The sequence below is a fragment of the Dendrobates tinctorius genome, unplaced genomic scaffold, assembly GCF_039654945.1.
Source record: "Dendrobates tinctorius isolate UK_male_01 unplaced genomic scaffold, ASM3965494v1 ptg000104l, whole genome shotgun sequence".
Lineage (NCBI taxonomy): Eukaryota > Metazoa > Chordata > Amphibia > Anura > Dendrobatidae > Dendrobates > Dendrobates tinctorius.
This window is the reverse complement of record NW_027361772.1, coordinates 7304063-7425958: the sequence shown is the minus strand read 5'-3', so window position 1 is coordinate 7425958 and position 121896 is coordinate 7304063. Positions and strand designations below refer to the sequence as shown.

Here is a 121896-nt window from a genome sequence, read left to right as displayed (position 1 = left end):
CCATCTGTTGTCTATTCCATTTGCACAACAGCCTATGAAATTGATCATCAATCAGTGTTGCTTCCTAAGTGGACAGTTTGATTTCACAGAAGTTTGATTTACTTGGGAGTTATATTCTGTCGTTTAAGTGTTCCCTTTATTTTTTTTGAGCAGTGTAGTGAAAAACTAAGCAATGGGAAAAAATAATGCAAGTGGACAAACTCTCCAGTTGTCCGGCGCGGCATGTAACAGACAAGCTGCGAATGATCAGTTCTGTCTACATGAATGAGGTTTCCGGCGTCATCCCGTTTTATTTCTGAGCAGCATCCAAAAATCAGTCGACTTCAAACCAATTTTTTTACATTTTTATTTAGCATTAAAAGGGATGTCCCCTCTCAGGAAATCTTGGTACCCGGGTGCAGTTTGTTAAAAAAAATAAACTCTGCTTCACTCACCCTCCCCGGGCTCAGCACTGAGTGACCGTGGGGCTTCTGGTATGGCGCTGATGTTACGTTGACCGCTGCAGACAATTACTGAGCTCAGTGGCTTTACCCTTGTGGATAGAGCGCCTCACGCAGAGCTCACGGATTGGCTGCCGTGTTGTTGATCTGAAGACCACGCCGCATCCAATACCAGACACTGGGTTCACCAGATGAGACTCAATGCTGGTAAGTATTTTTTTGTTATACCTCCCAGGGACCAATATTTTATAAAATTGGACAACAGCGTTTAACAAATCTTCTGGACTTACCTTGAATCATTTCCACCAAAAGCTGACCGTCTTCAGTCCTAAGCTTAACAACATGGTCCACAGGTTGAAAACCTTAGATCTCCGCTCCTTCTTGTAACGCACCTTAGATGGGGTCATCCTATTAACACTGGATAGATGATAAATGTAGGCTACCGGCTATGATCCTGATACCTGGCGTTGATCCCGAGGACAGGAACCCAAAGTCGCACAGGTTGATGAGCATGTGCGACCACCATCCTAGAAACAGTGGTCGCACGTGCTCACTACTGATCCATTCCCACAGGAGACTTTTGGACCCTCTTTCTCGTGATCAGTGGGATTCTTAACAATAATACATTGATCAATATGACCCAGAATGACAATCTATAGGTTTGTAGTGCTCCATAATAACATTTTCGGAGTTCAAAATAGCTAAGTGACAACACTTGTAATGACCGCCATCCCGATTGTGAAGGGATAAAAATTGGAAAAATTGCAAAATGTAACGTCTTGACACAAGAGACTAGTAATTTGTTGTGATTTTCCTTTCTTTTTTTTTTTTTCATGAAAGGCAATTATTTATCTGCAAATATTCAGTGCAACACACAAATCTGCCCATTTATCCGGCGCAGTAGACCAGGCGTTATATATAGTGTAAAACTGTGTCCTGTAAACTGAGTTAATTCCTGTAACAAATACAACTCCCATCATTTCTCGACGCACGATGTGTGATCGCTCCTCCAGCCGCCTTCTGCCACCAGTTTTTTAGCGAGCGTATGATCTAATCCCATAATCTGTGTTCGTCCCTCCGATGGCTGCTCAGTACTAGTACAGCATGACGCTAAGGGGATTTTTCTCTGTTTCAGGCTTTAATGTTGGCGAGTCGTGAAGACTTAACCTGGCGGTGTTCACCAGCTGCAGCCAATCATCTTGAACCTGAATCAGGAGAACAAAAATGGCAGAAGGGTTACTATTACCCACAACATTGGGGCAGATTTATCAATCCTGGTCCCTCTTTAGACTGCACAGTTCGAAAATGTGCCAGGGTACAGTGGCTCATGCCGGATGATAAATTTTAAGCTCCTTTCTAGCAAAGCCGCACGACTCCTCATGAAGTATATCTTGACTTCAGCAAAGCATTTGACAAAGTCTCTCATACAATCCTTATTGAAAAAATGACTAAGTATGGAATGGACAAGGCAACTGTTAGGTGGATTCATAACTGGCTTAGTGATCGGACCCAAAGAGTGGTCGTAAATGGCTGCACATCCAGTTGGAAGAATGTCTCAAGTGGGGTACCACAGGGCTCTGTCCTGGGCCCTGTATTGTTCAACATCTTTATCAACGATTTAGATGAAGGAATTGAGGGTAAACTGATTAAATTTGCTGATGACACAAAGCTAGGAGGGATAGCTAATACTAGAGAAGAGAGAGAGAGGATTCAAAAAGATTTAAATAAACTGGAGAAGTGGGCAGCAACTAACAGAATGGTTTTTAACAGGGAGAAATGCAAAGTACTACATCTGGGCAATAAAAATGAAAAAAGCAGATATAGAATGGGAGGAATAGGGCTAAGTGACAGCACATGTGAAAAAGACTTGGGTATACTAATAGATCACAGACTGAATATGAGTCAACAGTGTGATGCAGCAGCAAAAAAGGCAAATGGAATTCTAGGATGTATTAACAGAAGCATACAGTCTAGATCACGTGAAGTCATTATTTCCCTCTACTCCTCTTTGGTCAGACCTCATCTGGAATATTGTGTCCAGTTTTGGGCACCACATTTTAAAAAAGACATCAACAAACGAGCAAGTTCAGAAAAGAGCGACCAGAATGGTGACCGGTCTGCAAACCCTGTCTTATGAGGAAAGGTTGCAGGATTTGGGAATGTTTAGTTTGCAAAAGAGAAGACTGAGAGGAGACTTAATAGCTGTCTACAAATATCTAAAGGGCTGTCACATTGTAGAAGGATCAACTTTATTCTCATTTGCACAAGGAAAGACTAGAAGCAATGGGATGAAACTGAATGGGAGGAGACACAGATTAGATATTAGAAAAAACTTTTTGACAGTTAGAGTGATCAATGAGTGGAACAGGCTGCCACGAGAAGTGGTGAGTTCTCCTTCAATGGAAGTCTTCAAACAGAGGCTGGACAGACATCTGACTGGGATGATTTAGCGAATCCTGCTTTGAGCAGGGGGTTGGACCAGATGGCCCAGGAGGTCCCTTCCAACTCTACGATTCTATGATTCTATGATTCTAAGTCACTTCCAATTTTTTTTGAGTGAGCCGCTAGACATAGTAGAAACAGACGTAAAACTATATCTACCAAATTTGTATGAAAATTCTCCAAAATTTGGCGTATCTTCTACCAATGTCATGACACACCAACGATAGTACATCTGTGCCAATATCTTTATGTAAACCCGACATCCATCCAGAAAATAATACCTAGGTGCGTCTTAAAGTCTAACATGGGTGTACATTTGACCTTCACATTGCCCTCGCCACAGACCAACACCACCGTATACATGCAAATGCACCGTGGTGGAGAGTGCCACCATCATGAATACAGCAGTCTAATAACTAGGAGTCCATTTTATTTTTCTTTAGGTTCGGTTAGCCACATGGCTCAATATTTTATTAGTTTTTTACCACATCGGAGGTTACACATGTCCCGTACTTACATGTTCCCTTTTGATATATTTCAGATGTTGACCAAGGACCTTGCTAGCATCTGCTCCACTTACATGGTCCATTGTGGATTCATGTGGCATCTGGAAGCAATAACATATGAAAAGTTGTCACAGGGGAGGTATTAAATAACACAGGTACCTATTACTACTAGACATGTGCTGCCCTGTCCAGTATCCACTCCAGTCCACCAACTCAGCCAGACAAAAGCAGTCTTGACTTCTGCACCTGGAATCTTGGACACCTCTTGCACTTAACATGCCGCACAACATCTGTCATGACGGAAGACATGACTGGACGTTGGACCAGTGCAGTGGGTATCTTTTTTCTCAATTCTATTTACTAAGTAAGATTACATTTCCTATTGTTACTTGACTTTATTAAAGTTTGCATTTAGGCCAAATATGAAATGACCTCGAAGACATGTTTCATTAGGATATTTTATTACATGGGTTACCCCACTGATGCCCATCTTTTGTGACCATGCACTATTTAGTTCGAGCAACAAAAAAACAAATCTTAAAATGACAAGGGGCAATACAGAGGGTGCTGGCTTCCCAGAAAAACCCTCAGGGTTTGGAGACCTAGCGTTCTCTTGCCTCACAAACTAGCTCACACCAAAAAGCTTGGCATGGTTCGGAACAGCTGAGGCCTCCTGTTACAGATTTTACATTGTGGCATAGGTGTTTTTGCTTTTTTCCAAATGCTTCAGTGTGTGGATATTATTGTTCATACTCGTTATAGCGTCCCCTTCTGCTATCTGGATTTTATCTCAGAATTTCCACCACGTGAGAAGCTGGTGAGGAGAAATCAATTCTAGTGTGTTGATTCTTGGGCGCACATTCATCAAAAGTGCTAATTTGCAAATGGCAAAAGTTGCTAAACTTTGGCGCAACTTCAACTTTTGTCAGAATTTTGCAACGTTTCAAGCAGTTTTAACCCCTTCAAGACCTTGCCCTTTTTCATTTTTGCGTTTCTGTTTTTCGCTCCTCCCCTTCTTCCGAGACATAACTTTTTTTTATTTTTCCGTCAATATGGCCATGTGAGGGCTTGTTTTTGCGGGACAATTGTACTTTTGAACGACCCCATTTGTTTTACCATATCGTGTACTCAAAAATGGGGAAAAAAAATCCAAGTGCGGTGAAATTGCAAAAAAAAGTGGTAAAACTGACCTGCCATTATTATTTTCCAGGTCATTACGAGTTCATAGACACCAATAATGTCTAGGTGCGTTTTTATTTAAGTGGTGAAAAAAAAATCCAAAATTTATTAAAAATTGCACCATTTTCCATGACCTGTACCGTCTCCATTTTTCGTGATCTCTGACATTTTTAATGATACCATTTTGGTGCAGATACGATCTTTTGATCGCTCGTTATTGCATTGTAATGCAATGTCACGGCGACCAAAAAAACGTAATTCTGGCGTTTTGACTTTTTTTTTGCTATGCCATTTAGCGATCAGGTTAATCCTTTGTTTTTATTGATAGATCGGGCGATTCTGAACACGGCGATACCAAGTATGTGTATGTTTGATTTTTTTTTATTGTTTTATTTTGAATGGGGCGAAAGGGGGTGATTTGAACTTTTATTTTTTTAATCTTTTTAAAAACATTTTTTTTTTACTTTTGTCATGCTTCAATAGTGGGAGACTAGAAGTTGCCATAGCCCGATCGGCTGTGCTACATACAGGCGATGATCATATCGCCGCTATGTAGAGGAATTGCTTACTTGCTATAAGCGCTGACCACCAGGTGGGACTCATAGCAATCCGGCACTGACAACCGTAGAGGTCTCCAGGAGACATCTGGTTGTCATGTCAACCTACCGATGACCCGCGATCATGTGACGGAGGTCACCGGTGGGCAGATTTCCTGCCCGATGGCCAGAAGCGCGCATTAAATACCACTGTCAGAGTTTGACAGTGGCATTTAACGAGTTAATAGCCGCAGGTAGATCGTGATTAAGCCTAAGGGTACCGTTACACCTAGCGATGCACCAGCGATCCCGACCAGCGATATGACGCGGTCAGGATCGCTGGTACATCGCTAGGTGGTCGCTAGTGAGCTGCCAAACAGGCAGATCTCACCAGCGACATCGCTCGGGACGGGGATCGCTACTTACCTGTCAGACGCGGCGATCCTGCGTCCTCCCGCCCGGCTCCACGCGTCGCTCGTCGGCGCCACAGGAAGCGCCGCAGGAAGTGGCCGACGAGAAATGATCCAGGAGCTTCTCGCGCGATCAGCGATAACCAGCGGGGGAGCCGGTCGGAGGTAAGTATCACATGCAGCAATATCGCTAGCAATATAGCTGCAACGTCACAAAATCGGTGACTTTACAGCGATATTGCTAGCGATATCGCAGTGTGTAACGGGGGCTTAATTCAGAGGTCTGTGAAACATAGTCCGTATATGAAACGCAATGCACGGACTGGCTATGGGTCTCCTGACCTGAGCTTATAGCCTCCTAGGAATGTATGAGGCTGTCAAGTTTGGGTCAGGAGACCCATGGCCAGTACATGCTGTGTTTCATACAATGAATGAGGCTTTCTGCCATATTTTAGGAAAAAACGGCAGGATAAATCAGGGCTTTCATGTTTGGCCTGCACTACGGAAAGAATTTATTCTATATCCAAAATTTTCAAAGTGTCTCTCCAGTTATAAGCATGGCATTCGGACAAGGCAGGAGACAGGTAAGCTATGCCAGATATGCAAACAAACATGGTCCTTGTTCCATTGTACTACACCATCTTATTCCCACATCTCTCTGCTTTATGTATATTCTAGCTGCTGTTTCCTTTCACCTCCACAACACCTTTGACATATTCTACACAGTCTCTATACATCAGTACATCAGCCCCTCTCTCCTCCCCTCTCCCATGTACAACTCTGAGGTCCTATTGACATTTCTGAATCACACAACACTATCCACTACAACCATACAGTGCACAAAGTGCTCACACAAATCATAGAACCACCTGCTCTTTGTCTTCTGCCTCCTTCTCTCCCAACCCTGGGCCTCCATATACTACTATATCTAACTCTCATCCTACAACACAGAGAGAGCCTGCCAATCTTATAAACATTCAGTACATGTCTAATCCTGTCTCTTTTAATTGTGGCCTCTGGGACTCACGGTCATCACGCAATAAACTCCTCTGCATTCAAGATTTCTTCCTTTCAAATTCCGTTAACCTTCTGGCTCTTACTGAAGCCTGGATCCAGCAGTCGGACACCACGCCGTGGCTGTTCTTTCGTATGGTGGGCTACAATTTTCATATTCCCCCAGACCTGATAGCAGACAAGGTGGAGGTGTTGATCTACTCATTTCATCACAATGTGCTTTCCAGGTCTTCCCCCCGGTTCCCTCACTTATGTTTCCTTTCTTTCTCCAATGTCCACACCGTCGGAATCTTCAAACCTTTCTCTCAGTGAGTGGCAGTTGTGTATCGCCCTTCAGGCTCCTTCCACCAGTTTCTGGATCACTTTGCCATTTGGATTCCATACTTTCTATCCTGTGATATTTCCACTCTCATCATGGGGGATTTTAACATCCCCATTGATGAGCTGCTCTGCCCATCTGCCTCTCTCACCCATCTTCTTTCTCTAACTTCCTTTGGCCTTTCACAGCTTACTAACTCTCCTACACATGAGGAGGGGAAAACTCTGGACCTGGTCTTCTCACGACTCTGCTCGCTGCATGACTTTACTCTACCGTTCTCTGACCACAACCTTCTTTCCTTCTCTGTCAAGAACTTTCTCAACACTCAGGGTGTGTGCGCACGCTGCGGATTCTGCTGCGGTGTACAGTACCATAATATCCTATGGATATAAAAAAAACGCTGTGCAGACAATGCAGATTTTTCCGCGGTTTCTAAACAGCAGAAAAAATTGACATGTCAATTCTTTCTGCGGATTCCGCTGCGGTTTACCATCTCCTCCATTGTAGAGATGATAAACCGCAGGGCAAAACTGCAGGCTAATCCGCAGATAAACCACAGGTCTTTTGACCTGCAGATTTACCTGCAGATTTTTCAAAATCCGTACGGCTAAATCCGCAGCGTATTCCGCAGCATGTGCACGAACCCTTAAGACACCCCCATATACCACACACACAGAAATCTACGTGTCATCAATACCCAGCAGCTTATGAACAATCTACAGATATCTTTAGTTCCCATCTCCTGTCCACACTCAGCATTGTCACTTTATAGTAATAGATTGCAGAGCACCCTGGATGAAGCTGCAGCTGCTACACGCAGAAAGACCCTGGCACATGTTGCAAACACGTTTTCTCCAGCACCGCTCAAGGTGTGCCGAGCGTTTGTGGAGAAAATAACTTTCAGCAGAAGACTTCATCCACTATAAGTTCATGCTCAAAACTTAGAACTCTGCTCTCCATCTGGTTAAACAAGTCCATTTCACCGCCCTCATGACATCACTATCCAACAATTCAAAACAACTCTTTGAAACCTTCCACTCCCTCCGTAACTCTAAAATACAGGCTCCCATCACCAACCTAAGTGCTGACGATCTGGCCACTTATTACCTACAAAAAATCAATCATATCCACAAGGACAATTTTGCAGAATCTCCTCAGAGTCTGGATCCCCTTCCCTCCTGCACCTCAAGTTCACTTTCCATCTTCGAGCTTGACACGGAAGAAGAAGTTACCAGACTCCTCGCTTCTTCCCGCCCTACAACCTGCAGCAGTGACCCTATTCCCTCACATCTCCTTCAGTCCCTCTCCCCAGCTCTCACTACCCACCTAGCTAAAATATTTAACCTCTTTCTTCGGATATCTTTCCTCTTCATTCAAACACATCATCATATCCCCTTTACTTAAAAAGCCATCCCTGGACCAGAACTTCGCTGATAACTACAGATTGGTCTATAATCTTTCCTTTATCTCCAAACTCCTGAAATTCTTGGTCCACTCCCGTCTCATCCGCTATCTCTCAGATAACTCTTTTCTCGACCCTTTACAATCTGGTTTACGCCCTTCACATTCTACTGAAACTGTCCTTACTAAAGTCTCTAATAATGTATTAACAGCAAAATCTAATAGTCACTGCTCCCTACTGATTCTCCTAGATCTCTCTGCCACATTTGACACTGTGGATCACCAGAGCCTTATCACTATGATTCACTCTACGAGTCTCATGGACATCGTTCTCTCCTGGTTCTCCTCCTATCTCAATAACCACTCTTTCACTGTATCTTTTGCCGACTATTCTTCCACTAATCTTCCCCATACTATCAGGGGTTCCTCAAGGCTCAGTTCTAGTTCCTCTCCTCTTCTCCATATAAACTGCCCCTATTGGACAGACCATCAGCAGATTTGGTTTCCAGCATCATCTCTATGCCGATGACACCCAACTATACACCTCTTCACCTTACATCTCCCCCACTTTAATACAAAATACCAGGGACTATCTGTCTGCAGTCTCTAACTTAATATCCTCCCTCTATCTCAAACTCACGCTCTCCAAAACAGAACTCCTTGTGTTTCCTCCCTCTACTAACCTAACTATACCCGACTTTGCAATTTCCTTGGATGCTGCAACCATAACTCCAAAGCAGCAAGCGCTCTGTCTTGGCGTCATATTTGACACCCAACTTTCCTTTATTCCCTAGTTCCAATCACTCGGTTGTGTCATCTGCACCTTAAAAACATCTCCAGAATCCGGGCTTATCTTGCCTTTGAAACTGCAAAAACTCTTATTCACTCTTGTCTGGACAACTGCAACTTTATTCTGATTGGTCTCCCTCTAACCAAACTCTCTCCTCTCCAATTCATCCTGAATGCAGCAGCCAGGGTCATATTTTTTGTCCAGCAGCTTCACCAACGCCTCTACCCTGTGCCAGCCATTGCACTGGTTACTCATTTATTACAGAATACATTACAAACTCATCTCTCTCACCCACAAATTCCTCCACAGATCTGCACCGCCCAACATCTCCTCCCTCATTTCTGTCTATCGCCCTTACCTGCTCTCCATTCTGCAATTGATGTAAGGCCGGAATCACACTAGCGATTAAATCGGACGAATGCAATGAGATAAAAAATCGCATTGCAGTCGTCCCAATGTTATTCTATGGTGCTGCGACCATCATGCGTTTTATTAACGGATCCGTTCCTCGGACCGAGACAATCGCAGCATGCTGCGATTGTCACCCATTTTCGGATCGGATTCGCCAATGCAAGTCTATGGATGCGTTTAAAAATCGCATTGAAAATGCACCACACGTGTGACTTGTGATTAAATCGCAAGACTTCTCCAGGTCAACAGGAAAGAGCATCAGGCATTGGCATTGGATGTGAAACGGATGCTTAGATGCGAATAAAATCGGTTCATCGCCGGAAAATGGGATGACAGACGGATCCCTGGACAAGAATTCTTTGTGCGATTTCGTACCGTTAAAATCGGACCGATTTTTTAATGGTTGTGTGTGACTCCAGCCTAAGAGTAACATCCACCAAAATCCGAATCTCGTACCTCCGTCTCCAAAACTTCTCCTATGCTGCACCAGTTTTCTGGATTGCGCTACCCCAAACGATCTGACTAATATCTAGCCCCCAATGTTTTTAAGCGTGCTTTAAAACTCATCTGTTTAGACATGCCTATCACCTCAACTCACTAACTTAACTCTCCCCTGTTCCCTCCTAAATCTGCTCCCTCCTATTAATTTGTCTCTACATCCTCCATACCCCCAACAGCACATGGAAAGTGCACTCAGACAGATCCTGGCTGATGATGGATCATTCACCTTAATTTAATATAAGGATGTGTAGATCAGACATGACAGCACATTCTACCTATTGTGTCCCCCCATTTCCTTATAGTTTGTAATTTATTGAGCAGAGGACCCTCACTCCTCCTGTAACTGGTGAAATGTGTTAAATTATATTGTTTTTATTGTCTGTACATGTCCCTATTTAATTGTAACGCGCTGAGGAATATGTTACCACTATATAAATAAAAATTATTATTATTATGAATCATTCTATCACCAGGAGACAAGAGGGTTGGGGTTGTCTGGCTGAGCTTCTCATCACGTGTGACCACCGGCACTAGATAAAGTGGGGTATGAGCACACTGCCTGCACTGCATCCATCTTTTCTGGAATTGCAGGTGGAAAATCCTTGACTTGTTTTAGTAGCAGCAAAGTGGATGAGATTTTAACAAATCTGATCTATGGTCTGCAGAAAAAAATCTGCACGGAAATTATCATGTGGAGTAGATTTTATATCCACAACATGTCAATTTATGTCGGAGATTTCACCCGATACAGTCCATAGAGTGAAATTTGTGTTGGAAAAATCTGCAAAATTCCCCTAGGTGACCATTGGGAGAGGGACTCAGGAATCAGGATCACTGGGGTTGGGGGACGCCACGAGGATCCGTTTACCCCATGTCAGAGCACTACGTCAGAGCTGTACTTTGTGAGTGTTCCCTCTATGTGACATTAATATCGGATTTACATGGTCATATAACCGGGGCTGGTCCAGATACGAACCAGTACAGGAAGAGCTCGGAACATGTAGCTGAAGGAATAGTACAGGAGGTTGACGAAGGAGGCCGCGTACAGGTCTGCATAGCGGATCAGCTGGCTGGAGAAGAGCGTATGCCGGGAACCGCTGCGGAACAGGCTGCCCATCTTCCCGTAACATGAGTCCATCTCTTGGGTAATTTTCTGTGAAGAAGATCACACTTTTACAAGAAAAGCAATTACTGATGAGCTAATCATAATAATATACACTATAAGGACAAAAGCACTGGGGCAGCTGCACATTACACCTACAGGAGATCTTATGACCGGCCATTTTCAATCCATAGGCATTTATATGGGTTGTCCACCTTTGCAGCTATTACAGCTTCCACTCTTCTGCAAAGGGTTTCTATAAGATTTTGGAGGTGTCTATGGGAATCTCGGCTCATTCATCCAGATCATTTGTCAGGTCAGACACTGATGGAGGAGAAGCTGGGATCACAATCTCCAATCTAGTTCATTCAAAAGTTTTCAGTAGGGTTGAGGTCTGGGCTGTCAGTCATGTTCTTCCAAACAAAAGTCGCCCAATCATGAGGACCTTGCTTTGTGCACTCGGCACAGTCATGTGGAACAGAAAAGAGTCTTCCACCAAACTGGTCCCACAAAGTTTGACGCTACAATTTTACAAAATGTCCTGGTAAGCTGAAGTATTAAGATTTCATTTCACTGGAACTACGAGGCCGATCCCTGAAAACCAATCCCAGAGCATATCCCTCTTCCACCAACGTTACTGATGGCACAATGCCGTCGGGCAGGTAACATTCTCCTGGCATTCACCAAACCTAGAATTGTCCATCAGATGTCAGATAGAGAAGGGTGATCCATCATTGCACAAAACATGTTTCCTCTGCTCCACAGTCCAGTGATGGCAACTTTACACCAATCCATCCAAAACTTGGTATTATGCTTGGTGATGTAAGGCTGCATGCAGCTACTTGGCCATGAATCTCCAGGCGGGGACACATTGTGATGAGTTTAATACTAGAGGGGGTCTGGACATTTATGGAGTCAGCAAAGCGGTGGTGACTTTTCTGTCCTCAGCTCCTCAGCAGTTGGTGACCCTGCTTTGTAATGTTACGGGGTCTCCACTTCATGGCTGAGTTGCTGCGGTTACTTCTCATCTCAAGAATATCACTCACAGGTGAAGGGGGAAGATTTAGGAGGGAAAAAATCTCATGATCTGACTTGTTGCCCTGGTGACCCCCTATTACAGGACTGCGCTGGTATCAGTGAGACCATTAGGCTATGTGCACACGTTACGGAATTCCAGCGGAAGTTACCGCGGGAATTCTGGAATTCCATTCCGCGGGAAAACCGCATTTTTAAATTCCCGCGATTTTCCCGTGGAAAAACTAGTGATTTACAAGTGTAATTAGCTTGCAGAACACTAGCGTTTTCCAAGCGATCTGTAGCATTGCTTGGAGAACTGATTGACAGGTTGGTCACACTCGTCAAACATAGTGTTCTACTTTTTACTATTGAGGCTGCCTATGCGGCATCAATAGTAAAAGATATAATGTTAAAAATAATAATAAAAAAAAAAAAATCGTGTTTTTCTCACCTTCCGCGCAGCGTTCCCGATCATCGCAATGCTGCCGGCAGGTCCCGTTCCCAGTGATGCATTGTGGTAATGACCTTTGATGGCGTCACGGTCTCGCGAGACCGCGACGTCATCAAAGGTCATTGCCGCAATGCATCACTGGGAACGGGACCTGCCGGCAGCATCGCTGAAGCCTGGTGACGCTGCGCGGGACATAGGAAGGTGAGAATATGACGATTTTTTTATTTTAACTCTATTTTTTACAGGGATATGGTACCCAAAGCCCGGAGGACAGTCTCCTCTCCTCCGGACCGTGGGTACCATCCGCAAATGTTCTGCTTACTTTTCGCATGGTGGGCACAGCCACATGTGGGAAGTAAGCGGAACAATGCAATCCTATGGGTGCAGAATCGCCGCGTTTCCGCAAAATTAATGAGCATGCTGCGTATTTTTCCGCGATGCGATTCCGCCGCGGGATAATCCGCAGCATTAGCACAGCATTGCGGAATCCCATAGGATTGCATGGGATGCTGTTTTTTTGCGTTTTCGCTGCAAAAACGCGCGTTAAAAACACGAGACAAACGCAACGTATGAACGCAGCCTTACCACCAGCCATTCTGTCACATGTTAGTATAGAGGCAGATGGCATGGCGGGGTGCAGCGGTCGGTCATACACCGTGGGCAATGGGACGGAAGAAAAAACCCGAATTCAAGATTAAGAGGTTTGTCCCAATCCTTTTTTCCATATACTGTATATAGACATGCACTTACAGTCATGTACAGGCCGTTGGCTTGCAGACAGCAGAGGGGTCACATTACCTGAATCTTCTTCTGAATGGAGCTGATATTTGGCTGCTCACAGCTGCCGCTGTCTATGTGTCTGGAGAAAACATGAATATACAATGATGATTAGGTAGCTAGACTGACTGTAGAAATGAATACTGACTATTTCTTGCGTGTTCATACAAGAAAAAATGCTCCTCTAATACACAGAGAGATGGTGTCCGCTAATCTGTCATCTGATGATCTGGCCATGATTCAGTCTCCCCACCTCTGAAACAGAACACTAGTAAATGTAGTGTCAAGTGCAGCCATCAATGTATCATGCTCCAGGACTAGACATAAATTAGTCTTTAGTGGACGCTTTTTTTATTTTCTATAATTCCAGTATTTTGATCTATCTGCCGTCCTGTGATCATGCAATATAACATGAGGCAATACAATAAAAGATATAGCCGGCATTAGTCTAGCGAGGATCTAAAGGGTAAAAATTCTTGTAAAATGGAATCTGTCACCAGGTTTTTGCCTCGTAGTCTGAGAGCAGCATCACGTGGAGGAAGTCACGCAGATTCCAGCGATATGTCACTTACTGGGCTGCACCCTGCAGTTTTGATAAAATCATTGTTTCACCAGAAGAGTATCACTAGGGGACTAGTAAACCTGCTGCCATTTATTCCAACCCCGCCCCCACCTCTCATAGGCAGGCTATACACAGTGCACACAGAAAGCTGCCAATCAGTGGTGTGGGCAGGGTTATAAGAGCTCAGAGTTCCAAGAACTTGTAAATCTGCCGCAGATAAAGCAGTGATTTTATCAAAACTAAACCAAGCAGCCCATTAAGTGATATATCCCTGAAATCGGTGTCTCTGCCCCTACATCATGCTGCTCTCAGATGAGGTAGCAAAAAAATAATGACAAATTCTCTTTAAGGAAACTGCCTAGCTGGTGTAAGGAGACTTATAGGCTATGCAATGCTTCATGAGTCATAAAGTTTCAAATAGCCTCTGCACAGAGCGGAGCCTCTAATGCCGCATGCTGTAATTAATAATCCTAGAAGTCAAAACTGACACTTTGAACAGCTCTTCCACATTATTTAAGACTAGCTGAAGAGCCCGGCGTTGCCTGGGCATAGTAACCAACTGTGGTTAGTTATAACAAATTATAATGATTATATTGCACATAAAAACATTTCACATCATATATTCAACACTACAGATTTGCAACACAAATTAGCTAAACGATTACCCAAGTATTCATAGTATTTTATTTTCAACTCATTCAAGAGCCTTTTGATAAACAACATGTTTGGTTTTTCCTTTTGGTGCAAAGATGAACAGATTTTTGGCAGTTCCAACTCTTGAACAGATCACGTAAAGTTGACCATGAGAAAAGCATGGAGATTGCAAATTGATCCCTACTACTTAAATTAATCCCTACTACTTTCAAAGACTGTCCCTGAGCATTGTTAATGGACATTGCAAATAGCAGTTGAACTGGAAATTGGAGACGTTTAAAATCAAAAAACAAATCAGACGGAATGAGTGGAATTCTTGGAATGAAAATGTCCTCTCCTTTGGCACATCCTGTTTCTGAGCTGTGTGATACTGTCTGCTGAGCTGTGTATCTAACCCTATCCTGTGTGATAATGTCTGCTGACCTATGTACCTAATCCTCTCCTGTGTGATACTTTCTGCTGAGCTGTGTATCTAATCCTATCGTGTGTTACTGACTGCTCAGCCGTGTATCTAAATTCTATCCTGTGTGATACTGGGCTCCCCCTGCAGTCTGTGTCAGAGGGTGGTCTGTGTTGGCACGGTAATAAATTGTGTTATTTCCAGCTTTACAGAAGGACGATAACACCATAGAAATGATAAGAATAATAGGCCAAATTGTTTGGTGAATTGGAACGCGCAGAGTTAAAATTTCGCCTCACAACATAGCCTATGACGCTCTCGGGGTCCAGACGTGTGAATGTGCAAAATTTTATGGCTGTAGCTGCAACGGTGCAGATACCAATCCCGGACATACATACATACACACACACATACACACATTGAGCTTTATATATTAGATATAAAACCTAACAAAAATCACCAACTTGGCAAGGTTGTTAAGGAAAAACTTTACCCCCTAGACCACCTGTCAAGGGCTTCTCATGCAGACTACTACGTCTCTCACTTTGCAATGATGCATGAATCCCAAAACTGATGTATGCAAATTGAGATTTAGTTTGGCTTTATATCATAAGGGCTCATTTACAGCCGTTAAACAACCGTCGATGGGCAGATTATTAACCCCTTCACCTTTTTTGCACCTTACTGACCAGGCCAATTTTTACAATTCTGACCAATGTATCTTTAGGAGGTAATAACTCTGGAACGTTTTGTCATGACACTTTGTACATTATGGTAATAGTAAATTTAAGTCAATTTTTTTTGCGTTTATTTGTGAAAATATCAGAATTTTTGAGAAAATGTTCACAATTGTTAAACTTTTAATTTTTATGCATTTAACCAGAAAGTTACATCCCACAAAATAATTAATAAATAGCATTTACCACATGTCTACTTTACATAGTAGTTTAATCTATGTAAAAAAAAAAAATTGCTTTCCTTAGGAAGTTACGAGGGTTAAAATTTATCAGCAATTTCTAATTTTTCCAATAAAATTTACAAAACCATTTTTTTCATATTTGAAGTGAGCTTGAGGGGCCTATATGAAAGAAAATACACCAAATTGACACAATTTTAAAAACTGCACCTCTCAGAGTGCTCAAAACCAGATATTCAAGAAATGTATTAACCCTTCAGGTGCTTCACAGGAACTAAAGCAATATGGAAGAAAAAAATAAAAATTTTACTTTTTCCCACAAAAATTTAGCTTTAGCCCCAAATTTTGCATTTTCACAAGGGTAACAGGAGAAAATAGATCATATAGTTTGTTTTGCAATTTCTCTTGAGTACACCGATACTCCACATGTGCTGAAAAACTACTGTTTGGGCACAAGGCAGGGTTCGAAACGGAAGGCACACCCTTCAACTTTTAGAGTGCAAAATTGACAGGAATAGATAGTGGATGCCATGTTGTGTTTGTAGAGCCCCTGATGAGCCTAAACGGTAGAATGCCCCCAACGGATGAACACATTCCAGAAACTACACCCCTCAAGAAATTTATTTAGAGCCGTGGTGAGCACCTTGAACTCCCAGGTGCGTCACAGAATTTTATAACGTTGAGCCGTGAAAATGAAATAATGAAATTTTTCCCCACAAAAATGTTGTTTTTGCCACAAAGTTTTCATTTTCTCAAGGGTAACAGAAGAAAATGGGCCATACAATTTGTTGTGCAATTTCTCCTGAGAACAGCAATACCCCATATGTGGCACAAAACTACTGTTTGGGTGCACGGCAGGGCTCAGAAACCCCCGTAAGTGACCCCATTTTACAAACTGCACCTCTCTATGAATTCATCTAAGGATGCAGTGATCATATTGACACCACAGGTGTGTCACAGAATGTTATACTATTGGGCAGTGAAGAAAAAATAATTACATTTTTACCACAAAAATGTTGCTTTAGCCCCAGATTTTACATTTTCATATGGGAAATGGGTAAAAATTACACCAAAATTTGGCACACAATTTTTCGCGAACATGACAATGTCCCACACCCACATGGCAAGACTCGAAGGGACGGAGCGTTATTTGACTCCTGGAGCGCAAATTTTCCTAGAATAGGTTGCAGACTCCATTTACAGAGCCCCTAAGTGCTAAAAGAGCTGAATCACCTCTCAAATGACCCCATTTTGGAAATTACATCCCTCTAGGAATTTATCTACCGGTGTAGTGATGATTTTGAACTCCAAGCAGCAGTGGATGTTGCTGAATGAAAATTGCAAATCTGCTATTATAGTAGCCGTACATTGTAGTGTCCAGTGCACTATGCCCAGCTCGTGCTTCTGAAGACATGCAACTGTAAATTAAGCGGGCTCTCATCGCTACAGAAATGCCGAGCATTTAGACACTAAATCTGGTTTAGGCACACTTTAGGGCTCAGAAGAGGGAGGGGGCATTTGGATTTGGGAGCACAGAATTCGCTGGATTTCTTTTGGGGGGTGAGGAACCATTGAGTTTTTCCAGAACCCTTGTGTTACGAGCAACGTGGAAGCCTCCTATATTTCTGTTAACAGATGACGGACCTGAGTGGGGATTTGCTTTTCTTTGTGGATTGAGTTGAAGCTTTTATTGGGAACATTTTAAATAACATTTTGGATCACATTTATCCTGCGCTGTACGCTGAGCACTTACATCTTGGTTTCCTTCTAAATCTCTGAATAACGTGATTTAGATAAAATACCAGAGGGATCCTTTCACTATAATGAGGCAATAGAGTTTCTCTGGACTCCGTCTGGCCTCAGTTCAGCAGTGTCCTTTTCAGAGGTGCACAAAACTGTGGACTGCACTTTTATGCATGCCTAAAAAGACAAACACTGCTGGATCACAGGTCCCATGGAGTCAACAGTGACTCCATCTACCTCTTCTGCCGGGGGTTCCATCTGAATCATGTATTTCAGAGAGTTGCACAAAAACCCCGGTATAAGCGCTCAGCACAGGATAAATGTGAGCCGAGCTTTACTGCGATCTTTGGGAGGCAGAATGAACAAATCAACAGCAGGTAAATAATTGGTTTTGTTTATTTTTTTATGCCGTTCCTGGTGTTGTATAAATGATTAGATGACTTTATGATTTGGGTTGGAGCGATTACAGCGATACCAGATTTATATCTGGTTTTTATGTGTGGCAGCTGTCACACATTAAAAGACGCTTTTATTTGCAAAACAAGTTTTTGCATCACCATATATTGAGAGCTATAAGTTTGCTATATTTCTGGCGACAGAGTCATGTGAGAGCTTGTTTAATGCGGGACAAGTTGATGTTTTTATTGATATCATTTTTGGGCACATTACATTTTTTGATCACTTTCAATTCCGATTTTTGGAGGATCAATGAACAAAAGCCAGGAATTTGTTGTTTTTTTTATTCCATGCCATTTTGTGTGTGGCAAAAGTGATAAGGCAGCTTTATTCCTCGGGTCAGTACGATTACAGCGATACCTCATTTACTGTATATAATTGCTTTTATGTTTTGCAGCTTTTTTTCAATAAAAACTATTTTATTAAGTAAAAACACAATTGTTTTTGCATTGCTCTATTCTGACAATTATAACTTTTTTTTATCTTTCTGCTGATGGACCTGTTTGGCAGCTTGTTTTTTTTGCAGAAACAAGATGATGTTTTCAGCTATACAGTTTTTATTTTAATTCATCTTTTTGATCGCGTTTTATTCCACTTTTTATATAGCAGTATGATGAAGCATAGTTTGTTGCCAAGTTTTTTATTTTTTTATGGTGTTCACTGAAGAGGCTAACCAGTGTAACGGTTTTACAGATGATGCCAAGTATGTATACTTTTTTTTGTTTATGTTTGTTTTTACATAAAGATGCATATTTATGGGTATAAATTTTTTTTTCCATTTTTTTTATTTATTTTGTCATTTTTATTTATTTTTTTTTATTTATACATTTTTTAAAACTTTTTTACTTTTTTTTTTACTTGGTGCCTCTATAGAACTTTAACTTTTATCACTCTGATTGCTGGTACAGTGGCATGTAAAAATGTGGGCACCCCTGGTCAAAATTACTCTTATTGTGAACAGTTAAACAAGTTGAAGATGGAATAATCTCTAAGAGGCCTATAGTTAAAGGGGTTGTCCACTACTAGGACAATGCCTTCTCAATCTAAATGTTAGGCACTGAGAAAATAAAAAAGCTTATACTCAACTCCCGTGTCTGCTCCATTCCAGCGGTGGACATGAATCGAACATGAAGAGCAAATCCAGGCTGCAGCTTGATCTCTGACTTCCTCTTCATGTTCAATTCGTGCGAAGCCAGGGACAGTGACTCCAGCGCTGGTTGGGCACCGGGTACCACGTGTCATGCAACTGAACAACAGCCCTGGGACCGCGAGTGCCGACACCACTGGAAAGGCACCGGCACGGAAGGGGAGTATAAGCTTTTTTATTTTATCGAGGCCAAACATTTAGATCGACAAGGGGTTGTCCTTGTAGTGGACAACCCCTTTAAAGATGACTTATTTCCTTTGCATTTTTGGCAAAAAAAATTTGCCTTTTTTTTACTTTAAAAATTACAAAAAGGAAAATGGGTCAATGCTAAAGTTTTCTGCACCCTTGGAGTTTTGTGTGCTCAGGTAAGATATCAGATCTTAATTAGCCTATTAGGGTTATGACTCACTGTCATCATTAGGAAAGGACAGGTGATGCAAATTTCAGAGCTTTATAAAAACCCAGCCTCCTCTATCCTCGTGCCAAAAAACAGCAGTCATGGGTTCTTCTAAGCAGTTACCTAGCACTATCAAAATGGTGGAAGCCCACAAAGCAGGAGAAGGCAATAACAAGATAGCAAAGAGTTTTCAAGTTGCCCTTTCCTCAGTTCAAAATGTAATTAAGAAGTGGAAGTTAACAGGAACAGTGGAGGTCAGCATAAGGTCTGGAAGACCAAGCAAAATTTCAGTGAGCGCTGCTCGTAGGATTTCTAAACAGGCTTGTCAGAAGCCCCACTTGACTGCAAAAGTCCTTCAGAAAGATTTAGCAGACTCTGGAGTTGTGGTAAATTGTTCTATTGTTCAGAGATACATGCACAAATATGGACTCCATGGATGAGTTATCAGAAGAAAACCTCTCCTGCATCCTCACCATAAAATTCAGCATCAGAAATATGCAAAAGAACATCTAAGCAAGCCTGATGCGTTTTGAAACAAGTCAAGTGGACCAATGAGGTTAAAATGGAACTCTTTGGCCACAATTATCAAAGGAATGTGTGGAGATAAAAGGGCAATGAATTTCAGGAAAAGAACATCTTGCTAACCATTAAGCATGGGGGTGGATTTATCATGCGGTTGTGTTGCTGGCAATGGCATGGAGAACATTTCCAGGTAGAGGGAAGAATGGATTCAATGAAATTTCAACAAATCTTTGATGCAAACATAACACCATCTGTAAAGAAGTTGAAGCTGAAAAGAGGATGGCTTCTCCAAATGAGTAATGATCTTAGGATCAGAATCCACAATAGACAACCTCAAAAGGCAGAAGCTGAAAGTTTTACAATGGCCCTCACAGTCCCCTGATCTGAACATCATTGAAAATCTGTGGCTAAACCCTCAAAATAGCAGTGCATGCAAGACGACCCAGGAATCTCACAGAACTGGAAGAATTTTTCAAGGAAGAAAGGATGAACATCTCTCAAACAAGAATTGAAAGACTCTTGTCTGGCTACAAAATGGGTTTACAAGTTGTGACACTTTTAAAACGGGTGCTACTAGGTACTAACCATGCAGGGTGCACAAAGTTTTGCATTGGCCTATTTTCCTTTTGGTAATTTTTAAAATGTAAAAGATGAAAATATATATACTGTATTTTTGCCTATAAGTATGTCAAAGGTCGTAAAGGTGTTAATGACATGTTTAGACAAGCACATGAATGTTGTATGTGCACCGAACGATCAACAGTACAATTATTCTGTGCATATAGAATATCATTGCAACCGGCAGTACATTACCTGTTCCCACAGGACCAAGTGCTGCCGATAAAGATCATCTCACCCGACGAACAAGCATTATGCATAAGTTTGGGCCCAAAATCATTTTTGTATTTGGGTTTCATCAAAAATTTAGCACCGATTGTCTTTTACAATCTCTGGTCATAAATCGGCTGAGAGGAGCTCAGAAATAGGCAGATAAAAGAGTTACAGACTCTCCTGTCAGAACAAGCTCACTGACCGACTCTCAGTTAACTCATTCTGAAGCCAGCGACAGTGCAGCACAGACTCTATAAAAGGCAAACGGTACAACATTTTTAATGAAACCTAACTGCAAAAATCATTTTTAGCCACATTTACATGTTTTATTTCATGTATGTAAGTTAAAAATAAATTGTCTCAAAAGGTGAACAACCCCTTTAATACACCACAGTCTCCCCACTGATCACGGGAGACTGGATTCTGGCCGTATATAAATATGTTTATATGGTGTAATATACAGGTGATGCCAAGTTTATACTTAGTCTGAAGACTTACTCGTATATCTGACCAAGAAAGATGTCCAGACTCTTCAGCTCATTGAAAAGCTCTGAAAAAAATACGATGTTATCAAAGGTAAGTAACTTCAGAATATTTTACTGTGAAATATATTGTAGGTCTTCTCATATGTTGGCTGGTGTGTAGTCTACAGCTAAATCAGGGGGTCCCCACATGTGGCCGTTCTTCACTGGGAGTAGGGACCAGGTACTCCCGCTCCTAGGATTTTTGGGGGTGCCAGCAGTTGGATTTGGCATGTGGCATACACAATTAATAATTAATAAACCAAACAGATCTGCTGAGCAAATACAACTCTAAGACCAATTAACCTCATAAGTAGTCTGTAGGCAGGTACCCACCACTCTTCTCAGTCCAGATGTTCAGCTCTTTGGCCAATTCGGGCACCACTAGAAATGTTCTCCATCCCTGTCTTTTTTTAGACTTCAGGATATCACCAAAGATATGGTCTCCCACATACAGGATGTCTTTTCCTTTCACCCCGAGAAGGTCACATACAATGTCCGAGGAACCTGGAGACAAGAAAATGCACCAACCACAATGGACAGAGAAAACACCTGAGTGTGCACTCCCACCACTAACCCCAGTGATGCGCATATAGACATATTGGCTTCAAGGGAGCCTGTCAACAGGTTTTTTTTCCATGTTATCTGAGAGCAGCACAATGTAAGGGCTGAGACTCTGGTTCCAGTGATGTGTCACTTAGTTTACTGGGTGCAGAAGTTGTGATAGAATCGCAGTTTTCTTCGCTTAAGATCTAGCAGAGCTCAGAATGCTAACCCCGCCCACACAGCTGATTGGCAGCTTTCTGTTTATAACCCCCACCCACATCACTGATTGGCAGCTTTCTGTGTATAACCACGCCCGCACCAATGATTGGCAGCTTTCTGTGTATAACCACGCCCACACCAATGATTGGCAGCTTTCTGTGTACACTGTATATTGACAGAGAGCTGCTAACTAGTGATGAGCGACTGTGATGGTATAAGGTGTTATCTGAGCATGCTCGGGTGCTGTCCAATTGACTTCGGCGTGCTCGAATAATATGTTTGAGTTCCAGCGGCTGCATGTCTTGTGGCTGTTCAACAGCCTCAACACAAGCAGGGATTCCCTGTTTGTTAGGCAATCTCTGCATGCGTTGTGGCTGTCTAACAGCAGCGAGACATGCAGGCGCTGGAACTCAAACATATTATTCAAGCACGTCAAAGACACTCAGTTAGCTCTCGAGCATGCTGACATAACACCTTATCCGAACACGTTTACTCATCACTACTGCTAATCACTGGTGGGTTCATGGCTGGACTAGCAGGCACCCGACAGCTAGTCAGATAGTGATAAACTAATGCTGATTAAGCACTAAATTTATTGAAACAGAAACACAGCCCAGTAAGTGACACATCCCTGGAATCAGTTTCTCAGCCCCTACATCATGCTGCTGTCGGATTACATAACAAAAACCTGCTGACATATTCCTTTTAATAGTGAACGGACCACCTACCTCCTGAGTACACAGCACAATGCTGGTGGGGTCCAGTGTACGTTCCAATTCGCAGCTTCCCATTATCCTAAAATAAAACAACAGTGGAGATGATTGAAGCTCTACATTTAGTCATCGATTCATCAAAATTGGCGTTTTGCACGCCAGTCTTTATAAACAGTTCTCTGGAGTTCATTAAGACACCTCGCATAAAAATGCCAAAAGTCACAACACTTTTGCCCAAGTAGCACCCGGGTCCTGGACCCTGACGAGGCCACAGTGCTCCTCCACCACAAAATACGACACCAGTATTATAAATGACACCTGGTATGTGGGGGCTCTCTTACAGATTCTATATTCAGGTCAAGAAGCCAACGTCTTGGATGACTTTCCAGGGAGGACACCCCCATCTCTATTCCATAAGGAGTCATTCTTGGCCATGCTTACAAATTACCCATTTGCCAATTAGTTCTTTTGGGTGTAATGGAAGCGAGTGGAGTGTGAAGTCAATGCTTTATGGAAAAAAAAAACATTCAAATTAACTTTCTCGTGGAAGACAGTTGGAGGCAGAAGCCTGTAAATCATTGTCCGACACTTTAAGAAGCCTTGCAACATGGCTAGTAGCGATGAGCGAGTATACTCGCATGCTCGGGTGGTCTCCAAGTATTTGGAAGTGCTCAGAGATTTAGTTTATGTCGTCTCAGCTGCATGATTTGCGGCTACTTGACAGCCTGAATACATGTGGGGGTTGCCTGTTTGTTAGGAAATCCCCACATGTATTCAGGCTGTCAAGTAGCCGCAAATCACGCAGCTGAGACGACATAAACTAAATCTCTGAGCACTTCCAAATACTCGGAGATCAGCCGAGCATGCTCGCTCATCACTAATGGCTAGTGATTCCAGTCAAGGTAGATAGTTGAGTTGGAGAACATGGTTTGGCAGGCCGAATACCGAATTATGGAAACAAATTAATCTTGTCTGCTGTGAGTAGACACAAAGGATAAGTTACCGAAGGCCACTTCGCCCCTTTCAGAAATTCTGAATTCTTAAGAACAGCCACAAGAGTGCGTGACAAGAGAGAACTCAACTCTCCTGGACTAAAGCTCTAGCTCAAAAATTGAGTCTCACCAACAAAAAAGTTGCCTCCATAATGGCTCATACCGTGTTGACTTGACGAAGAACGGTTCCTTCAGCAAAGAAGAGCGGTTTCCTTGTGTCCACCACAATTAGATCAAAGTAGGACCGCCATATTTTCTTCTTGGGGTCATACTATCCGAAGGAAGCAGAGAAATAGAAAGTTTAATGTTGCTACTACGTCCGTCAGTATCATGTAGTGAAGATGCGACAACAAAACAAATTAATGTGACTACACAACAGAATATGACGTCAATGTAGAATTTTGCCCTCAGCAATCACCAGGGACATCCAGGAAACCACTGAGAGATGCACGCCCCAAAATTCCAAGGAGCTCACTTGGAAACATCAACCATGAGAAGAGTAGACAGGTGGACAACATCCGACCTTGAGTGAAGTGAGTAAACCTTCTTTCATTCTGCCAAATACGTGCAACGTTTCAACAATACAAGTCTTTGTTAAGCATGCATGACATGCATTGTCGAAACGTCGATACGTTGCATGTGAATGAAGACTTATTAACGTCACTCAAGGTCGGATGTTGTCCGCCTTACTTCTCTTCTCAAGGTCGGATGTTGTCCACCTTACTTCTCTTCTCATACACACCCTAATATGAAGTGTCACAAAGGGCAATATATCAGAGTAATCGCAGTGTCGCAAGTAATGATGGTGAACAACATGGGAAGGGAAGCAAAAGACCAGAAAAAGCCATACACCTGACAAATGCTATTGAGAACTCTGCTATTAGAAGTGGAAAGGAAGAACAAAGACAAAAGAATATAATTAATAAAAATATTGGAGAAAGAGAAACCAATCACAAACTAAAATGTTTCTATACTAATGCACAAAGCATGGGCAACAAACAAGGAGAATTGGAACTACTAAGGCCTCTTTCACACATCAGGTTTTCGCCGTCAGGCGCGATCCGGCGCTTTTGACAGAAACCGGATCCGGCGAAATGCAATGCCGGATCCGGTTTCCCCCCCATTGACTTGCATTTGCGCCGGATCGCGCCGGATGGCCATGCGTTTCATCCGGTTATCGCCGGATCCGGCAATGTGCCGCAATGTGTCGCGATCCGGCGTCTGGAAAAAACGTCTACTGTAACGTTTTTTGTCTCCGGCGAAAAAGCCGGACACGCCGGATCTGGCGCGTCCGGCTTTTTCACACAATGAAAGCCTATGAGCGCCGCAATGCGCCGGATCCGGCGAAAGCCGGATCCGGTGGCCGGATCCGGTTTTTTTGGTCTGAGCATGCTCAGTAGCTCTGCCCACAGGAGATATATAAAAGCAAGACAATGGGACCCTCAGCCACACCCAACATGCCACCCAAGACAGCAACCAGGCGCAGGAGAAGGCAGCAGACATCTGCAGCAGCAGCACCATCAGCAACACCCCAAATGGAGCAGCATGCTGAACGGGAGGGGAGTCCAGAAGCAGATGAGAGACGGTAATTATCAAATCCCCCATTCCTCCAAACTAGGGCCATGGAATATCAAGATATTCATTGGCCCTTTGCTTCTCTTTATTCAACAGCCGCCAAAGAGATGCAGCAGCAGCACCATCAGCAACACCCCAAATGGAGCAGCATGCTGAACGGGAGGGGAGTCCAGAAGCAGATGAGAGACGGTAATTATCAAATCCCCCATTCCTCCAAACTAGGGCCATGGAATATCAAGATATTCATTGGCCCTTTGTTTCTCTTTATTCAACAGCCGCCAAAGAGATGCAGCAGCAGCAGCAGCAGCAGCAGAAATGGCATCACTGGCAGCAGCAATACCCACAGCCATGGAGTCTGGCCATCAACAGGACAGCACATCTTCTTCTGGGAGCCCTCCCTCGCATCGTCAGCGTTTGACGGTAAGTTTTTATTTCCAAAATCCATCATCTCTGTAATATATGTCTATTCATTGCCTTTTATTTCAAAACAGGAATCACAAGATGAAGAGGAGCTCCCAGAAGAAGAAGGAAGGGGTGGACAGACGCTTGGAGTGGGCTCACAATTCGTAAGTTTTTTGCATCAAACGCAGAAACACAACATCACACTACACACAACACATAGAAAACAATGTTCTGCAGACCACACACAGCAAACAAATGCCTACATCCAAACTCATAACATTTTTGTTTTCTTCTCTAGTCTTCCCAATCTGGTGCTCGGCCAAGAGGTCCTCGCAGTGCCTCCCAGGGTCGTCGGCGACAGCAACGCGGCGGTCACCAGCGTGTAAGTATAAATATTTTTGCTTTGTTTTTTGGCACTTTTTATTTCATTTCTTTTGTGGAGGCTAATTATGTTATTTTTGTCTTTTTCTTTAACAGCCTTCACAGCGTGCTCCCGACTCTGACGGTGAGGATGGAGGGATTGATGTGGACCGCCTCATCGATCTCGTCAGAGAAAGGGAGCCGCTCTGGAATATGGCTGACCGCCGCCACGCTGACCTGATCATTACCCGACGACTCTGGGAGGAAATCTGTTCGCTCCTTGTGGGCCGCTGGGAGGACCTCGAAGCTCGGGACCAGATTAAAGAGCGTAAGTATATACAGTAACGGTTGCTTGATGTAAACCAGTGTTTCCCGAACTCCAGTCCTCGTGGTCCCCACGGATCATGTGTTCAGGATTTCTATTTACTATTGAAATCCTGAAAACATGACCCCTGGGGACCATGAGGACTGGAGTTTGTGAAACACTGATGTTGTATACTAACCACTCCTTTCTCGTTTCAGGGAACAGAATTGTGAATCGGTGGCGGTCTGTGAGGGATCGTTTCAAGAAGGAGTTCAATAAAGAGATGCGGGCCCCGAGTGGATCTGGAGGACGCAGGAGCAAGTACAAGTACGCACGAGCCCTGTCGTTCCTCCGGGAGACAATGCTCACCAGAAGGTAAATATTACACACCACATGTGAAAAAGATGTAACTTTTTTTTTTCAGCCAGGGCCATACCATGTCAGTATTTTAATTGTTTTTTTTTCTCTTTATTCCACAGCACGGTGAGCAGCACTCGGGAGCCTGCACGATTGGACCCTTCTGAGGCGATCCCTGAGGAGACCGGCACCGAGGGACACTTCGACCGCCCCGGTACATCTGCACCTTCCCAGCCTTCCCACACATTCGACCCATCTGTCCCATCCACCAGCACAGGAGCATCGTGGCCGCCTACATTACATGAAGCTGCTGGTGAGGAGATCGCTTTCCCTTTACCCCACCCTTCTGCCCCTGCCGCCTCTAGTACACCTGCGGGTACTGGGCGGCAGCGGCAGAGGGGTCAGGAAAAGAGTTATGCGCAAGAGTTCTTGCATCTGAATGCATCTTTCCAGAACTGTCTCAAAGTCTTGTCAGAGCAAATCTCCGCAGGCTATCAGCAGATCAACTCCAGCATTCTGGAGGTGAAGACACTTCTGCAAACCATGCATTCAGAAGCAAGATCTTCGCCAAACCACACCTTTTTCAGGTTTGTTGTGGAGCGCATGGAAACGCTCTCTCCTGCCCAGCAGATGCATGTAATGCATTCGTGCCACGGTGCTCTACAGCAGGTTACCTCCCAACCTCCACCTCCCACCACTGTAGTTCCTCCACCTGCACCCCCTCCAGCCACTTTCCATCCTCCCCCTCCTATTACATCTGCACCCCCTCCAGCCACTTTCCATCCTCCCCCTCCTACTACATACCAGCAACCTGCCCAGTACCAGCAACCTCCCCAGTACCAGCAACCTCCCCAGTACCAGTCATCTCCCCACTTCCAGCAACCTGCCCCGTACCAAACTCCTTCCCCGTACCAAACTCCTTCCCCGTACCAAACTCCTTCCCCATACAACTTTCCATCAACATCATCTGCTCCTACAGTCCCTGCCCAACCCTCCACTCCACCACCCACCACCTCTTCTGCTTCCCACATGTCCACCCATTCTGTAGTTTTTTCCACACCTTCACCTCTAACTGTTCCTTCCCCACCACGATCCCAGTCCTCTCTCCACACACCCAGTGTCGAAGTGTCCCGCAGCCCCTCCAGCAGTATTTCCACCCCACAATACACAGATTTGTAATGTGTGTTTTTTAATAAAAATGCCCATTGGGTTTAAAACCTTTATTAAAAAAGTTTTTTGCACTTTAAAAACATTTTACAAAAAAAAAAAAATTTTTAAATAAAAGTTAAATTATCGTTTCACAATGGTTGTCTGTCTTTTCTTTCTGCGGCGAACTATGTTTAAAAAAAAGGTTAAATACAGGGTATTTCAAAGGTAAAAAGGTATTCAAAACCAGGTATAACTGTGGGTAAATTTTAGCTTTTTGCCACAGTTGTGTTCCTGGTTGTGTTTGAAGCAAAGTATTTCACCTAAAAAGTTGTGTTTATTGTTGGTGATTTCCTAACAATGTACACAACTTTTGTTAAAAGGTGAAATACTTTGCATAAAACACAACCAGGTACACACCTGTGGCCTAAAGCTAAAAATAGTAGACCATGACAAGATAGCCAACTTTGGTTGGCAAAGGTATATACTGTTGGTCCAGAAGGTACACAAGTTTGGTTAGGGCACAAATCTTTCACACTCTGTCATCCTGCCAGTGTACTCTGCCTTGAGGGGCCACAAGGGTCAATTTTAAAAACCGGATCCGGCGTAATCCGTCGAAAAAACGGATAGAAAAACGGATGAACCGGATGAGACGGATCCGGTTTTGTCTGTCAAGAACAAGACGGATCCGGCAGAAAACCGGATCCGGCACATCAGGTTTTACAAAACATTTGCCGGATCCGGCATTCCGGCACGACGCCGGATCGCGCCTGACGCCGAAAACCTGATGTGTGAAAGTAGCCTAACACAGGAAAAGAAATATGATGTCATTGGAATCACTGAAACTTGGTGGGACAATACACATGATTGGAATACAAGACTAGAAGGATACAACTTATTTGCAAGAAACAGACTTGATAAACGAGGAGGAGGAGTCGCATTGTATGTTAGAAACGCGTATATCTGCACAGAGATTGAAGCTTCAGAGACTGGGAGTTCTGTGGAAACTGTTTGGGTAAGAATACAAGGACAGAACAATGGAAAGGACACCATTGTAGGCATTTACTACAGGCCGCCAGTGCAAGCTGAAGATATGGATGAACTCTTTATGCATCAAATGGCCAAGTTCTCCCAAAAATATGACATAGTTGTCATGGGAGATTTCAACTATCCAGATATTTGTTGGGAATCTCAGGCAAAACTAACAGGTCAAGGAAATTCTTATCCTCTCTTGCTGACAACTTTATCTTCCAAAAGGTAGGGGAGAAAACAAGGGGAACTGCTACCTTGGATCTAATCCTTATAAACAGGGAGGAAATGGTTGAGGAGGTAAAAGTGGCTGGGACCCTAGGAGGTAGCGACCATGCTATTTTAGAATTTTAGATAACTAGAGGAGGAAGACCTGTGAAGACTCAGACGTCAAGGTTAGATTTCAGAAAGGCAGATATTACGGGATTCAGAAAGAGAATTGGAGGAATCCAATGGCTGGATATCCTTAAAGACAAAAATGTCCAGGAAGGATGGGAAAACTTGAAAAATGAAATTCTCAAAGCACAATTGTTAACAATTCCGAAAAGAGGGAAGAATAGGAAGCATTTAAGGAAGCCAGGATGGATGAACACAGAACTTAAGCACATGCTAAAGAGGAAGAAAAAAATGTTTATAAAATGGAAAGAGGGAGGCATAGCTAAAGAAGAATATAATGCTGTCTGCAGAACCTGCAGGGCACAAATCAGATTATCTAAAGCTGACAATGAATTGAGGCTTGCAAGAGATGTCAAAAGCAATAATAAAGGATTTTGGGGATATGTCAAAAGTAAAAGAAAAGTCAAAGATGCTATAGGATTTTTACAGGATGAAAATGATGAAATGGTAAGACAGGATGTTGAGAAGGCCAAACTTTTAAATTCCTATTTTGCATCTGTTTTCTCTCAGAAAGGAAATGTAACATCAACTGTTCTTTACTGTCCTATTAAGGGAATAGAAGAATCCAGGATATCTATAAACAGAAAGATAGTGAGGAAACACTTAGCTAACCTAAATGAATTCAAGTCTCCAGGTCCAGATGAATTACACCCCAGAGTACTGAAGGAGATAGCAGAAGAAATTTTTGAACCCCTCTCCATAATCTTTGAAAATTCTTGGAGAACAGGAGAAGTCCTAGAAGACTGGAGAAGAGCAAATGTTGTTCCTATCTTCAAAAAGGGGAAGAAGGTGGACCCAGGCAACTATAGGCCACTGAGTCTGACTTCTATACCAGGAAAGATCTTTGAACAAATTATTAAACAACATGTATGTCAGTACCTGGATAAGAATGAAGTGATTAAACAGAGTCAGCATGGGTTTGTAACTAATAAGTCATGTCAGACTAACTTAATTTCCTTCTATGACGGAATCACTGATTAGGTGGATCAAGGAAATGCTGTAGATATAGTATATCTTGACTTCAGCAAAGCATTTGACAAAGTATCTCATACAATCCTTATTGTAAAAATGACTAAGTATGGAATGGACAAGGCAACTGTTAGGTGGATTAATAACTGGCTTAGTGATCGGACCCAAAGAGTGGTCGTAAATGGCTGCACATCCAGTTGGAAGAATGTCTCAAGTGGGGTACCACAGGGCTCTGTCCTGGGCCCTGTATTGTTCAACATCTTTATCTTTTGGATGAAGGAATTGAGGGTAAACTGATTAAATTTGCTGATGACACAAAGCTAGGAGGGATAGCTAATACCAGAGAAGAGAGAGAGAGGATTCAAAAAGATATAAATAAACTGGAGAAGTGGGCAGCAACTAACAGAATGGTTTTTAACAGGGAAAAATGCAAAGTACTACATCTGGGCAATAAAAATAAAAAAAGCATATACAGAATGGGAGGAACAGGGCTAAACAACAGCACATGTGAAAAAGACTTGGGTATACTAATAGATCACAGACTGAATATGAGTCAACAGTGTGATGCAGCAGCAAAAAAGGCAAATGCTATTCTAGGATGTATTAACAGAAGCATACAGTCTAGATCACGTGAAGTCATTATTTCCCTCTACTCCTCTTTGGTCAGACCTCATCTGGAATATTGTGTCCAGTTTTGGGCACAACGTTTTAAAAAAGACATCAACAAACTGGAGCAAGTTCAGAAAAGAGCGACCAGAATGGTGACCGGTCTGCAAACCCTGTCTTATGAGGAAAGGTTGCAGGATTTGGGATTGTTTAGTTTGCAAAAGAGAAGACTGAGAGGAGACTTAATAGCTGTCTACAAATATCTCAAGGGCTGTCACATTGTAGAAGGATCATCTTTATTCTCATTTGCACAAGGAAATACTAGAAGCAATGGGATGAAACTGAATGGGAGGAGACACAGATTAGATATTAGAAAAAACTTTTTGACAGTTAGAGTGATCAATGAGTGGAACAAGCTGCCACGAGAAGTGGTGAGTTCTCCTTCAATGGAAGTCTTCAAACAGAGGCTGGACAGACATCTGACTGGGATGATTTAGCAAATCCTGCTTTGAGCAGCGGGTTGGACCAGATGGCCCAGGAGGTCCCTTCCAACTCTACGATTCTATGATTCTATGATATGAATGGGTCCGCGCAGAAATCAGGTAGGGTTGCAGAAGACCTAGAGTCATATATCCTAGAGTCATCTGCTGCCTTGTTATACCTGTTTCTACAATTGCTCCCGGTTTTCCACAAGTCCTCTATGATAAATCTGTCCCTTAGTGCTGCACATACGCATCTATACTAATTCCGCTTTTTGTTGTTGATTTTTTTTTAATACGTTTAAATGTTTTTATTCCCAATTTCCATTTTAATAATCCCTTTTTTTCATGCACCTGGAATTTTTTTTTTTCCAATACAAGAATGTTTTTATAAGATCTGTTTTAGCCCATAGAAGTCCATGGGTTGAATTACAAACTACTTGTTGGCGTAGTTCACGCTTATAGATTTGTTTCGGTTTTTTTTTATCATCTGCATTTCGGAAACTTACAAAAGCTGCAAACATTTTGTCTTTCCTTTAACCAGAAATGGAATAAATACAAATAAAAATGCAGAACGCCATAAGGAGCAGAAAGGAATGTGACACAGAAGCAAATATACAAATTGTAATAAAAAATAAATCTGTACTTGAACGGTATTTTCATATGAAAGCATGGTTGCAGAACTAGGCCATTTTGCTCTTCAGGGATCTGGAAAAAATTAATTAAGATGTCCTTTTTTTGCATACAAGAATGGACCATTTTTCATAAGTGCAAAAGATTCGATCCAAAGCCGTTTTTGAACCATTAATTTTACCGTCAGGGTGGCATCTGGTTTTGTTGTAAACAAAAAAAAGTTTCAAAGCCTTTTCTACCCTCAAATCAGGAAAAAAAAAAATAGGATAGCATTCAGTTGACACGTAGATGGCATATTGGTCATGGAAGTCCTAGCCATTTATTTTCTGTAATTGTTCACTTGCCTGGACACATTTGATCCGCAGTATGACCGATGTTAGCATTCACAAGTCTGCAGTCCCATAGAGTAACTGCAGACTTGTAGCCTGAGCCTGGACAGCCCCATCACATGTTGTTGCCCTCAGATATACCAGCTGTGACCAATAGTTGTAGAGTCCATTGGTGGATATAACCCAAGATTCAGATGTCTGCAGCAGCTGGTGTTCTTCTGTTACAAGTGACCTCCCACACAAATTATTCGTAATGTTCTGCCATTGACTGAAATAGATTTGCCTCCTGTATTTAAAGGGTTCAACAAACCAATTACCTGTAACTCTACTAGATGTGACCTTCACTATGAAATAATGTGACGAGAACAGGAATCCTAACACAAACCCTGTAGTAATTGTTGAGGTGTTACATGGGATTGTGGAGGCATCAGGGGGATTCTCCGCAGCTGCCGCTTCATTGCGTGTCGTTCCTATAATCTCACACAATAGAATGTTCCTGCACATGATAACCTAATAACTAGGAGACCACCCCCAACTGGATGTGGCCCAAGTCCCCAATGTGATTAAACCATTATACAGTCAGGCCCAGCCAGATACTTGGGATGTGAGGTAAGCCCATTATAGCTACATGGCACCTCACAAGTAATGATAGTGGATGGGGTCTCGCAGAAATCCAGTAGTGTTGGATTTCTGCTGAGGCCTCTTTCACACAACAGTTTTTTGCCATCAGTTACAATCCGTCGTTTTGTGAAAAAAATGGATCCAGCGACTGATGCTGCTCATAGACTTGTATTAGTGACGGATGGCCACACGTTTCACCCGTTGTGCGACGGATACGTCGGAAAATCTTTGTCCGTCGGACGGAGACAACGGACATAGGAACGTTTTTGTCTGTGTCGAAAAGTCGTACAGCGACAGATCTAGCACCATCCGTCGTTGGCTATAATGGAAGCCTATGGGTGCAGGATCCATCGCTGTCCATCAAAAGATGCAATCCGTCGACGGATTCCGTTTTTAAAACTGAGCATGCCCGGAAGAATTTCTATTCCTTTAATTTAACCCCATTTTCCATTCTGGCACATATAAAAATTCTCTCTCTCTATGTAATATAGGATAGGAGGTTACTAGGGAGCAGAATAGTTAATGTAGGAGGGGTTAGTTGGAGAGTAAGGGAGAAACATTTCCTGGGCAGACCGAGAAGGGGCTAGGTAGCCCGAAGTGCTCAGGCTACTCAGCACCCTGCAACGTTAAAGAGTGAGCCCAGCCATCCTGGGCCAAGGGGGAAGAAAGACTGCAGCAGTTACAGCAGGAAAAGCAGTGACAGGAATGAAGAAGCCGAGCTAAGTTGAGGTCACAGCAAAGTAGACGGGCAGGTCGCTCACCATGTGGCGGATTGTTTCAAGGGCTGATGCCCTCATAACCGGGGCAAAATGGGTGAGGGAACGCCTAACCGTGGCATCGCCGGACAGGGAGGATGCTGAAGGGTCATGTGATACGGTCCGACCCGTGAAAGTGCTTAGTGACGGAGGAAAGAGTGAAGGGAAAAAGGAGGTGACGTGCTGTTTGAACTGTGATGGAAATGCTGTAACAGAACTAGATGTGCTGTGTCCTGAAGCCAGTAAAATAGTTCAGTTGAAAATTGCGTTGGACTGCGTCTCCATTCTTGTTACTCCGGTTGCGGCAAATCGCCTGTGGCAAAGAGAAGACCCTCACAGTACAGTGGGAGTAGACACAGGTATGCAGGTATGTATGTGATGGGAGGCCAGGGTGCGACTACACCATTGTTTTCGGCCATGACTACCGCCCTTTCTCGGCCATGACTACCGCCCTAGCCCTCTCTCACATAAGGAGGAGAACCGGGCCATGGGTACTTGTCCTGTGCAGGGTCTGGAACTGTTGGGGCTGTCTCCTCTGTTGTCCGGGGGAAAGAGTAAGAGACCGGACAAACCTTTGTACCCGGAAGCAGGGGGTGTGGCTAAGGGACAGCAGGCGCGGAAGCAGACAGTCTTGATGAGAACAGGTGGTGTGTAGCAAAGAGAGAGGGGTGGTCCGTCCCTCAAGCACTGGGACTGTGCCGGCCTGTTTCCGTGGACTCCCGCCGTCCCCTGCGGGGATAAGAGAGAGAGAAGTGCAGTGTGTCCATTGACTACCAGAAAGCAAAGTGCTGTACGCTCTGCGTCTGTGAGTACAGCTGACGTGCCACCTAAGAGAGACCGGGTACGGGATAGACGTTTGCGCCCTGATTTGTCAGTTTACACTTGCCGGTCTACGTTGGACCTGGACAATGCTGCAGCCTTCACTGTCTCAGTGAATCTAGGACTAGGGGCTCAGCGGAAGGTACCGGAGACCGATTGGTGCCGCCAGAAGACGGATCATTGTTGCCCACAGGATGTCATAGGACAAGCACCGCACCAGCTGTTGTTGGCACTATCGACTTCCCGGCAGCTTCCCCAGCCTGAGAAACTAATAACACGATAAGTTATCAAAAAGAACTGCCGTTACTTTATCCATTATTCCTCAACCCTGCATATCCTTTTGCATTTGACCTGTTTATTCTTTCATTTAACTGTTTATCTCCCTGATTGGAGTATTCCATTGTTAAATTAAAGTTGTTAACCCTTGCTCTGCCTATCATGCCACACTGCATCCCGCAACCTGCTCACAATAGATTATATGTGTTTACCGAACATACTTCTGACAACTACTTCTAATGTTAATTACCATACCTATAGGGTCTGTAAATCCATATTTTTGCATTCCCTGAATGTAAGGTAAATCCTTATTTTGAGGCTAAGTTCACACAAATGTATATCCGACCCTATTGACATCACACTGACAGCACTCGGACCAAGTTTATTCAATTATGTTTTTCAGATGACCGAGTGTCCGTGTAAAATCATTCTCAGTACAGACTATTCTCATCCAGATTTCGGATGAGTTTAACATATAATATGGGAACACAAAAAAATTGGATCCCGTATGGTTCAACTGTGTAGCTGTAGTAATCGCAGGCACGCGGGATGCAGTGACGAGACGGGAGCCGGAGTGAGCTTAGAACGTAACTTTATATATATATATATATATATATATATATATATATATATGTGTGTATATATCTATAGGGGCTATCTCGAGTAACCAACAAGCTAACAACAGTTATCCTCGCAGGGATCAGAACAATAATACACAGGTAATGCGATAACTACCCAGTCGGAATCGGTAACTAAGGCTGGTTTCACACTTGCGTTTTTTTGCGCTGCGTTTTTGCGCATATATGCGCATGCGTTTTTTTCCCTATATTTACCATGGGTGCACATTGTCATGCGTTTGAACGCGTTTGTATGCGCATGCGTTTTTTTGTAGTGTGCGCCCAGGCGCACAAAATGCAACCTGTTGCATTTTTTGTGCGTCTGACCTGTCTCAAAAAACGCATGCGCATGCAATGCGCACGGAATTCACCCAAAAACACATTAAAGTCTATGGTCATGCGCACGTCTGCGTTTAAAAACGCATGCGTTTTTTTGCAAAAACCATGCGCAAAAAACAAGAAAACGCATTAAAAGCGAATGATGCGTTTTTTATGCGCGTTCGCACTGCGCACGCAGTGCAAAAAAAGCAAGTGTGAAAGTAGCCTAAGAGGCCACGGTATGGCCGACTATGGGTCCAGAAACTATGATTGATTAACTACAAAGTGTCACTTATCCTCATCTGACGTCCGGCAGAGTGGTGGTCGGTGTTCCTTCGGCATGTCAGCCGCTGGGCCCAGCTGACGAGGAGTTGGCGCAAGCTTCTGGCGTTCCTACGCCCAGGCGGATTGTGGGCCCCTGAAGAGTTCCTCTGCGTTGCGCCTCCCGGCGGAGGCGGAATGGGGACAGCTGGGGCCCAAGGTGTGTAGGCCGCAGCTGCAGGCTGGGGCCGGGCAGCGGCGGCAATGGGCAGGCCACAGCCGCGGGCTGGAGTCGGGCAGCTGCGGAAGCGGACAGGCTGCAGCCGCGGGCTGGAGTCAGGCAGCCGCGGCGGACAGGCCGCAACTGCGGGCTGGAGCGCGGTCGTTCAGTCGGTGCCCCGCTGCTGAGCTGCTCTCCTTAGTCCCCCTGGTCGTCGCTCACTCCTTCTGGCTGTGGCTCTCTGGCGCTACCTAGGCTCCCTGCTCCTTGTCTCCCGCGCTATTGAGTGCCCCCTGCTGGCGTTCTCAGCTCCTTTTATACCTGCTCCGCCCCCACTCCTTCTAGAACTGTCTGTTGTCCGTCCTCCAATTATGTCCCCTGGAAACAGTCTCCCTAAGGAACCTTGGTGACAGTCCCCTTGGTTCCGGCCCGGTTACACAGTGGGGACTCTTCCTCCTACATAGCATCCAATCCATCTGTATACTATGCAGTTCTTAACACAGGAAACTGGATTTGTTCTTGTAAATTGTATTCACTACTGATGTATAAATATGGATTTCATACGGATGAAAATACAGATGAAAAATCGTTTGTTTTTTTCTGGATGAAAATCGGACAATTTTTTTTATATGGCCAAGTAAACATAGCCTTAGGCTTTTTCCCATGGCGTAAATGAGGTTGTTGAGGAGACACATTTCACGTCCAGATATAATAGATTGTACCCGGATTGTGGATGTCAGACATGGGAAACCGGCCCTAGGCCGGGGCCAGACAAGCAAATGAAAAATTGTCAATGTCTCATCCAGAAAACTGAATTTTCAACCATATTGTCACCCATGTGTCATCTCTGTGTCCATTTTTTGCTGTTAATGTTTTTATACATCAACACTCTAAAATGTACGGTCATGCTCGCCATTAAAAGGTATCAACCACTGAGGACTCTCAATTCTAAATATTCTTCTATCTACTGGCTAACACGGTACAAAGATATACATCTTTCCGGTAATGCTCGGTCATCTGAACAGACCGATTGAATTTCGTTGGTCGGTGTACTACCGGATTTTTACTTGGACAGCACATATCTCAATAATAGGCTCACTTAACTGAACCCTTATGGACAGATTGATAGGCCATGCAGGATTTACAATAAGCTGGGTCTGATAACCACATTTTTATACCTGAATACTTTATTTTTCCTCTCGGTGTATGATAAATTCCCATGTTGTTATCTTCCTCAGTAAAGCATTTCTAGGAAACGCTTTGGGTTATGGGGGATTTCCAGCTTCCTTTTGAAATGAGATTTTACCCGAGTGGGCTACTAAAAATAAGCCAAATACTTGCACCTGTTGTTTTGTTGTAGAACATCACACAATATCTATGCTGGTCTTCACCTGTCATGGAGATACGATGCAGCTCCAAACTTATCTCCTCTGAGATGAAGATGGACACATTTTCTTACAGTGAGTCAACTTTTGGCCTTATGCACCCAACACATGGTGCTGCATATTTTCTTATCGAGCCATGTCTCTAGGGGGAATATCTCCATCATGTACAGAAGCGTGATAATCAAGCTCACAGAGCGTACAAACTCTACCCGGCCCAGTGTGCCAGTGGGGTTTCCACCACCTTACAGTCATTTTTCAGAAGCAGAAAGGTTAGTTTCACCTCCCTTGTGTGCTCTATTAGGCTATGTTGACACACAGAAATACAAAACACTTTTATGAACATCTGAAGAAAATGAACACGGCCAAATTCGAGGCCAGACATTGTCGAAAGTGACTCCATCCATCTCAGGGCTCTGTAAGGATTTCCTTTGGAATCCTGCTTTTCGGATAGTATGACGGAAACCCTGATGCAATGCTCAGTGGAGAGCACTGTATGTGTTTGAGCCTAGCCTAAGGCCTCCTTCACACATCTTGTTGATTTGTATTCAGGAAAAAACAGTACTGGTGAGATCCGTGGTCCATGTCCATGTGACATCTGTATGTAGAATGTGATATTTGTGTGACATCCGTATATCCGTTTGCTGTCCGTATCCGTGTGTCTCCATCCGTTCACTGTCCATGTGTCACGTACTGGCGACTGGGAAAAGCAATACAGATGGCTGTCCCCATGCACCTGGTGCTGAAGGCAGCTCTCATAATCGACTCCTGGTCTCGCCTTGATCAGCACAACCGGATGACAATGGTGAGAGTTGTATTCAACACCCCCTGTGTACATCGTGTGTAAAATGAAGAATTCATTTTAAAAAATGGCGCGGGCTCCCATATAATTTAGATAGACCACGGTTGGGGTCTGATGTTACTGAACTGGGTAAGGGGGCAATGTCCCAAAAGGCTCCCATGATCTTAATAACAGCTCACAGCTGTTTGCTTAACCTTTACTGGTTAGTTTACAGGGGACCCCAGAAAAAAAATGATGTAGAATCCACCCTAAAAATTCAAACCAGCAAAGGCTAAACATACAGCTGTGGTTTAGTATTAATAGTTTGGGAAGGGGCCAGGGATATTGCCCGCCTTCCAAGGCTACCAACATCAGCCCTCAGCCTTGCTATTCCCACTTAGCCTTGCTATTCCCACTTGCCCTGGTGCAGTGGCAAGTGGGGTAATAGGGTTGGGGTTGATGTCAGCTTTGTATTGCCAATTGACATCAAGCCCAGGGGTTAATAATGGAGAGGCATCTAAAAGACGCCCCCATTACTAATCCCATAGTCATATTGTAAAAGAGACACATCAAGGATAAAGTCCTTTGAAATAAAACTCCACAATCTCTTTTACATACTTATGTAAAAATAAAGTTATACTTACCTTTTCACCTATAATCCATTGAAGCCAATGTCCCCTGTAAAAGACCCAAAAAAAAACAACACCATATTCCTCACCTGTCTAATGATAACACATTGAAGCTCATAACCCCTATAAAAGAACAAAAATAATAAAACACCATATTCCTCACCTGTCCAACGAGAAGATAATCCATTTGTCACACACCATAATCCATCTCTGTTTCATCTCAATTTCAAGCTGAACGGTGGCCTAATGTGACCATTTAGGAGACCTGCGGTGATGTCAGGTCACTGAAGCTGCAGTTCCCACAGGCAGCTAATTGTGAGCTGCCCAATGAACTGTGGTGACTTCATTGAGATTTTTCATGGTGCTAACAGTGACATCATGAAGGTTACCCCAGTTCATTGGCCGGCTCACAGTGAACTGAGCATGGGAACAGCTGGAAGTGATTGGCGATAACCTCTATGACTTTACCGCTCATCACTGAAGCTGTGCTATAAAGCTCAGCTCAATGTCTCCTGGCTGTCAGAGTGAACGGTCGTATCATGCCACCAGTCATCAAGCCATCCAGATGTAGCAGAGATGGATTATGCCATGGGACAAATGGATTATCTTGTAGCACAGGTGAGGAATATGGTGTTTTATTACTTTTTGTCTTTTACAGGGGACATGGGCTTCTACTGATTATCGTCGGACAGGTGATGAAATAGGGTGTTTTATTATTTTTGTTTTTTTACAGGGGACATGGGCTTTGATGGATTATAGGTGGAAAGTATCAAGAAATGGGTAATGCTGAGGCACATGGACACAGTGGTCAGCCAAGGAAACTTAGCGCGGCAGATGAAAGACACGTAATGCTTGCTTCCCTTCAAAATTGGAACATTTTTAGCAGTACCATCAGCTCAGAATTCGCAGCAATCAGTGGAATCCAGCTACACTCATTTACTGTTCGAAAAAAAATCTGTCCAGAAGTGGTTTTCATGGAAGAATTGCAGCTAAAAAGCAATGCATTTGACATGGAAACAAGGCCAAACAACTCGACTTAGGAACTGGGTGTGCTGAAAAATGACAGCATGTGTTCTAGACTGAGGAGTCAAAATGTGAAATATTTGGCTGTAATAGAAGGCAGTTTGGTCACTGAAGGACAGTTGTACAATAATGAGCGTCTGCAGGAACAGAGAAGCATGGTGGAGGCTCCTTTAGGTCTGCATTTCAGCAAATAGAGTTGGTTATTTGGCCAGGATTAATGGTGACCTCAATTCTGAGAAATACAGGCAGATACTTATCCATCATGTAAAAGAATCAGGGAGGCATCTAATTGACTCTAAATTTATTCTTCAACAGAACAACAACCTCAAACATCCAGCCAATCTCATTGAGAATTATCTTCAGTGTAAAGAAGAACAAGGAGTCCTGGAAGTGATAATATGGCCACCCCGGCCACTCACAAACCCTGATCTCAGCATCATTTAGTCTCTATACAATTATATGAAGAGACAGAAGGATTTGCACAAGTGACATCCACAGAATATCTGTGGTTAGTTCGCCAAGATATTTTGAACAATCTCCCTGCAAAGTTCCTTCAAAACCTGTGTGCAAGACTACCTAGAAGATTTGATGCTGTTTTGAAGACAAGGAAGGGTGGACACACCAAATATTGATCCGATTTAGATTTTTCTTTTGCTCATTCACTCAGCGTTATTACTTGATAACTTATTTTTTGCAACCTGCCAAAAACTTTTGGCCAGGACTGTGTCGCATTTATATATAATGTACTGTAGGTATGGACAACATAATATGCAGTCTAGTGATATGTGATTGTGGTGCCCCTGAGGGTTCAGTTGCCACAGGGTTCTGCACCTCCTCCTGAGGTGTGGTACCCCACCATCCAGGTAAGTTGGAGGCTCCTGACCACATTCCAACACCTGCATCCATCATCACAAAGTAGTGTAGCAAAGCCACATTGCGGCTCCCTGCTTGGAGTGTAGCAGAGCACCTTTGGTGGCTCCCTGCTTGGAACACGAAACGTGCTGGGAGGCGGGTGGAATTAGAATACATAAAAGAGTGGGAAGGTTTATGAGTTCAGTTCAGTTGAGTGGAGAAAGTGAGGAGTGGAGATCCCTGGGAGAGGGATGGAGGAAGGAGGTGCTGCAGCAGATCTCAGTGACCTGGGTCTGCTGGCACGGGAAAGGAAAGAAGGAGAAAGACATTGAACAGAAACCTGATCTTCCATGGGAAGGAAAGACTAGTACGGAACGTAGGAGTAAAAGGGAACAGAGGACGTGGGTTAGAAGAGAACCCTGCCTAGAAGTTCGAAGCGCAAGACCGGGACCCGGTCCCCGAGGTTGTGTGGATACTAAGGGTCCTACAGCAGACACCGGTGAAGTAGTGGGCTGTAAATGCACTACTCCCATCAAAGACTTGGGGACACAACAGCAACTTGGATAGTGAGCCGGGACTTAGGAGTAAGGAGTCCCCGAAGCAGGCTACAGCTGTCTGTCGTACAAGTATAGTTCTAGAGAACTAGAGGAACTCCAGTGTAACTCAGTACTAGGAGTACTTCACACCAAAGGCGCTATAAGAGGAGACGTTCAGAAAGGCACATGTTGGCGGAGTGTTGGAAGGGAGCATTCCATCTGGCCTGGAGGTTGACTGAGCCCAGGACCCGGAGGACACAGCACGGAGGCAGGCACCTGTGTGTACTACAGACTGTGAGTAAAGCTTTGGAACTACAAGCCCTGGTGTCCTCCATTTATTCCTGCGCCAACACACCCTGTACCGCTACATCTGGGTACCCGCTTCTACACTGCCTGCGCCTCGCCTCTACCCGTACATCTACACTGCCCTGGGACTACAGCTCCACCTGTGGGGAGCTTCACCATCTTGGCTGCAACACACCACCAGCCCCAGAGGATCTGCATGCAGCGTCAGCTTAATATATCACTTGCGGAACACCACAGGTGGTGTCACGAACTATTCATTCAAACAATTACATTTCACCATTTCAATTCCCCCATTACTTGGGCGCCCAGGGCCACGGACCGGGTCATCGCCGCTGTGACACATCCCGCTGACACCGGCCCGGTACCGAGTACCCCACAGCCCTGGGAGGGCGACCCAACTTGGCGTCACGAACAGGACGACGAGACCTGATGCCATCGGCTTCTGTGTGCCTAAGACTTAAAGTTTTTGAAAATGTGCAGAAGACCCAATTTAATAGACTGTAAAATGAATGCTAAAAATGGCCGCTGGTGCAGTGAAGAAGGGCGTGACAACATGGGAGGTCCTAAGAAAAGACCGCAAACTGTCCTGGGCCTCCCCTGCCTGAATTACTATGCGATAGCAACACGGCCCACCCCCCGAGGGGTTCGTGTACTGGCTTGATATGGAGGAGCTGGAAGAAGACGCCGCCCCAAGAAGGAGGAGCGGAAGCCAGTGGCGGGAAAAGAGCTCAGACAGAAAGAAGAACGCCATCTTGGAAGGAGACGGGAGGAGGCCTGTGGAGCACAAGGAGGTTATGCTGGATCTCCCCGGTGCCATGGCTGAAGGCTCCAACCCAGTGTCCGAGATGAACCGCCAGCATCTGGAGGACGAGAAAGCCCAGCTGACGCGCCGCCTGCAACTGAGGCAGGAAGCGCTATGGACCTTAAATCTGCAGCGCGCCCAGGAGGGGCCTACACCTGCGGTACCTGCAACACCGGTGCCCGCCGCTGCAGCACCGTATCTTTTCCAGGCAGACTCTGTGGAGCCTGCGACCGCTGCCATACCCCCGACAGCATCCATTGTCCCCTCTCAGCTGTTACCACCAGAGGAGCTGTCTGAGGCCTTGGGAGCCGAAGTGGAGGAAGGAGAGCTCCCGTCCGGACCTGATGCGGCCGCGCAGGTCCCTCCAGAGACCCCTGCGGACCCGGAGCCGCCATTGGCTCCACCGCCGTTCCCGGTATCCCACCGAACAGCATCCACTGCCACCATGCCTGCGCCGGAGCAGAGACCGCACCGTCAGGAGGCTCCAGGTATGTCTGATGCCCCTACACCTGGGAAGGCCTTGGGGTGTACCACGGTCGCAGCGGCTGGCCAGGTCTTGTTAGATCTGGTCTGGGACCGGGATACCAGTCCCCCGGGGAGGACACCGGAACCCCTAATGGTGGTGCCGCGGTACACAACGCGCCGGGATCGGTCTCAGGAAGAACGGGAGGAAAATGAAAATTGGGCTAGCTGCCAAGCGACCATACGCCAGCTGGCAGCCGAGCAACGGGCGAGGGAGCAGCGCAAGATGGCTGTGCTGGGCCCTGATTTGGACCGGAAAGAGCAGGTTCGTGCCGGTCACTACGGTCCCCGGGACAGCAGGTTGGGGACACGTCCTAAATGTGAACCACGAGAGGGGGTTCGGCTTCATCCATGACCCTAGCCGAGTCTCCGACCTCTTCTTTAACCGGCGGGATGTGGAATCCCACCTGAGGAAAGGACACCCTGCTAGAAACCTGCACCCGGGGGAGCATGTAACCTTTACTAGACATGAAGGACTGAGAGGCTGGTGCGCCATGAATATCAGACGGATCCCGGAGGATCTCATCGAGACCTACAGGCAGAAACCGCCTACTGACCCTCCAACCACAGTCATAAAGCAAACCGTGTTTGTACCTGTCCCCACAAGCCAAGCTAGCTCAACACCAGTCCTGCAGCCAAGGTACAGAAAGCTACAAATTTGACTCCGATGGAAGAGGATCACCTGCGGGCTGCCAAAACGTTTTTCTCTCCTGGAAACAGTTCCAGTGACCAGTTTCCAGAAATCCCAGGAGGAGACCACCACTAGCAATCTAAAGCAAAAATAACTCTCGTTACCCAGGAAGGTATGTGCACCGTTGTGCCTTTTGTTTCCTATTTTGATCATCATGGTTTAGTTTTGTTTTTCCAGTTGTTGCCCAGTTTCATTGGCAGCCTTCACATTTGAACTGTGGAGATCATGAACACTGAATGATCCAGAACTACAACTTGTACATAGTTTGCACCTCTTTAGGTGCTCTCTCTTAGTTTTACATAGGACTCTCTTCATGGAAGAAGAATTACCTCATCATAGGGATATTTCCAGACATGTTGGCCGGACCAGTGTCTACTCTTTGCACTTATTGATAATGGTTAACATGTTTTTGAAACAGAAAGCTAGAAAGTGATAATGTTTAATGATAGATTTTATAGGGTATAATTGAGAAAGGAATACAGTGAATGTTTTACAAATGTAGAAGTATAGTAAATGGTATGCTAAAGAAATTTTGAAGTACAAACCCCTTGAATGTGAATAAAGAATTTAAGTTACAGGTGATGAACCAGACACCAGCAGTTGTCATGTAAGGAAGAAAGTAGAAAAATGTGAAAAGTAACAGAAAAGAGATGTGTTGCTAGAAAATGTGAATTGATGTTGGACATTGAGTTTGCTTCCATAGCATTTTAAATTAGGTAGCATAATTTTGAATTTAGATAGCTAGTTAAAACTGTTTGCAACGTTCAAGAAACCGTGCCTCCCACATTGGGAAGTTTAGTTTAAGAAATGTTTACTCAGCATTACAAAAATTTTGTATGTTCCTGTATTGTCAACTTTGTTTACCTTGCAGCCCGCGGACATGCTGTGTTTAACGAGGGGGAATGTGGCGCCCCTGAGGGTTCAGTTGCCACAGGGGTACTGCACCTCCTCCTGAGGTATGGTCCCCCACCATCCAGGTAAGTTGGAGGCTGCTGACCACATTCCAACACCTGCACCCATCATCACAAAGTAGTGTAGCAAAGCCACATTGCGGCTCCCTGCTTGGAGTGTAGCAGAGCACCTTTGGTGGATCCCTGCTTGGAACACGAAACGTGCTGGGAGGCGGGTGGAGTTAGAATACATAAAAGAGTGGGAAGGTTTATGAGTTCAGTTCAGCTCAGTTGAGTGGAGAGAGTGAGGAGTGGAGATCCCTGGGAGAGGGATGGAGGAAGGAGGTGCTGCAGCAGATCTCAGTGACCTGGGTCTCGTGGCATGGGAAAGGAAAGAAGGAGAAAGACATTGAACAGGAACCTGATCTTCCATGGGAAGGAAAGACTAGTACGGAACGTAGGAGTAAAAGGGAACAGAGGACGTGGGTTAGAAGAGAATCCTGCCTAGAAGTTCTAAGCGCAAGGCCGGAGCCCGGTCCCCGAGGTTGTATGGATACTAAGGGTCCTACAGCAGACACCGGTGGAGTAGTGGGCTGTTAATGCACTACTCCCATCTAAGACTTGGAGGCACAACAGCAACTTGGATAGTGAGCCGGGACTTAGGAGTAAGGAGTCCCCGAAGCAGGCTACAGCTGTCTGCCGTACAAGTATAGATCTTGAGAACATCAGTCCGGAGGAACTCCAGTGTAACTCAGTACTAGGAGTACTTCACACCAAAGGCGCTATAAGAGGAGACGTTCAGAAAGGCACATGTTGGCGGAGTGTGGGAAGGGAGCATTCCATCTGACCTGGAGGCTGACTGAGTCCCTGACCCGGAGGACACGGCACGGAGGCAGGCACCTGTGTGTACTACAGACTGTGAGTAAAGCTTTGGATCTACAAGCCCTGGTGTCCACCATTTATTCCTGCGCCAACACACCCTGTACCGCTACATCTGGGTACCCGCTTCTACACTGCCTGCGCCTCGCCTCTACCCGTACATCTATACTGCCCTGGGACAACAGCTCCCTTTGTGGGGAGCTTCACCATCTTGGCTGCAACACACCACCAGCCCGAGGATCTGCATGCAGCGTCAGCTTAACATCTCACTTGCGGAACACCACAGGTGGCGTCACAAACTATTCATTCAAACAATTACATTTCACCATTTCAATTCCCCAGTTACTTGGGCGCCCAGTGCCACAGACCGGGTCACCGCCGCTGTGACACATCCCGCTGAAACCGGCCCGGTACCGAGTACACCACAGCCCTGGGAGGGCGACCCATGATATCTCCAAGATCAGTGATAATCCATTCTAACAGCAAAGACTATGACAGTCTAGAACATTTTGAAGAGGATGTCAGACTCCTTTTCGACCCTCTTGCAAGCTAATTTCCTAGCAGGGCTCCTCCCATTTGTCTAATTTAGCTGGATGCTGGCATAGTATGCAGCCTCCCATCTCAGTGAGGACTTTTAACATAGGAATGTATATGTTCATTGTGTTGAGCGTTTTTGAGCGCTTTTTCAGGCGGGTTTCAGAGTGGACCACCTGAAAAAGATGTCGGGTGCATATAAAGGTTTAACTAATTATTAACCAATCTGACTTCTCTAGAGACCTCGCTATAGACATTAGATGTAAGCTCTATGTAATATCCATCAGCTACTCATTCTATGGGGTTGTAGGCATCAGACTAACCTTATCCTCAATTCCATCATCAAACAGGTAGGACATGATGGCCTGGAGGAAGGAGACAGAATATGAGGCACTGTGCAGGATACAGGGAGTGACCGGTGCTTCTTCGAGGGTCGGACATACTCACATTGGTGTATTTGTAATCGCTGTTTGTGGCTAGAAAAACTTTTCCCACCTCTCGTAAACGATTCAACAGCAAAAGGATTCTCTCCTGGAAAAAATAGCGCATTGCAATCATGGAACAAAATAAACTGTTATCTATAAGTAAAAAATAACATTTTCCAATAATTTGTTAGAGAATAATGAAATATTGATTAAAAAGGAGGTGGCGGTCTCTCATTCAAGACCCTCGTCTATCAGTCTTTGTGATGGAGGACCCAACGGGCCTATGCATTGCTCGGGCAACCTTGTGATTTTAATGGGCACCATGTAATGATTTCTGTTCTCTGTGGTGATGCTGGAGAGGTGCTGGGATCAGGTGTTATCTGAGCATGCTCAAGTGCTAACAGAGTGCTCGAAAAGTATGTTTGAGTCCTGTGAGAATCATGTGGGAATAGTGGATGAGGGCAGGTATATCTCGCCCAGATTCCTTTCCTATGTGGCCTAGTCTGGTCAGTATCGCACCTGCTTACTAATGGATAATGGGATGTGGATATAAAAGGATGCCAGGTGGTTGTGTGAGTGTCTCAGCCTGGGAACACAGAGAGCCTGTCTGTGTGAGAGACACACACGTGAGTGGAAGCAGTGCCCACTGCAACTGTGGTTTGGCTGGACGGGAGAAGCCCGCCAGTTGGTAGTTAGGTTGTACTTTGTTTAGTTAGTGCCGGACAGGCAAGGATTTGTTTTATGTTTTATTTCTTTGATGCATTGCTTTCACCATTAATAAACCTGACCCAGAGTCAGTTATACACGAATCCCAGCTCTGCGCCTGAGTTTCATGCTGACTGCACGTGACCTTTGACCCCAGCAAAGGCGATCCCGGAGTGTTTTATCACATTGTGGTGGAGAACGCGGGCATCACGTTGCAAGCATGAGCATGGAGGACGTGGTGAAAGCGCTGGTACAGTCCACCGCCGTCCAGCAAGAAGCTAATCGGGTGATGATGGCCCAGCTGAAGGAGTTGGTGGACATGACAGTTGCCGATCGTTCGCTTCTCCAGCAGGTGGCGCAGCGCTTGGCAAGCTTACCTGAGCTTAACCTGGAAGCCGAGTCGAGAGTGATTCACGTGAGTCGGTACTGGCAGAAAATGACGACCGAAGATGACGTCGAGGCATACCTGACCACGTTTGAACGGACGGCGGTGAGAGAAAAATGGCCGAAGGCACGATGGGCCGGCCTGATTGCCCCGTTTCTTTCCGGTGAGGCCCAAAAGGCTTATTATGACTTAGAGCCTGAAGCCGCGCAGGACTTTGACAAACTGAAAGCCGAGATCTTGGCCCGGCTGGGAGTGACGACCGCTGTCCGTGCACAGAGAGTGCATCAATGGACTTATCAGCCGGATAAACCACCGCGGTCACAGATGTTCGACCTGATCCACGTGACGAAGAAGTGGCTACAACCCGAGGTGCTGACAGCGCCAGAGATAATCCAGAGAGTCGTCATGGACAAGTACCTGAGAGCTCTACCGCCAGCCCTGAGGAAGTGGGTAAGCCATGGAAATCCTACGACGGCAGATCAACTGGTGGATCTGGTTGAACGTTACTCCGTGGCGGAAGGACTCCGAGACGACGCTACCCCACCTCGTTCTTCATCTACACGTGGAACCGGTAAGACTGTTCCAGGGAGTAGGGGAGATGGAAAAATCCATAAGACAGTGGGGGAGGAAAACGGGACTGCCCGCACTGCGAGGCCGAGAGTAACGAACTATGGTCTAAGCAAGGGGCCCGTTAGGTGTTTCCGCTGCCAAGAGATGGGACATATTGCTGCGAACTGTCCGGTCACTACTGAACCCATGCAGTGCGACGTCACAGACTCTAAAAACCGCATGTCTATGGTTGCACGGGTAGTGAGTGTGAATGCCGGTCAAAAGGAGGTGGAAAAACACTTGTGTGATTCAACTGTTGATGGCAAAAATGTGGTGGCATTGTTAGACTCGGGAAGTGTGGTGACTCTGGTGAAGGCCAGTCTGGTGTCAGCCCCGACTGGACCATCAGACAAATTTTCTGTAACGTGTGTCCATGGAGACACCTGTTCGTACCTCACCACGGTCATATGCATTACTACTTCCTATGGGTCTGTGCAACATAAAGTGGGACTCGTCCCGGCGTTACTGCATGATGTTATCCTGGGCCGGGATTTTCCCCACTTCTGGCAATTGTGGGAGAATCAGTTGATACCCCAGGGTAATAGTGTACATGATTCTTCTCCCAGGGCACGTGTGGGTCCCGAACCCCTGGAAGAGGTCTCCCCGGAAGACTCTGGGGAAGAGTCTGCGGGAAATGACCTGCAGTTCCCGTTTTCAGTCATGGCGGGTGATACGGAGGAGACCGGGGAAGAGGAGGAGGCTGACAGCCGTCCACCTCCCCGTTTGCCGGATTTAGAAGTTCAGAAAGATGACTTCCAAAGCGAGCAAATAAAGGATCCTACCCTTTCTCAGGCTAGGACAAATGTAAAAGTGATAAATGGGGTACCCGTAGAACCTGGCTCTAGGCTGGCATATCCTTACATGGTTCTGGAGAATGATTTACTCTATCAGATAGAGAAAAAGGGGGAAGATACGGTGCAACTATTAGTCGTGCCAAAACCCTACCGGCGGCAGGTGCTGGACCTGGCCCACGGACATGTGATGGGAGGTCACCTGGGAGTCCAGAAAACCACCGAAAGGATAGTACACTGTTTTGTTTGGCCAGGCATGCATCATGATATTCGTGTATATTGCGAGTCTTGTCCTGACTGCCAAGCCTCTGCACCTAAGCCCCGGTTCTGTAGCCCTCTGGTACCCCTACCTATTATTGAAGTCCCGTTTGAGAGGATTGGGATGGATTTAGTTGGGCCCCTTCCACGGTCTGCACGTGGACACCAACATATCCTGGTCATCTTGGATTATGCCACTCGTTACCCGGAGGCCATCCCTTTGCGTAACACGGCCACCAAGACGATTGCCAAGGAGCTGGTGCATGTGTTTAGTCGGGTCGGTATACCAAAACAGATACTCACCGACCAGGGGACCCCCTTTATGTCCAGGATAATGAAGGAGCTCTGCCGATTGTTACAAATCGAACCGTTACGCACATCCGTGTATCACCCTCAAACAGACGGGTTGGTTGAACGGTTCAATAAAACTCTGAAGCAGATGCTGAGAAAGGTGATAGACAAGGATGGGAAGAACTGGGACTATTTACTTCCGTATTTGCTTTTTGCCATCAGGGAAGTACCCCAGTCTTCCACGGGATTCTCGCCTTTCGAGTTATTGTACGCCCGATGTCCTCGCGGACTGTTAGACGTTGCAAAAGAAACCTGGGAGGGTCAGGTCACTCCATTTAAAACAGTGATAGATCACGTCACACAAATGCAGGACCGTATTGCGGCTGTGATGCCTATCGTCAAAGAACACATGATACAGGCTCAAGGAGCCCAAAAAAGAATCTATGATAGGGGCGCCAAGATCCGTACGTTTGCACCCGGAGATAGGGTGTTGATCCTGGTCCCCACAGTGGACAGTAAGTTCCTGGCAAAGTGGCAGGGCCCCTTTGAGATCAAGGAAAGAGTTGGTGAAGTAAACTACAAAGTATACCAGGCAGGTAAACGGAAACCTGAACAGATTTATCATGTAAATCTGATAAAGCCCTGGAAGGATCGGTCTGCCTTGTCAGCGGAGCTGGCCCGTCCTGTCTGCTCGCATACCGTACCGGAGGTACGGGTTGCAGAGACTCTCTCGGAGCGGCAAAAGACGGAAGTCAGGCAGTTTCTACTTCACAACCAAAAGTTTTTCTCAGAAAAACCCGGGCAGACTATGCTAATGAAACATGACATCGTAACGGAACCTGGTGTCACAGTTCACGTAAAGCCCTACCGAATCCCGGAAGCGCGCCGTGAAGCCGTTTCCCGAGAAGTGAAGGCAATGTTAGAGTTAGGAGTCATTGAGGAATCGCACAGTGCGTGGTCCAGCCCGATTGTGCTAATTCCTAAACCGGACGGCACCATCCGGTTCTGCAATGACTTCAGGAAACTGAATGCGGTCTCAAAATTTGATGCCTACCCCATGCCCCGGGTCGACGAGTTAATAGATCGGTTAGGAAAAGCCCGGTATATTACGACCCTAGACCTAACAAAGGGGTATTGGCAGATCCCTCTGGTGGAGGCTGCCAGAGAAAAGACGGCATTTGCTACGCCAGAAGGTTTATTTCAGTATGTGTTTATGCCGTTTGGACTGCACAGGGCAACGGCGACCTTCCAGAGACTGATGGATCGAGTCTTGAGGCCACATAGGCGGTACGCTTCGGCCTATTTGGATGACATTGTCATTTACAGCTTGGACTGGGAGACTCATCTCCAGAAAGTACAAGCTGTGATTGACGACCTGTGGGAGGCAGGTCTAACCGCGAACCCCAAGAAATGTCACATCGGGCTAGAAGAAGCCCGGTATTTGGGGTATGTAATTGGGAGGGGTGTTGTTAAACCCCAGGTTGATAAGATTCAGGCGGTTCAGGACTGGCCACAACCTGTCAACAAGAAGCAGGTGCAAGCCTTCCTGGGGATCGCCGGTTATTATCGCCGGTTCATACCCAATTTTGCAGCCATCGCTACCCCCCTGACGGATCTTACAAAAGGGAAAGACTCCGTCATGATTAAATGGAGTTTAGCGGCTGAAGAAGCCTTCCATAGCCTAAAACGGGCACTTTGCTCTCAGCCCGTACTGGTGACTCCGGACTTCCGCAGTGAGTTTGTGGTACAAACGGATGCCTCTGATACCGGTATCGGGGCTGTACTCTCACAAGTGAGGGACGGAGTGGAACACCCAGTCCTCTATCTCAGCAGGAAGCTGAATAAACACGAGCAAAGGTATGCAGTCGTAGAAAAAGAGTGCCTCGCCATTAAGTGGGCTCTAGAGGCCCTCAAATATTACCTGGTGGGCCGAAAGTTCAGGCTGATCACTGACCATGCCCCTCTCAAGTGGATGCACTTGAACAAGGAACGGAATAGCCGGGTGACCCGGTGGTTCCTTGCCCTGCAGGCCTACACTTTTACGGTGGAGCACCGCCCAGGGGTACAGATGGGAAATGCAGATGCCCTGTCCCGAGTGCACTGTTTGGCGGGTGTCATTGCTCGACCGGAGTGGTCTGAGCAGAAGGGGGGGATATGTGAGAATCATGTGGGAATAGTGGATGAGGGCAGGTATATCTCGCCCAGATTCCTTTCCTATGTGGCCTAGTCTGGTCAGTATCGCACCTGCTTACTAATGGATAATGGGAGGTGGATATAAAAGGATGCAAGGTGGTTGTGTGAGTGTCTCAGCCTGGGAACACAGAGAGCCTGTCTGTGTGAGAGACACATACGTGAGTGAAAGCAGTGCCCACTGCAACTGTGGTTTGGCTGGACGGGAGAAGCCCGCCAGTTGGTAGTTAGGTTGTACTTTGTTTAGTTAGTGCCGGACAGGCAAGGATTTGTTTTATGTTTTATTTCTTTGATGCATTGCTTTCACCATTAATAAACCTGACCCAGAGTCAGTTATACCCGAATCCCAGCTCTGCGCCTGAGTTTCATGCTGACTGCACGTGACCTTTGACCCCAGCAAAGGCGATCCCGGAGTGTTTTATCACAGTCCCCACGGCTGCATGTTTCTCTGCAGTTAGATAGCCACAAAACATGCCAGGGGTGCTCGTGTATGTCAGGCAATCCCCGCATGTCTTGTGGCTGTCTAACAGCCCGCGTGGACTCGAATTTGTCATTCGAGCACCCGCGATACTTTGTGCATACCCAAGCACCCTAGGCAGGGCCGGATTATAGGAGGGGCAGGCGGGGCTGGGCCCCCACCACAAGAGCTTCTAAGGGGGCCCCCACCACTGGGCAGCGACCGCCAACGCAGCGCGAGGATAAATATTAGACGCCGTCAGTGAATAGCAGGAACGGAGCGGCCGGCAAGGGTCCGTCCTGCTTCCTGCCCGGAGGCCGCGCTTCCTGTTTTCACACGTCATCATTCAGCGGCCGCTGCTGTGTGAGGGAGGAAGTGCTGGCGATGCTGCGGAGGACAGGTGAGAGGAGAGAGGTGGTGTCTTGTGTGTGTATGTATGTGTGTATCAGTGTACGTATGTATGTATGTATGTCTGTGTCTGTGTGTGTGTATATCTGTGTGTATGATGGAGCAGGCAGAGGCAGTGATGGGACATGGGAGTGATGGTCTAGAAGGCAATGATGGGGGTGATGGAGCAGGCAGTGATGGGGGTGATGGAGCAGGCAGTGATGGGGGTGATGGAGCAGGCAGTGATGGGGTGATGGAGCAGGCAGTGATGGGGTGATGGAGCAGACAATGATGGGGGTGATGGAGAAGGCAGTGATGGGGTGATGGAGCAGGCAATGAGGGGAGTGATGGGGGTGATGGAGCAGGCAATGATGGGGTGATGGAGCAGACAATTATGGGAGTGATGGAGCAGGCAGTGATGGGGTGATGGAGCAGACAATGATGGGAGTTATGGGGTGATGGAGCAGGCAATGATGGGGGTGATGGAGCAGGCAGTGATGGGGTGATGGAGAAGGCAGTGATGGGGTGATGGAGCAGGCAATGATGGGGGTGATGGAGCAGGCAATGATGGGGTGATGGAGCAGACAATGATGGGAGTGATGGGGTGATGGAGCAGGCAATTATGGGGTGATGGAGCAGACAATGATGGGGTGATGGAGCAGACAATGATGGGAGTGATGGGGTGATGGAGCAGGCAATGATGGGAGTGATGGGGAGAAAGCAGTGATGGGGTGATGGAGAAGGCAGTGATGGGGAGAAGACAATGATGGGGTGATGGTCGAGAGGGCAATGATGGGGTGGTGGGTGAGAATGCAATGATGGTGGTGGTGGAAAGGGCAATAAATGGGGGTGGTGGAGGAGGAGGAAATGATGGAGGTGGTGGAATGGGCAATGATGGGAGTGGTGGGGGAGAAAGCAAAGATAGTGGTGGAGAAGAAAATGATGGAGGTGGGGGAGAGGACAATAATGGGATGCGAGGGGAGGAGGACAATGAGGGGTGTGGGGGATTGGGATGGGAGGAAGGGGGACTCCCGGACTTATAATGGCCTTAGGAACAGGGGGAGGTGGAGGAAGACATTATCGCTTATTATGTCTAACACAGTCCCTTAGTATATAGTGTACTCACTAATTCTGTATAACACCATCCTTAGTTACATAGTTTCCTCTTTTATTATGTATAACACCATCCCTTATTACGTACCATCCTCTCTAGTTATATATGATGCCGTCCCTTATTATATAGCTTCCTCTGCTGTTATGTATAGTGCTGTCTCTTACATAGTGTATTCTTGTTAATTTTGTTATTTACAGTGCCCTCTTTTATTACATATGACTGCTGATCGAAGAGGCGGTGACCAAACTACCAGTCCATCAGCTCCTCCATTAGAAAGGAAGCTTTCCCATGCTCCATCAGCCATCATTGCATTATACAGCCAGCCAACAAGACAGGACGGTATGTAATAAATAACAGGGCTCTATATAATCCAATATGTAAGGGACGGAACTGTACATAACAAGAGAAGGCACTGTGTAAGGGACAGCAATATACATAATAAAAGAGACTATGTAATATATACCTGTATGTGTGTGTGTGGCTATATAACATCAATAATCTATCTATATACAGTGGGGCAAAAAAGTATTTAGTCAGTCAGCAATAGTGCAAGTTCCACCACTTAAAAAGATGAGAGGCGTCTGTAATTTACATCATAGGTAGACCTCAACTATGGGAGACAAACTGAGAAAACAAAATCCAGAAAATCACATTGTCTGTTTTTTTTTCATTTTATTTGCATATTATGGTGGAAAATAAGTATTTGGTCAGAAACAAAATTTCATCTCAATACTTTGTGATATATCCTTTGTTGGCAATGACAGAGGTCAAACGTTTTCTGTAAGTCTTCACAAGGTTGCCACACACTGTTGTTGGTATGTTGTCCCATTCCTCCATGCAGATCTCCTCTAGAGCAGTGATGTTTTTGGCTTTTCGCTTGGCAACACGGACTTTCAACTCCCTCCAAAGGTTTTCTATAGGGTTGAGATCTGGAGACTGGCTAGGCCACTCCAGGACCTTGAAATGCTTCTTATGAAGCCACTCCTTCGTTGCCCTGGCGGTGTGCTTTGGATCATTGTCATGTTGAAAGACCCAGCCACGTTTCATATTCAATGCCCTTGCTGATGGAAGGAGGTTTGCACTCAAAATCTCACGATACATGGCCCCATTCATTCTTTCATGTACCCGGATCAGTCATCCTGGCCCCTTTGCAGAGAAACAGCCCCAAAGCATGATGTTTCCACCACCATGCTTTACAGTAGGTATGGTGTTTGATGGATGCAACTCAGTATACTTTTTCCTCCAAACACGACAAGTTGTGTTTCTACCAAACAGTTCCAGTTTGGTTTCATCAGACCATAGGACATTCTCTCAAAACTCCTCTGGATCATCCAAATGCTCTCTAGCAAACTTCAGACGGGCCCGGACATGTACAGGCTTAAGCAGTGGGACACGTCTGGCACTGCAGGATCTGAGTCCATGGTGGCGTAGTGTGTTACTTATGGTAGGCCTTGTTACATTGGTCCCAGCTCTCTGCAGTTCATTCACTAGGTCCCCCCGCGTGGTTCTGGGATTTTTGCTCACCGTTCTTGTGATCATTCTGACCCCACGGGGTGGGATTTTGCGTGGAGCACCAGATCGAGGGAGATTATCAGTGGTCTTGTATGTCTTCCATTTTCTAATTATTGCTCCCACAGTTGATTTCTTCACTCCAAGCTGGTTGGCTATTGCAGATTCAGTCTTCCCAGCCTGGTGCAGGGCTACAATTTTGTTTCTGGTGTCCTTTGACAGCTCTTTGGTCTTCACCATAGTGGAGTTTGGAGTCAGACTGTTTGAGGTTGTGCACAGGTGTCTTTTTATACTGATAACAAGTTTAAACAGGTGCCATTACTACAGGTAATGAGTGGAGGAAAGAGGAGACTCTTAAAGAAGAAGTTACAGGTCTGTGAGAGCCAGAAATCTTGATTGCTTGTTTCTGACCAAATACTTATTTTCCACCATAATATGCAAATAAAATGAAAAAAAAAACAGACAATGTGATTTTCTGGATTTTTTTTTCTCAGTTTGTCTCCCATAGTTGAGGTCTACCTATGATGTAAATTACAGACGCCTCTCATCTTTTTAAGTGGTGGAACTTGCACTATTGCTGACTGACTAAATACTTTTTTGCCCCACTGTATATATATGTATATATACACACACGTAGCTTTGACGCCATAAAAGGTGGGGGGCCCGGACACATTTCTTGCACAGGGACCCCAAGCTGTCAGTGTCCGCCAAAATAATTTGCACTTTCTGTTTTTTTTTCTGTCACATTATTAAAAATTATTATTAAAAAAAGCCATTAGGTCTTCATCCAGCATCATCAAGCTAATACATACATATAGAGAACTGCAAGAAGTTGAAAGTCTAGAAATTTAGAAATAATAGCAGAGTTAGTAGCAGACTAAAAATTAGATCTTTGAGTGTAGTGTGGGCTCTTCGGATGCTTCCGAATTATCAACGACCAAAGGGGCGGCAAATTTTTCGACCGCCCCGGGCGCCACAAACAGTTGCTACGCCACTGCGCTGGGATGAACTAGGCATAGATACCGGTACCGCCTCATCCTCTCCTGTCACGCCTCCTCTCCTGTCACGCCTCCTGTCCTGTGGATCTGCTCTGCCTGCTCGCCGCGTTCACGAGCATCGTGCGCCCGCCGCCTGCTGTGTACGGTCCCGCCAATCAACTCTGCAGCGCCACGGTGATTAACCCCCTCTCTATTGTAGTACTGTAAATCTGAATGTGGCAGAACAAGAGGATAAGATTAGATTGTACATCTAAGTGCTACAGTTCGCGCTCTACTGTTATGGCTAAAATGTTAATGATATGGGGGCCCCCACCAGATTTTCTGCCCAGGGGCCCCCACCAACCTTAATCCGGCCCTGACCCTAGGCAAACCGGAGTAACGAGCACTTGCGCTCATCACTAGTTAGAATCTCTCCCATTGGACCGTCAGATTAAACTGACTGATGAATTCTCAGTTAACCCATCCTGCAGTCAGCAAAGGACAGCGCTAGACAGAGGCTTTAGAAGGCAAAGGCGGCAACATTTTTTTATGAATCCCAATTGATTTTAGTAAAAAATACATGTATTTAAGTAAAAACAAAAGTGTCCTTAAATGTCTGAATAAGACCATAAAGGGAACAGTGCGCCCGACACGCAAGTGTGGATTCCACACACGTGTTCCTTGGTGCCCTCAATTCTATGGATCTATACATGAGCAAATCTCTCCCGTAATATATAAGCATATGTATCTGCAACATGGTGTACTGTCTCTTTAAATCTTACAACCTTGTTAATGGACGATGCATAATTTGAGTGGGTATCCGATAATTATTATAGTTCATATTATAGTATAATATGAAGAGAATCTGCCCCTGTTTTACATGTCCCCCTTTGGTAGGAAAAAAAAACTTACATCTTTGAGAACGTATTTATTCAGATCTTTCAGCGTCTTTTCTTTCAGCACTCCCTATGGAAATATAGAATCAGTAAACAGTCATGACTGCATATTGATGAAAAACATAATGGTGTGAATTAAAATATACGTAAATTAAGTGTCAAATATTCGACACAATTTCTAGAATATATCGCCTTAGGCGTTGGATGTCCTGTCCCCGAATAAAGCAGCGGAAGAATTGCACCCCTTCTGCAAGTCTGCGGAAAAACACGTCTGTGAGTGTGATGCATTTATCTGTTTTATCTGTAGTTTTACAGATACTGTGTTCTGTAGTAGTGAATTAGCTTTGATAGTGTTAACTTTCAGGAGCCAGCCCAGGTTGGGAGGGGTTACAAGGGCACATGGGAGTTGGTTCCTGTTTGTGAGGAGTTGATGAATAGCTACTGAGGAGATAAGAAGTATTGTGGATTAGGAGAAGGCTACAAGAGAGTGTGTTTAGCAACAGAAGATTTAGCAAGTTTCAGAGCAAGTTCCTAGTAACTGATTACTTATACAGCGGGAGTGCAGAGATTGAAGGAATTCTTATTCCAACCAGGAGGGCACATGAGGTACTACTACCTGTGGTGGAGGATAAAGAAAGTGAAGGTCAGAGCTAGAAAGCTTGAAAAGTTCTCCGTCACTTGTATATTATACCAATACCATCGAAATGCTGTGCATTTTACATATAAGAGAGTCTCTGTATGATACAGAAGACATGTACTCAAAGTATTATGACTGCTATCTGCTGTTATAGTTCTGCAGCATATTTGACAAGCTGTGCCTGTACGTGATTAGGGAAAGGGGCCCTTTGTTGTCCCTAGAGCTGGGGACCTAACTATCCCTGCTCCCAAAGGTACCTCTAAAGGTGAAGAGGTGTGGGCCACCAGCCTTACTGTTCTCGTGTTATATCCTAAGCTGTCCCCCTTTAGAAACGCCAGTGTATAAAGATGTAAGACGAACAGGGATAGCAAAAAGCAACTTATATACAAAACACTCATAAAGGGTAGAAGGTAATATAGGGAAGAGTAGGAATGTACAAACCAAATGGGAATAGGATAATGAAGAAAGCAAACATCCAAAAACTGCATACAACAATCTCCAGCAGCAATAATGAACTCCAACTTCAGCACACCAACTCTAGCAAGCCAAGAAGTAAACTTTCACTGTCGAGGAAGAGAAGGTCTGGCCAGATTTTATAGAGAGAGGAAATGAGCAGGTCGGGTTCAGCTGTGAGCTGCATGTCTCTAACCAGCATAGAAAGGGTTGTTAACCTTTCCTGAACCAAAGGAAACAAAATCCATTTAATATGGGGAATAAAACACACAGGCTAAATGGAAGACCTGTGATTCACAATACATAGTGATTTCCTAACCCCAGATCTTCCAGGCGGACGTGACAATATTAGGCTACGATCTCATGATGATGTCAAGACCCCAGGGTCCAAATTATGCAGTCCAGGCCTAGGCTAAACTTCCCTCCATGGTTCTAAAAGATATTATGGTGCAAGAAAACTTGGGTTAGTTTCTGAAAAATAATGGAGATGAGCTTTGTTCTCTATCTGGTAATCTGGAGTTATGTAAATGTTACACATGGAGAAGATCTGATGACTCCATTGCTATGTGACCCATTGATAATTCCACCTCCGTACACAAAGGCGTGGAGTACAGGAAGCTCTTATCTAATCCATATTCGGGCCCTCCTGATGAGTTGTTGACAGTCATGATGATGAGATAATATGTCAGACCTCCACACCCTCCCATGTTCTCACCGAGTCATGCATGTAGTCCATGGCTTCTCTCACATCTTGGAACATACTTTTGTAGGACATAAACAGATTTCCGTGGCGATATCCGGTGTCGTAGCTACAAGGGAATTCAGATACAAAATCATTAACGTTTTCTAACATATAATATCGTCATCTTATCACACAGAGGAATTGTTTGAAAGTTTTTGATGCATTTTATTTTAAGTCAAGACCAGAAGTGGATCCAGAAAGAAGGAGAAGTAGAAGGAGAATTCCCTTCTTTGTATCCCATACCTTTTGATTCCACTTCTGGCTTTGACTGAAGAAAAAAACACTTAAAAATCTGTGACAATAAATTTGGCATTTTTCAAAAAAATGTTGTGTGTTAATGGGATATCTTTTTTCAATGGATAACTAGTCACTAGAAGAGACTGTCGAGTCTTGTGCCCTGGGCAGGGACCTTATAAGTGTTGGGGCCCAAGATGGCTGAATTGCCCACACTGCCCAGGGTTCAACTGGAGGCATCTTTCATACATGTAAGGTAGATGTGATCACCAAATGTATGGAACAGGCTCGGGAGCTGAGCCGGCCCCATATAGCACAGGTGCCAGTTTTGTTATAACTAGTTAAACTCTTAGATTCCATTGTCAATTGTGACAGACATTTAAGAGGTTGGAAATAGGGGAAGATGTTCCTTTCAACACCCATTAGTTCCACTCCAACATGATTGCAGGGTGCCAATAGCATTGTTATGGCAGCTAGGGGGGGGGGGCCTAGTGAAGACCCTGTAAAATTTATAGTAGAGACTCGCCTTTATAAGAGAAAAGAAATTTCACAAAACACTTCAATATTATAGTATTGCAAAGGATTGTAGAGTCGATAAAGTGATTGTAAGCTCAAGTTTGCTAAAAGAACCAATAAAAACCAATAAAAAAATGTAAAAAAACTCTAAAAAAACCCCCAAAATTTGTTACCACCGCGAGCATAACTCTCAGAACTACACTCTATGTAAATAATGAATTTCACGGGTATACCGTGATAGAGAGGAGCCAGAAGACTGCGCCGTCTGATTTCTCCTACTCCTGCACTGACTAGAAGCACTTCACCTTCATATTAAACGGTGCAGGTTTCTTCTAGCAGCACAAGGGTTAATCTGCTCAGTTGAGAGCTCCTGGAAGCTTTCCTGCTTTAAGGCTCTCAGCTGTGCACTGTTGGCCATCTCCTATATAATCTGGGAACTGCCAAGCACTCATTGCCAAAGTTAGCTTATGCTGCATGGTTCAGGAGTTGGTGGAGAGTTGCTGTTTGAGAAGGCGTCTGGTGGATTTATCTAAGACTGTTGTGTGGTTTAGGTTGTGTGCTAATCCTCTCCTACTTTTCCCCCATCCTCCACTCTCCGGAGTTTTCCTCTGTTGATTGTGTGTTCATATTTGTATTATTTGTATTTCCCTTTATCCATGTTTGTATTACCTTGTTAGTCTGGTTGGTGTATTGCCACACACTACTACTCCCCTCTTCCCTGGATGGGGGAGAGGAACAGACTGAGGACAGTTTCAGGGGCTTAGCAAGGTATGTGGTGCCGGCGTCTCCATCATTGGAAGTAATCTGGGAAACAGGGATACCTAGGGTGCCCCTGGCGTTAGGAACAGGGAAGATGCCCCTGGTCCCAGGGTACCTAACAACAGAGTCGTGACATTGAAAAACTGAAACAAAATTTTCGAAACATCTCGATTTATCAAGTATAAGCACCACATGCAGAAATCCTCGCACTTGCAGCCATAGATCAGTGAGGTTATTAATGGTTGTCTGAGGAATGCTATGCCTCTCTGACTGCATGGGGAAATCATCAAGATCCGCTGCTGGCAGTTCCCTGTGTAATTGCTGAACAATGATGTCCCAGGTGTGTGCCATGAGAGACAAGTCTGGAAACTCTGCTTGCCATGGTAGCATATTTAGGCCACGCACGCTGCTGACAGTACCACAGGCTTACTGTTATCATGTTGAAAAATGGTTCCTGTGACACTTTGTAGAAACATGTCTATTAATACCTTTATTTTCATAATTCCATTACGTTTACTTTTTGGTGTTGCAATTTAAGTGTCGAGGAGTGCAATAAATTATAATATTTATCCAAAAAAGGATAAAACATTAAAATAGGAATTAGGACCTTCATGAATATTGAAATATTTCTACTTTTTATATTTAATATAGATTTTGACTTGTAAAATAAAAATCATAGCCCAAAATAAATAAAAAAAATACAGAAAAATCTGATTTTTTTTTTTTTTATTCCCTTTAAAACATTTTTATGAAAATAAGTCTTTAAGGAGCCGCAATATAGAGTGGGAAATATATACTTACTTGACATATCGTGGGCAGTCAGTAAAGAAATCCACCAGGCAGGCATATAGATAGGTTTCTGTGGAGAGAGGCGGCACAGATCATGAGCATGTATTCTCAGCTTGGAAAAAGAAGACAACATCCAACTAATGCGGTTGCAGTAGAAACTCGTTACATTTATTGATGATTAGTGCACCCTCCCCGCCACCCTCCAAAAAAAGAGATTAATGTGTCTGTAAAAGGGGTTAGAGTCTAAAAATGTGTTGATTTATTATTGGTGTGTACCAGTTTTTAGATTCAGCTTAAAGGGTGGTCCGAAGTCCAAAGTGATTTTCCTAAATGCCTATCTGATTTAATAATTTCAGGGGCTGGACTAGTCCCTGCATGATGTACACTGTACGATGTGCACAATAACTGACAGTGCGCTCTCTCGCCGCTGACTCAGATCAGCAGTATCAAGCCAGCAACAGAGCGCACTGTCAGAAGAACTTGAAGGGGTTAAAAAGTCAGATTGGAGAAAACACTAGTAGCCTGCATCAGGCCCAAGTGACCACCACACATTAACTTACCTGACAGGTTGAACAGTGTGTTGAGGATATGATATCTCTTGGTGTCATCTCTTTGGATAAATTTATTGGGGTATTTAATCCAGACCTCAGCCCTGAATAATACAATGGAATGGGGTTAGAACATTTTTTTTCTGACATATTTTACTTAGATTAGATCCTGCCCCCTGAGGAAGTAGGATGAAACACGCGTCGGGGTGGTGGGACACGGCACCCAAACTCTCCTCCTCTACAATTCAGGCAAGTGCACTAGGGCCATAGCGCCATCTCCTATAATTATTGGATAAGTCTATCATTTTGCACAGTGTTGCTATAAATAAAATGCAAATTAGTTGTGTAAAAATCATACAATGTGATTTTCTGTTTTCTATTTTTAGTTTCTGTCTTTCATAGTTGAAGTGTACATACGATAAAAATTACAGACCTCTCCTTTATTTGTAGGTGGGAAGACTTGCAAAATCATCAGTGTATCAAATACTTATGTGTACAGCACACGTATACAATCATATCATTGTGTGATCTTGTATGGGATCACAAGTAACAGGACCACTACGTGTGAGTAGGGTCGTGCAGCACTGCCTCACTGAGTACAAGTCTGCAGTTCCTCTATGTGAATGTAGACTTTACGCCATATTACTGCAGACTTGTGAATCCTCACATCGCAGACACTGTGCGCTGTGAGGACCTGGTGTCTGGAGCGTGCGGTCATGTATATGATTTGCATACTTCCGGCACATTCCGACTAGATGTGTCCTACCTAGCTCACTTCAATTGCATTGAGCGAGGCTGTGCCCATCTAGTCTGCATGTGACCGCTTGTATGCAAATCACATACTTCGGTCACATGCCCATCAATGTGTGCGCGATGTGAGGATTCACAAGTCTTTAATCACATAGAGTGACTGAAGAATTGTAGCCTGAGGCCGGACAACCCCTTTAAGGGCAACATCAGAATGGTTCCCTTCCTCCAAAAATGCAATGGTTAACTTGGCTACCTTTGAAATTGGTGATTGTGTGTATGTATCAGAAATAGGAATAGTCATTACAATCTGTGTACAACGCTGCACAACATGTTGATATACAGTACTGTTCATAAATGTAAGCAGTCATGGATACATCGCTTCAAACTAAGAATGCTTTAAGAAATGTAAGTAATTAATAGTTTATTTTTCTCAATTAACAAAATGTAATGTGAATTTAAAAAAAGAGAATTCTAAACCAAATCAATATTTGGTGTGACCCCACTTTGCTTTCAAAACAGCATCACTTCTAGGTACTTGTCACTTGCTCACAGGTTGCAAGGGTTACCAGTAAGAGGATGTTCCAAACATCTTGGAGAACCAACTACCGATCTTCTGTGGATGTCGTTGTAGGCTGAAGGTTTTACAATGGCCCTCACAGTCCCCTGATCTGATCATCATTGAAAATCTGTGCCTAGACCTCAAAATAGCAGAGAATGCAAGACGACCCAGGAATCTCACAGAAATGGGAGAATATTTCAAGGAAGAATGGATGAAAATTGCTCATACAAGAATTGAAAGACTCTTGGTTGGCTACAAAAAGAATTTATACAAGCTGTGATACTTTCAAAAGGAAGAGCAACTAGATACGATCCATGCTGGGTGCCCAAACTTTTGCATTGGTCCATTGAAAGTGTAGAACCCATATGCATATCAGGCTGGAAGTGCACTGGGGCGGTGTCAGTGACATTGAAAAAAGGCAAACAAGTGCATTGACACGCCCACAGTGCACTTCCAGCCTCATTTGCATGTCTTTGTTATATTTCTCCTGACTTACACATCAGATCTTGAAAAAAGTCTGACATTTTGCAAGTGTTGCAAATGGTCCATATACTGTTGCTGCACAGGGGCCCACTTCTGTCTGTGTCGGCCCCATACTTGGTCCCATCGGACCATGTAAAAGCAACTTAATTGACTAATTATCTCGTCGATCATTGTTCATTAAGGGCAAAAGTAAGTTGAATATAAACCCAGCTTAAAAAGCAAAGGCGATATGGTGATCCAGGGCTTAGCCCTTCCGTCCAGGGGCCCCACAGCCGCTACTTTGGCTGCCTCTATGGTATTTCTGCCCTCGCTGGGCAGATTTGTTGTCTTGGAACTCTAGAAGCAGGAGATCACAACACAAGGACTGGTATTTGCCAGCGATATTATGGAAGATACTTATTAAACTCATCACTAATTAGGACGCCGTTTGATATGTACAGTAATTAAGTTGTGGAGTCAGGACGGATCACAGAGAGGACAAAGTGGAGACTCGGGAGGAATTCTGGCCGGCGGACAATGGATTTATGTATAGAAATATTAAACCGTTGGGGCTCTTCTGTTAGGATTTAGTACAATGACAGCACCCCACAAACATGTCACTCTGGATCCAGACCCTATTTCCGTCCTGTAGATGAGCCGGAGCATGGTGATGCCGGTCACCGGTGTGTTCTTCACAGGCTTCTGTTAACTCACCCTTTTAAGAAGCGGAAACCATGAGTGCAGACCAGCACATTGCCGTTAGCGTCAACTTTCAGCAAATTTCCATAGAGACTGTCAAACACCAGACCCCTGCCGAAGACACAAGGCGTGAGTATTCAGTAAAATGTGCACACAGTAGGCCTATTTAGCAGGGCTGAGCTTTTCGTTTAGCATCAGGGCCGCCATCAGGACAATACTACCCTCACTGGTGTATCGCACCAGTGATGTAGCATGAGGGGTGGTTGCACTGGATGCAAAATTCTTAAAAATGCCAAAATCTACAGGGGATGTCCCCTACCCGGACAACTTCTTCGTAAATACTTCACTCCTCAATGTAAACTAAAAATACCACATACTGTCCTCCCACACCAGCGCCAGCACAGCTATGCCGGCGCCGGGTAACCCAGGGCTCTTGTGACCTTGTTATTCCACGTGAGCCCCGTTTGACCAGGTGCCGACATCGCTGGTACAGCGGCGGTGGAGGAGGTGACATAAAGATGTTTTTATTTCACATTGGAGAACGTAGTATTTAACAAGGGCTTGTCTGAGCAGTGGACAACTCCTTTATTAGGAAAAAAAGAGGCGTCGCTAGCTCTGAAGAACCGGGGCAGTGACATGTCCCCGATTTCTGCCCTGCTGCCCTGGATCTCTGTCCATGCGGTCATTGCTTTAAACTTTATTGTCGTCAACACCGATAATGTTGGATCCTGTGGTAGGGCAGGGAGGCGTCCTACAGGCCACGGTTGTTGTACGCCCGGGGCTTAAAAGACGTCGGCATCCTGACATCAGCGTACTGCCCCGGTGTGAAGGAGAGAAGAGCACTCAGTCGCACTGATTAGATAAGAAGAACTCGATTGGCTGCAGCGCTGCCGACGTGACATTACCGCTGCAGACAGTGGGAGCCGCGTCCAAGACTCAGCGCTAGACCAGGGGTAAAAAAATCTCCTGCTGGGGACACAGGTTCACAAAAAAACAAAAAACCCCTTTAATAGTTCAGGGGGCGTTACTGGGGTGCACTCGCGGGGGATTACTGGATTAGGGGATGGTATTCTTACCTCGCCCCGGGTACCAGCAGCCCTCGCTACGCCACTGTTTAGCACAACACAACGCCTTATCTATAGTCTGCAGGTGCAATGGAGGAATGTGCCATTGTGATCTGAAGCTACACAATCCTGCAGAATACAATTGCGGTCACCGATAGAGATGCACAGGGCAGATAGCGCTTTATCGGCAGTGCACCATAGTGCAGCACTGTACAATATGTGCGAGAGAACCTAACACCACGCCGTGTGTGCGGCAGGATAACCTTATCAGTTACAAGCAGATCGTGTAAATTCACCGTAGAAAAAAGCGTGGTGACGTCACACAACAAGGCGGTAAGGGATTCCACACCTAAGCAGCATTTTCGACACTAGCGGCACAATGTTATTCTATAAGGCAAGAGCTCTGTGAATGGAAACATTTACTATAAATGATAAACTACACTACGCCACCTGCAGGTGGGATGGGGAATGACTCCTATAATGTGAGAAACAAGTGGAAAGATGGTCATTTGACGGGGATGAACCGCAACTGAAAATGAGTTGTTTTGGCAGCACTTCAATTTCTTTTGCAATCCAAATTCAGGTTCAAATGTTTGCTATGTAATCTTAGAGCAGCATAATGTAGGTGCGGATACACTGATTCCAACGATGTGTCACTTGCTAAGCTGTGTTTTACTGTTTAAATACAATCAGTGCTTTATCAGCAGGATATTATCACTACAGGACACTTTGAGCTTTTACTGGACAGACTGGTTTCCACTGGACTAGGAGGCATGAGGACAGCCGTCCTTGTGCCTCCTAGTGCAACCCCACCCCACCCCAGCACTGATTATCTGCTCGCTATCACTATTCAGTGTACAGAGAAAACAGCCAATCAGTGGTGTGGGCGGGGTTATACACAGCCAGCATTCTGAGCTCCTCTCGATCTACAGCACAGAAAACTGTGATTCTATCACAACTGCTGCACCCAGCAAACTAAGTGATACATCACTGGAATCAGGGTCTCTGCCCCTACATAGTGCTGCTGTCAGATTACATGGTTAAAATGCTGACAGATTCCCTTTAAGGGTGGATTGTATACAGTGTAAATAGGGACTTTAAGGGTATGTGCACACAACAGAATTTTTAGATTGACATTTTCAAATCATCTCATGTCATTTATAAGCTTTCTGTGGACCTCATCTATGTACATAAGGAGCTGGAAACGTATAGGTTGGCCTCATAGGCTAGACATAAGTACACATTCTCCTCCCGGAGACAGGCAGATGGTAAGATGGACGAGCCCTTACTCAGAAATTCCAATAAATCATAAGAAAAGCCACACACCTGGTTGGGAAGTTAGGATCGTACTTATACTCCAGAATTTCATGAGGATATCCAATGGAAACCAGTCTGTCCAGAAGAAGCTCAAAGCCAAGTTCCTCGTAGTCTGGAGACCGATACACTGGGGGAAAAATCAGCGTAAAATAAATACATATAGAACATAATGCATGTCTGTGGGGTCTGCAGCAATAGTGCCAGCTCAGGCAATTTCTCACTGTATTTGTGAATGCAATCTAAAGCCTCATTCACACATCGGTTTTTTTAAATGTACAAGAAAAACTGAGTTTCATCAGAGTTTGGTCTGAATTTCATCAGTTTTTCTCCTATGTAAAAAAAAAAAGTTTCTCTACTCCTTTCCCATCTAACAGCCTATGAAAATCGTGCCGCAGTCGGATGCCATCTGAGTGCTGCCAGGTTTTTCACAAAAATGCAAACTTATGTCGATTTTGATCCGACAGTCTGATCAAAATCAGACACGTTTCCATGATTTTGAGCAGACCACTCGTGAAACCAAACATATAGTCATTACCGTCCCCTTTTTACAGAGATGAACAACTTACTTGCCAATGTATAATCCATATCAAATCCAAAACATTTTATTTTCTCCAGGCCCAAACTCCGATTGACAAAAATCCTGCATGGATATAAGAGAAACATTAGAAATAGTGATTCCCAGCAGTGGTCAGACATGTTAAAATCAGGCTAATTAATGAGAGATTACTCCTGCACCATATAGACTCATTTAGATAACCTTTTTTTGAACACAAGAAAATAATGACCGTTTTTGATCAGTGATCTAAACATGATTTTCATATTTTTGGTCCTTCTGTCATCCGCTTCCTTCATGTTTTTCTCACAGACTCATTGATTTGAGTAGGCAAATTTAATCTGTGACTCTGTGATTAAAAAAAAAAAAAAAGTGTCTCATTTTTTCTTTTCTTTTTACTTGGTCCCTAAAGAACGTGGACATGTGAATATGCCCACAGACCAAAATCGGCACGAGTTATATCCTCCAGAATACAGATTGAACGCGTACACAAATCACGGGTATCCGAATGAGGCCTAAATATCGCTAAAAGCGCTATGCTGCTGCTACATGTCAGCGCAATGCAGGTGAATGGAATCACATTGTGAGACCCTAGGTTATGTCTGCTCCACTGTTTGGCTATGTGGCGGCAGGAGAAAGCCAAGCACAGTGTTCTACTATTATTGGCAGTCCCATAGACAATGACTGAAGCAGTGGTGGGCATGCTTGAAATCTGCTCCAGTCAGACAGGCTCTGCACAACCCTGTTCTGGAGAACACAGGAGATCCCAGCGATCAAACCTTCAGTGATCAGAGGTGGCGTAACTCAAGTCTGATGGGCCCCGATGTATATATACACCCTCCATCTTGGTATATCTGTCTCTCATCCTGGTATATATACCCCTCACCCTGACCCCATCCTGGTATATATATCTCCCATCTTGGTATATGTGCTTTATCCTTCACCCATCGTGGTATATATTCCCCATCTATATTCCCCTGTTCTGCCGCTCTTCTTTAATGTATAGAAGAAAACAAACAATTATACTCACTAGGGGCTTACATAGAAGTCATAGGGATTCATAGAAGACATATAAGTCACTCCCTCATTGTCCTTCATACAATATACTGCACAGCCCATAGTCATCCATGTAATATAATGCATTCATCAAAGTCCTCCATATAGTATAATGCACAATCCATATTGTTCATATAATATAATGCACAGCCCTTAGTCATACATATAGTACAGCGCACAGCCCATATTCACACATGTAGTATAATGCACAGCCCATATTCACACATGTAGTATAATGCACAGCCCATAGTCTGCCGTGTAGTATAATGCATAGCCCATAGTCATCTATAAAGTATAATGCACCCCGATAGTCATCCATAATGTATAATGCACAATCCATATCGTTCATATACAGTTGTGCTCAAAAGTTTACATACCCTTGCAGAATTTTTTCTTTCTAGGTCTTTTTTTCAGAGAATATGAATGATAACACCAAAACTTTTTCTCCACTCATGGTTAGTAGTTGGGTGGTGCAGCCATTTATTGTCAAACTACTGTGTTTTCTCTTTTTAAATCAATCTTAATGACAACCCAAAACATCCAGATGACCCTGATCAAAAGTTCACATACCCTGGGGATGTTGGCCTGATAACATACACAGAAGTTGACACAAATCCTCACCTGTGACCTGTTTGCTTGTAATCAATGTGTGTGCATAAAAGCTGAGTGAGTTTCTGGGATCCACACAGACTCTTGTATCTTTCACCCAGCCACTGATGTTTCTGGATTGTGAGTCATGGGAAAAGCAAAAGAATTGTCAACGGATCTATGGGAAAAGGTAGTTGAACTGTATAAAACAAGAAAGGGATACAAAAAGATTTCCAAGGAATTGATAATGCCAGTCCTCAGCGTTCAAACTGTGATTAACAAACGGAAAATCAGAGGCTCTGCAAAAACAAAACCACGGTCAGGTAGACCAACAAAAATGTCATCCACAACTGCCAGGAAAATTGTTCAGGATGCAAAGAAAAACCCACAAATAACATCAGCTGAAATATTGGACTCTCTGAAAACTAGCGGTGTGGCTGTTTCAAGATTCACAATAAGGAGGCACTTGAAGAAAAATGGGCTGCATGGCTGAGTCGCCAGAAGAAAGTCATTACTGCACAAATGCACAAAGTATCTCGCCTACAATGCGCAAAACAGCACAGAGGCAAGCCTAAAAACTTCTGGAACAAGTTAATTTAGAATGATTAGACCAAAATTGAACTTTTTGGCTACAACCATAAACATTACATTTGGAGAGAGGTCAACAAGGCCTATCATGAAAGGAACACCATTCCTACTGTAAAGTACGGAGGTGGATCGCTGATGTTTTGGGGATGTGTGAGCTACAAAGGCACAGGAAACTTGGTCAAAGTTGAAGGAAAGATGAATGCAGCACTTTATCAGCAAATACTGGAGGCAAATTTGCAATCATCAGGCTGGAAGTTGCGCATGGGACGTACTTGGACGTTCCAACATGACAACGATCCAAATCACAAAGCCAAGTTGACCTGTCATTGGCTATAGCAGAACAAAGTGAAGGTTCTGGAGTGGCCATCTCAGTCTCCTGACCTCAATATCATTGAGCCACTCTGGGGAGATCTCAAGCACGCAGTTCATGCTAGACAGCCCACGAATTTACAGGAACTGGAGGCTTCTTGCCAAGAAGAGTAGGCAGCTTTACCATCTGAGAAAATAAAGAACCTCATCCACAACTACCACAAAAGACTTCAAGCTGTCATTGATGTAAGAGGGGGCAATACATGGTATTAAGAAATGGGGTATGTGAACTTTTGATCAGGGTCATCTGGATGTTTTGGGTTGTCATTACGATTTAAAAAGAGAAAACACAGCAGTTTGACAGTAAATGGCTTCACCCAACCACTAACCATGAGTGGAGAAAAAGTTTTGGTGATATCATTCATATTCTCTGAAAAAAGGCCAGGAGAGCAAAAATTCTGCTGGGGTAAGTAAACTTTTGAGCACAACTGTAATATAATGCGCAGTCCGTAGTAATCCATGTAGTAAAATGCACAGCCCATAGCCATCCATAAAGTAGAATTCACCCCATAGTCCTCCATAAAGTATAATGCACAGCCCATAGTTATCCAGAAAATATTGTGCACAGCCCATAGTCCTCCATAAAGTAAAATGCACCCCATTGTCATTTTTGTACTAGTATGGCCACAGTTTTAAAAAATAAAATACATACCCACCTTCCATCCACTCCCCCGCCACACGCGTCCTTTTGTGAAGTTGGCAGCTGACTTCAGCATGCGACTGGAGCGAATGACGTCATTACCACGCGCCCCATCACATGCATTCCATCGTCAGCTGCTGGCCTCTGATTAAATGGCAGCACGCATTGTCGTGCATGAACCCAATGGGTCTGTGAGGTGTAATACACTTCAACTGGATGTGCGTCCAAGGACAAACATCCAATTAAAGTTTCCGCTGGCGTCGGAAGGCCCCTGACCTGCCGGGCCTGGTCGCAACGGCAACCACTGTGACCGCAGTTGTTACACCCCTGGTAATCAGAATGTATCCTATGAATAGGGAATATCTGTAAATTTGTGGAAAAAAAACTTACTTTTATTTATTCCAGAAATAAAGTCAACTACTAGATCTGGAACTAGAACTGGAATTAGAACCTCTTGTTCTAATCCAAGCAAATCACTTCTAGCTGTTGGATTGGGTCCATACACAACACTTTCTCTCATAGGAGAAAAGAAACTACCATGGGAAGTGGTGAATTCCTTTGCCTTCATCACTCATCTGGGCTGAGTTTCATGTGTATACAAGGAGTTTGAGAAAATGGCAATTGGCAGAACAAGCATTCACCTTTTCTGAAGACTAATCTTCAGGAGTGCACCTCTCCCCAGCCTCCCAGATCCCAGATTGTCTGGGGATAATGTGCTTCTGGTGACTGAACTTTGCCTCCGCAGCATCGAAGCTCCAGCTTCTGAGCAGCATTTGTAAGCTCTATAGTAAAGAGTATGTAAGTGCTGCTCTCCTTGCCTTAAAGACCGGCCACTTCTGAAGGTAGCAGTGGCCGGTGACCTAGGCAATGAGAAGCAAACCACAGAAATTAAAAATCTCTGTTCTTGCTGAGTACATCTCCATGGTGCCTCCATTCAAAGACTACTAATCCAGCTGGAAAAATGCAATCACTTGGAAATAGTTTCCAAATCATCTACATAAGTCAATTTCCCACTCACATCTACATTTGCTGATGTTCACAAATATTTTTTGACCATCAATTCAATGTTCCCGGCAGCCTATCTACCGGACAGGTGTGTTATTTCTAGGAATGATGGATGGTAAGATACTACTAGACTCCTCCATTCCTCCTCCCTGGGGAAGCAAAGAATCTGACTGGAATAAATCTTATGGTTATTCTTTCCTCAAAAGGGAAATATCAGGATGGTACCCATTGGGATTCTCCTTATAGGGGTCAAAATAAAAAATGTCATCCAGCCGGCTGATGGCACTGGAAGACTATAGACCTCCTATTGAAATCAAAGAAAATTAAGAGTATCCATATATTTCAACTATGATGATGACTAGTAAATAAAATATTCCATTTTGTCATACCGGACATGCGGCTATCCCTGCGCCCAAACATCGGGCAGATTGGCCAAAATATCGTCCTATTGATGGTCATTTTAGAAACATTGGAGGCTGACGGCAGAAGAAGACCACTTGGTCCATCTTGTCCTCAGTAATAGGAACACATTGCCCACCCTGGCACTCACCTGTGGTGGTAATCTTTCTTCAGCTTCCGTAAATCCATACCACTGGTGTCGGCGGAGCTGAGACACTGGTCATGCAGTTGGCGCCCATCGGTGCCCAGGTTATGCTCCTTATTGATGCTCCCCATGGCCAATCTACTCTCTGTGCCAGCTGAACGTTCGCTGCTGTTCTCACTGTGCTCTCAGTACCATGTCAGTAAAGCTAAACACCCAGGTCCAAGGGTCTATCTTATGCTGCAGATTATGTTATCAGAAGGGGACAGCCGCTGCCTCATCCCTCCCTCCTACTCCTGTTCCAGTGCCCCCCCTCCTCTCTCCAATCCCTCCGGTTCCCAATTCTCTGACTAAGTCTCATTCAGTCTTCCTCTGCACAGTCTGTCACATACACAACTTGTCTGCTTATCTACGTTCCTCACATTTCATCTATCTCACCGTATCACATGGTCCTTTATTTTTGTCGAAGATCTCCTTCCTCTCAGATGTGCCTACATTGTAGATATAGTACCTAGCGTGCTGGCCTACACCTCCCAAATGACCAGTTATCCCACATAACTCATATAACCTTTAAGGACATATTTACTTGCATTATATTGCTGCTAATCGATGTATATGCTGTAAAAGTAATGTATGTATGATGATTTGTACGTCTTGGTGATTTTGTTCCACCATTTGGTAAGAAGATTCGTAGGCTGATGGGCTTCAAAGTCCCATGTCATAGTGGCTGACAGCGGGAATGAGAGTTTTATGACTGCCCGATAATAGGAGAAGGTGGAAATGGCAGCAAAGACCTAATAAGAGTCCACCCAAGCTGGAGGTATGTCTTGTGGAGCGGAACCAGTACAACATAATGCCGATAATAGGTGGTAAAAAAGGAATATGAGGGAGCATGGCCTAAGAACCTGATGGCCTTTATGCATGCTTGACCCTGACTTGTCCATCTTGGGAAAGTTGGCAAGTTGGAGGCAAGAGTGAGCGAAGAGGATCCTGTGGAAATATGGCAAAGTTGGTTTCAAAGAGCCCGTAGAATAGGGACTCAGAGGAATAAAAGTGCCACTACATTATCACATTTCTGTTGTCGGCCATAACTACCATCAGCCATGAGAAAGAACAGCTCAGGTGTGTCTGTGCAGACAACGGCCTGCTATTGTAGATGTATTGGCTTTGAGTCTTGGAGAGGTTAGCTCTGGGAGATCCGTGTGGACTATGGGAGACTTCAGGCCTGTGAGAAACCATTGCACATATGTTAGATGGCCTAAGCTGTGTGATAACATTTGCCTTGTGGTAAGCCAGCCTTGAGGGACCAAGTGGGCTGTGTGGGACCTGAGCCCTAGAGGGAGTTGTAGCTGGGTCAGGCAGGGTTGTGAGAGGCTTCAGTTTTTAGAAGAACTGCAATAGTGATTGAGAATGAATCTGAGCACCCTGTTTATCTGTAAGTGGTCTGTGCTTTGTTAGTGACCTGTACAACTAGTGGACTGCTGGGCTCTGAAGGAAGAGTGTTAGCCCAATAAGGGTGAATGTTGGAGAGTGTTAGCCCCATGGATCTGGGAGGTGAAGCCAAGAATTTAGAAAGTATCCTTCCTTCTGATTTCATAAGAAGTTTATAAGTTGCATGTCATGATGCAGGTTGAAATTACACTGTTTTGATTGGTCTCTGTCTGAAGAGTTAACACTGTCCCAGGAGGAGATAAAGGATATGTGCACACGGTGCGGATTGTCCTGCGGATTTTTCCACACGGATTTTGCTAAATCCACAGGTAAAATGACCTGCATTTTACCTGCGGATTTAGTGCAGGTTTACTGCAGATTGTCTGCAGATTTTGTGCGGATTCCACCTGCGTTTTTACACCTGCGGATTCCTATAATGGTGCAGGTGTAAAAACGCTGCAGAATCCGCACAAAAGAATTGACATGCTGCGGAAATGAACCCACAGCGTTTTTAATTTACATAGGTTATAATGGTACTGTACAACGCAGGAGAATCTGCTGCGGATCCGCAGCAGAATACGCAACGTGTGCACATACCCAAAGTTGACTAGTATGAAGTAAATGCACATTTTATAACATCCTAAATCGCCAAGAACAAAGAAGTCAATCTATGCTACTTGAAGCATTTTATAACCATCAAGTATATTGTAACCTTCACTATGAACTGGAACCATCAGCCGTATTGTGTGCTTCATTGTGAATTGTAGCCATCAACCATATTGTGCCCTTCATTGTGAACTGTAACCATCAAGTATATTGTGCCCTTCATTGTGAACTGTAACCATCAAGCATATTGTGCCCTTCATTGTGAACTGTAACCATCAAGCATATAGTGCCCTTCAGTGTGAACTGTAACCATCAAGCATATAGTGCCCTTCATTGTGAACTGTAACAATCAAATATATTGTGCTATTCACTGTGGACTGTAACGATCAAGCATATCATGCCCTTCATTGTGAACTGTAACCATCAAGTATATTGTGCTCTTCTTCATTGTGAACTGTAACCATCAAGCATATTGTGCCCTTCATTGTGAACTGTAACCATCAAGCATATTGTGCCCTTCATTGTGAACTGTAACCATCAAGCATATCATGCTTTTCATTGTGAACTGTAACAATCAAGTATATTGTGCTATTCATTGTGAACTGTAACCATCAAGTATATCATGCCCTTGATTGTGAGCTGTAACAAACAATATTGTGCTATTCATTGTGAACTGTAACCATCAAGCATATTGTGCTCTTCGTTATGAACTGTAACCATCAAGTATATTGTGCTCTTCATTGTGAACTGTAACCATCAAGCATATTGTGCTCTTCCCTGTGTACTGTAACCATCAAGCATATTGTGCTCTTCCCTGTGTACTGTAACAATCAAGCATATCATGCCCTTGATTGTGAACTGTAACAATCAAGCATATTGTGCTCTTCGTTATGAACTGTAACCATCAAGTATATTGTGCTCTTCATTGTGAACTGTAACCATCAAGCATATTGTGCCCTTAATTGTGAACTGTAACCATCAAGCATATTGTGCTCTTCATTATGAACTGTAACCATCAAGAATATTGTGCTTTTCATTGTGAACTGTAACCATCAAGCATATTGTGCCCTTAATTGTGAACTGTAACCATCAAGCATATCATGCCCTTCATTGTGAACTGTAACAATCAAGCATATTGTGCCCTTCATTGTGAACTGTAACTATCAAGCATATTGTGATCTTCCCTGTGTAATGTAACCATCAAGAATATTGTGCTTTTCATTATGAACTGTAACCATCAAGCATAGCATGCCCTTCATTGTGAACTGTAACCATCAAGTATATTGTCCTCTTCATTGTGAACTGAAACCATCAAGTATATTGTGCCCTTCATTGTGAACTGTAACCATCAAGCATATTGTGCCCTTCATTGTGAATTGTAACCATCAAGCAAATTGAGCTCTTCATTATGAACTGTAACCATCAAGCATATCATGCCCTTGATTGTGAACTGTAGCAATCAAGAATATTGTGCTATTCATTGTGAACTGTAACCATCAAGCATATTGTGCTCTTAATTATGAACTGTAACCATCAAGCATATCATGCCCTTGATTGTGAACTGTAACCATCAAGTATATTGTGCTCTTCATTGTGTACTGTAACCATCAAGCATATTGTGCTCTTAATTATGAACTGTAACCATCAAGCATATCATGCCCTTCATTGTGAACTGTAACCATCAAGTATATTGTGCTCTTCATTGTGAACTGTAACCATCAAGTATATTGTGCTCTTCATTATGAACATTAACCATCAAGTATATCGTGCCCTTCATTGTGAACTGTAACCATCAAATATATTGTGCTCTTCATTGTGAACTGTAACCATCAAGCTTATTGTGCCCTTCATTGTGAACTGTAACCATCAAGCATATTGTGCTCTTCATTATGAACTGTAACCATCAAGTATATTGTGCTCTTCATTGTGAACTGTAACCATCAAGCATATTGTGATCTTCCCTGTGTACTGTAACCATCAAACATATTGTGCTCTTCATTATAAACTGTAACCATCAACCATATCAGGCCCTTCATTGTGAACTGTAACCATCAAGTATATTGTGCTCTTCATTGTGAACTGTAACCATCAAGCATATCATGCCCTTCATTGTGAACTGTAACCATCAAATATATTGTGCTCTTCATTGTGAACTGTAACCATCAAGCATATTGTGCCCTTCATTGTGAACTGTAACCATCAAGCATATAGTGCCCTTCATTGTGAACTATAACCATCAAGCATATCATGCCCTTGATTGAGAACTGTAACAATCAAGCATATTGTGCTCTTCATTATGAACTTTAACCATCAAGTATATTGTGCTCTTCATTGTGAACTGTAACCATCAAGCATATTGTGATCATCCCTGTGTACTGTAACCATCAAGCATATTGTGCTCATCATTATAAACTGTAACCATCAACCATATCAGGCCCTTCATTGTGAACTGTAACCATCAAGTATATTGTGCTCTTCATTGTGAACTGTAACCATCAAGCATATCATGCCCTTCATTGTGAACTGTAACCATCAAATATATTGTGCTCTTCATTGTGAACTGTAACCATCAAGCATATTGTGCCCTTCATTGTGAACTGTAACCATCAAGCATATAGTGCCCTTCATTGTGAACTATAACCATCAAGCATATCATGCCCTTGATTGTGAACTGTAACAATCAAGTATATTGTGCTCTTCATTGTGAACTGTAACCATCAAGCATATAGTGCCCTTCATTGTGAACTATAACCATCAAGCATATCATGCCCTTGATTGTGAACTGTAACCATCAAATATATTGTGCTCTTCATTGTGAACTGTAACCATCAAGCATATTGTGCCCTTCATTGTGAACTGTAACCATCAAGTATATTGTGCTCTTCATTGTGAACTGCAACCATCAAGCATATCATGCCCTTCATTGTGAACTATAACCATGAAGCATATTCTGCCCTTACTTGTAACCTCCAACCATCAAGCATATAGTGCCCTTCATTTTGAACTGTACCCATCAAGCATATCATGCCCTTCATTGTAACTTGCAACCATAAAGGATATTGCGCCCTTCAAAAAATACTGACCAAATACTGAAGGTGTGAACATGGCCTAAGGGGCATCCTTGACCACTTCTTAAGTAATAATTTCCAGTCATGCCCATTGCTGTGGACGAGACCAAAAGTATTGTGCCATCAAAGTGGATGCCATTTTCAAAAACCTTATTCACACCATTGATTGTAAAACTAACATTTACAGGTATAAGCTATTGATGTCAATATTCATGGGTCTAGCATTAGCAATTGTTTGCACAAATGAGACATACAGTACAGACCAAAAGTTTGGACACACCTCATTCAAAGGGTTTTCTTTATTTTCATGACTATGAAAATTGTAGATTCACTGTGAAGGCATCAAAACTATGAATTACCACATGTGGAATTATATAATTAACAAAAAAGTGTGAAACAACTGAAAATACTGTGTCTTATAGTCTAGGTTCTTCAAAGTAGCCACCTTTTGCTTTGATTACTGCTTTGCACACTCTTGGCATTTTCTTGATGAGCTTCAAGAGGTAGTCACCGGAAATGGTTTTCACTTCACAGGTGTGCCCTGTCAGGTTTAATAAGTGGGATTTCTTGCCTTATAAATGGGGTTGGGACCATCAGTTGTGTTGTGCAGAAGTCAGGTGGATACAGAGCTGATAGTTCTACTGAATAGACTGTTGGCTGCTTTTTTCTTGCCATAATACAAATTCTAAGTAAAGAAAAACGAGTGGCCATCATTACTTTATGAAATGAAGGTCAGTCAGTCCGAAAAATTTGGAAAACTTTGAAAGTGTCCCCAAGTGCAGTGGCAAAAACCATCAAGCGCTACCAAGAAACTGGCTCACATGAGGACCGCCCCAAGAAAGGAAGACCAAGAGTCACCTCTGCTGCGGAGGATAAGTTCATCCGAGTCACCAGCCTCAGAAATCGCAGGTTAACAGCAGCTCAGATTAGAGACCAGGTCAATGCCACACAGAGTTCTAGCAGCAGACACATCTCTACAACAACTGTTAAGAGGAGACTTTGTGCAGCAGGCCTTCATGGTAAAATAGCTGCTAGGAAACCACTGCTAAGGACAGGCAACAAGCAGAAGAGACTTGTTTGGGCTAAAGAACACAAGGAATGGACATTAGACCAGTGGAAATCTGTGCTTTGGTCTGACGAGTCCAAATTTGAGATCTTTGCTTCCAACCACCATGTCTTTGTGCGACGCAGAAAAGGTGAACGGATGGACTCTACATGCCTGGTTCCCACCGTGAAGCATGGAGGAGGAGGTGTGATGGTGTGGGGGTGCTTTGCTGGTGACACTGTTGGGGATTTATTCAAAATTGAAGGCATACTGAACCAGCATGGCTACCACAGCATCTTGCAGCGGCATGCTATTCCATCCGGTTTGCGTTTAGTTGGACCATCATTTATTTTTCAACAGGACAATGACCCCAAACACACCTCCAGGCTGTGTAAGGGCTATTTGACCAAGAAGGAGAGTGATGGGGTGCTATGCCAGAAGACCTGGCCTCCACAGCCACCAGACCTGAACACAATCGAGATGGTTTGGGGTGAGCTGGACTGCAGAGTGAAGGCAAAAGGGGCCAACAAGTGCTAAGCATCTCTGGGAACTCCTTCAAGACTGTTGGAAGACCATTTCCAGTGACTACCTCTTGAAGCTCATCAAGAGAATGCCAAGAGTGTGCAAAACAGTAATCAAAGCAAAAGGTGGCTACTTTGAAGAACCTAGAATATAAGACATATTTTCAGTTGCTTCACACTTTTTTGCTAATTATATAATTCCACATGTGGTAATTCATAGTTTTGATGCCTTCAGAGTGAATCTACAATTTTCATAGTCATGAAAATAAAGAAAACTCTGAATGAGAAGGTGTGTCCAAACTTTTGGTCTGTACTGTATATGGGAGCTCATGTACAAGGACGAAACCTTCACTATTCAGAAAAAAACATCCCGTCTAAATTTTATCGATGGCCACCAAGATAAGCAGGGATTCTGAAACAATGGCCCCTGGACAAAGATAAAAAACACAGTAACCTGCAATGCAGCAGGTTCTAGGACTGGATGGAGGAGTCATTTGTCCCGATTTACAATTTTTCATTTTTTAACTGGTTGTGCTCGAACAGGCGCAAAATTATTGTAGCCATGTAGAATCCAGTATCTCCAGCTGCTCACCTTTTGCTGGACCATAGTAAAGGGGTAATGCACATCTGCATTATGGCAACGGAAAAACGGAGTGAAGCAGGAGAAGGAACTGGTTAATGACAGACACAAATGGTGATAAATGGTGATTGACAAACCCCATTGACTATAATGGGGCTCTGTTAGTTGCAGTCATTTTACCAGAAAAAAAATCTAACTATTCCTTTATCTAACCTCATAACGGACGAATACAAATAAATAGAGATGAGCGACTTTGCCTTTTTTAGGGTTGAGTTGGGTTTCATGAAACCCGACATTCTCAAAAGTCGAGTCCAACGAAAGCGGCCGACTACCGGGAAAAGTCGTGAAACACGAAACCCAATGCAAGTCAATGGGGAGAAAAGTCGGCAGTGAGTGGAGGACAGTAAACACACCTGGCATGAATTTTAACCCTAGAGGCGGCGAAATCTCTCTCTCTTCTCTCCCACTCCCGCTCCGCTTCTCTCATTGACCCTCTCCCACTCCCACTCCAGCTACGCTCCCTCTACTCTACGCTCTGCTTCTCTCATTGACCCTCTCCCACTCCCACTCCAGCTACGCTCCCTCTACTCTACGCTCCGCTTCTCTCATTGGCTGAAAAAAGTCACGTGCAAGCATTCGGCGAAACCCGACTTTGGCGCTTGGGTCGCCGACCGCATGGCCGACTTCACACTGTGGTCAGGTTTCGGTTCATGAAACCCGACTTTGGCGAAAGTTGGCGACTTTTGGATCAGACCGACCCATTCCGCTCAACTCTACAAATAAATCCATCATGGAAAAAAAAGGGTTCCAGGATGGCCAGGTCTGATAGAGCCTTGTAGGACGCCTGCTAGGGCTTGTTCCACCAAAGGGAAGAATATCAGATAAAAGCGCTGAAATTACTTCTTCCCAAGTAGGAAATGACGTGCACTTTTTGTTTTGTTGGATAAATCCTGCAAAGGTGAATGTATTGGCTTTGTTCAATAACATCACATTTACCTTTATATTCTGCATACATGAAGATGAAATGTTGATATATCCACATGTCTTAAAAAACTGGAGCCTTGACATGGTGGCCACATTCACACGACTGCACGTCTGCGCTGGACAATGTATTTTATCAGAAATCAGGTCAAGTTCATTCATTGCTTTGAAACTACATGACTCCATAATTCGCCTCTAGAGGGCACTACTGATCTGCTAAGGAACAACAGGGAAGACAACTGTAAAAACTGGGTGAAAAAATCGTGTAGGTCAAAGTCAGGAGGGAAAGAAGTGGATAGGGGTCATCACTTATGCCTCATCCCAATGATTGTAATGCAGTCACATTTACCTGCATGTACTATGAGCGCTACGTGATTCTAGTAACTCACAGTTAGATCACTGCATTACGGTAATTTAAATTTGGTTTTCCGGGTCCTAAGGATCTCAGTCTTAATAGGAGGCACTAAAATGCGGAGGCGTTAGGGACGTTTTACAAAAAGTAATATACAGCAGATAACTTCATATATGAAGCCTATTCGCTGCGTATAACAAAAACATGTAACTACGGGGTTACTAATGGGGGCGTCTTATAGACACCTCTTCATTACTAACCCTGCTGGGCTTGATGTCACCAGACATAAAACAGCTACCATTAACCCCCAGACCATCACCCCCCTTGCCAACGCAACAGGACAAGTGGGAAGAGCGAAGATTAAGCGACAGAAATGGCACATATAATTGATGTGCCATTTCTGGGGAGGTTGAGGGCTGGTGTTATTAGGCTGTGAGGGGCTAATATCTATGGCCCCTTCCCAACCTATTAATATCAGCTACAGATTTTTTTTTTTCATACCCCCATTTTTAATAACCAGTAAAGGCCATGCAGACAGCTGTGAGATGATATTAATAGGCTGGGAAGATCCATGGATATTGGCCCCTTCCCAGAATAATAACATCAGCTCACAGCTGTGTCTGCTTTTCTTACTAATGTGATTTAACTCTTGGTGGGTTTCAATGAATGGATGGATATTGTGGTAGATCGGCTAACTCGGCTGCACACAGATTTAGGCACAGGAACAATATAACTTTAGGAAAGCACTTGGTTTATTAAATACAGCATAAACCAAGCTGACGCACAAAATAAAGATGGCCCTCCTTTATATTGTTCTCACTATAAGGTTCTTATGTTAAAGACAATATATAAAAAATTCTGAATAAAATGTAAGTTTTACCATCTTGCCAACATAAACTACACCATGTCAGAAGCAATGTATTCATAGAAATCATTTTCAGATCGTGACTGTTATGGCTCACCTGGTGAGGTGGGTTTGCTAAGACGTAGGTGTGGATGAGCAGGAGCGGACTGGAAGCACTGGAGCAGCAAGAAATAGCAGTGCTAGGTAAAGGGGACAGTGCATAGGACAGTGTGGCTGGAAGGCAAACAGTGTGGAAAAGTGGAATTGGAGATGCCTGATGGCATGTCAACCGGGAAATGGATGGCATATGAATAGCGGGGAACAGTGAAGCTGGAATCGCAGGATGGTACCTTGGTATAGCTGAGCCGAGTATGTGGCCAAGCACTTTGCGACAGCAGAGCCGGGTATGCAGACAAGCATATTGATACAGTAGAACAGAGTGTTCATAGAGCACCTTGAAACAGTAAAGTCCCGTTTTCAGCACCTCAGTACAGCGCAGTCAGCTTTGCAGACTGGCAGCTTGATGCAGCAGAGCTGAGTTTGTGAGCAACACTTTGGAACAGCATAGCTGGGTGATGCAGAGATTAGTTGGTTTTCAGCAGTTCAACCAAGGTGGTCAGAGTGGACACCAGAATACATGAATACTCAGATGGCAAGGCACCGCCTGAGCCGGATAAGGGGAGTGACATCAAAGGTGTACGAGGTGGTGTCATGGTAATGTGATGCGTACTAGTACAGAGGGAGCCATCTACCCGGCATAGAGGAAGTAACGTCTGGTGCTGGATGGGGGACTCGTGAACAACAGCAACTGTGATATGAGCCCCTTCTATTTTCTTAATAATTAGCTGCTAGACAGCCTGAATACATGTGGGAATTCCCTAACAGGCAATCCCCACATGTATTCAGGCTGTCTAGCAGCCGCAAATCATGCAGCTGCGGCGACACAAACTAAATCTCCGAGCACGCCCAAAATACTCGGAGATCACCAGAGCATGCTCGGAAATCTTGAGTAACGAGCATACTCGCTCATCACTAGTGGTGTCCTGTTGTATCAGGCACCCAGATGTTAGCAGCAGATCTTTTAAATCCTATTTCCAAGATCCTATTCCAAAATGTAGCTGGTGTAATAATAATAATAATAATATTAACAAATACCTCCAATTAGAAATTTAGTATAGTTCTTCTGATTTGCTATGTTGCTTACCTCATGCGCAAGGCATTGCCATAGCTTAGGTATCCCATGAATACAACTGACAGTTGTTAGTGGTCGTAACCATGGATAGCCAAGCTACTGCAATGCCCTGCACATGGGGTTAGTGACATAGCAAATCAGAAGAACTATACTACATATCTAATCTGAGGTATTTGCTAATATTATTATTATTAGACCTACTATGTATTCAGATAGGATCTTGTAGATGTCAATACACCTTTAATTCTTGCAACCGCTAAACTCTCACTTCCTAGGGACGAAACTGACATCCAGAAAAAGTGAAGGCTGCTGCTGCTCTTTGACTTCCTCTGGATGTCAGTTATGACCGCAGGAGGGGAGATTGAAGTGGCCGCTGATTGGCTGCAGCCGGGCTCACGTGATATAACATCATCACACAAAGCCCGGGCAGGAAAGCAGGTGCCGACATCGCTTGGACTTCACAGGGGGTGAGCATGGCTGTTATTATTTTACATGGGGAAATATAGTAGCAGTAGCGGACAACCCCTGTAAGTGCTATACCTTTAAAGGACAAAATGTCTATAGCAAAATAAAAAAACATACGATTTGATATTTGTTTAAGTGAAAACAACACAAATAAAAAAATGTACAAAAGGTTAAGTGCCAATGATATTTTTAATGCTGCCATTTCTTGAGTTGTGTTGTTCGTTGAAACATGTGAGCTCATGTTAATGTTTGTACTGAGCACAGCGTGATAGACGGGAGGTGATTCCCCGAGCGCCATAATAATGCTCTACAGAAAGAAAAGATTAATGGTCTCCACCGGCGCCGTCGCACCTCAGCTGTCGGACGCCAGCACGGGTTTTAGAAGGAATGCTGAATACCATGGCAGTGGCCCACATGACCGGTGTCCGGGTGAACGGCACGTTTCCCTGTCCGTACAGTACCGGTGATTGCGCCCACTAACCCACAAGGTCAACGAAGAATGAAATCTCGGAATACAAAGAATTTCTGCCGTTTAATCACCTGGGAGCAAATATCGGAGCAGACAAAGATCATTTAATACCAGATTTTGGCACATGGGGCAATATTTACTATATTAAAAGATCAACCAGGGCAGCACAGGAATGTGGCACTTAAAGGGATCGTCAACTACCCCGACATAGACTGGGAAACTGAAACCTGCGTACCTCAGAAAGGAAACCAATTTCTGTCAGTGACCAAGGATAATTATCTGTCACAACTTGTGCAGGGCCCAACTAGAGGGACAGCCCTTCTGGACTTAATTTTAAGCAACAGGCCAGATAGAATAACAGAAGTACAAGTCGATGGGCACCTAGGGAACAGTGACCACAATATAATACAATTCCACTTGTCCTTCAGTAAGGTGCCCTGGAAGGGGGTTACAAAAACGCTGAATTTCAGGAAAGCAAAGTTTGACCAGCTTAGAGAGGACCTTTGCCGAATTGATTGGGACAATGTCCTCAAAAGGGCTGGGAACAGGAGAACACCAATGTGGCTAAAGAAGGATGTAAAAAGGGCAATAAATAACAAGAACAAGGCATTTAAGAAGCTAAAAAAAGAAGGCAGTGAAGAAGCATTAAAAAGTTATAGAGAAAAACTAAAATGTGTAAAAAACAAATACATTTAGGCTGTGGGCCCACGTAGCGTTTTAAAACGCTCACTAAAAACCGGACTCCTACACAGAAATCGCGCGTTTTTTCCCGCACGATTTTACCGCGATTTTGCCGCGATTTTCGCGTGCGATATTCAAGCACTTTCCAAGTGATTTGAAGCATCGCTTGGAAAGTGATTGACAGGTTGGTCACACTCGTCAAGCATAGTGTTTGACAAGTGTGACCAGGTTTTTACTATTGAGGCTGCCTATGCGGCATCAATAGTAAAAGATAGAATGTTAAAAATGATAAAAAAATAAAAAATCGGGGTATATTTACCTTCCGATGTCCCGCGCTGCCATCCCGGGCCTCAGCGTTCCCAGTAATGCCTTGCGAGACCTGTGATGACGTAGTCTCACGTTACTATAGTGATCTCGCGAGACCGCTAGAGTCACGCGAGACTACGTCATCACTGGACCGTGCCACAAGGCATTACTGGGAACGCTTAGGCCGGGAATGCAGCGCGGGACGTCGGAAGGTAAATATACCCCGATTTTTTATTTTTTATTCTTTTTTTTACAGGGGTATGGTACCCAGGGCCTGGAGGACAGTCTCCTCTCCTCCACACCGTGGGTACCAACCGCACATGAGACGCTTCACTTCGCTCATGGTGGGCATAGCCACATGCGGGAAGTAAGCGATTCTCATGCATTCCTATGGGTGCGGAATCGCGGAAATTCTTTGCGATTCCGCACAAAAGAATGAGCATGCTGCGATTTTTTCCGCGATGCGATTCCGCCGCGGAAAAAAGCGCAGCATTAGCACAGCATGTGCGGAATGCCATAGGAATGCATGGGGGGCGTTCTGTACACGATTTGTAAGCGTTTTCGCGCCGAAAATCGCGGCAAAAACGCTTAAAAATCGCTACGTGGGCACACAGCCTTAGCAAAAGTGGAAACTGAGAGACTCATTGCTAAGGAAAGTAAAACAAACCCCAAACTATTCTTTAATTATATAAACAGTAAGGCTAAGTGCACACGTACCGGAACTCTCACGGAAATTACCGCGAGAATTCCGGAATTCCAGTCCGCGGGAAAATCGCATTTTAAATTTCCGCGATTTTCCCGCGGAAAAACTAGCATTTTGCAAGCGTAATTAGCTTGCAAAATGCTAGCGCTCTCCAAGCGATCTGTAGCATCGCTTGGAGAACTGATTGACAGGTTGGTCACACTCGTCAAACATAGTGTTTGACGAGTGTGACCAACTTTTTACTACTGAGGCTGCTTATGCAGCATCAGTAGTAAAAGATAGAATGTAAAAAAAAAAATAAAAAATATTGTTATTCTTACCTTCCGACGTCATCGCAGGCGTTCCCAGTAGTCCTTTGCGAAAATGCCCGCGATGACGTCAGTTCTCGCGGATTCGCGACGTCTCGCGGTAATTCGCGATGACGTCGCGCGAATTACCGCGAGACTTTGCGATCCCGCGAGATCGGACGCCATCGCGGGCATTTTCGCAAAGGACTACTGGGAACGGGAGCGTGGAGAGAGGCGGGAAGGCTGCGCGGGACGTCGGAGGGTGAGAATAACAATATTTTTTATTTGAAATTCTATTTTTTACAGGGATATGGTACCCAAAGCCCGGAGGACAGTCTCCTCTCCTCCGGACCGTGGGTACCATCCGCAATTGTTCTGCTTACTTTCCGCATGGTGTGCACAGCCACATGCGGGAAGTAAGCGGAACAATGCATTCCTATGGGTGCGGGATCGCCGCGATTCCGCAAAATAATGAGCATGCTGCGTTTTTTACAGCGAAGCGATTCCGCCGCGGTAAAAACCGCAGCATTAGCACAGCATTGCGGAATCCCATAGGAATGCATGGGATGCTTATTTTTCGCGTTTTTGCGGCAAAATCGCGCGGTTAAAACTGCCGCGGAAACGCGAAAAAAACGCCACGTGTGAACTCAGCCTAAAAAGATTAAAATTGATGGTGTCGTCCCTTTAAAGAACAATGAGGGTGAAATCATAGAGAGCGATGTGGGAAAAGCAAATGTTTTAAATACTTTTTTCTCAACAGTGTTCACACAGGAAAAGGATTTGCCAGGGGAAATGCAGAGTGATAATGTAAACTCCCCATTAAGTATTACCTGCCTAACTCAGGAAGAAGTGCAGAACCGCCTTAGTAAGATTAAAATTGACAAATCAACAGGCCCTGATGGCATTCACCCTCGGGTATTAAGGGAGTTAAGTAATGTGATAGACAGGCCTCTATTCCTTATATTTAAAGACTCTATAGAAACAGGGTCTGTTCCTTTTGATTGGCAGCAAGCAAATGTGGTACCAATATTCAAAAAGGAGTGTAAAAGGGAACCTGGAACCTATAGGCCGGTAAGCTTAACATCTGTTGTGGGTAAAATTTTTGAAGGGTTTCTAAGGGATACCATTATGTAATATCTCAATGTTAATAAATGTTTAACTCCATATCAACATGGATTTATGAAGGATCGCTCCTGTCAAACTAACCTGATCAGCTTCTATGAGGAGGTAAGCTCTCAAATGGACCAAGGAGAATCATTGGATGTCATTTATCTCGACTTCTCTAAAGCATTTGCCACTGTCCCACATAAAAGATTGGTAAGTAAGATGAGAAAGCTTGGGCTAGGGGAAAATGTGTGTAGATGGGTAGGTAGCTGGCTTAGTGATAGAAAACAAAGAGTGGTTATTAATGGGGCATACTCAGATTGGGCCAGGGTTACTAGTGGGGTACCACAGGGCTCTGTATTGGGCCCCCTACTATTTAATATATTTATTAATGATCTAGTGGATGGCTTACACAGTAAAATATCAGTATTTGCAGATGATACAAAACTATGTAAGGTAGTTAACACAAAGGAGGACAGTTTGCAACTAAAGACAGATTTGAGCAAATTGGAGAATTGGGCTGAAAAATAGCAAATGAGGTTTAACACAGATAAGTGTAAGGTTATGCACATGGGAAGGAGAAACAGATGCTACAATTACTTACTAAATGGGAAACTGCTGGGGAAATCAGACATGGAAAAAGACTTAGGCATCTTAGTCAATAAGAAGCTAAATTGGAGTGCCCAGTGTCAGGCAGCTGCCACCAAAGCAAATAGGGTCATGGGATGCATTAGAAGAGGTCTGGGGACACGAGATGAAAACATAATTCTCCCTCTGTACAAATCACTCGTCAGACCACACTTGGAGTATTGTGTGCAATTTTGGACGCCGGTGCTCAAGAAAGACATTACTGAACTTGAAAGGGTTCAAAGGCAGGCTACTAAAATGATAAATGGAGTTGGTTCACTACAATACCCAGAAAGGTTATCAAAATTAGGTCTATTTACTCTAGAAAAGAGAAGACTTAGGGGAGACTTAATATATATGTACAAGTATATCAGAGGGCAATACAGAGATCTCTCCAATGAACTGTTTGTACCAAGGACTGTGACAAGAACAAGGGGGCATTCTCTTCGTTTGGAGGAAAGACAATTTCTGTACCAGCATAGAAGAGGGTTCTTCACGGTAAGAGCAGTGAGGCTCTGGAATTCTCCTCCTGAGGAAGTGGTGATGGCCAACTCACTGAATGAATGTAAGAAAGGAATGGATGCCTTTCTTGTGAGTAACAGTATAGAAGGTTACGAATAACAGAATATTATAGGTAGATGGTTGACCCAGCTTAGGGGAAGGAATTTTTTTCCCTATGGAGAAAATTGGCTTCTACTCTGTGGGTTTTTTGCCTTCCCCAGGATCAACAATGCAGAACAGCTGCACTAAAAATAGGCTGAACTAGAGCGACATAAGGTCTTCCTTCAGCCTCCAAAACTATGTTACTATCTTTATGTTAACAAGCTTAGGACGAAATACTGTGGTACTTACTAATATAAAAGTATTGCAGGTTCTCCTCCCTCCTCACTAACTGCACTGCTATCCTCCAATTGGAAATGTAATATAGTTCTTCTGATTCACTATGTTGATTATGCCATGTGAAGGGTATTGCTGTAGCTTAGGTATCCATGGTTACGACCACTAACAACTAATTAACTGTCACTACATGAACGGCCTGCAAATGAGGTAAGCAACATAGCAAATCAGAAGAACTATACTACATTTCTAAATGGAGGTATTTAGTATATTATTGTTATTACACCTAGTACATATCGGGATAGATAAGATCTTGCAGTTGAGAATACCACAATAATTAATCCTTAAAGCTGAAGTTGGAATAACAAGAAGGAAAAGTCTTGGATTTATGGAAATCAAAGGATGGACAGATATGTTAATGATATACTAATAGTGGAAAATGGAAACAAAATTCTCAAAACGTCTTAATTTATTCAGTATTTAGTATGAAGATAGAAATCCAGGAACTTACAGCCTTGGCTGATATCAGTGAGGTGTCTGAGGAATGTTCTGCAACACTGAATGCACTTGGGCAAATCATCAAGATCCTCTGCTGGCAGCTCCTTTTGCAATTGCCGACCTATGACTTCCCAAATGTGATGGGAGACAAGTCTGGAGGCATTGCAGGCCATAGTAGTGTGTTTGGGCCATGCAGGCGGCTCACAGTAGGTCAAGGACTATGTGGCGTGGAGTTGTCATGCTGGTTCCTTGGAGACTTTGGAGAAATGGCCGCACCACTGGTTCCACGACCAAATCAATGTAATGCAAATATGTCAAAAAGTCATATGGACACCAAAATGCTATTGATAGAGATCACAGCTTACCACAAAAAAAAACTAACCGTCATACAACTCTATTATCAGAAACATAAAAAGTTATAGCTCTTGGAATGGAAAGAGGAAAAATCAAAAGTGAAGAGGGGCCTGCTGTGACTTTGCTGCCCAAGAACTTACATGAACCGGAAACCACAGAAACAGAACAAAGTGGAGCCCACTGACGACTTATCCATCTCCCAATCAGCGGGGGGCACTGTAGTCAGACCCCCACTGACTTAATATTGGTGACATATCCTAATAATATGTCCTCAATGTCTGTCCTGAGACAGCTCCTTTCAGAGGTGTGTAACCAAAGCAAAAAGGAGTCAGGAGGTCCCCACCAGCCACGTGTCATTTGTGATACGGAGGCAATTTAATGTGGCACCGGGGCATACGAGCCTCTTGGGGTGCGACTGCTACCTCTGCCCCCCTATAGCTAAAACTCATCACTGATCAGACAGCTTCAGTGACATTAATGTGAAAGGGCCTGTGGCAGAAAGCAGAGATTGCGCCAGGTGAGTGACAGGGTTACCTGGTCGTGATGTTGGCAGGATAATGCTGCAATAAATTGGAGCAGTGACCTCAGGGTGAGAGTCCACAAAGTGAGCTGAGAGACGGGGGTTGTGTAGGGGAGCACAAGGTGATATTTGGATTGCAATAAATGTTGATCCCATGAAAGGACACGGAGTCACCTGCTGAAATCCTGTTATTGCCATTTTCAACTCCTGATCTGGGTGAACACTGAGGGAGCTGTAAGCCATAAGGACAAGGAAAGTCAACTCTTGATCTGGGTAAACATTGAGAGAGCTGCAGGGCAGGTGTTAGATGCAGGCAGGCCAGGCAGCCACCTATGGCCCCCGCTCCTCCAGGGGCCCCTAGCCAGTGGTATGCTGCTATGGGGCCCCTGAGTAAAAGGGGCCCAGCACTGCCCCCCCCCCGCACTGTGCATTCAACTTATTGGCATCATAGAAGCCGAGACAGTTGAAAGCAGTGATGGAGGAGAGAGCGTCATGTGACACTCCCTCTCCCATCACTCACACTCTGCCTCTGACTAATGTGTGCCAGCAGGGGAGCTGATAAGATGCTGAGATGCTCTGCAGAAGCTAGAGCAGCGAGGGAACGAGGAGGAGAGGTATTGTGTGTGTGTGTCTACTGCACTATACTGTGTGTGTGTTTGTGAGGGGCTGCATTATACTGTGTGTTTGGGGCTGCATTATACTCTGAGGGGGCTGATTTATACTTTAGGGGCTGCATTATACTCTGAGGGGGCTTCTTTATACTCTGCGGGGGGCTGCATTATACTGTGTGTGGGGCTGCATTATACTCTTAGGGGGCTGCATTATACTCTGGAGGGGCTGTATTATACTGTGTGTGGGGGGGCTGCATTATACTGTGTGTGAGAGGTTTGCACTATACTGTGTGTTTGTATGGGGGCTGAATTATAATGTGTGGGGGAATGCATTATACTGTGTGTGGGGCTGCATTATACTGTGTGGGGGCTGCATTTTACTCTGAGGGGACTGCATTATACTTTGAGGGCTGCATTATACTATGTGTGGGGGGCTGCATTATACTCTGAGGGCTGCATTATACTGTGTGGGGGGGGCTGCATTTTACTCTGAGAGGGCTGCATTATACTCTGAGGGGTGCTGCATTATCCTCTGTGAGGGGACTACATTATACTCTATGAGGGAGGCTGCAGTATACTCTGAGGGGGCTACAGTTGAGGGGGCTGCCTTATTCTCTATCAAGGACCATGGGGAGTGCATTTTACTATACGTACTATATGGGACCTGCATTATACTGTATCGAGGAATATCTGTACCCATCATTCTTCCTCAGCTGGACTAAGGGTAGGTGCACACGGTCAGTAAACGATGCGGGTTGGACGCTGCATACTTGTGCAGCGTCCAGATGTTACAGCATAGTGGATGGGATTTCAAGAACTCCCATGCCCTCTATGCGTGCACCGACGCCCGCGGCTATCCTGCAGAGACGTACATACGGGGCGTCTCTCCAGACTGCACCATGTCTATTTATCTTGCGGAGAGATGAGTCTCCGCAAGCTAAATTTCACCCATACAATGTATTGGGCGTGGTGAATCCACACAGTTCAATGAACGCATGCGGATTCACCTGTGTTCAAAAGTACTGCGTCCAAAGTGCTGCCAATTATTGAACGTGTGTACATACCCTAAACAGGCCAGGAAACAAGCGTAGAATGACTTCATTATTGTCGATCATGCTCGTTTAGCGATCTGAACTCAGCGCATGTAAATACAACAAAAATGTTTCTGTGTGTTGGTGCAATATGTGACCATTTGGGGCCCCACTTTAAACTTTTGCCCAGGGCCCCACTTTGTCTAAAACTAGCCCTGGGGAGCTGTAAGCCATAAGGACAAGAAAAGTCAACTCCTGATCTGGGTGAATATTGAGGGATCTGTAAGCCCTGAAGATAAGAAAAGTCAACTCCTGATCTAGGTGAACGTCGAAGAGCTGTAAGCCATGAGGACATTTAAAGTCAAGTTAAGAAGGTTTCACACATAGTGGATTTTCTACATGCATTTTTTTCTTTATTGTAGGCCTCCTTCACACATCCTGGTGATTTTTTTCACAGTGCTAGCAATGCTCTCATTGAGGTCACCGCAGTTCATCGTCCTGGCTCGCAGTTTATGGTCCCAGCGGTAACCTCTATGATGTCACTGCTCGTCACTGAAGTTGCGCTCGCAGCAGCTCATTGTGTTCTGATTTTCAGCATGAACTGTCGCATCATGGCATGGTTCATTTTCAAAATCAGATGTAGCTGAGATGGATTCTGGCTTGGAACAGTATGGATTATCTTCGCCGTGGACAGGTGACGGATATGGTTGTTCATTATTATTTTTTTTTTTTTTTTTAAACGGACAAGGTCTTCAATAGATTAGGCATAAAGGTGAGTATAACTTTGCTTTTTTTTTTTTCAAATAAATGTATAAAATGTATAAAACTTACTATGGGGTTAGTAATGGGGGTGTCTTATAGCTGCCTCTCCATTACTAACCCCTGGGCTTACAATACCAAGCTGATATCAACCCAACAAATATTACCCCATTTGCCACTGCACCAAGGCAAGTGGGAAGAGCGAGGCTAAGCGCCAGATTTGGCGCATCTTCTGGATCCACCATTTCTGGGGTGGCTGAGGGCTGAAGTTGGTAATCTGGCGGGGGGGGGGCAATATCACTGGCCCCTTCCCAGGCTTTTAATATCAATCCACAGCTGTCTGTTTAGCCTTTGCTGGTCTGAATTTATAGGGGACCCTACAATAATTTTTTCTGCGGCCCCCCAGTAAATTAACCAGTAAAGGCTAAGCAGCTGTGAGCTGTTATTAATAAATAGCCTGGGAACCTTATTGTGCATTGTCCCAGATTAACTTCAGTCCCCAGCCGTTGGCTTTCCCTCTGCTGGTTATGAAAATTGTGCTGTAGCCCACGCTGTTTTTTTTATTTCATTCTTTATTTTTACACAGGAGGTACACAGCAGGTGCTGAATACAATGCCTATCATTGTCTCCTGGACACAATGATCTCAGGGAGATCAAGCAACAATGATCAGAGCAGTCTGTAGCACCCAGCACCTGGGAACAAAGTGAACTTTACCGCTTCTTCCCAAGCACCAGTACATGTCACATTGATGACACACGTGTGCAGCATGCATTTTGTTCATGTTGCTGATAAAAAGCTGACATGTCTGCGGGTTTTTCACATGGATACATGGTTTGTGTGAAAGCCTGATATATGTGCACCATCATTGAATATAATGGGTGTGCGTGTGCCCGTATTTGTGGTCCTTAAAAAAACAGACCAAATGTGATGTCACGGGAGACTGGATACTCCGCCTCCAGCAGGGCGAATTTCTATGACACCCGTGACCCTGGATACACCGCCTCCAGCAGGGCGAATTTACAGAGATAAGGGAAACACCAGGGAAACCGATCCAATGGAGGGCCCTGCAATAGGGAACGGGGACGTGGAGACCGCCTGCACTCCCCTGAGTCAGTGTCTCTACACTCCTGACGGTCCCTAGGCAGGTTCCGCACCTGGTGACGAGCAGGATACCTAAAAACCCTAGCTCGCCCTGCACCTATCCCTTTCTAATGAATTGGACGGTGCAGAAACTAATCCCACCAATGCACTAAAACACACATAAAGAAAGTTACAAACAGGGAAAAACCACTTAGCTTTGCTCTGTTGCTATTGCTCCCAGCAACAGAGTCCAGCACCTGAGTGCAGCTTTTCTCCTGAATAGTTGCTACTTCACCAAAGCTTTGTCAGAGCTGCAAGGAACTCCTCACTGTTGCTCCTTCCACACCAGGACTCTGACTGAGCTGCAAGGAAATCTTCTCAAGCTCCTTCCACCACCAAGGATGGTTGGAAATAACCAATATCACCAACAGTGAGTGAGACCAGCTGACTCTCCTTTATAGGCAAGAGCCAGAGCCATCACACCTGCTAGTGATTCCCATGTAATAATACTAGCCACCACCGGGGGCAAAACTAGAACTAAAGACACCACTGTGTAATGACCCTAATGGCCACCTGGGGCAAAACTAACTTTAAGCAAACAGCTTAAAGGAAAAAAAAAGGTTGCATGTGCTTTTAGCTGTCACAATCCATCATGGATCGTGACACCACAGACACAAAAAACGAACATGAGAAGGGGGGCTTACATTGATTAGGGTATCTACTAGCCATATATGACCAGTAAGGGTTCACATATCTCCTAGAAGAAGAATTCCACTTCCAAAATTTTTCTGGTGCCAATTCACATTTGAAGTGGTGGTGGGAAGGGAAAGATGGACATGTAAGGCCATAGCTACTGTCACTTGCCACCAGCCTGCACCTATCGTAAGATAGTCTATCAATGTTCAACTGAACGAGGAATCCTTCATTCTCAGGAGCATTTGGGGTCCTACTGTTTGGATCACCACCAATAAAGTGATAGTTGGCAAAATATTCCATGGGCAGTGGTTGGTGGACACAGACCGAAGAGGACCCTTGTGCCAAGACAATATATGGGCCCTTTGCAGTCCAACAACTGATCATATTGTACAATTTTGTCTGCTTACCTCTTGGACCCCTGAGCAGCTGCACTTATTGCACCCATGGTGATTTGATCAGCTATCATGTGCAGAAGACCCCAGTGCTTGTCATTGCAGATCTCCTATGAACGCTGGCCCATGGCTGAAGTCACCCATTGACGGAAAAATAAAAAAGTTATGACTCTGGGAAGAAGGGGAGAGAAAAATAAAAAAGCAAAAATGGAAAACTGCAAGGTCGTGAAAGAGTTAAAGGGGTATTCCCATCTTCAAGGTCCTATCCCAATATGTAGTAGGTGTAATAATAATAATAATAATAATAATAATAATAATCATAGTAAGTATCTCCAATTACAAATTTAGTATAGTTATAGTTTAGTATAGTTCTTCTGATTAGCTATGTCACTTACCCAATTTGCAAGGCATTGCAGAAGCATAGGTATACATGATTATGACAACTAACAGCTAAGTAACTGTCAATATTTGAGTAACCACTGCAATACCCTACACATGGGGTAAGCGACAAAGCTAATCTGAAGAACTATGTAACATTTCTAATTGGAGGAATTTGCTAATATTATTATTATTATACCTACTACATATTGGGATAGGATCTTGTAGATGGGAATACCACTTTAAACAAAGTCGATTTATTATATCAATACCTTGCAAAGGGCTATGCTTAAAACTTTTCAGTGGAGTGTGAAGCATTTAACCATACATATTCTGGACGGCAGTCATGATAAGTTGGTCAGCATGAGTATAATAACCTATTATTCTAGTAATGTCTACCGTTTCACAGGTTTTCCGGGGGATGTGGTTCAGGGAGGAGACCTAGATCTCATATTAGGTCAGTCCTTGCAGCCCTGGAATCTTCTCAGTCACACAGAATGATCAGTCAACAGATTTGCTGTCCCCTTGTGTTCAATGGGGTCCTTAGAATTTCTTTAAAAATGTCCAGTTTTGAGCCTCCTCATCTTGATATGGTCACACTAACAGAAGTTCACCCGTAATGACCTACACGAGGAAAAATAACTATACTCAACAATTCAAGGACCGAATTCCTCATTCACTGCATGGTCATTTACACAGGACGGTGCTGCCAAGATCAAGGATTTTTAAGCAAGTTGCTGGCAGCCTGCTTAGACGGGGGGATTACTGGGAAATGAGCGTTCCTGATAATCATCCAAGGTATCATGCACACCGCCTAGCCGTGTGTGGCGGATGTACTGAGGCACAACGTTCCTACGTAATTATCTAACAGAGATGTTCTCCGCTGAGGGGAGGATTCCTGGCATCATTCACTTGACCCACACCTCTCAACTTTCCAAGACAAGAAATAGGGAGAAGTGCTATGACAAGTGCAAAGCACGCCAGAACTTTTATTTTCCCGCTAAGCCACACACCCAACCTCGCCCAATTCTTTACATGCCCATACAGAAATAGTGCCCCTAGTGAAGCCCCTTCATGTTCTCACTAACTACTGTACAATATCCCGTTCATGGCCCCCACACAGTATTATGTCTCTACCCCCTATTTGAAGCCCCTACAATGCTTCTTTAAACAGTGTGTTGACCCAATGAACGCTCATGCACACAGTATAATGACCCCACAGTGCCCACACACAGTATAATGACCTCACAGTGCCCACACAGTATAATGACCCCACAGTGCCCACACACAGTATAATGACCCCACAGTGCCCACACACAGTATAATGACCCCACAGCGACAACACACAGTATAATGACCCCACAGTATAATGACCCCACAGTGACAACACACAGTATAATGACCCCACAGTGCTCACACACAGTATAATGACCCCACAGTGCCCACACAGTATAATGACCCCACAGTGACAACACACAGTATAATGACCCCACAGTGCTCATGCACACAGTATAATGACCCCACAGTGCTCACACACAGTATAATGACCACACAGTGCCCACACACAGTATAATGACCTCACAGTGCCCACACACATTATAATGACCCCACAGTATAATGACCCCACAGTGCCCACACACAGTCTTATGACTCCACAGTGCCCACACACAGTATAATGACCCCACAGTGCCCACACAAAGTATAATGACCCCACACTGACCACACATAGTATAATGACCCCACAGTGCCCACACACAGTATAATGACCCCACAGTGCCCACACACAGTATAATGACCACACAGTATAATGACCCCACAGTGCCCACACAGTATAATGACCCCACAGTGACAACACACAGTATAATGACCCCACAGTGACAACACACAGTATAATGACCCCACAGTGCTCATGCACACAGAATAATGACCCCACAGTGCTCACACACAGTATAATGACCCCACAGTGCCCACACAGTATAATGACCCCACAGTGCCCACACAGTATAATGACCCCACAGTGACAACACACAGTATAATGACCCCACAGTGCTCATGCACACAGTATAATGACCCCACAGTGCTCACACACATTATAATGACCCCACAGTATAATGACCCCACAGTGCCCACACACAGTCTTATGACTTCACAGTGCCCACACACAGTATAATGACCCCACAGTGCCCACACAAAGTATAATGACCCCACACTGACCACACATAGTATAATGACCCCACAGTGCCCACACACAGTATAATGACCCCACAGTGCCCACACACAGTATAATGACCACACAGTATAATGACCCCACAGTGCCCACACAGTATAATGACCCCACAGTGACAACACACAGTATAATGACCCCACAGTGACAACACACAGTATAATGACCCCACAGTGACAACACACAGTATAATGACCCCACAGTGCTCATGCACACAGAATAATGACCCCACAGTGCTCACACACAGTATAATGACCCCACAGTGCCCACACAGTATAATGACCCCACAGTGACAACACACAGTATAATGACCCCACAGTGCTCATGCACACAGTATAATGACCCCACAGTGCTCACACACAGTATAATGACCACACAGTGCCCACACACAGTATAATGACCCCACAGTGCCCACACACATTATAATGACCCCACAGTATAATGACCCCACAGTGCCCACACACAGTCTTATGACTCCACAGTGCCCACACACAGTATAATGACCCCACACTGACCACACATAGTATAATGACCCCACAGTGCCCACACAAAGTATAATGACCCCACACTGACCACACATAGTATAATGACCCCACAGTGCCCACACACAGTATAATGACCCCACAGTGCCCACACACAGTATAATGACCACACAGTATAATGACCCCACAGTGGCCACACAGTATAATGACCCCACAGTGACAACACACAGTATAATGACCCCACAGTGCTCATGCACACAGTATAATGACCCCACAGTGCTCACACACAGTATAATGACCCCACAGTGCCCACACAGTATAATGACCCCACTGTGACAACACACAGTATAATGACCCCACAGTGCTCATGCACACAGTATAATGACTCCACAGTGCTCACACACAGTATAATGACCCCACAGTGCCCACACAAAGTATAATGACCCCACACTGACCACACATAGTATAATGACCCCACAGTGCCCACACACAGTATAATGACCCCACAGTGCCCACACACAGTATAATGACCACACAGTATAATGACCCCACAGTGCCCACACAGTATAATGACCCCACAGTGACAACACACAGTATAATGACCCCACAATGACAACACACAGTATAATGACCCCACAGTGACAACACACAGTATAATGACCCCACAGTGCTCATGCACACAGAATAATGACCCCACAGTGCTCACACACAGTATAATGACCCCACAGTGCCCACACAGTATAATGACCCCACAGTGACAACACACAGTATAATGACCCCACAGTGCTCATGCACACAGTATAATGACCCCACAGTGCTCACACACATTATAATGACCCCACAGTATAATGACCCCACAGTGCCCACACACAGTCTTATGACGCCACAGTGCCCACACACAGTATAATGACCCCACACTGACCACACATAGTATAATGACCCCACAGTGCCCACACAAAGTATAATGACCCCACACTGACCACACATAGTATAATGACCCCACAGTGCCCACACACAGTATAATGACCCCACAGTGCCCACACACAGTATAATGACCACACAGTATAATGACCCCACAGTGACAACACACAGTATAATGACCCCACAGTGACAACACACAGTATAATGACCCCACAGTGCTCATGCACACAGTATAATGACCCCACAGTGCTCACACATAGTATAATGACCCCACAGTGCCCACACAGTATAATGACCCCACAGTGACAACACACAGTATAATGACCCCACAGTGCTCATGCACACAGTATAATGACCCCACAGTGCTCACACACAGTATAATGACCACACAGTGCCCACACACAGTATAATGACCCCACAGTGCCCACACACATTATAATGACCCCACAGTATAATGACCCCACAGTGCCCACACACAGTCTTATGACTCCACAGTGCCCACACACAGTATAATGACCCCACAGTGCCCACACAAAGTATAATGACCCCACACTGACCACACATAGTATAATGACCCCACAGTGCCCACACACAGTATAATGACCCCACAGTGCCCACACACAGTATAATGACCACACAGTATAATGACCCCACAGTGCCCACACAGTATAATGACCCCACAGTGACAACACACAGTATAATGACCCCACAGTGACAACACACAGTATAATGACCCCACAGTGCTCATGCACACAGTATAATGACCCCACAGTGCTCACACACAGTATAATGACCCCACAGTGCCCACACAGTATAATGACCCCATAGTGACAACACACAGTATAATGACCCCACAGTGCTCATGCACACAGTATAATGACCTCACAGTGCTCACACACAGTATAATGACCACACAGTGCCCACACACAGTATAATGACCTCACAGTGCCCACACAGTATAATGACCCCACAGTGCCCACACACAGTATAATGACCCCACAGTGCCCACACACAGTATAATGACCCCACAGTGACAACACACAGTATAATGACCCCACAGTGACAACACACAGTATAATGACCTCACAGTGACAACACACAGTATAATGACCCCACAGTGCTCACACACAGTATAATGACCCCACAGTGACAACACACAGTATAATGACCCCACAGTGCTCATGCACACAGTATAATGACCCCACAGTGCTCACACACAGTATAATGACCACACAGTGCCCACACACAGTATAATGACCCCACAGTGCCCACACACATTATAATGACCCCACAGTATAATGACCCCACAGTGCCCACACACAGGCTTATGACTCCACAGTGCCCACACACAGTATAATGACCCCACAGTGCCCACACAAAGTATAATGACCCCACACTGACCACACATAGTATAATGACCCCACAGTGCCCACATACAGTATAATGACCCCACAGTGCCCACACACAGTATAATGACCACACAGTATAATGACCCCACAGTGCCCACACAGTATAATGACCCCACAGTGACAACACAAAGTATAATGACCCCACAGTGACAACACACAGTATAATGACCCCACAGTGACAACACACAGTATAATGACCCCACAGTGCTCATGCACACAGAATAATGACCTCACAGTGCTCACACACAGTATAATGACCCCACAGTGCCCACACAGTATAATGACCCCACAGTGACAACACACAGTATAATGACCCCACAGTGCTCATGCACACAGTATAATGACCCCACAGTGCTCACACACAGTATAATGACCACACAGTGCCCACACACAGTATAATGACCCCACAGTGCCCACACACATTATAATGACCCCACAGTATAATGACCCCACAGTGCCCACACACAGTCTTATGACTCCACAGTGCCCACACACAGTATAATGACCCCACACTGACCACACATAGTATAATGACCCCACAGTGCCCACACAAAGTATAATGACCCCACACTGACCACACATAGTATAATGACCCCACAGTGCCCACACACAGTATAATGACCACACAGTATAATGACCCCACAGTGCCCACACAGTATAATGACCCCACAGTGACAACACACAGTATAATGACCCCACAGTGACAACACACAGTATAATGACCCCACAGTGCTCATGCACACAGTATAATGACCCCACAGTGCTCACACACAGTATAATGACCCCACAGTGACAACACACAGTATTATGACCCCACAGTGCTCATGCACACAGTATAATGACCCCACAGTGCTCACACACAGTATAATGACCACACAGTGCCCACACACAGTATAATGACCCCACAGTGCCCACACACATTATAATGACCCCACAGTATAATGACCCCACAGTGCCCACACACAGTCTTATGACTCCACAGTGCCCACACACAGTATAATGACCCCACAGTGCCCACACAAAGTATAATGACCCCACACTGACCACACATAGTATAATGACCCCACAGTGCCCACACACAGTATAATGACCCCACAGTGCTCACACACAGTATAATGACCCCACATTGCTCACACACATTATAATGACCCCACAGTATAATGACCCCACAGTGCCCACACACAGTCTTATGACTCCACAGTGCCCACACACAGTATAATGACCCCACACTGACCACACATAGTATAATGACCCCACAGTGCCCACACAAAGTATAATAACCCCACACTGACCACACATAGTATAATGACCCCACAGTGCTCATGCACACAGTATAATGACCCCACAGTGCCCACACACAGTCTTATGACTCCACAGTGCCCACACACAGTATAATGACCCCACACTGACCACACATAGTATAATGACCCCACAGTGACAACACACAGTATAATGACCCCACAGTGACAACACACAGTATAATGACCCCACAGTGCTCATGCACACAGTATAATGACCCCACAGTGCTCACACACAGTATACTGACCCCACAGTGCCCACACAGTATAATGACCCCACAGTGACAACACACAGTATAATGACCCCACAGTGCTCATGCACACAGTATAATGACCCCACAGTGCTCACACACAGTATAATGACCACACAGTGCCCACACACAGTATAATGACCCCACAGTGCCCACACACATTATAATGACCCCACAGTATAATGACCCCACAGTGCCCACACAAAGTATAATGACCCCACACTGACCACACATAGTATAATGACCCCACAGTGCCCACATACAGTATAATGACCCCACAGTGCCCACACACAGTATAATGACCCCACAGTGCCCACACAAAGTATAATGACCCCACACTGACCACACATAGTATAATGACCCCACAGTGCCCACACACAGTATAATGACCCCACAGTGCCCACACACAGTATAATGACCACACAGTATAATGACCCCACAGTGCCCACACAGTATAATGACCCCACAGTGACAACACACAGTATAATGACCCCACAGTGACAACACACAGTATAATGACCCCACAGTGCTCATGCACACAGTATAATGACCCCACAGTGCTCACACACAGTATAATGACCCCACAGTGCCCACACAGTATAATGACCCCACAGTGACAACACACAGTATAATGACCCCACAGTGCTCATGCACACAGTATAATGACCCCACAGTGCTCACACACAGTATAATTACCCCACAGTGCTCACACACAGTATAATGACCACACAGTGCCCACACACAGTATAATGACCCCACAGTGCCCACACACATTATAATGACCCCACAGTATAATGACCCCACAGTGCCCACACACAGTCTTATGACTCCACAGTGCCCACACACAGTATAATGACCCCACAGTGCCCACACAAAGCACAATGACCCCACACTGACCACACATAGTATAATGACCCCACAGTGCCCACACACAGTATAATGACCCCACAGTGCCCACACACAGTATAATGACCACACAGTATAATGACCCCACAGTGCCCACACAGTATAATGACCCCACAGTGACAACACACAGTATAATGACCCCACAGTGACAACACACAGTATAATGACCCCACAGTGCTCATGCACACAGTATAATGACCCCACAGTGCTCACACACAGTATAATGACCCCACAGTGCCCACACAGTATAATGACCCCACAGTGCCCACACACAGTATAATGACCCCACAGTGCCCACACACAGTATAATGACCCCACAGTGACAACACACAGTATAATGACCCCACAGTGACAACACACAGTATAATGACCCCACAGTGCTCACACACAGTATAATGACCCCACAGTGCCCACACAGTATAATGACCCCACAGTGACAACACACAGTATAATGACCCCACAGTGCTCATGCACACAGTATAATGACCCCACAGTGCTCACACACAGTATAATGACCACACAGTGCCCACACACATTATAATGACCCCACAGTATAATGACCCCACAGTGCCCACACACAGTATAATGACCCCACAGTGCCCACACACAGTATAATGACCCCACAGTGACAACACACAGTATAATGACCCCACAGTGACAACACACAGTATAATGACCCCACAGTGACAACACACAGTATAATGACCCCACAGTGCTCATGCACACAGTATAATGACCCCACAGTGCTCACACACAGTATAATGACCCCACAGTGCCCACACAGTATAATGACCCCACAGTGACAACACACAGTATAATGACCCCACAGTGCTCATGCACACAGTATAATGACCCCACAGTGCCCACACACAGTATAATGACCACACAGTATAATGACCCCACAGTGCCCACACAGTATAATGACCCCACAGTGACAACACACAGTATAATGACCCCACAGTGACAACACACAGTATAATGACCCCACAGTGCTCATGCACACAGAATAATGACCCCACAGTGCTCACACACAGTATAATGACCCCACAGTGCCCACACAGTATAATGACCCCACAGTGCCCACACAGTATAATGACCCCACAGTGACAACACACAGTATAATGACCCCACAGTGCTCATGCACACAGTATAATGACCCCACAGTGCTCACACACATTATAATGACCCCACAGTATAATGACCCCACAGTGCCCACACACAGTCTTATGACTCCACAGTGCCCACACACAGTATAATGACCCCACAGTGCCCACACAAAGTATAATGACCCCACACTGACCACACATAGTATAATGACCCCACAGTGCCCACACACAGTATAATGACCCCACAGTGCCCACACACAGTATAATGACCACACAGTATAATGACCCCACAGTGCCCACACAGTATAATGACCCCACAGTGACAACACACAGTATAATGACCCCACAGTGACAACACACAGTATAATGACCCCACAGTGACAACACACAGTATAATGACCCCACAGTGCTCATGCACACAGAATAATGACCCCACAGTGCTCACACACAGTATAATGACCCCACAGTGCCCACACAGTATAATGACCCCACAGTGACAACACACAGTATAATGACCCCACAGTGCTCATGCACACAGTATAATGACCCCACAGTGCTCACACACAGTATAATGACCACACAGTGCCCACACACAGTATAATGACCCCACAGTGCCCACACACATTATAATGACCCCACAGTATAATGACCCCACAGTGCCCACACACAGTCTTATGACTCCACAGTGCCCACACACAGTATAATGACCCCACACTGACCACACATAGTATAATGACCCCACAGTGCCCACACAAAGTATAATGACCCCACACTGACCACACATAGTATAATGACCCCACAGTGCCCACACACAGTATAATGACCCCACAGTGCCCACACACAGTATAATGACCACACAGTATAATGACCCCACAGTGGCCACACAGTATAATGACCCCACAGTGACAACACACAGTATAATGACCCCACAGTGCTCATGCACACAGTATAATGACCCCACAGTGCTCACACACAGTATAATGACCCCACAGTGCCCACACAGTATAATGACCCCACTGTGACAACACACAGTATAATGACCCCACAGTGCTCATGCACACAGTATAATGACTCCACAGTGCTCACACACAGTATAATGACCCCACAGTGCCCACACAAAGTATAATGACCCCACACTGACCACACATAGTATAATGACCCCACAGTGCCCACACACAGTATAATGACCCCACAGTGCCCACACACAGTATAATGACCACACAGTATAATGACCCCACAGTGCCCACACAGTATAATGACCCCACAGTGACAACACACAGTATAATGACCCCACAATGACAACACACAGTATAATGACCCCACAGTGACAACACACAGTATAATGACCCCACAGTGCTCATGCACACAGAATAATGACCCCACAGTGCTCACACACAGTATAATGACCCCACAGTGCCCACACAGTATAATGACCCCACAGTGACAACACACAGTATAATGACCCCACAGTGCTCATGCACACAGTATAATGACCCCACAGTGCTCACACACATTATAATGACCCCACAGTATAATGACCCCACAGTGCCCACACACAGTCTTATGACGCCACAGTGCCCACACACAGTATAATGACCCCACACTGACCACACATAGTATAATGACCCCACAGTGCCCACACAAAGTATAATGACCCCACACTGACCACACATAGTATAATGACCCCACAGTGCCCACACACAGTATAATGACCCCACAGTGCCCACACACAGTATAATGACCACACAGTATAATGACCCCACAGTGACAACACACAGTATAATGACCCCACAGTGACAACACACAGTATAATGACCCCACAGTGCTCATGCACACAGTATAATGACCCCACAGTGCTCACACATAGTATAATGACCCCACAGTGCCCACACAGTATAATGACCCCACAGTGACAACACACAGTATAATGACCCCACAGTGCTCATGCACACAGTATAATGACCCCACAGTGCTCACACACAGTATAATGACCACACAGTGCCCACACACAGTATAATGACCCCACAGTGCCCACACACATTATAATGACCCCACAGTATAATGACCCCACAGTGCCCACACACAGTCTTATGACTCCACAGTGCCCACACACAGTATAATGACCCCACAGTGCCCACACAAAGTATAATGACCCCACACTGACCACACATAGTATAATGACCCCACAGTGCCCACACACAGTATAATGACCCCACAGTGCCCACACACAGTATAATGACCACACAGTATAATGACCCCACAGTGCCCACACAGTATAATGACCCCACAGTGACAACACACAGTATAATGACCCCACAGTGACAACACACAGTATAATGACCCCACAGTGCTCATGCACACAGTATAATGACCCCACAGTGCTCACACACAGTATAATGACCCCACAGTGCCCACACAGTATAATGACCCCATAGTGACAACACACAGTATAATGACCCCACAGTGCTCATGCACACAGTATAATGACCTCACAGTGCTCACACACAGTATAATGACCACACAGTGCCCACACACAGTATAATGACCTCACAGTGCCCACACAGTATAATGACCCCACAGTGCCCACACACAGTATAATGACCCCACAGTGCCCACACACAGTATAATGACCCCACAGTGACAACACACAGTATAATGACCCCACAGTGACAACACACAGTATAATGACCTCACAGTGACAACACACAGTATAATGACCCCACAGTGCTCACACACAGTATAATGACCCCACAGTGACAACACACAGTATAATGACCCCACAGTGCTCATGCACACAGTATAATGACCCCACAGTGCTCACACACAGTATAATGACCACACAGTGCCCACACACAGTATAATGACCCCACAGTGCCCACACACATTATAATGACCCCACAGTATAATGACCCCACAGTGCCCACACACAGGCTTATGACTCCACAGTGCCCACACACAGTATAATGACCCCACAGTGCCCACACAAAGTATAATGACCCCACACTGACCACACATAGTATAATGACCCCACAGTGCCCACATACAGTATAATGACCCCACAGTGCCCACACACAGTATAATGACCACACAGTATAATGACCCCACAGTGCCCACACAGTATAATGACCCCACAGTGACAACACAAAGTATAATGACCCCACAGTGACAACACACAGTATAATGACCCCACAGTGACAACACACAGTATAATGACCCCACAGTGCTCATGCACACAGAATAATGACCTCACAGTGCTCACACACAGTATAATGACCCCACAGTGCCCACACAGTATAATGACCCCACAGTGACAACACACAGTATAATGACCCCACAGTGCTCATGCACACAGTATAATGACCCCACAGTGCTCACACACAGTATAATGACCACACAGTGCCCACACACAGTATAATGACCCCACAGTGCCCACACACATTATAATGACCCCACAGTATAATGACCCCACAGTGCCCACACACAGTCTTATGACTCCACAGTGCCCACACACAGTATAATGACCCCACACTGACCACACATAGTATAATGACCCCACAGTGCCCACACAAAGTATAATGACCCCACACTGACCACACATAGTATAATGACCCCACAGTGCCCACACACAGTATAATGACCACACAGTATAATGACCCCACAGTGCCCACACAGTATAATGACCCCACAGTGACAACACACAGTATAATGACCCCACAGTGACAACACACAGTATAATGACCCCACAGTGCTCATGCACACAGTATAATGACCCCACAGTGCTCACACACAGTATAATGACCCCACAGTGACAACACACAGTATTATGACCCCACAGTGCTCATGCACACAGTATAATGACCCCACAGTGCTCACACACAGTATAATGACCACACAGTGCCCACACACAGTATAATGACCCCACAGTGCCCACACACATTATAATGACCCCACAGTATAATGACCCCACAGTGCCCACACACAGTCTTATGACTCCACAGTGCCCACACACAGTATAATGACCCCACAGTGCCCACACAAAGTATAATGACCCCACACTGACCACACATAGTATAATGACCCCACAGTGCCCACACACAGTATAATGACCCCACAGTGCTCACACACAGTATAATGACCCCACATTGCTCACACACATTATAATGACCCCACAGTATAATGACCCCACAGTGCCCACACACAGTCTTATGACTCCACAGTGCCCACACACAGTATAATGACCCCACACTGACCACACATAGTATAATGACCCCACAGTGCCCACACAAAGTATAATAACCCCACACTGACCACACATAGTATAATGACCCCACAGTGCTCATGCACACAGTATAATGACCCCACAGTGCCCACACACAGTCTTATGACTCCACAGTGCCCACACACAGTATAATGACCCCACACTGACCACACATAGTATAATGACCCCACAGTGACAACACACAGTATAATGACCCCACAGTGACAACACACAGTATAATGACCCCACAGTGCTCATGCACACAGTATAATGACCCCACAGTGCTCACACACAGTATACTGACCCCACAGTGCCCACACAGTATAATGACCCCACAGTGACAACACACAGTATAATGACCCCACAGTGCTCATGCACACAGTATAATGACCCCACAGTGCTCACACACAGTATAATGACCACACAGTGCCCACACACAGTATAATGACCCCACAGTGCCCACACACATTATAATGACCCCACAGTATAATGACCCCACAGTGCCCACACAAAGTATAATGACCCCACACTGACCACACATAGTATAATGACCCCACAGTGCCCACATACAGTATAATGACCCCACAGTGCCCACACACAGTATAATGACCCCACAGTGCCCACACAAAGTATAATGACCCCACACTGACCACACATAGTATAATGACCCCACAGTGCCCACACACAGTATAATGACCCCACAGTGCCCACACACAGTATAATGACCACACAGTATAATGACCCCACAGTGCCCACACAGTATAATGACCCCACAGTGACAACACACAGTATAATGACCCCACAGTGACAACACACAGTATAATGACCCCACAGTGCTCATGCACACAGTATAATGACCCCACAGTGCTCACACACAGTATAATGACCCCACAGTGCCCACACAGTATAATGACCCCACAGTGACAACACACAGTATAATGACCCCACAGTGCTCATGCACACAGTATAATGACCCCACAGTGCTCACACACAGTATAATTACCCCACAGTGCTCACACACAGTATAATGACCACACAGTGCCCACACACAGTATAATGACCCCACAGTGCCCACACACATTATAATGACCCCACAGTATAATGACCCCACAGTGCCCACACACAGTCTTATGACTCCACAGTGCCCACACACAGTATAATGACCCCACAGTGCCCACACAAAGCACAATGACCCCACACTGACCACACATAGTATAATGACCCCACAGTGCCCACACACAGTATAATGACCCCACAGTGCCCACACACAGTATAATGACCACACAGTATAATGACCCCACAGTGCCCACACAGTATAATGACCCCACAGTGACAACACACAGTATAATGACCCCACAGTGACAACACACAGTATAATGACCCCACAGTGCTCATGCACACAGTATAATGACCCCACAGTGCTCACACACAGTATAATGACCCCACAGTGCCCACACAGTATAATGACCCCACAGTGCCCACACACAGTATAATGACCCCACAGTGCCCACACACAGTATAATGACCCCACAGTGACAACACACAGTATAATGACCCCACAGTGACAACACACAGTATAATGACCCCACAGTGCTCACACACAGTATAATGACCCCACAGTGCCCACACAGTATAATGACCCCACAGTGACAACACACAGTATAATGACCCCACAGTGCTCATGCACACAGTATAATGACCCCACAGTGCTCACACACAGTATAATGACCACACAGTGCCCACACACATTATAATGACCCCACAGTATAATGACCCCACAGTGCCCACACACAGTATAATGACCCCACAGTGCCCACACACAGTATAATGACCCCACAGTGACAACACACAGTATAATGACCCCACAGTGACAACACACAGTATAATGACCCCACAGTGACAACACACAGTATAATGACCCCACAGTGCTCATGCACACAGTATAATGACCCCACAGTGCTCACACACAGTATAATGACCCCACAGTGCCCACACAGTATAATGACCCCACAGTGACAACACACAGTATAATGACCCCACAGTGCTCATGCACACAGTATAATGACCCCACAGTGCTCACACACAGTATAATGACCCCACAGTGCTCACACACAGTATAATGACCACACAGTGCCCACACACAGTATAATGACCCCACAGTGCCCACACACATTATAATGACCCCACAGTATAATGACCCCACAGTGCCCACACACAGTCTTATGACTCCACAGTGCCCACACACAGTATAATGACCCCACAGTGCCCACACAAAGTATAATGACCCCACACTGACCACACATAGTATAATGACCCCACAGTGCCCACACACAGTATAATGACTCCACAGTGCCCACACACAGTATAATGACCACACAGTATAATGACCCCACAGTGCCCACACAGTATAATGACCCCACAGTGACAACACACAGTATAATGACCCCACAGTGACAACACACAGTATAATGACCCCACAGTGCTCATGCACACAGTATAATGACCCCACAGTGCTCACACACAGTATAATGACCCCACAGTGCCCACACAGTATAATGACCCCATAGTGACAACACACAGTATAATGACCCCACAGTGCTCATGCACACAGTATAATGACCCCACAGTGCTCACACACAGTATAATGACCACACAGTGCCCACACACAGTATAATGACCCCACAGTGCCCACACAGTATAATGACCCCACAGTGCCCACACACAGTATAATGACCCCACAGTGCCCACACACAGTATAATGACCCCACAGTGACAACACACAGTATAATGACCCCACAGTGACAACACACAGTATAATGACCCCACAGTGCTCACACACAGTATAATGTCCCCACAGTGCCCACACAGTATAATGACCCCACAGTGACAACACACAGTATAATGACCCCACAGTGCTCATGCACACAGTATAATGACCCCACAGTGCTCACACACAGTATAATGACCACACAGTGCCCACACACATTATAATGACCCCACAGTATAATGACCCCACAGTGCCCACACACAGTATAATGACCCCACAGTGCCCACACACAGTATAATGACCCCACAGTGACAACACACAGTATAATGACCCCACAGTGACAACACACAGTATAATGACCCCACAGTGCTCATGCACACAGTATAATGACCCCACAGTGCTCACACACAGTATAATGACCACACAGTGCCCACACACATTATAATGACCCCACAGTATAATGACCCCACAGTGCCCACACACAGTCTTATGACTCCACAGTGCCCACACAAAGTATAATGACCCCACAATGACCACACATAGTATAATGACCCCACAGTGCCCACACAAAGTATAATGACCCCACACTGACCACACATAGTATAATGACCCCACACTGACCACACATAGTATAATGACCCCACAGTGCCCACACACAGTATAATGACCACACAGTATAATGACCCCACAGTGCCCACACAGTATAATGACCCCACAGTAACAACACACAGTATAATGACCCCACAGTGACAACACACAGTATAATGACCCCACAGTGCTCATGCACACAGTATAATGACCCCACAGTGCTCACACACAGTATAATGACCCCACAGTGCTCACAGTTTAATGACCCCATAGTGACAACACACAGTATAATGACCCCACAGTGCTCATGCACACATTATAATGACCCCACAGTATAATGACCCCACAGTGCCCACACACAGTCTTATGACTCCACAGTGCCCACACACAGTATAATGACCCCACAGTGCCCACACAAAGTATAATGACCCCACACTGACCACACATAGTATAATGACCCCACAGTGCCCACACAGTATAATGACCCCACAGTACCCACACACAGTATAATGACCACACAGTATAATGACCCCACAGTGCCCACACAGTATAATGACCCCACAGTGACAACACACAGTATAATGACCCCACAGTGACAACACACAGTATAATGACCCCACAGTGCTCATGCACACAGTATAATGACCCCACAGTGCTCACACACAGTATAATGACCCCACAGTGCCCACACAGTATAATGACCCCATAGTGACAACACACAGTATAATGACCCCACAGTGCTCATGCACACAGTATAATGACCCCACAGTGCTCACACACAGTATAATGACCACACAGTGCCCACACACAGTATAATGACCCCACAGTGCCAACACACATTATAATGACCCCACAGTATAATGACCCCACAGTGCCCACACACAGTCTTATGACTCCACAGTGCCCACACACAGTATAATGACCCCACAGTGCCCACACAAAGTATAATGACCCCACACTGACCACACATAGTATAATGACCCCACAGTGCCCACACACAGAATAATGAACCCACAGTGCCCACACACAGTATAATGACCACACAGTATAATGACCCCACAGTGCCCACACACAGTCTTACGACTCCACAGTGCCCACACACAGTATAATGACCCCACAGTGCCCACACAAAGTATAATGATCCCACAGTGACCACACACGGTATAATGACCCCACAGTGCTCATGCACACAGTATAATGACCCCACAGTGCCCACACACAGTCTTACGACCCCACAGTGCCCACACACAGTATAATGACCCCACAGTGCTCATGCACACAGTATAATGACCCCACAGTGCCCACACACGGTATAATGACCCCACAGTGCTCACACACAGTCTTACGACCCCACAGTGCCCACACACAGTATAATGACCCCACAGTGCTCACAAACAGTATAATGACCCCACAGTGACCAAACACAGTCTTACGACCCCACAGTGCCCACACACAGTATAATGACCCCACAGTGCCCACACACAGTATAATGACCCCACAGTGCTCACCAACAGTATAATGACCCCACAGTGCTCATACACACAGTATAATGACCCCACAGTGCCCACACACTGTATAATGACCCCACAGTGCTCATGCACACAGTATAATGACCCCACAGTGCCCACACACAGTCTTACAACCCCACAGTGCCCACACACAGTATAATGACCCCACAGTGCTCATGCACACAGTATAATGACCCCACAGTGCCCACACACGGTATAATGACCCCACAGTGCTCACACACAGTCTTACGACCCCACAGTGCCCACACACAGTATAATGACCCCACAGTGCTCATGCACACAGTATAATGACCCCACAGTGCCCACACACGGTATAATGACCCCACAGTGCTCACACACAGTCTTACGACCCCACAGTGCCCACACACAGTATAATGACCCCACCGTGCTCACAAACAGTATAATGACCCCACAGTGACCAAACACAGTCTTACGACCCCACAGTGCCCACACACAGTATAATGACCCCACAGTGCCCACACACAGTATAATGACCCCACAGTGCTCACAAACAGTATAATGACCCCACAGTGACCACACACAGTATAATGACCCCACAGTGCCCACACACAGTATAATGACCCCACAGTGCCCAAGTGCCCACACACATACAGCCTTACGACCCCACAGTGCCCACACACAGTATAGTGACCCCACAGTGCTCATGCACACAGTATAGTGGCCCCACAGTGCCCACACACAGCATCATGACCCCACAGTGCCCACACACAGTATAATGACCCCACAGTGCCCAAGTGCCCACACACATACAGCCTTACGACCCCACAGTGCCCACACACAGTATAATGACCCCACAGTGCCCACACAAAGTATAATGACCCCATACTGACCACACACAGTATAATGATCCCACAGTGCCCACACACAGTATAATGACCACACAGTATAATGACCCCACAGTGCCCACACACAGTCTTACGACTCCACAGTGCCCACACACAGTATAATGACCCCACAGTGCCCACACAAAGTATAATGACCCCACAGTGACCACACACAGTATGACCCCCACAGTGCCCATGCACACAGTATAATGACCCCACAGTGCCCACACACAGTCTTACAACCCCACAGTGCCCACACACAGTATAATGACCCCACAGTGCTCATGCACACAGTATAATGACCCCACAGTGCCCACACACAGTCTTACGACCCCACAGTGCCCACACACAGTATAATGACCCCACAGTGCTCATGCACACAGTATAATGACCCCACAGTGCCCACACACGGTATTACGACCCCACAGTGCCCAAACACAGTATAATGACCCCACAGTGCTCACAAACAGTATAATGACCCCACAGTGACCAAACACAGTCTTGCGACCCCACAGTGCCCACACACAGTATAATGACCCCACAGTGCCCACACACAGTATAATGACCCCACAGTGCTCACAAACAGTATAATGACCCCACACACAGTATAATGACCCCACAGTGCCCACACACAGTATAATGACCCCACAGTGCCCAAGTGCCCACACACATACAGCCTTACGACCCCACAGTGCCCACACACAATATAGTGACCCCACAGTGCTCATGCACACAGTATAGTGGTCCCACAGTGCCCACACACAGTATAATGACCCCACAGTGCCCACACACAGTATCATGACCCCACAGTGCCCAAGTGCCCACACACATACAGCCTTACAACCCCACAGTGCCCACACACAGTATAGTGACCCCACAGTGCTCATGCACACAGTATAGTGGCCCCACAGTGCCCACACACAGTATAATGACCCCACAGTGCTCACAAACAGTATAATGACCCCACAGTGACCAAACACAGTCTTACGACCCCACAGTGCCCACACACAGTATAATGACCCCACAGTGCCCACACACAGTATAATGACCCCACAGTGCTCACAAACAGTATAATGACCCCACAGTGACCACACACAGTATAATGACCCCACAGTGCCCACACACAGTATAATGACCCCACAGTGCCCAAGTGCCCACACACATACAGCCTTACGACCCCACAGTGCCCACACACAGTATAGTGACCCCACAGTGCTCATGCACACAGTATAGTGGCCCCACAGTGCCCACACACAGCATCATGACCCCACAGTGCCCACACACAGTATAATGACCCCACAGTGCCCAAGTGCCCACACACATACAGCCTTACGACCCCACAGTGCCCACACACAGTATAGTGACCCCACAGTGCTCATGCACACAGTATAGTGGCCCCACAGTGCTCACACACAGTATAATGACCCCACAGTGCCCACACACAGTATAGTGACCCCACAGTGCTCATGCACACAGTATAGTGGCCCCACAGTGCCCACACACAGCATCATAACCCCACAGTGCCCACCACACACAGTATAATGACCCCACAGTGCCCACACACAGCATCATGACCCCACAGTGCCTACACACAGTATAATGACCCCACAGTGCCCACACACAGTATAATGACCCCACAGTGCCCACACACAGCATCATGACCCCACAGTGCCCACACACAGTATAATGACCCCACAGTGCTCATACACACAGCATCATGACCCCACACACAGTAAAATGCCCCCACAGTGCTCACACACACTGTATGATGACTCCACACACAGTATAATTGTCCCGCAGTTCCCCCACACCATGTTTAATGCCCAGCATAGCAGACACCTTCCATTACTGTTATCGCACCCCTTGAGCTAAGCCTCAGATAGGGCAGAGGGCACACACAGGTTGGAGGATCGAGCAGGGAGCTGATGGCCCCATGCTCCACCATAATATCCAACTGTATCTGCGTCACAAGGAGGATGAATCTAGGACATATCGTCAACCTCCCAGGATAGCAAGACAGCGTGCCAAACTGGAAGAGTCCTGCTGGATCCTGGATGATTGGGGGGTATGAATATATCTGACGCAGCCACAGGGCCTGCAGATGTCACGTAATGTGGGTTCTGGGGCTGTCACTCTTAATGGGGTCCTTTGGTTGTCACTAATATTTGGAGTCAAGTGGCTGCGATTATTATGGAGGGTCTGTTAATGTCATTGTTACTAGGGGACGGGGGGCCATTATGTGTCTGCAACTGTTAGTGACAGTCCTGTTATAACTATTAAGGTGGTCCTGTCACCATCACTATTTTTCTGGTCCTGTTGCAGTCCCTGTTCAAGAGTCTTTTGACCATCACATTTTAGGATCCAGTAGCTGTCACAGATGTTGAAATCCTGTGATTGGCAAAGTAATTGGAGTCATTTTAATTTATACAGGTATTCCCATCTCCAAGATCCTATCCCAATACGTAGTAGGTGTAATAATAACATTAATAGCAAATCCCTCCAATTAGAAATGTAGTATAGTTTTTCTGATTCGCCTTGTCTCTTTCCTCATGTCCGGGTATTGCAGGACCTTAGGTATCCATGGTGACGACCACTAGCAATTCACTAAATAACTGTCACTATATCAGTGGTCTTAACCATGGATACCTAAGGTCCTGCAATGCCAGCATATGAGGAAAGAGACATAGCAAATGTTTTTTTCATGTCAAATTCATAGTCCAATGTACCCAGTAGTCATTCTAGGTAGGCATAAAATACATGGACACCTTGAAAGGCAATTTTTTTGTTGAGGTAAAAATAATTTTTGCATTTGGGCTTAAAGGGTTTTTTTTATTGATGGCCAATCTCTTAAATTAATAAATGTGCACAATTTTGCTTTAACACGCTCTTTGCCTCTTTGCAAATTGCTGCCTGCAGAACGAGTTAACTGAGTTTCCTTCAGTGAGCTCATTGGAGAGTTTGAAACACTTTTATGATCATAAATAAGCAAATGCTAGTTCTAAAAAAAAAGATATAAAAAGGAATTACAAAAATTATTAAAGGTCATAATTTCACTGGTAGATTCTCAGTTGACTTTTTATGCAGGCGGCAATATTGTGCAGGCTGTCAAAACCTGCCAAAGTCAACTCGTGCAAAACTTCTGAATGAAATCCAATTGTAAAAATTATTTTAGCACAAAATGTTAATATTAATAATTAATTAAATAATTTATTTATTATGAAGTTACAAAAAAGCAATCAAGACATAAGTCCAATATTACAAAAATCCATTTTTAGTATTTTTAAAAAAAAACAAAAAAAAAAAACATTTTTATTCTGTTGTGGCTAAAAACTTTTTTTGAAATATTGCAGTTCCCATAGTGCACACTAGATGTCAGTGCAGCACACATTGATTTCTTACTAATACCAGTACAGCCTGCTGCTTATCAGCAGTTTCATCAGAGGTGGAGGTTACAAATGACAGGTTGACAGGTCTTTTAGTAATGCTCTACATGTAGGTTTACACTGACGAGTGTTTGAGAAAGCAGATTTATATTATAGTTTAAGTTACACTTTTATTGTGCAATTATTGGCCATATTCGATAACGATTAATGTCAAAACAGCACTTTATTGACTGTACACAGCACTTTACAATCCGGAGGAACATGTACAGATCATATCATGCATTACCGAGCTGCAAAATAGTCAACAATTCAAAACGAGAAGATTGCTGACGCTGCTCGCAAGAACTTACAATCTACGGGAAACGGGGGGACACGAGGGGTTTACTGCGGAAAGAAGGAGACAGGCTCAGATGTAAAAAATAGAAAAAAGAAATGGAGAAAAGTTGTGAAAATAACAGACCTACCCCAAAATGTATGTGAAACAATTTTCTGTATCACAGTTAAAAGTTGTCCAGCTTTTGGGAAGGGGGGGGGGGGCGGACGATTTTTTTTTTCTTACTCAAATACATGTATTTTTGGCTAAAAAAAAAAGTTTGTATTTGGATTTTATTAAAGATTTTGCACCGTTCGTCTTCTATAGCTGTTGTGTTGCACTCTCCATTGCTTATTGTAGAATGAGTTAACTGAGAATCCATCAGTGAGCTCCCCAGTGGTGGACAACCATTGGCCATACACCTTAGATAGCTGACAGCTATTCAAGTCAGTTTCCCATGTACACGCGCTTAGTTTGTCTGAATGTACATGTGTTCTCATAACGAAGCGTGGACTTTCAAAAACTGCCTGATCTGTTTTTCAGGACATCACTTATTTTATGCACATCCATTATGCTGAAATGGAAATGTTTGTCCACAGTTCATCCAATGTGTGCGGCCTCCTATAGTTGGAGGTAGAGTTGTCATCCATAGGGAACGACGCAAGTAGGAAGTCACTTCAACCCTATCAATCAGGAGAGGCGCCAGGGATGGCAGCAGGCAGAGGAGATTTGCAGGGCTTTGATCCGACAGCCGCTGACTACCAGGTGCCTGCAAATCTTTTTGCTCAGCTCAAGTTGCAGGTATATTGTTCTCTAAAATTCGTCAGTAAAATTCCAGCTAAATCCTATAATATCCGACGGTGAAGAATAAGGCGGCAAGGAGTGACGTTTCCAGTGTTACCTGCCTAGCCCCTTTCTCTGGGTCCAATCTCTAAGTACTCCCCCATGATGAACATAATTGTCCTGGAATCCTGACATCCTCACTTCAGCGGATAATGACTCTTTAGCTCAAGAATGTGGCACACCTAGAAAAAAAATCAATTACATCTGCCACAGTCACACTCCGAGACGAAATGTCGGACACCGTGCCTCCTGATTAAAGTTCATTTTTACAATTGTCACCGGATTTCATAATACAAATGTCATACATATTAGATGGATCTCTGAGACCTGATGAGGCCGGTGTTCTTACTTTGATTATTCCGGTCAAAATGGTTGTACATGATTGTATCTCCTCCAACCTAGCCTGATTGACAGCTCCTCAGTGTCCCTCCTCCTCCTGCTGAGACCTCACACTGCTCAGCAGAAGCTGTAACATTTTTGCGTTAAATCTTGGTTGAATATTTCTTTATAAGCAAATCACACACTGAATCATTTCCTAAGAAAACATTTTTAAAAATTCCTTTCTTATCATTTACAGTCACGATATATAATATATTAAAGGGAAAAAAATTCAGCATCGAAATGATGATAGAGAACCAAAATCTTGATGCAATAAGAGAACACAGCAAAGTACTGTAATGCGCATGCACGGGGAAAGGCCAAAGAGCGCCATGCGCATGCGCGCTACAGTACTTTGCTCTGCCCTTGGCAGGACAGAGAGAAGTGTGCCTGCGCAGGAGTGTGATGGAGGACACTGTGTGTTGGACTCGTCATCCATGCGAAGCAAGAAGGAGGACGGTGATCGTAAGAAAAGAGGCAGTGCCGGATCAAGACCAGCGACACCCATCAGACTGGACAGTGCCATAGGTGAGTATAATAAAAGCTATTTTTGGGGTTATGCAGAGGGCATTGGGGAAATATAAACAGCATTCTAAAATGAGGGATTTGAGGGATGATTCCCAGCCTCTAATACCTCTTTACGATGTTCATTGCTCCGTAGCTCCTCCATCAACTGCGGGCAAAGCCGAAAAGCATTAGTGCGCATGCGCCGGTGAACTATCTCCCAGAAGTATTTCGCTGCCATTTCTGTGTTCCGGGACATAGTTCACCGACGCATGTGCACTAATGCATTTCCGCTTTGCCCGCAGTTTGGGAAAAGCATACTGTGCATGCGCAATTGGAGATTGCAATGTGCGCACGCGTAATATGGACGACAACTACGGAAATGACCTGATATGTTGCGTACAGTGGCCAAGGAGGGGTGGAGGAAGGAGCCAAAACACTGCCCATCAGACTGGACCCAACTCATTTACATACAGCACCAAACTGAGGTGACAGATTCCCTTTAACTGTCCAGCAAAGTGGGTGTAATTTCATGAAAACTGCGCCCCCTGTGGTCTGAACACGCTGCTGAGCTGTGCAGTTTTGGTGCTTTTTTTTCTTTCTTGTCTTCTATGTGGAGCCTAAAAAACCACATGGAGAAAACTGCGGTTACTTCATTAGGTGCAGAATCAAAGCTTTTCTGTACTATATAAAAAAAACACACTAAAAACGTGGCTTCACATCTGCACTAACAATGCATCAAATAAGGAAAGAAATGCACACAAAAGTGCAGCAATAATCAGAGAAGATTATTATTGTGTAGTTTGGTGTGGATCCTGCAGAAAACAAAAAATCTGGTATTTCTGCAATGTGTGAACAAGGCCTTACAGACACTAGAAGCCTGACGTCATACAGTGAAGCTACATAAAGATGAGAACGTTCTGGCGGCTCCGACTGTAAATGAAGGAGCAAAATATAATCCACAGGTCCCAACTAGAGATGAGCGGGACGCACAGATGACGTCCTTCCAGCCCTGGGTGATCAAAAGCCGCACTGAGGACGCCGGAAGTTTAGAGATTCATGGCTCCCGTCCAGCCACCAGGTAGCATTGACCTGCACGCTGGATTGGAGACCCGTGAATCCATATCAACTTTATTCTCATTTGCACAAGGAAAGACTAGAAGCAATGGGATGAAACTGAATGGGAGGAGACACAGATTAGATATTAGAAAAAAAATTTTCACAGTTAGAGTGATCAATGAGTGGAACAGGCTGCCACGAGAAGTGGTGAGTTCTCCTTCAATGGAAGTCTTCAAACAGAGGCTGGACAGACATCTGACTGGGATGATTTAGCGAATCCTGCTTTGAGCAGGGGGTTGGACCAGATGGCCCAGGAGGTCCCTTCCAACTCTACCATTCTATGATTCTATGATTCTATGATATGCTTATCTCTAGTCCCAACTGTCCCGGATACAGAGGACAGTCCTGGATTTGGGTCTGTGCCCTGCAGTCTCAGGCATCTGCTGAATGTCCTTCACATCCTGGGGTTTGGGCAGGGGCATGGCCAAAATGTACTGCGGCGCATAATTTGTCCCTCATTCTGTTGTTCAAAACTTGGGAGGTATGGTAAAACCGCTAGCGATGCCATGGACATGTCTGTGATTTTTTTGCAGATACACAGCCAGAGACTTTGGTTGGTCCTAATTTTATCAATGAAAACCACAGATAGTCCCGTATGTTTTCTGACGGATGTCGGAGCGAGGCGTTAACCCTTGTCAGGCTATGTGCGCTCAGCGGCCATGCTCTCGATGCCGGCGACGCTTCAGGAAATCGCTGCTCTTCTTGTTTTAGGAAACTGTATTTGGTTTTGTAAATGTTACTAGCTGCTGATCTATAACAATGGACGCCAGATGACAATTCTGATGGAAATCGTGCCGTTTTTTCTTTATGAAATCGGATGATTTTTTTTTTTATAGGCCTTACTGACGGACAGTGATACACCGTAAGGTGTTTTACTAGTAAGGTTTGTCACAAGGTTTGTTACAGTGGCTGCATAGTCCTCCTGCTCCCTAATGCAAAAATCTCCCACACAGCCCCCAACCATCACATGTCTTCGACAGTACAGTCTTCTCACCTGGGCCATTTGGACTTTTTTGGTCGCCTCTAGGCTCAAGGACATGGGTGTCACGACTGCAGCCTCTGCAATACCTCTCAAGGAGAACCTGTCAGCACATTTTTGTGATGTGCAGTGAAGTTTTCTGCTAATTAGATTTCGGTGCACAGGGGTCGGACTGTGCACCGGGTCTTCTCCTCCCTGGTGATTCCCCGGCCCTTCCGCCTGCAGCTGTTCAGTGGATGAGGACACCCACAAATGTGCTTCTTTAGCAGATGTGTGACACCTGTACCACCAGGGAGAAATTAATGAGGTGCAATGGGTGTATCCCATGGCACAGTTTCTGATCTCATTGATTCATGGTGAGTTAATATTGAGCTGTCAGCACTAATGTGCATTTGAGAAGTTTCACTCAACTGTATATTGACGTTTCTTGCTCAGTGATCTACTGCTGGTCATACACTTCCCCAACTCAATAAGGCGGCATAGTCCTCAATCCCATTTACCAATTGTCATACACTGTGACTGCTGTCAGCTCACACTGTTCATCTGATGGTGACGAATGCTTGATATATACCGCTGTTCACAACACACTATTAGGGTTGTTCGTTAGACCTTCTCCCCAGTTTATTACCCTTACTTTTACAAGCCATCTCTATTTACCCATGATGGTCTGTCTATGGCACCAATAGGGACAGAAGGGACAGCCGTCAGGAACGGGGGCGCCATCAGCGCAGGAATATAGGGTGCCAAACCCCGCTGACAGTCAGGGCACATCAAAGGAAATTTTTCCCTCCCACTGTCTTATCTCACCTTTTTCTGTCATTATACCCTTAGCACGTTTGCACTTTAATAAAACCATACAGTGCAATACATTATTACTTTTAGCCGTCTCCATTTTTTACACTATTTTTCATACCTTGTGTAAAATTACTGCCACTTTTTAGGCCTATGGGCTTCAGACGATGCTATATATATTCCTCCTTCCTCCACAGTCTCCCCTTTATCCTGACAAGGGCCTTATAGGAGTAGAAGGGTCAGCCGTCGAAGAGCGGCGGCGCCAGCGCGCAGGTTTTAGACTGTCAACATCCGCAGCAAGACAGGAAAAGCACAGCAACCTGACTGGATCAGGCACCTCCCTGGCTCCTATCCTTTACTTTTAAAGGGTGATGGTGGTCCCTTCGTTTGTTTATGGTTTGTTTTATGTCACGCTAATTTTGGTATTCTTAATTTTCAAAAATGAAGGTTCAATTTTAATATATTAGAAAGTACACAGGCTACTATGGCGATTCCTTATTCTACA

At 44.9% G+C, this 121896-nt stretch overlaps 1 protein-coding gene across 1 annotated transcript; it reads right to left on the bottom strand.

Annotated features, from left to right (window-relative positions):
* Window positions 1-329: 329 nt before the first annotated feature.
* Window positions 330-72358, bottom strand: LOC141100301 (cytosolic purine 5'-nucleotidase-like). The gene is made up of 18 exons (XM_073588680.1): window positions 72087-72358; window positions 67304-67377; window positions 66747-66864; window positions 64372-64467; window positions 61899-61990; window positions 61351-61408; window positions 59014-59107; window positions 57225-57278; window positions 46662-46745; window positions 46538-46579; window positions 24079-24186; window positions 22939-23005; window positions 21782-21952; window positions 21423-21474; window positions 13318-13378; window positions 10926-11102; window positions 3400-3489; window positions 330-1645 (listed from the first exon to the last, which is right to left on the bottom strand). The coding sequence occupies exons 1-18, from the start codon at window positions 72209-72211 to the stop codon at window positions 1535-1537; spliced, it is 1674 nt and encodes a 557-aa protein (XP_073444781.1). The 5' UTR covers window positions 72212-72358; the 3' UTR covers window positions 330-1534.
* Window positions 72359-121896: the final 49538 nt, after the last annotated feature.

Coding starts and splice junctions, on each gene's coding strand:
- LOC141100301 (XM_073588680.1), bottom strand. CDS start 72,211: ATGGGGAGCATCAATAAGGAGCATAACCTGGGCACCGATGGGCGCCAA. Junction 3,490..10,925: donor TCCGAGCTCTTCCTGTACTG/GTTCGTATCTGG, acceptor TATTGCTTCCAG/ATGCCACATGAATCCACAAT. Junction 1,646..3,399: donor AATATATCAAAAGGGAACAT/GTAAGTACGGGA, acceptor CTCCTGATTCAG/GTTCAAGATGATTGGCTGCA.